Source organism: Acanthaster planci, linkage group LG20, assembly GCF_054643075.1.
Source record: "Acanthaster planci isolate LZ-2023a linkage group LG20, COTS_SCS, whole genome shotgun sequence".
NCBI lineage: Eukaryota > Metazoa > Echinodermata > Asteroidea > Valvatida > Acanthasteridae > Acanthaster > Acanthaster planci.
This window is the reverse complement of record NC_141796.1, coordinates 3,025,708-3,150,195: the sequence shown is the minus strand read 5'-3', so window position 1 is coordinate 3,150,195 and position 124,488 is coordinate 3,025,708. Positions and strand designations below refer to the sequence as shown.

The window sequence follows — 124,488 nt, the reverse complement described above, 5'->3', positions numbered from 1 at the left end:
ATTGCAGTTTTATACTGTCTCAATACCACACAGGGGCTTCTACATACAATTAACAGTGCGTCGATAAAGATTGGTAGATCAGCCCCTCCATCTCAAGTAGCCCTCCCTTTTTAGAGTTGGACTGGTAGGCTGCATTGACAAGGGACTGTGAACATAAAAGAAGTGAATTACAGTTTTGAGTCCCTGTCAATAATGTATGAACGCTAATCTTCAATGAGATGGGTACATAAAACTTGAGACGAGCCGAGCATTATATTATTGGGTCACAGAGATGAGTCTGCTTTTAAGCTCTTTAAGACTCCCAAAACTACTTCATTTTAAGCCCAATAAAAAACCTCTTTATATGCCCAATGTTGACAGAAATATGCTTGCTTTACTTACCCCAAATTATGTTTTTGAACCTAAAAATCCTGCAATTCTGTTCCAGTCGCTGACATGTGATTGCTATCGATACAATCGGCCTGCTTTAATACAAGCTACGTCGGGCTGCATCGCTCACACAAAGCACGCCCTCTGCCTGTCATGAAGTGCGCCCTCTGCTACATGAGATGTACGGTCGCTACAGTTACTTTTGACTGGAATATGTCACAGCAGTAGCAACAATCTGCAAAGTAATGCCCAATGCCCATAGCGCGTAGAACGTGTGGCCAAAGCGTAGCATGCACAAAGCGAGAAAAAGTTTAGGTTTGTCAACATGCCCTCAACAGGACGTGTTATAACATGGTCGAATCGACAACCGTTTCAGAGCCACAGCAATATCGAACGTAAAAGCAAAGTAATTCTGAATATCCATGTACTTTCTTTTATTTTCATGCATTTTTGGTCAGCCCCGCCTTATCTAAACATTACAGCCGTCCATTTCATCAACGGAGGGTAGGCCCCAAGAAGAAAATGTCGTGTTCGTGCACAACCGTATTTCGATTTCGAAACATCAGTGAACTCAGTGGGCGTGGTTTAAACTGAATTGCGATTTTTTTTTCCTAGGAGGATTTGGGGTAATTATAATAAAATGGGCGTTTCTCAACCGTCGCACATGTGTTTATCATTTGGGGGCGATTCCCATACATGGAGCACACAAACTTTTAAGTGTAACATACAACAAAATTGCTCTCTGACCGACTTCCATCCTAGCTCTGTTAGAAGAGCGTTTAGAACCAAGAAGCCGAAGTTTCGATTCTACATGTTGTAATTGTTTTCTCGGTGGGGAACTGGTTGGAGGATGTTTTATAAAGTAAAGCCCGACATTGACCTTAGCACTTAAGTTTCTAAGTGTCCACTAACCAGACCGAGCTTGCAGTTAACCACCGTACATTACCCTTAACCTTCCTAGGAAAAAAAAACCAACCCGAACCGGATACTGATGGTATACGCATACCACCTACACAAATAAAACGGTCTTATTAATGGGGATAATACCACGAGACGTGTACACAACAACACAACATGGCGTCCATCGTACTGCTCAACGTGCTATGCTGGAAAGGGATATTTAATCTGATTTGTGTCGGTTTTATAGAGCTAACCAGAAGATAAAAAAATCTGGTAAGTCTCATGTAAATATCGTCTTTCCTTTGGCTACAGCCGCAAACTATACGGTGTTGAGCCTCCAGACACGTACACAACACATAGGCAGATTAAGTTCTGACATGCTGCGTACATAGTGCGCCCATCAACAGATTTTCGTTTTTTGTCCATTAATCATGAACAATTTCTTACGAGTGGGGTATGAAAGTAAAATCTTCCATTGAAAAGGCCATGGGTGAGCGAGAACGTGCTTGATGTGTCTTGAAGAATAGGGCAGATAACTGTGATACTAACGAAAGGCAACCTTGTGCTGCCCTCCAGTGAGGGCGCACATTGACAATTCCAGACAAAGCTGCTGGTTTTGATTTTTTTTAAACAAAATAACTGTTCAGTGCGTGTACTGGCGCATATACCTGCTAATAGTTCCCCAACAATGGTGACACCTATCACACGGTTCTGTTTCTACAGAGAGTAACCGTCACGCCAGTTTCCGATTTTGGAAATAAAATGGCTGCTCATGATATGTCCAGCTATTGGACTGCAACTGTCCATGTGGACTGGCGCATACACCTGCCATTTATTTTCAAATATTCATAGTTATTGATGCATTTGCAGTGCAGCAAGTTGAGAATTTACGACTACAGGCAGTTTTCTCTTCTGAAACAGAAATGTGTACCGTGGCCAAAATTTGGGGTATGTTGTCATTTCGTGTCGACGCTAGGCGTTTGAAAATGATTTAGAAGGCAAAGATGATGAGGAAGCTGAAATTTTAAAATTTGCCCAAGGAAAACAAACAGATAACAAACAAAGCAAAAAGGGAAAGGACGGAAGTATGTTCTGAGTGTTAAAGGGCGTTAACCGCTAACGTTTTCGCTAGGGTGATTTCTTTATTTCGATTCCTTTCTGCAGTTTCGTTAAGCTCCTTGTCACTCGTCCCTGGGCTAAATGGCGGCCGGGTTCAATGCCTCCGAGTCCACTAGCTCGTGGAATGCAGATATTTTTTACCATAATAGTAAGCTACCCACAAAACTCCGTGTTAATTTGATATTCAGTTTTGTATTTGCTTATTTTGAGCGGAAGAGCTTCCCCTAACCCCCCAGGAAAAAAGTATAGGAATACATTCACAATAGAAGCATACTGCAAATCGGTCAGTGGTATTCAGCGCGGTATATGGTGATAAAAACGAAAAAAGAATCACTATTGCGTTCTGCCAAGCATACTATCACTAAAGTTTTTCTTAGTTGCAGCTTTATGATAATATCAAAACATGTCTGGAGCATTTTGCCTCAGAATGACAGTACATGTCGCGGGTTCTTAAAATTCATGACTACCGTACGAAATGATGCCCGGACTACAGTCAGGAACCCGCAGAAATGAAAATCGCTGTTGTCGGCTCCCTCATATTTTCGTCATGAAATCAAGATGCGTAACATCCTCAATGAGCCCGAATTTCAAACGGCTGACTGTGTTTAGCACATTGCATGTGCCTACCAATGTGTAAAAACAAAACGAAAGACGAAATCCAAAAATATTTCAGAGGATTTCGTATATCTTTGGCCTAAACGTTCGCTTTTCACCCTATCATTGTTTCTTCCCTCTCTTTGTGATCGTATCTTTGGTCGCTCCTTTTTTCCTTTTAATTTTCTTAATTAATCGGGCGGAAAAAATACATTAAAGTTCCTTTGATCAGCTGATAGCTGCCTGTGCATAACGACGGCATATTGAACGTTCAGAGTACACAGGTGCGTTATGTTAGACAGCAAACCTTGTTTAATCCTTGTTCAACGGCTGTACTTCCTTCTATACCATAATGAAGGGGATTAAAGTCGTCTCACTTGCCATGCAGAATGGTGTGCAGATTTTTTTTTTCAATTGAACTTACAGAATACCCTTTCACCAGGCAAAAGCCTACATATGCAGCAAGGTATGAGACGGAGAGAACCCCCCCCCTGCTTTGTGTTGGTCATTGTCTGGCAGGAATCTGGGGAACTCCTTTCAGACATCTTGGGGGTGTGTGTTAAGTAACAATAGTCTGGAATGTGTACAGGGATTGGACATGTTGGGGGGGGTACCCCTCGGTCTCATTTCTTGCTGGATATAACAGCCCTGGTGGGAATGAGCAAATTTGAAGTTCAGCGGAGGCCCTGCCGCAACTTGCCTGTGACAGTGTATCGGAATTGCACCTGTCAGTCGCCTGCGCTACATGTAAAACACAATACACAAGTTCCTTTCAGGGCCACCATACGATGTGCCATTTAAGCTCTTAGTCGTATCTGGAGGCCAATGACAGATCCAGAATCAAATGTTTGGAAGGCAAACTTTAACGGGGGGTAGGCAAAATGGATTTTTTCATTTCACCATTTATGTCCTGTTTGAGCGAGGAGGCTGCAGTTTTACATGCTTTTGGGAAGGAGGGAGATGAAATGAAACAAAATAATCTCCTGTCAAGTTTCATAGAAGGAAAAACAGCGATTTTTCAGGGGAAGGGGTGCATGGATTTCTGGATCCGCCCCAGCTAGCTGGAGAATAAAAGCTGCAGTTTGGCAAATTGGGTATAGACCTTTTTCTTGTGACTAATTTCACACTTGTGCTAGACTGTGTTGTGGAGGTAAAGTGCATAATGTCGCGATGGTAATCTACTTATTCAAGATAAACAAGTCAAACATGCAGCGTTTGCACGTGCGCTTGTATGTGGTTGAAGCTGCCCGTAGAATTATATGCGATCACCGTGGCCACAGCGGTCCACATATGGTGGTATTGTTTACATTTTGCGCAATCCAGTCACGTAGGTGAAAAATTCTGTAGATTATCGCGTGTAAAACTTCTGTAGCATAACCATGCCTATGCAGGGCGTCCCAGAAAAAACAAACCCCGAGGAAAGGAGTTAACATGATGCCCGAACCATGAGATATGATCATAATGTATAAGGGTGTCCGAAAAGTAGAAGCAGTATTCTTTCTAATGATACCTTGATGGTATCCCTCCTGTAATGCATGACTGAACGCCATTGTCTTGAAAATGGGGCATCCGAACTCCGTTGTAACATTTTGGATAAACCAGTGAATGGGGTTGTCCTCTGTCATGCTTGTCCAGGATAAGATATCGATTAATTACACGGTTTGGGCATATGAACCCCTTTCCTCAGGGTTTGGTTTTTTTTTTTTGGAACACCCTGTATGGGTGTACACGTAGAATGGTAGCCTTGATTACGCCGTTCGCTGAATCTGGCCTGCTGGGTATAGGTGCGAGTACTCGTTCGTGATGGCCTATAACGTCAGTGCACAATGTGTGTGTAGAGGCCCGAGCTCGATTGTCTCGGTAAAGACATTAAGTTTTACTAAAAGCGCTGAGACCGCCTTGGACAAGGCTACAAGAATGGTTGGTGTTTGAAATGGGTGGCCTGTTAACATGGACAAGGGACTGACGAACACTCTGGCGTCCATCAACTGGCCTTTCATACCGTCAATCTCCATGGATTGTTTTCTTTGGCATCCACACACCTGTCAATGTGGCCTTGAATATTTTTGCGGGTATTTATCGGGAGAAGATGAAAACGAACTTTGTTGGATTAAAACAAGAGTCCAAACAATTCCTAGTCGTTCTGTTTAAAGTGAGCGATAGGATCAAATGTTTACTTTGGTTTTTGGCAACAGTGTTTCATTTCGTTTTGTCTTTCAATAGGCTATAAGTAATTTGCGCAAATGAAGTGTACTTCTCGTACGAAACCGTAATTGCCTTGTTCCAGCATAGATCTGTTCCTTGCTCTCTGATTCCAGCTGTGAGTGGACTAAACTCCGTGGCCTAAAAATAGTAACGGATAGAAATCAAAACATAACACACTCCAAGAGTTTGCATTTTAACTTGGAAAGGTCACATATAAATAGGACCTTTACTCTGAAATGTAACCCTCTCTCGGTGTTCCTTCCTCGGGCTATTATTGACAGGTGAAATACATTGATTGGCACCTCTTGAAGAATTGCATATGTGTAACATTATTTAGTATCCAAATGGTATTTATGAATGGGAATAAACATGTGCTTGGTCGGACTTTAACGTTTTAAGACCGGCTCGGGAGAATGGATGATGATAATACCTTTGCCTGCGGTTACGGCGTCATTTATTGCCTCATTGTGATTATAAATTGAGTGAATGTGAACTTAATATGTAAATGTTTCCAACTGTTTCGAGAATAAATTAATCCCACTGATTGCTTTTTGTAGTAGGCCTAAAAGTGTTTATTGTAAACGAGTTAGTTTTATTCTTGAAAGATATCAGATGAAGTTATTGGTCAATCTGTTTGATTTAATTTTGCACTTAAAATTAAATCAATCTGACTAACACAAAGAGTACAGACAACTCCCACTAGACATGAGTCGTTTTCAGTGTTTCACGGCCGTAACGATTGCAATGTTCACTGGTATACAAATGATGTTTTTTTAGAAATAAATCAATAAACCGTCCAAACAATGAGAATAGGCCTATATGGGAACGGCTAATAGAAACAGATCTGCTATACGAGAGCTTGCATTTGCCTGAACGGTTAAACTATGTCACAGTGGCTCCATTTTAAATTTATTTAACCTCCTTTTTCACTTTAGTTCCTCACAATACTAGCTTGAAGACTCAGATTTTTCCCCAAGATGTTTTAGCCATGAAGGTCAGTGCACGGAGTCCGTGCACGTTGTAAAACCTTTACAGGAACGGTTGAAACTTTCATTTAGCTGAAGACAAGTCCCACCTTACATGGATGTTGAAAGCTACCGTGAGTTGTGATTCTTTGTTGAGTAAGCCTGATTGAAATATTTCATAATTGAAAAGTTTTCCCCCATGCACCGATCTTCGTTTTGGTTTACTTTTATTTATGATAACAAATGATATTTTCCTGTAGATTTGAGTATGTTCATTTAAGACTCAACAATTTATTTTTTAAGGCAAGTGACCGGAAAGGAACTATATTTACCATGAGTACAACACCAGTAAGTTGCCATTTGGTTTCGGAAGATTACCAATGGATTACCTGAAGAATTTAATCACTCTCCACCGCAAATCCAGCATAATTAGAATTGTGGAATTGGACAATCCAAAATTTCATAACGAGGTGTCCCCGAAACATGTCGTAAACTAGCTAACAACATTTCTCCCCTTCCAAGGATGTGTGGCTGGAGGGTTACCTTCTAATTGTTTGATATTTAACAACTCATTGTTACAAGTCGAATTGCGAACTCGTGGCCAGATTGTGTGCCCCGAAGTTACAACATACGCCCAAGGTGAGCATTACTCATGGCCTTGCTATCTGTTTCATGAATGAGCCGCCAAACCAGCATAAATCATTTATTGGATAAAGTCAGCTTAGGCCTAGGTTTGAACGCATCTATCAACTAAAACGGGATGGTTGTTATTCATATCATTTTAGCCTCGAGCTAATGGTAGATGCGAATGTTTTAAGTTCCAACATAGTACCCATGCTGTAATATACATAATGTATGTAACAGGTTTCTGACATTCACGAGTAACAAATCAATTTACCATTGGCAAAGTGATTCATTTCCGTAAATGGATGATGTGGTTTGATGGAATATACACTTACCTTGAAACATAGTGAACTTTTTTTTTAAATCACTGCTTCGAAGTTTTACGACGGCAAAACTGTGAAAACATGCTGGTATCTTGCGCTATACAAAATCTGCCGCTTTCCGTTGTCCTCAAAAGGAGTCTCTGATGGCAACGCTTCCCATTCATCTTTTGTAACCTGAGACGGAAGTCACTCTTACTGATGATACCTGCACGTTGACTACTCGGCACAAAATCCAGTCCACCAGTGAAAAAAGGTTAGCTACACTTTCAAATCAACTTCCATGTTTATGGCAAAAATTGCTTGTACTGAGGTTGTTTGATTTAAATCATACAATTTAAATCATTGCCATGATTTCCATCTATGGAAAAAATGAAAATGCAGGATGAAAAATCATTTTTCAAATTAATTTCCTTTATTTCTTTTACTGTAAGACAAAGTTTGTGATATGAACTTTCACTTTAATTAACTCTACGTTATGGAAGGGGTGCATTGGGCCAGTTTCCTGAAAAAAAGAAGTCCATCAATTTTGTGCATAGTGCAGGCGGCACTGGTAGGTCGTGTTTGTTTCACGCGGATCTAACATTGGGACTCAACCAGCGTTAAGACCACCGATTGAGATCCAGATCCGTATGAAACCAACAGGCCCGAAGTAATTTGCTGTCTGTACCTGATGTGCAACATTGAATGGAGTAGTGTTCATCTCCTCTTGCATGTGTATTTATTCCCCTAAAACATGAAAACATCCCTTAATTAGTTCTTGGGGTTGCCCAGCCGACTTTTGTAACTGCACGTAACATACTGGTATGGTTACACCTCTAGCACTTATTAACACACAACACAAATGCCAGCGAGCTTTCAATACAATTCACGTGCGAGTTTTCTAGAAAAGAATTGTGATATTTAACTTTCAGAGACGGTCGTTTAAATTTACTTTACAACATCCAATGCCTTTGGCAATGATGAAAACTCAATTGAAATTAAAAAACAAAATTGATTAAAAAAAATCAAGATATTTATCGATATTTGCTTATGCTAAAGACGAAACGAACCTTAGAAATCAAACGACTATGGTTCGAATTGAACGATTACGCAATGGTCTTCTTTTCTCTCTTATGTGTTTTCTTTGTGTGTTGGTTTACTTATTTTTGCTGCACATACGTGGTTTTGATGCATTTCTTTGAAAATTTTCCAAATGTGAAGCTATTTTATATCTTCTGACTAGGGAAAAATGTACAAATCATGAAGGAATAACGTCTTCCAGAAGAAACTGTTGTGAGACATCCTGCAAAATAAATTAAAACTAAATAGACAAAAGTAAAAAAGAAGACACAAAAACCAATAAACAACCCCCAATTTTCAACGAAAACGAATTTGCACAGAACAAACAAACACAAACACACAATTGTAAAATACTTATTGCACAGGACTTATGGGTGGCTGAGAAGGCATTGCTTAAAAACAACTGATGTTCATGTTAATTCCAAGGTGCCTCTTAGAAAATAATTGAAGACTTCTCTTTATTTACAAAACATAAATTAGACAAAAGATAAATGGGCATTAAATGCAATACGAAAATGACCTTTGGGGAACAACTTGTATTTGAACCTTCCATATAATGGCGTGTAGAATGGGGGAAATGGCGCTCTCATCATTGATTTTCTACCCTTTAATATACGTGTAGGACTTCACGCTTCAGTGTGTTCCCATTTCTAAGACAGGCCTCCGTACTGATGACGTCATGCTTGTTCTTTGACGTACCAGGTTTTTTTGGGGGGGGGGCAAAGCACTTATCAGCAGCAACCTATAAAAACCATTTACAGTTGATAGGGGCAATTTTAAGGTATTTTCAAGTAAAATTTGTGATTTCTTCCTATATGTTTTTGTTTTTTCCCTTTTATATTCCATCTCTGTACCCCGTCTTCCCTCACGACGCCTCTGCGTTTGCGTTCACGCTCATGATCCATGCACGGACAGATCCTGTACGACCAGCAACATGCTCACCAGGAACGTGCGACCTTGTTTAGCGACCAGTTCAGTTTTTACTCATCATTCGAGTAAAATTTCAGTTTTATTGACGATAAAATTTTAATTCCTGGTAGTTACTCGAAAGAAGTACATGTCACTGGTGCTAACAGTTTCAAAGAAATTGGAGTAATAATGTCACAGTTGACACCTTTCCTTGGCTACTATGACATAAATATTAGAATAAAAAGTAAGGCTCGCAACCAGAGTAACCTACAGAAAAAAATCTTTAATAATCAAAGTTTTTCTTGGAGTAAGAGGATCTTCACTGTAGAAACCAACTCTCATAATAAAGGGGTCTTTCGTTAATTGTAACCACGTAACAGTTTCAAATTAAACACCTCTTTGGACATCTCAAGGTTTTCGGAAAGCGTTACCACACCCTAAAAACATATGTTTTGTCTTGTTATTAACACCAAAATGTGTCGTGTCTAAATTTATGAACACATAGGTATTTGTTTGACGACTTTGACCGTGCGTAGCGGTTACTTGACCAAACCAGCGTGAACCATGGAATTATCCTTAACAACTTGCCAATCCTCTGTTGAGCCTTATCGACAAGAATATAATATCAAATCAGTTCTCTAAAATATGTGATTGCCGAGCTTTCGGTAACTGAGTGTCTTCTTCAGGGCAAGCAGATTCAGTTACACAGAAGAAAGTACTCAGTTACCGAAAGCTCAGCAATCAAATATTTCAGAGCACTGATTTGATATTGTATTCTCGTCGATATTCTGATCACGATGCTACGCAGCCCTTCCAAATTTCTCTGTTGAGCCTTCTCGTTTTGAAGACTTCGTTTGCACAAAATTAACAAGTGATCACATTGCAACTCCTTGTATGCTCTATAGAAGGATTATACACGAAATAAAACACCACAGAATCGTGAAAAGAAATGCTACATAAATATGAAATTTAGCCTCAAAGTGGTTGCTAAGATAAATAAAAAAAAACTATTTCCCTGTTCAATCGATCTCTCGATCTTTTTCCACTAAATTTCTCAATTTTGGAAGCCTTCCCAGAACAACGAGACACTGCATACGCCAGGCCAGAATTTCAACTACACAATACAAAAAGTTTTATCTTGCTTGTTTTTTTTTTGACTTACGTATAGACACTTCTTTACATTGCAATCTACGTGTTTTACATGCGTAAAACCGATCCAGCCGCGTACAGTTTACGGTATAATTACACGCGTACACCCACTGTCATTGAATTCTAAAGCTTGCAAGGACGTTAGATTTTGCGTGATAAACGGAATCGGTGCTGAGTAGGATCGATATGCAAATGTTTTTCGTCGGGAAGGGAAACAAACTCTAGCGCAAAACTGTCAGTAAATCTAAAACCTTCACTCCTTTCTCCACCACAGCTCACTTTTGAAAACTTTAGGAAAACTTTGAATTCTTTGTTTCGAGACTTCAAATATCGCATCAAAACGTGAACAAACTATCGCTTACGTAAAGAGCTTTCCACAAAAAGCACTAGTTTTGACCATTCTGGTACTATTTCTCGGTTTTATTTTCACAAAACACGTCAGGAAAAGGCCTTATCTTACAACTAAAATGTTTTGGGGCAGGTATTTTATTTCCAAAAAGTTAAAATATGACGTGGGTTTCATGAAATGAAGCAGCAGCTTGCCCGACACGAATTCTCGTGCCCCTCATTACATATGCAAATGACCCTAAAATGGGACATGTGCAGTTAATAATTTTCCTCTGAAACATACGTGGTTTCCTCCCTCAACGTAGTTTCGCTTCTTATTCGGAGCCGAAAACTGAACACCAGCATAGCTTGTATGATGGAAACGAGATGTCTGATGTAATTCTTTTGTTATTCAGTCATCTAATGCAGAAGTAGTCTTTTTTTCGAGCAGTGAAATTCGTTGATTTCCTCTGTTCCTCAGAAAAATGAATCACGACATTCTTGCATCTGGAGTTTTCCCAAGAATTTGAAACACATAAGGGTGAAGCGAGCGCTGAACTAAAGGCCATCCTGATGCTCATCAGCTTGCTGCATTTTTAAAAGCCAGATTCAAGAACTTAAATTTGGTTCACGCTGTGATTTTATTCTGTTACAGCAAGTCATTACCTAACCGAAAGTCGAGTTAATATTCGAATAGTATAAAATTCGGTAGGGTTAAATGGTATCGATAAAAATTGCTCTATGATAAATTAAAAAATTAAGGATCGGTATACTGGCTTGACTTAAAAAATAGCACTTTTCGCTTTATCGTGTAGGCCTATATCATGACTATGGTCCTTTGTAAATATATAAGTTGGGCATATATCCAGAAAACTCCTGTAAACAATATTTTCAACGGTTTATATTACACGCTATGTGTACTATATTGGCAACATCCACTAGTATCGATCACTGGCTATGGCTCTTCACCGTTTGATCAAAATTCGAAGCCGTAGTCGTAGGAGACGTGACCAGAACGCGACTCGCCCGTCATGCGCGACCCCATACAAACCCGTGTATTAACTCAGCGGTGCACTAGCAGCGGTGGGTGAACGTATGTGTATTATACACTCAAAAATTTGCTGATGGTCCGCAAATTTCACAAAGAGACCTAGGCCTAAACCTATTCAAGTGGTCTGGCGACTCTCGTATTTACAAATGTTCTGCAACCACAGCAAATATAGTAACGCCATTCGTGTCAAGAAAATGCAGAAGTTATTTTGAATACTTTTTTATGACAAGTAAGAAAACCTCAATGTCACATCAAGTGAAGTGTGGAAATCATAATACGTTTCTCTAGGGTTTAATGAAATCAAAGACCCCACTCTCAACTTCCGCTTCACTTGACAGCGAAGAACAAACACCGGATTGGAACTTTGGAAGTTTCTCTGCTTCAGGTCAAGTGAGGCAATATAAACAAATGCCCCCCCCCTTTTTCCTTGTTTGAATCGGTCACTTATGCACGGTGTAAACTTGCTGGTACCTCCTAAAACAACGACATTCCCTCAGCACTATTTTATTTCCAATCAACTTGCAGTGAACGTTTGTCTGAAATGGTCATAGGTTTCAATACTGTCAGATTTGGCCGAGAAGAAAAATCTCATAGGAAACCTTTGTGAGAAATGCGTGGAATTATTTATTTTTCAAAATCTCAACAAACTGAACAGAGTGTGGTCAAGGAAAGGGGCTGTTACTTTATTAGCCTAATTGAGAAAGGAGCGCATTTTTGTATGAGGATTTAAAACGGCTCACGAATGCCACTGTTTAGTTTCACTGTCAATGGTGCTCCGCCGGCTAGTACTGTGGCGGGCATCCCCGGGCCTACCCTGAGTTGATGGGATCAAACCAAGCACTATTAGTGGCAGAGTCGATCTTCCCAACCCAAGGCTTTTCCCCAGACGAGAGACCACACAGAGCGACCTCAAGGCAAAGGGTGCGGGACCGTTTTGGAGGAAATATACCGCCGATTGTGACCGAGTGTTAATTAGTCTCTGTTGAATTACACAATCAACCGGTAAAGAAAGTAATCCTTGACAGAAGAACTGTCGGTACAGGACGTTCAATTTATTCCACAATAATCAACACAAATCAACAATTGAAATGTACAGTGAAGTGATTGGGAGATTGGTTTGGTTGCCTGTGCATTTACTTACTTGGATTGAGCACTAATTAAGCGTAGGGCCCCAGCAGCAATACTCCAATGCATCAACTATGCACCATGCGCATCAGCCATTCACTGCGCATCAGCCATTCACAGCGCATCAACAGTCACACTGCGTCAGCAAAGTACAACTTGTGCAACTTCGTACGAGCTTCACCTAACGTGCATGCGAGCCAGCGTCAGCAACGTACAGCTCTCACAGCCTTGTACTTGCAACGCGTCAGCTACACTCACTAGTCAGCCACGTACAGTCTATACAATCACGTACTTACAACGCATCAGCACCACGCAACACTTCGCACAGCGCTGACAATGCCTTAGCTCCGTGCCAACTCACCAACTTCACTCTGCGAAGTCCAACAAGCAAACCAACTATAATGCGATCGCAGCGCTCACTGCAGTAGCACGACCATGTGCACACAGCGCGCTACGCTATGCCTAGCCAGCACACGTTACCAAGTCACTAGCCAATCAGGTACGTGCACTGCAACTCATTAATAAAATTAGACTAGCTCTAGTCCTATACACTTTCCGTCACAGTACCATCAGCCTTTTTGATGCACAGCGGACAGGAATAGGAGGGCGCTATTCGAAGTGTGTGGATAAGAGTGACTAAACCCAACAAAGACATTTAAACTCTTAAACGGGTAGCTCCTGTTCAAAACAAAGGATTTAAAGTAGGGAAGCAAGAGATGATCTCAATTGCCTCAATGGTCGGTAATGAGCAAATAAATCAATATTGTATGTTGGAGCAGAACCATGACGGGCATGAAAAATGAGTAAAAGAATTTTATACTTAATCCGGTCAGCAATAGGGAGCCGGTAGTGAGAGTGTAGAATTGACTATTAGCATAATGACGTAACGCAATGTTTACCTCAGTGCATTGTGGGTGAAAAGTGGGGATTCGCACGACTTCAGACGGAGCAAACTCGTGGTCCATCGTGGAAGCTGGTAAAAATGCCGCTCTTGCGTTCGTCGTGTGCTTGCTACCGACTGTGGCACACTTTAGGTTAAACGAACCAATTTTGAAAAATATAGACCTTCCCATTCTGTGGATCTTGATCGGTTGGCGATACACAATCGTTCAATTTGTGATCGGTTGGCTACACAGTATCGGTCAACTTGTCAGTGATTTATTATCGGTTGTTGAAACATTATGTTGTAACAAAGCCTTTACAACTCTGTAAAATGGCGAAAAGATTGTCGGAAAATACAGAACCAGCACCCAGTGCTGGGCTTTCGGAACGATAACCACAACTGGACACGGAACAGGTGGTGACCTTCGTACCATATGACACAGATTTACTTATCTTTTGTATGTGAAAATGGGCCCTACTTGCAAGTTTTAAACACGACACACGTTTACTAACCAAACTCTACTCTGGAGTTGTTGCTAACTTGGGGTAATTGTGTGGTCACGTGGTACTCCAGATTGGACCTCATAGACGAATGACGACCAACAATTGGTTTAACATCCACTTCTTGGCAAACATACGGCTTTGACATAGCAAGAGCATACTTTGTGGGGCTTCCGAAAACGTATCTTGTATACTTTTACACCTACGCAGACACTGATTGTTGTTAAAGGGTAATTGGGTATACCTGTCAAGCACGCAAGCGGTAGCACTGATCATGTCACGCTCGAATACGTGAAATACTACCCAGATAATGGGTGACTCTTCAATATATGACCACATGCATATGTTGATGTGTTATTATCGAATATATGGCAAGACTAGTAAAGTGCAAAAAATCGCGAGGGTCAAGCTAATGCTGGCCTTCAGCTTGGACAGTGCGAATCATAAAAGCTTGTGACCCTTGGACAAGGTCTCGTTCCACTTTGGAGAAGTTTGACAAAGGCCCTACACGCCTACACAGCCTGATTGTAAACAAACGCTACGGTGACGTCCTCACGCAGCTTTTGTCAACCGTTTTGAAAGAGGCAGTTGTGCAAGGCCAAATCTGCCTTATGCACGTTAGTATGGTTGAACAAGTCATGCGCACCGGTTTTGCCGGTCTTGTGCTAGAGGCTCCAGCAGTGGAGACACGCCTTTATCAAAAGGCCCACATGCTCCGAAAGTTCCTTGGAGTAAAGATCGGTTTCGTTGCTGGTTCCTAGCTTTTCGTGGACAGTTTTGTTCGATTCTGAAGGTTTTGTATTTGGAAAGGATACCTTGGTGGTTTCGATCAACGTGCCAGCAGGATGGGGAATAACCCGTTCAAAGTACCCAGCAGACCGGGCGTTGATATGAGCGTAGGGACCTACCATGGACAGGACAACCCGGTAAGTTACCGTTGGATATCCAACATAACAGTGGTGCCACGCCCCCAAACGTGACCACGATAAAGTCCCACTAAAGAGGCGTATAGGAACTTTAGAGAGAACGTATATGTATTGTGATCTCCTCACTAGCCACAGGTAAATCACAACACATCAACGTAGTGAGATAGTACACAGCAGGCTACCACTATATAGTAAACAAAAAATACAACATACAGCCACTAGCCTTTACTTTGTCAACGAAGTCGTGCCAAGTATTCAAAACTTACATTTGTTTACAAACAGTAACAGCGAATATTGCATTTTGAACAGTTAAGACATCCTGCGATCAGACTCGTACTTCATACCGTTATAAGGCGGGTGTTTTATGAGTATTGCACTTGAATGAACCGAACAAGAATAATTGAACGCCAAGCTTGACACAGGTATACCAGATGTACAAATATTTGCTGATTAAAAGAGATTTAGAGAATCTCTGTGACAAAAATAGCACACTTACAGGCATGCGCTGTGTATTTAATCAAAATACGCATTTATAGAGTACACGGTTTGGTCAGTCGGTCAACGACCTCGTGAATGAGGTTTTGCCATTACTTTTGGAAGTGTCATTGGGGTAGCATAAAGTGCTTTATGTAAACCCCATTTCACGTGAATATTTTGATACTGTTAGCATTTCTGTCATGTTGAATTCAAAATAGTATTATTACATGACTTAAGAAATGAGTAATTTGCATATTGACATGTGTAGGGCAGAGTTGAATGACGCACCCTGGGTGTGTCATAGTTGCATAACAATCACTCCGAATTTTCTGACCATGTTATACATGATATGAGGTTTATTCACTTCACTGTGATGTGGTTTTTATTGTTTTAGTAGGCTTGGAAGAGGGATTTTGCCACTCTTCCGCCGCCAGATGTTAACTTATTTTATTCCACTTGTGTCTCTTTCTTAAAGGGCAGGTGGTTTATAAGGAATCTTTCTTTATACATCTATCTTTATGGCCTTTTGTGTTTGCCTTTGAAGTAGGGTATACTCGGTTGGCAATAAAACACAGTGTTGTTAAATCGTATCAATGTCAACCCAGCCGCGGGTAGTAACGAAACTCGGGAGGCCGGGCGTCATGTGTTTGGTTTCATTGCCGTAGTTGGAGCGTAATGCACTACATCTTCAGAAATGTTTTAGCTTTAGCGTCCTCCTAATCCAAAACCAGTTATCGCTTCAGCAGTTTATTAGATTTCATGCTTTGTTTGTCGGTCACCCCCCCCCTCCCTCATTAATTGCAAAGACTCTGATCTTGCCAGGTTTTTGGTTATTTTTTATCGTCGACAAATCTTTTATAAAACTATAGACCTTTCCACTAAATCTTGGGTGTAGCCAGTTAGCAAAAGAGGGTGAGAATATACCACGTTTTATACTTACATGGATAATTCTACCTTTGAGCAAAACAACCCAGAAAACAATGTTGGATTGAACTTGGGGGTGTAAAATCACAGCGATCATAGATTGGAAGATTGCACCCAACATTTTTACACGGTAATCAGGGGAGGTGTCGAAGGAGAGAGGTCCGGCAGTGTATTGGTCGTCTATACTAGTCACCAAAATGCCTTGCAATTGAAATGTACACCGTGAAGGTGCTTTTCACTAGGTCAAATAAACCGATTACATCCACCGAATCATGTAACCTATAGTGGGTATCACTCCCATCGCAAAGTGTGTTTTGAGTTGTGTTTTGACCCAGCAAGAAATGAGACCGAGGGACACCCCCTCCTCCAACATGTCCAATCGGTATACACACTTTAGACTATTGTGACCTAACACATCCCCCAAGATGTCTAAAAGGAATTCCTCAGATTCCAGTGAAACGATGACTAACACAAAGTGGGGGGGGGTCTCCCGTCTCTATCTTGCTTCATTATGTTTTGAGTGCAACCAATATTGCCGATGTACGGTAGTACCTGGCGCTGAGTACGGTACCTACCGTCGGCTTTATTTTTGGAAATGATACTTATGAAACACTTTGCCTTTGGTGGATGCCGTGTTTGTTGATATTTATTACCTACTATAGGTCACGTGACTTAGCGGGCGCAATCAGTCTATTGAAACCAGTTGCGCATGGGTAGCGTTTGTTTCAAAAGGCACTTTTCAAAAAGGAGAGCGTGTGAGCATGACTTACGGGCAATGGAATTCTTTTATACGGTATATCTGTGCTGCGCTGCCGTTGTGATGAGCCTTTTGTACTTCAACACTATATAAGGGCGCTTTGGAGGTTCTCGAAGCACCACGTTGACATTCGCAATTCTGAAAACGATTTGTATTGTATTGTTGGGGTTTTGTTGTATGCAACACAATCGCCCAGGGTTGCTCGCCAGCTCACTAACGGAAAATCAATATGCCTTCACAGTACCCTTACTACGGCAAACACGTCGACAGTGCATTGTTTGCCTTTTTATTAGACCCTTGGGCAATGTCTACTGTCGAGCAGTTCTTAGCAACTCAAAGATCTGTCCGTTTAGCCAATAGATTTGGGGAGATTTGTGGACACGAAAACGTTTCCAAATAAAAATTGAACTGAAGACACGTCAATTTTCTAAGCTAAATATCTGCTGTGCCAACTTATAAGTCAGTGGAGGGGATGCTGGGGTTAGTGCTGTGTAAAATAGTACAGAAACCGAGGCCGTTTTCCAATACTCAACTTCGTCTCCGTCTTGGGCTTCGTCCAGGAAACCAATCCTCGATTGTGGGCCTGAAGCGTTTAACTTAAATTGAAATACTGTAATGTTTGGCTCATTTGCATCTTACTTAATGTGTTGTGGTACTATGAGACTTACTATTGCGTTTACAGCCTCAAAGACAGGAATTAAAAAAACAGTTGAAGCCTGAGACGGAGCCCAAGTTGAGTATTGGAAAACGGCCCGAGTGTCATGTTGAAGTGAAATAAGGCCTTCCGAGAAGGGAAACCCGTTTATATCACAAAATGTAAAAAGGAAACTCAAAACTAATTCATTCAATCCCATCCAACCCACAAGGCTCCCATGGATAGCATTTGTACATGTGTAAAATATACCACTGAAATGCCCACCCTGCCGATTCTTCAGAATAATGCATGGTTTGCTGAATCAACGAGATATAGGTTTTCAAGATGTATTTTTTGCGTTGGGAAGATGCTAATTATATATAACGGTTTGCCCGTACCCAACGTATATTAATAAGCACTGCATGCTCAGTGCTTGTCCGAATGCTTGCAAAAAAACCTCACAAGCTTACTCGGGTGGGACTCGTTGACAGGTACTGCTAAAATTTTGATCAATGGTCTGGTCTACTTTCAAATTCAATAAACATTCCTGTGATGCTATATCATAAACGATATCTTTCTTTTTACGGTTCATTCGGCGGCCACTGAATAGGGCAACGTGTGCCTCGTGTTTCTTGAGCATCAATCTGGCTATGGTTTGACGTTTTTCGTCACGCCTTGGACACAGAACCTGTATAAAATGTTTGCTTTTTTAGATAGGGTGCAGAACCACCCTTATGGAAAGTCGAAGGAGGAAAAGATTTTAAAGACAACGTTTGCTCCAGATATGTAAAGCCAGGCAATCGGCGGAGTTTTGTAAGATGGGGGTTTGTTTGGCGTGGCAGAAGTGTCGTGAGCGGAAAATTCACTATTTGGTCATATCCCTGTGTTTTATTTGCGGAAATGTTGTGTTTAGTTTTGTCTTTCCACACCAATTTTTCGATGTTATTTTTCCGCTGAGTTTATTTTTTCCGTCTCTCTTTTAAGAGAGATGGGGGTCATGTTTAGATGTTCATGTTTGGCGCGATCGGCTTATCAATACAAACCACGATCACGCAGTGTTTTAAGTCGTTCCTGTCAAAAATCTCCGGCTTTCTCTTAGCAGCTTTTTACCGCTGCTTTCGAATTACAGGTAGAAAGAAAAGAAGCTTGGCTAGTGGCTACATTTTGAAAACTCGACAGATCGCACAAAGATCGAGTGATGGCACGAAAAGGCCGATCGTACCCAACATCTGCATAGCTAGGGAGGGGGGGTGCCGTAGGAGAAAAGTGCTGCTTAACTGGCTATCACCAGAAATGCCATGGAAATACACTCCAGAATTTGCAACATGAATAGAAACTTCAGAGAAAGATGGAAGGGCTGCGTAGCACCGTGATCAGAATAACGACAATCAAATCAGTTCTCTGAAATATGTGATTGCCATATTTCAGAGCACTGATTTGATATTATATGAACAGAAACTTCGCTTGCTTCCACACCGTAAGGGGTGCATGCATTGTGCGCTGTCACTCCGCATAAACGGACAATGTGACATTTTGCAATCCCTGTAAACTTTGTGTAGGCCCAAATTGTATCATAGTGTTGGGAATTTGTTATGTGCGACAAAATTGCCCCGGGTTGTTCGTGTAACCCGCCAACCAAAGTTCACATGCACAGCTATGAAGTTAGCAGTACGCACACAGTCACTGCAAACATACCTCTTGTAAATAATGTTGGCTGTCCAGCAGTTCTTATCAACCCAAAACCCAGTCTATTGTCAACAGGTTTGCTGGGATTGTAGAGCAGGGTTTAACACCGAAGAGATTTTCATACAAGAGTTGACAATAGTCACTTCAAATATCTAAACATGTTTACATTTGACCTCATAAATTCAATGCACGAAATGCAGCTCAAGGTAGTGTGACATTGCTGTACATAATCTACAGGTAGTCATGGACGTGAAGTAAAACACGGGTACCCGTAACAGGAACCCATTGCAGAACGGCATCTAACAACAAATGCATTCAAACAATCAATGCTATCCAACCTCTTAAGGCCCTCCAACTACATAACATTTATTACCTGCATGCTACATGTACATGTATATGCCCATGTTATCGATGATCATTGGTTTGCAGTAGACTGTCATTCTTCTGCCGTGAGAATGTTATCCCATGCGGTTCCGGTGAAAGAACTCGCAGCATGCAGCGTCATTCTGTCTGTGGTGAAAAAGACATTTTCTGGAGATCATCTGACATTCCGTTGACGTGCTTTTTAAATTTATTTTCCCCCTATGCACACCGTACGCCTTTCAAAATTCTGCTGGATAAACGGGTGCCCAGTTCCGATTCCATGCATTGCCAAAGCAGTGACTTCTGGTGTTTACCAAACATATTTGAGTTGCCGTGGTGTCAGGATCTTGCTTCTATCCAACTTCAATAGAGCTTGTCCTCAGGACTTGTTTTGCCCTTGACAGTGCGCTGTTTTGGTCGGTAAAGATATTTGCTGAAGTAGAGTGATAGAACCTGAATCTAATTCCCTATCTTGTTGCTGAACATCTCCTGTGCAAAAGCACTTTCCAGTCTAGGCCTACATGGTGGTGAAGTTTTAATGACAACCCAGGTAATGATGATGATGATGCAGCCTCCCCATAATAAAATCTTACTGTAATTTAGATGCGGTACTTACAGGACATGATAAGTTATTTTATGAAACTGTGGATATTTGACCCTGACTCTATGATTGCACACAATGATTCTGCATAGTTATCTCTTTCCAAACTCCACAACCGTCACCCCGAGCTGCTCTCTTACATTCAACTCCCTATGATCTGCAGTTATAGGAAACCAGCATATCCCCTACGCGCAGTGTGTAAAGTATACATATAGCGTGTAGACATGCCACGACTTTAATAAATGAATAACTATCAGAAAAACTCCGGGCCTGCACCCGTTTTTTTTTACCGGCGTCATGCAAGCGCAACGCGGTCAACGGTGCATGCTGTTTTCCCCAATCGTATGAAAAGAAAAAGAAAATACACAAATAAGTGCCTGGGTATTGAATACAGACGACGTTATTGTCTGAATGTAACCTTCTTCATAATGGATTCCGGGGAATCATATTGCCAATACTTATCACGAAATGCTGACAACAAACTGTGCTGCTGCATTTGTGTATTATTGAGGTTAAACGACGCCAAAATGATACCGCACCTGAATTGTAATGCTAGTGTGCTTATGGCAAGAACTTTACCTGGGCTCTTATTAATTTTTTTGAGCAATTTTCTACTCCTATTACGAAATGAAGGAAAACTAACACCCTTGTTTGTGATTTTCCAGGAACAGAGAATTTAAGACAGCGCAACACCCCAAATGCTGGTCAATTCATTGTGAAATAACTGTAAAACACTGAGATTGCCGGAAGGACGTCAAACTTTTGCTTAAAAATGTAAACAGAAAAACTTAGCAACTACATTAAAACCCAGAAGCAAAAAAAAAAACCTTAAGTGGCAAAGTTAAAAAAAAAGATGAAATTTTTGCTCAATTGGAAAACAATTGAACATTTACGGGGACTGTATTTCAGGGACTCAGGCCGCACTGTAGCAAGAACGAATCAGATAGCGAAATAGACAAAGAAGGGTAGGTCGTTATGGCACGTCTTCAAGCAGTACTATACACACGGTAAATTATTAGTTACAGAAACTTTAAACTTCACCCAGGTCTAAAATACAGTATAAAGACAACAAAAACTGAATAAGACTAAACTAATAGCACACCGTGATGGATATCATCTGCTGTTCACACCAAAATATCATTGTCCCGTCAGAAAAATATGACACGGGGTGATGAGCATTAGGAGACAACTCGATGACGTAAAGACCGCACTGCGCGCCGATTGGTTTTTTTAAGCCATGCACAGGAAACCAATCCTTCAGCGATGCTTTAGGTTTAAACGGGATAATAATCTGAAATATTCATTTCTTATACAAGAACACGACTGACATTTTGAAAGGACAGGGAGCTTTTATTTCATGACTAAGACTCGATATCCACGTAGACTCTAAATGCATGTTTCATGTACAGTATCAAACAAAATTCATCAAGGACACGTCTGGTGTCAAAATGGGTAACAACTAATTAGATAGTGGCTTCAGCATAGGAGCCGAGGTCATGTCATCTCACATCGCTTCTTTCCAAGCCATAGATTGATGCAAAGTGTGCACTGGAAATAATAACAATCGAGATCTTGTCATAAATTGTATGTACATGTATTCTCTGAAGTCCAAACAGTGAGAATTCACTCAGGCTTCAAATGATAATTGCAAGACAAATTCTATTAAAGTTTTCTTTACTTTATCATCTTGGGATTTCACTCGAGTTTCCACTAGAAGAGTGTATTTGTTACTCTAAACCTTCTAGTCCATAGGTTCAATCTTTGGAAATATTACAGAGTAGCCATTCCATCAATCTTATCAGTGTTTTGTTCAACAAAGTGAACCGCGTGCCTAACTTGTGCAACTTTCAAAAGGTGTAAGAAAGTTACATAATAATACACTTCATGATGTTTTTCCGTACACGATTCACCTTCTGACAGGAGAAATGGTTTTTAACAACTAAATCCATTCCTTATTATCTTTGAGAAATTTGTTTTGGGACTTTGTCTCGTTCATTTGAATTTGATTATAGGTCGACGTCCTCGAAGGAGAAGAAGTCAAAGAGATACCGGACTACGAGGAAGGCAAAATGTCCGACCCCGACATCGACCGGCAAGACTCACGTGCACCCCTCAAGGACAACACAGCTGCCGCCGACGACGACGCGATCGTGGACGTGACATCCAGCAGCGAGCCTGGCGGGGAGACTGAGCTGGTTTGTGGTGTGGGTCCCTGCCGACCACGCCGCCTGCAGTGGCTGGCCGGTGGGCCCAAGGCATTCGCACTGTGGTCAATGATGTATCTTCTGATTAAGACCTCCGCTACCGTTTACCTGGGCTCTGTTGTCTCCACCATCGAGAAGCAGTTCAAGCTGTCCAGGTACAAAACATGACAGCACAATTTTGAACACTAACTCGCAAGAGATCAACAAAGTTTTAGGGATGCAGATTCTGTTTAAGAATACCCTAGTATAGGACAACGGCCTAAATAGGGCTGCATAATGCATATGTAATGAACAATAATTACTATGCACCACATAAATAAGTGGTGCCATGGTTTTCCAAGTATGGGAGTGATGTTCGAACTAATTTGATAACGATTCACTGTTATTATCAAGAATGTGTACATCGATAGGCCTATTTCCTTTTTTCTCGCACAGACCTCATAATTTTTGAACCATGTGATGTTGACAGGTTTGAATGGTAAGCCAGGGGTGATCCAATGGTTTCCTGACAAGGCCGGTTCATACTTGGCACAAAAAGCGCACACAACTCAATTTTGTGACGTCAGATTAAATGTTTTTGCGCTTCGATTTCGTAAAATGGAACACATTTCAATTCTCCGCGGATATTTTGTAACGGCTAATTCGCGTTGGCTTCGAATTTTTTCTGGCATTTGTTTAAAGTATGAACTGGCTTGTAATGCGGCGCTCGTAAAATTCATGATTTTGGCCAATCTGTTTTTGGTTTTTACTTTACCAGCACTGAATCCGGTGCCATCATTATCCTCAATGACGCCTTGGACATGGCCCTAGTTATTTTTGTGGCTTACTTTGGCCACAAGGGTCATCGCCCACGCATCATAGGCGTGGGCATTCTGTTGTCTGGGCTGGGCATCTTTCTCTGCTCCGTGCCGCACTTCATGCTGAATCCCTACACCAGGGTCCCACTGGGCTGCAACGAAACGGAACCGTTCGTGGACTATTGCTCGGCGGACGCCAAGGACAAGATTGATCCTTGCAACGTTGAGTACGAACAGCCTGGCTTCAACCCGGTGTCGTGGCTGATCATCGGTCAGATACTGCTGGGCATTGGTAACGTACCGATGAAACCCCTCGGGACCACGTACATTGACGATGCCGTCGGCAAACACACAACGCCCATCTACATTGGTAATTTTTTTCTGAGACATATTGCACTACCTAGTTTTGTCTCAATTTCGAACGTCGTCGGTCAGAAATAATGTTAATAGCAAAGTGTACGTGCAGTTTGAGAACCACAGGTTTCATTATCCAGAAAACACAGGACTCAAACGACATCATCACGAAACCTAGTCAGGTTGGTTTAGTGGTTCCATCCCTGAGTTAGAAGATTCTCGACTTGGACCACATGTGGATTGGGTTTTCAGTCCGTGGGCTACACCCGGAATATTCCTCTGGGTTTTTCGTCCCTCTTCTTTACATTACACAACATAACATGCTGGTTAGAGACAGGTGTCTGCTTTCACAGATTAAATCTTGATCCAGGTCCACGTTTGGTCCAATTATCTCATGTATTATCTCATATATTTAGACCACATGCACACCTCAATTCAATTGTTCTGATTTCCTCTGCTTGCTGGTACGTAGCCTTTCTTTTCATCGCCGTATCCATTGGACCCCTCCTCGGTTTCGGGCTTGGCTCGGCCGCGCTTTCCCTCTTCGTGGACTTCGACCGAGTGGCCCAGGAGGACAGACCGCCAGTCGACCAGAATGACCCGCGCTTCATTGGTGCCTGGTGGCTAGGCTTCGCTTGCCTCGGTGTCGCAGTCACGCTCATCGGTGTGCCTTTCTTCTTCTTCCCACGGATGCTCCCCAAATCCAAGGAGAGACAGAAGGAGGAGAAAGAGGCCAAGGTAGGTTAGGACCCCTGTCCTTTGTCCTGTTTGGATTTGTTCTCATATCTTTTACAACATTTGGTAAAGGAAGCACAGGTGTCGCAAGGTATTGTGGATATAATAGTTTACGGTAGATTACGTGGGAACGGAGGAAATGTAGAATAAAACAGCGCCCGCCAGAAGCTAGATGATAAGCAGCTAACTTCTGGTGAGCAAAAGATGTTTGATGCTTAGCATTTAAGTTACATTTCTCCCCATCTTCATCATCAGTGCTAGGCGGTCCTGATTTCAGACTTTGTGCGCTTTTGATAAAGCGTATGGGGAAATGTTGACCGGCGTTATTTTGGCCCCAGAGAGGTATGGATGAGCACACTTCCGCCAGAATTCTTAAAGTCGTTTCGTATGGCAAAGTTTCCGAATGAACCCTTGTCTGTGATTTTGCACCGATGATGGCCCGCATGTTAGCAACGATGCACGAAGGTGTCAGAGGTGAACATTTTAAGAAAGAAGTTGACCGTTGAACATCGATTGTTCCTATTTGCCTATTTGAGGTACGTCAAACATAATAGCAGAGCGCTGTTTGGTTTTAGTAAAATCTGTTCTGTTTACTCCAAATTTACTCATTTCAAATAGCGCCCTCATATTGCTCCCACCTTGCTTTGAAAAGGCGAATGATGAGTCTTTTGTTTCGTCAGCTTCTGATGATGAAATGGTGGAACTTATTTCAGGTACCAACCAAGCATTGGGGCGAATTGCAGTTACTGGTCTTGAAGCTGTCTGTGGTTGCTAGAAGATCTTAGAGGGTTGGCTATTTGATCAGGTCAAAGTTTCAATTGTTCTCAAACCGGTTAGCCTACCTGAGGCTGGCTGAAACATTGGGGTCATAAAGAATTAATTTGGGGGTTGCTTGAATGGGAGTTAAGATAATTTCAATAGAAGAGCATTATGCCAGCAGAAGATTTTCCTGGACGGATTAAATTCTATAGTTAAAAACGATGGTACTAAGTTGGAGGGCAAAATAATAAATGTCCTCGACAAATATTTCAGGCAGAAATTGCCAAGAGGTGTGCGAGTTATGCTTACAATGGTACACCAATGCATGCAGTCTGTGCTAGTGAGCAGGACACTTGTATCACGACAGCAGGTTATTTCGTTGCGAATCATTCCTCCATGTAGGCTAAGTGAAGAGTGTCTTATGACAGGAGCTAAACTTGTTATCTCAAATAAGACTGGTTAACAGAGATAACTGGTCAGGATTTGACTACTCAAACCAGCCATTAAAGGCCCTATTGTTGTAATCTTCCGCAAGTAGGGACTGATTTCTTTTAGTGTTATTATCTTGTCACAAAGGAAAAGGAGCTCGAGGCAAGTGAAGACAACGGCATACAAATGAAACGACTTCCCGAGGACGAGGTGAACGGAGAGGCTGGGAAAGAGGTCAAAGAAAAGTCAAACGTCAAGGAGAAGGGCCCCATCCACAAGACGTTCTTCTCTTCCGTGAAGGGTGGGTTGTGATTAATTCCTTGAATATTTTGTTTTGTTTTGGACTCTTCACTTTTGCTTTCTTGAAGCCAGTTGTCCTGATAAATTGTCTCAAATGTGGTGTTCATATTTCTCGCTTTTTTCTCCTGCCGGAGTCTATTTCCGAACATGGAGGGCAATTCACTGAAAACAAAAGTGAAGTCACCCTTACCATGGAGAAATAAAACACATTTCTCCATGCCCTTACATAACAAATTACTTTGTCGGTTGTGATTTCAACAGGATGTCATATAACCAGATCTTTCCTCGTTTTCGTCTGTACAAAAATCCTCTCCAAATATTCCTCTCAAAACATGTGTACAAGGTATGCGCCTGTGCGCATACCCATGAGACAGTCTGCCAGGGCCACAAAAATAAAAAATAACCACTGTTGTTTGGGCTGCAATGCAATATTCATGAATATTTTACAGAAAACAGCAAAGAACAAGTACGGCCAAGAAGTACAGATCCCGTTGTAAACTTCTCTTTCGCATGCTTCCACTCGTATCTACTTCTGTTTAAAGTCCTATACTGATTGACCAGTCTTAGGGAAAATTACTTCCATGGTGAATTTACAAATGGTGCAATGTTTTGATGTCTCGTATAGGTATGTTCTTCACCTATTTGAAGATTGTAATGAATATTGGCCTGCTTCTCCTGTGCATCTCATCTGCCATGGAGGGTGCCAATGCCGCCGCATTGGGAGCCTTCGCTTTGAAGTATTACAACGTGGAGTTTGCCGTGTCTGCTTCCTTGTCTTCTCTGCTTGCAAGTGAGTGCACAGCCTGGTTCCCCTGTACAGTATGGCCGCGAAAAGTAACATCGCCTTGTATCACTCCACCTCTAGTCTAGACTCTTGCACATAGCCTCACCATTCATCGATTCTTCGTTCCATGAGGCAGTCCACTCCGAGGTTTATTTGCTGTTAAGATCCAGCGTTAAAGAACCTATTATGTGCTGATGACAAGACACTTTATTTACGTGTACACTTTCCTATGGAGTAATTGACGGTCCACTTACGATCGTAGGAAAGCACACAAGTAAACATGTGTGGCATTGGTGAGAGAGGTCTTACAAACAACAAAATTGATTGGTGTATATGCCTGCCTATAAGATGGAACAGGGTCTGAAAGTTAGCCCCTGGTGGCCCGCTTCCAGAGCCGTCAGAGAGGAAAAATAACGTGCAGATTTTTAAAATTTGTAACAGTTCTTCCTAGAAACTAAATTCGTAAAAAAGGCCTTTTGTGAAAAAGTGTCAGCATATCATTTTATAGGGAATGAAAAAAATTACCTGACCAAAAAGAAATATCCTGGCAAAAGTTTACCTATCATTTACGAAAATCTACAGAATACATAAGGAACAGTTCAATGCTGTGGTCTCGCACGCAGATGAACAGTTACGGAAATATATACTTCATGGTAGCCTTTCGGTGAAAGCCCAAATAAAATAGGACCAAAATATTTTAAGGTTTTTGTAATGTTTATAGGGAAAGAAACTTAAAACAATACCTGCATTTGTAAAAGATTCCAATGTATTAATCTAATGATTGCTGATTAGACCTGCGTCAGGTCACTCAATTGAATGTAGAACTCATCGACTGCAGGAAGGTAAATCTTTACAACGTTGTCTAATCTCGTTTTCACATGAACACGGGAATGAAAACAAACGTGCATAAACAAGGAGACCTGGGTACGATACTGCAGGAAGTGAACGGTCGTAATGAAATTCGTTTTTTACCTATCTCCAGGTGACGTTTCCTGAATATTACTCACAGACAAAGGGAAAAGTCCGACATAAGTGTTTCTTGGGTTGGTTTCAGTTAGAAATCATTTTTCGCAAAATAATCGACCATGATAGGACGGCCCTGTGTAAAATCACCATGGGCGCAACGCGCGAGGGTTCCGGAAGCTCGCTGCGTGACCTTTTACTTCCAGGCTCTAGAGAGCCTACAGAACATGGTCCTTGCCTGTAGGACCCACAATGGAGGACATAGTCCCGCTCTGAGCCCCATTCCATGCTGCTAAATTCACAGGATAAAAATGAAAAAGGCTTTACACTGACTTCTAGGAAACAAATCTGTTAAGCAAGGCATGCATACAGCAGACATGGATAATTTGTGTAAAATCAAACAAGTTCAATGCACTTTCCCAAACCGAAGTTTACCTTTTTTTTCCCCGACAGTTGCCGTCTTCCCTTTCAACCTGATCGGTTCCCTGGTTGGTGGTTGCATCATCAAGTGGCGAAAGTGGTCTCCGGCAAAGTGCGCCCTCTTTCTTCTCTTCGGGGATGTGGTAAGCATCCTCGGTGTCCCGGCGTTCCTGGTGATGGGCTGTCAGACTCAAGCTATTGCTGGCGTCTCGACTGAGTATGCACCGCCAGCTCCTTACAACATGATTCCACCATTGCCGGAAATGTGAGCTTGACAGTTATTATATAACATTTAGAGTGCCCCCTGTTAACAACCATTTGCATATTTACTGTATGTTGACAGGATAGCATATCCTGGAGTCAGCGTATGGGGTCTGCGTTCAATTTCCTGATAATGCACTAGTTCGGGGTCGACATTCATTTTTGCTTGAAATCAAATGCACCTCTGTAATCCTGCATTCATCTTAATTTGAACTTAATCTATTTCGAAAAATGTGCTGGCGATTTCGCACGAAGTGTTACTTGAGGTATGCCTGGTCAAGAATCGAAATTGTTTGTGTGTTAACAGAAGTTAAATTCTTAGGAGTGTTTAGTTGAATGGTTAAATTTTTGAATATTCATGAATGAAATGGACCATTCATGTTGTCTTTGGAAACATACCGATTATTTTAAGAATCCTATACAAACACTGACGCAGAGGTAACCCTTCCTTCTCGTGCTGCTTTTTTTGTCATAATCACGTAAAAGTTCTTGCAATGGCTGAACGGGAAGATACAGAAAAATCATAGACTTGAATTGGTGTACAGTTTAATAACAAACACACTTTAACCCTTTATGAGTAACATTATATTCATTATCAAAGTAGTGTCATGATTTCTGTAACCCTGCATATTTCAAATCAAATTGAGCGCATATTTTTTGAATTTGAATTACATCAAATAAAAATGAAAACTCAATACCGAGGTTTACGGTAACAGACAGATGTTTGGTGAAAAATATTGCACATTGCTTACTATTGGCAACGAATACATCAAATCGAAATCCCAACCACTTTACCTCTTTAATGAAAAGCAATGCGCATTCATTTATTTGAAGGATGCAAAACGAAGTTGAATGCTCGTATTGCGAAAATGAAATCAGGCTTTAAGTCGTTTTCAAAATCCACGCCAAATTGAATTTCATATTCTACAAATTAAACAGCGCATTTTCTTAAATTGGCTGGAAAACCCATAGTGGCATAGTACCAAGGGATGTCCCTAGCAGAGAAACCGTGGTTTCTTGGTAACAACTCATGAATAACGAATGGTATTCGTTTCAATCTTTCTTGCAAGGCCTGTGACACACCTAGACTCAGTCCAGATGGCCAGGTCTGTCTGTAACAGCAACTGCACGTGTGGGGATGAGGATTACAATCCCGTTTGTGGTAGTGATGGCCTGACTTACGTGTCACCCTGCTACGCTGGCTGCGAGGTTGTGATCAAGGGGACAGATGAATTCAACAGGACCATCTATGTAAGCTGTCCCAACTACCTTTGAACAACAGATGACGCTGTAATTTTGAAACCACTTGGATTGAAAAGTCACTTGGACTTAAGCAATGTTTAATAATGAATTTTTGTAGACATTGTTTCTTAACAACCCTTCTCACTTGTTAGACCCCATTTAACCCTAAAAGAGCCAGGTTATTTTGGCCCCTCTCGGAGCCGGGGGCGGATTCTAACCCCCCACCCCAAAAATAAAAAGAAAATAAACTTGGTTGTGCCTCGCTCGATTTTTTGAAACTTAGCAAGGTTATATAAACACTCCTTATCATTACAAATGAGAAGTTTGATTTCAGCCAGACGTACAGGGCTACATGTGTGCCAGCCCGCTTGCGTTGAGCGCCGCAGTAGAAAAAAGTATACATTTGTGGCTAATCCGTCTCTGAAAAATTCGAGCTGTGCAAAGACGGTATGTTCGATTTTCACAAAATTGATGTCAAAATGATTGAAAAAAGCTACTCTAAAAACACCTTTAGGCTCTACTCCTGATAAAAATGCATTGTGGCGATACCAGAAAAAATGTCAAGGGGCGGAATGCGCCCTGGCTTTTTTAGGGTTAAAATCAAGGATCAATTCCCCTGGCTTTGAACCCATCACGGCAACCACTTTGAAAATCACTTTGAAACATTCACTGCTGAAATAAAAACAGGTTCCAGCACCCTGCAAACATGCCCATTGACAACACCGCTAAATTGGGCACAAATTGGGAAGGTGCACGTGGTTGACGCTTGTGAAGTATAACTTTTAACAGCAAGGACAATTTCTTTTTCATTTTCGGTGTTAGGCCAAGACTAAACGCCGTGCCACTGCCGTGCCAAACTTTATAGTCAAATGGGTGTCGCAATAGCATGGCAACGGAGCAGCAGTAGCGCTGAACGCCGAACTTACGATGCAGCTGTGTTCCACGTCTATTTGGAACACCGATCGTGCGGCATACCCTGCTAGCCATAGAAGCTCCATGGTCTAGCTATAAGGGCTTGCCGTGCCGAATTCATTCTGCCAAGCCGAATTGCTCTAAACGGCGTACTATTGCTAACTGAGTCGAATTTGTAAAAAAATTGAATTGAGTTCGGAAGACAGTAGCACGGCGTATAGCCTAGTTATATTTAGATACCTCAATGTCTTTTATCATCCCCTTTCCAGAATACCCTAAAATAATAGCCCACAATACAGTCCCGTGTCTGAGTGTAGCCAGTGTCTCCGTGAAAATTTATCCCGAGGGTGGGAGGTTCTTGCGAACAAAATGCCCGCCTTTAACAGGGTTAAAATTGATATCGTATAATTAATGGTGTTAACACAACGCCTACTTGGAATCCAGGGTTGTATTGACCCTGGTCGCCCTGTGAAAACGAGTCACTAGTTCCTGGAGACTTCTGAGTTGTTAAAAGCATGGAAAGGCCTCTTGCAAAATGCAGAGTAGTAGAAATAGTATCTTTTAATCACAACATGTCCCTGCTCATAGGATATCAAAGGGGGTGATTCATCAAACAAAGAGCTCGCTTTGTTCTTCCCAATACAAACCAAGACATACTCATTTTGGTCATGTGACTTCTGGCTCATTTTCACAGAGCGGATCACATTTTATGCTCACGCAATAACTGTATAAAGCAGATCTCAGGGAATCTCACGATGTTAATAAAGTCCCCACGAGATTGTTTTCCTTATTGCGCAGAGCTTTGATGACTGCCGATGCATCAACCCCGTGACTGGCTATGCCAACGCCACGGACGGGGAGTGTTCGGCAGACTGCCAGTCGTGGCATATCCCTGTGTTGATCATCGTCAGCATCATAATAACATTCTGCGGCGGTTTGGGGCAGAGCGGGTTGGTGCTCATCACCTTGAGGTATGTCTGTTTCTTCATGTTGAGTGAAACCCTGTATTCTAGATGTAAAACGGAATGAAAATCCCGGTGCATAATTGCAACGGAAAGAGCAGCCAATTTCATGAAACTTTGCACAACAAATTATGATACATTTTCACGAAAGTTACTCACTGCGTTCGTCCACGACTTGCGCTACAATTTGTAGGGCGTAGCTTACGCCATCGGTTTAGGGTGCAAGTTGCGCTAAATAAAACGGATATGAACGGTTTTACTGACCAATCCTGTTCAGTTAATGCTCATCATCACTAAACATTACAAGGTTTAAACAAGGAGTTTAAAACTTATTTTTGGAGCTCATGAAACCCTGCGTGGTTGTGAGAGAACTTTGAGGTTCTCTTACCGGTTCCCGCGAAGAAAAGACTATTAATTAAAACAAATTTCAAAAAGGCGGGCGGGGCTGATTTAATGACTGTTTTATTATAAGCGTATTAAAGAAAAGAAGGAGCCGTCTCAGAAGACGCTATTGTTCTCGTCCAAGAAGTTTGATATAATTAAACGCAGCGCAGCTGAGCAACTTTTCGTGAATTCGAACGCAGGTGTAGCTACGGTACAAATTTGCGCATGATGCGAAGGTATGCCATGTTTCGTGAAATTGGCTGCAGGAGACCGATTTGAGAAAGGTAAAAACGCGAGGAACTGCCACATTGGATGTTGGATGATTTTTCTTGAAAAGTTCTTTCTCAACTATTTTGACATATTTCCATGGGTAAACCTTCATTAAAGTCTTATTAATGGTGTAAGGGGTACATATTTCCAAAACTATATTTTGCGTTTTCGTGAAGGGATGTAAACATGACTGCCCTTCGAAAAGAAAAGCCCAGGAGGGAAGGGCGTGGAAGTAGAAGATCTGAAGATTTACGTTTTAACGATGGGACAGGAAGCTTTGCTACATTCTAAGCCGTGCATGCGTTAACATGAATCGCTCATTTAACTGCATGACATTGATTATCAATGATAATACGATGATGACTATCGTTTTTTGAAATCGGTGATTGTGGACTACATGTCATCATTCCATTGCATCACCTCACTTAAACAAACTTATTCTTATGTTTATAGGATTGTTGAAGAGGACATGCGATCGGCAGCACTTGGTTTTCAGTCGGTCTTCCTGAATCTTTTAGGTGAGGAAGAAAGCTAACTTGAGTAATAATATGTCGAGTTCCAATTGCAGTAAATTCAACAGAGGCAAATATAATACAGCATAGACAGACATTATCAGTCGTTTGGATTCATTTCATTTGTTCGCCATCTTGGTTAAGTGGACGTATGTAAATAGTAAACCTTCTGGGACCCAATGAAGCAGCTATCCATCACCATCCTCCTGCCTCTATCCTCGCACAAATAAAGTATGCTTTAACCCGGCATTAATGACCCATTCTAACGATAACGCACGTCCCACTGTTTAAAACTAAATTGGGGAACCTCCATCTCTAACGTTTGTCGTCAACTTCGAGTTATCCATCTGGACGGTTGTTTTTGTCCCGGTGTAAAAATAGGACAAATTTGGAAGAAAATGGCGAACTCTACTCCATTATTAGACCTAACTTTATCGGCTCACCAAAATTATATTACATCGTGTTGACTGAAGTCTCTCTATGAACAAAGTTGATTAAGCTGTGAAGGTAATATGCAGGAAAAAAAGCTTTAAAGGGCAACAGAAACAGACAACATTTAGTTTGCCTGAAAATGTCGAGTTTCAGGCGAACTAAATGTTTTCTGTTTCTGTTGCCCTGTAAAGCTTTTTGTGAGCCCCAAATTTACTCATTGAAGAAGGGTTTGCTCGCTGTCTTATTGCTGTACTTACACAAGAATGAATCACCAAAGGGAAAAAAATCAGGCCAGCAAAGTATTCAGGAAGTCCAGCAGTTTCTGTAGACAAACCAATGTAACATTGAGGTTTTGTTCTCGAAAAGATATACGTTGCTCTTGAAAATAGTAATACTCTTTAACATAAGCCTTCAAAATACCCTTTAATTAAAAAAGTGAAACAAACAAAACAGACACATGAGATTTATAAAGACACAAAGGTGCAGTTTGAAGGTTTTGTTAGTAACAATGCATTGTAATAAATTTTTAAATCCTCCCTCGCAGGCTTCTTCCCAGCCCCAGTCTACTTTGGAGCTCTGATCAACCTTGCCTGTATCCTGTGGGCTTACGAAGGTGATTCAAGAGGCAACTGTCTGGTTTATGACAGAGATAACATTCGCTACGCCTTCCATGGCATGCAAGGCGCCCTCAAGGTCGTTGCCAGCGTGTTCTTTATTGGTGTTTTCCTGGTCCTCCGCGACCCCAAGGTATGGCTTTCCTCTGTTCCTATATCTGTGAGTGTTTATAACCAATCCGGAGTCGCACTCGTACCCAGCTGGAAATCCAGTGTCGGCTAAGGTTTGCTTTTGCTAAATGTTATAAAACGCAGAACCGTTGGTTGTGAGCGAAAAGTCCTTGTGTGTCGTTAGTACATGACGTGTAATAAATGCTACGTTTGGGACCATCGAGATGGCATTTTGCCTTTGACTGTGGACTTTTCAGATGGACAGTTCATGGTGTATACTGCTCACATTTTATACATAGAGAGGCGGCCTGTTTTTATTTGATTTTAGCCCTAAAAGAGCCGGGGGGAGGTTTGGAATTTGCCACCTCGGTATTTTTTCCTGCATAGCCACAGCGCACTTTTTCACGCGCAGAGCACCAGTTTTCTCAGTTTTGTTAGGAAGCCATTAGGTACACATTTGGCGAAAATCGAACATAATGTTTTTTCGGAAAGCTGATTTTGCCGAGGCAGGTCAGCTAAAAGTTTATAGTGTTTTCATTGAGCGTGCTAACTGCACTTGGGCTCCCACGCGTGTGGTCAAGAACGTCAACAAGAACGCAATACTTTGAATGTTCATGCATGCAAAGTTTCAGAAAGATACACCATTGGACAGCCAAGTGTTTTGGGGTGGGGGTTGGAATTAGTCTCCCCAGCTTTGAGGCGATCTGAAGACTCCTGGATCTTTTAGGGTTAAGAATATTATCTTAGATGACCGATTCCCTGTCGTATTTTACATTTGAAGCAAGATATGGGACGGAGAGAACCCCCCTGCCTTTGTGTTGGTCATTGTATGATCGGAATCTCAGGAATTCTTTACAGACTTCTAGGGGGGATGTGTTAGGTAACAATAGTCTAGAGTGTGTATAGGGATTGGACAGGTAAGGGGGGTACCCCTCCGTCCCATATCTTGCCTGGTATAGTATTTTAAAGTAGACACCGAGTTTTTGCAAAGGTACATTGAATAAATCAACCGCTTAAGGTTTAACCCTAAAAGAGCCGGGTTATCTCACACCTAGGGTAGATTCCGCCCCTCCCCCAAAATCGGTTGTGCCTTGCTCCCTTTTTTTGAAGCTCACTATACGTGTAAAGACACCTTTCATCATTATAAATTTGAAGTCTGACGTATTATTTTGTTGTTCAAGGCTATTTGTGTGCCATCCTACGTGCATTGAGCGCCGCCGTGGGAAAAGTACACATTTTTGGCTGAACTATCTAAAAAAACAAAAACGCGCGCTTCGGAAAAACATACGTTACGTTCGATTTTCGCAAAATTGGTGTCAAAAAGACCCCAAGGAGTTACTCTAAACGTTTGAAGGCATTACGTCAAAACAAAGTGCACTGCTGCGATATCGGGAAAGTTTCTGGGGGGCAGAATTCGCCCGTCTGTTTTAGGGTTAGGGTTTTTTGCGCTTGCGTCGTTTTCCCACGGTTTTGGTATCTCGGCCACCACTACGCATGTTCTGGCTGTGATAATTCGACGCTGTGTTGGAACTCATTCATTTTGTATACCCAGCAAGAAATGAGACCGAGGGGTACCCCCCAACATGTCCAATCCCTATACACATTCCAGACTATTGTTACTTAACACATCCCCCAAGATGTCCGAAAGGAATTCGCCAGATTTCTGCGAGACAATGACTAACACAAAGCAGGGGGGGGGTTCTCTCCGTCTCATACCTTGCTGCATATGTCATTTTGCATGAAGTGCCCAAGTGCAACCCTCTTTTGCCTACTCAATCAAACAGTGCAGTGAAAACACAATCCCTTTGGATGAGATTTGGCTCACTGGTTGGTTTGAAACTTTGAATTCAACTGTACAATTGAAACAGGTGTATGTGCCAAATGCAGTCTTCTTTTCCGTAAATTGTTGTCCTCAGACAAAAGCTGATAACACTATTTTTTTTTTAATTTCAGGGAAAGAAATACAAATCGCAGGAAGAGGAAAAGACTGAACAGATTACATAAATGGATATGCTTGACGTATGCGTTAAATCGTTCAATGTCTATACTGGCCATGTGTACCTTTTGGACTAAAGTACCACCGTATTAAGCAATACTTGATGATAAATGTCTATAAATATTTTGTGGTTGGCATTTTTTTTGGAATCCAGTTAAAAGAAAACTGGATTGCATTTGTTGAATTTGAAATGCATTTTCACCTAGGTTGTTAGTTTTTGATTTTTCTTTTCAGTTTTAATTCAATTTAATTTTCTTTCCTGCATGAATAAAAAATTTATTTGCCGGAAGTGTTTTCTCTTGCCAGCTTTCACAGGCCAAGTTGAGTTAAAGAAATACTGAAACAGATACTGAAATCAAAATGGAAAAACTCCCTGGGACTAGGGTATTTTTCAAATTCAAATTACATAGGAAAACTCCACCTTGAATTAGTATTACTGAAAATCGTATATCTAACAAATACATACAAACGTACAGGATTTCATTTGCCCAGAGTCTTTCGTTTCTTTTCCTCGTTCAAGTAACACCCCCTACAGTGTACACATTTAAATTTATGATATAATGTAAAAGTTTGGAGGTAATGAAGTTCATTTGTTTTTTTGTGTTTTAGTTCTTTTTTATCTTTCTCTCATAGACATAATTTCGTAGACAAAGCATAGCCATGTAGAAAAGATATTAATTGTGATATTAAGATAGACAGTGAATTTTGGAAGAATGTTTCATAGGGCTGATCTATATTCTGAAGGTACGTTGGAAAATTCGGGGGAATTTTTAAGACATCAGGTGGTCACCATAATAGGAGTGAATTTCAGTGTTACATTTTGTCAATGATTTGTTTGAATCTTTGTGTGTGTGTGTGAATTTTATTTCTTTACTTTTGTGTACATTGCCGATCATCGAGAGATTCATATGAGCTTCAATCCAAGTTCAAAATGTACACGTGTTCAGGAAAAAGTAAACTTGAGCCTTTGCTCAAGATCTGACATCTTAGCAATATCGATATTATGTTGGAATAAATAGAACTTATAACTAAAAAAAATTGTACTACAATGAATTTTTGCCTTCCAAGCTGTTAGAAAATTTGTTCACCAATTTCTGTGGCGTTTATAAGTATAATCCTTGAGTTATTTATTAACATTTATTTGAATTACATGTTGAACTTTAGATATTTTTCTTTTGTGTCATATTATAGAACTAGATTAAGGTTAGAGCCTTAAGGCTAGACACAATTTACGAATGTTATGAGGTTTATTGGTATAAGTCAATCAATTAGTAATAATTGTAAGTGGTAATTAATGAACTGAAAATTGTGTCGCTTGTTGAGCGTCCTCTGATAAAAATATTGAGGATTACATTACATTTCATAAAGTATGAAAGTGCTTTCTAAATTGTTTGTGTGTTGTTAAATACGGAGATCGGTTTATTTGGGAATACAGCCAAATGCTGTCATATTCTATTATCCGGAAGTACTTGAGATTACATAATTGTATGTGCAAACATTTCGAGGGGGTAATATGTATTTTTTCCTATCAATATGACATCAGACCAAATCGTCTTTTACATTGTAACCTCATTCCTGCTATAGGTATCGGATTTGGAAAAGTACTCGATCGAGGACGGAAATACTTTGACGTATTGCCCATCTAGTTGGTATATTCTGTATCGTCGATGCCATCTTTCCTGGAGTTGCAACACTTTAAAAGGGCAGCGTTTTCTGAATTTATTCACCGACGTGGGCAGACCTATCCCCTAGGTCCAGTCGATACTGTGATTGTTTTATTTCAAACTTGCTAATCATAGAAGACATTCATGCGTATATCTGTGAGGATTCATTTGAGACCATGACTTAGACAGAGCTCTGATTTTACGAGCAGACCCCCTTAGGAGCTTCAAATAATGATCACTAATGGTCAGATATAAAACCCCAATACGTGAGTGCCTTCTGGGATCGGTAGTCCAGGCTTAGTGTATGAGAGTTTTTGGGTAGATGTATAAATAACCCTGGTAGGCTTAGTGATAACTTGTGTTAATTGCTTATACATGTCATTAACCCACTCATTTTTTTCCATTCCCAATCATTAGCTTGAAATGACCAAACCAGATGATTTCCCCGCGTGTTATTGAGAGAACACTGCAGTGTCTTCCATAACGTAATCAAGCACAGCTTCAAGTTCGTCAAACTCGAAAAGCCGCATCTCAGCCAACTCGTTATAAAAAAGATTGGGCATTGAGGAGTAAAAAATTGATGCCTTTGATTTTCTTTATGTCCGAGGCTGTCACAGGAGATTCACCAGCTTAGGTGAGCATTAGACAAATGCCATTTCCATTTCTAACAGAGTCGTTACAATGCAATATCCACCAAGTGTCTAGGCCGTTTTCTGATTGTAGCAATGGGGATGGGCGGTTGCCAATTATCACAGGATTTTACAATTTCGTCCGCGATGCCCTGCCCGTTGCTTCTAGACGTCAAAATGTCAAGAGCTTTCAAGCTGTTAAGGACTTCAGGTGTTATCCGATGAGACAATGTGAGTCTATGCCGACTGTTTAATGAGAAGTCTGCAAAGGATCGGCCTTGGACGTGCACGGGAAGCCTCCCCATTTGATGGTTGTGCCTGCCCGGGAGACCGGTGGGCCTGCTCGATCTCAATAGTGTCACCACTGTCAAGCCTCATGTGGTTTGTCAGCAGGTCAAAGATGAACACCTCACAGAGCTTGTTTCCTTCTGATCCCAGGAACTCCATGTATGACAGTGTTATTTCTTCTATTGCGATTTTAGAGATCGTCTTGATCTTCCAGCCTGCTCGTGACTCTGGAGTGTGCGTCGTCCTTTTCGTTGTCCATCATACCTAGTGTCAGGTTAACATCATCTATATCCTTGCCTTGAATTAAGACCTGAGTTTTTGTGTAATTCAGTTTGACTTTAAGGTTGGTAACTCTTTTTTCTATGGCCTCCAGTGACTGCAAAATCTTTTCCAGTTGCTTAAGTATGTCTATGGTGGCGTCCTTGCATGAGCACTTGCAGCCATCTTGGGTCAAGTTCGGGCGGCCTGTTCTGGACACGGGTTTCTTGTTTTCGCGTTCGAACGGCGGGAACACGGCTCAAGGAAACTGTTCTCGGAACAGGATCGCACACCACCTCCTCGTCAGGGTTTTACAGGAACACACGAAAAAAACTCATGAGATTTTATTTTTGCACAGCTGCAAAAAGTAGAGAGATGGCTTCCAAAGCCATCATCGAAAATTATTCAGGTTTCTAAGCACCGTAACACACGAAGTTTTATTGTCATTTTACTTTAGACACACTTAGTGCTGGAGGTTTTAATTACAGGTTTTTAAGACTTCGCAATTCTACAGAACTTTTCTTTTCTGTTGCTTATATTTCAGCCTATCCACTTAGCTTACATTGACATGTTACGAAAATATTCAAGTGCAGAAGATCTTCTGATTAACGAAATATGTGGAAAAATATGCCAGCCCCCTACCGCAACCGTACTCGGGAAGACGCAGGTGAGTAGAAGCACAAAGAGATTTTCAAAATCAAAGGTTCCCCAAAACTGCTACGCGATATACTCGCTCGAACACACTACAGACGACGCTAGTTGGAAAGGGCTAATCTCACGCACAAATCCTGTGAAGTCACCACCGATGTAGCAATTAATTGTCACAAATAGGGCCTCATCCATATAAAATATTATAGGCTACACGTGGAAGTGTTGACTGTGAAGGGTATACAGGGACACTGTGGGATGTTTTGAGTACTGGAATTTGGTAATGGACGCCAATTCGATTGTGAGGAAGACCATCGTTAACGTCCGACTCGGGCCCTTTATTTTTTCAGATACATCAGTAATAGTTACGAGGTAAGGGCAGGAAAGTTAAAAAAGCTACGAAAAAGGCCTCCGCTTCTTTTAGGTCAATTTCAGGCCTTTAATAATATCTAATTATACTCTGGGTAAAAATAAACATAACCTCTTCACTTAGAACTTATCAGCGAGGCTCATTTTCTATTCGTGTTCAAACCCTGAAACGGCATTCTTCAAAACCTTCCCGATAGGTGGATTTTAACTTCCTGTCAGATCATGGTTGTCCCTTACAAGATTGTGTTGGATAGCGCCATGCATATGTTTACCACGCCCAGTTTCAAATCAGTCGAGTAGCTTTTCCTTAATGTGTTATTGACAGTGCGCACATTTGCACGTGTTGGTCCTTGCACTGTCAAATTTCCATTTTGCACTGTGATTGAGGAGAAATGACGCACTGTGCCTGTATTCGAGTGTCCAAAATTTGACACGGAGGGACAATGTTTAACAAATTCCATAACTGATTCAAAATGACGCCAAGAAGGCTCGGTGTGACAACAAAGCGTTGTGATGAAATCGGGAAAAAAATGTACAAAGGAGATTTTAAGTCCGGCCCTTTAAGGGTTAAATAACACCACATTATATGACCGGGTATAACATACACCATTTATCTTTTTAATATCTATATATTTTATCATTATATTTTCACACAATATAAGGATACCACTGATAAATATAGTTTTACTCTAAAAAGATTAACATTCTAGGTTATATTGCATTATTACTCGATACATTCTACTTGCATAAATACACCTTTACTTTTATTAACATTCATAGCAGAAATGTTGTACTTTTTAATTCATTTAACGAAATGACGAAATGATATCGGTCAGAAAGAGAGAATACAATTTAATGAGGTGCATCTAAGAAAATTAATGATGTTTAATAAAAGATGTGGCTAACTTTACACAGTTTACACTGTTTTGCGATTATGGAGAACGTAGCCATAACCTGAACACAATAGTCAGCCACAAGCCAATTTGAACAACTCAGCTGGGAAGCGCCATGCCCATATTGACGTTAAGAGACGCAGACAGTGTCGCCAAAGAGTTCTCGATGACACGAAGTTATGGACAGTCGGCAAAGTTGGACCATGTTCAACCCTGCCCAATGTCTGCATCCAGTCTCCAAACAAGTTCCACATGTACAGTTGCGCTGGTAAGACAAGTGTACACGATGTCCTTCTCGGAATGAAACGCTTCAGGAAGTGGTACAATCACCTCCAATATGCATTTTATACAGAAATGGGCAGAGTTTAGGACGCCATTTTGTTTTCAACGTTTCGAATGACGTCACACACTGCTTTCTCGGCGACTTTCTGCGTCTTAACACATCGCGTGCTTTCGACAATTGTTATGACCACATAGAAACCAGGAATTAAAAAAGCAAAATTTGAACTGAGAAAATAACACAGACCCGCTGATGGCACGTGCCTGTCTCAGAACAGACCAATCCTAACTTGCTAATGGATGATGCACTTGAGATACAGATGGGTTTTAAAATGCTGACCTAAAGCTTTTAATTTGCAATCCAAATTTCCTACAAAACAGCACCATCATATTATCAAAACGAGAACACCTCTTATTTATAATGTTTAACATCCATAGCTGAACTCATTTTGCCCAAAGGATTGTGAACATTTGGGGTATCGTGAATTGCCATCGATGAGGATTTGCATAATGCAAGAAAGAAAACAGACCGCAGATGCAAAACGGCACCGAATACTGTGTCGCTTTGACCCCCCAAATTTTTACATAGTTTTAAGCCTTAGAGTGAAGAGATCTAACAGCATAACTGAAGGTCCAGATTAAGAAAACTCAGCATTTATTGAAATAATAAGATGTTGATTAAGACTCTGCAATCAATGTTGCTTTAGAAAAGCAGTAATTACTCGGGATAATACATAATTATTCAATGCGCACTGTAGCTGTATTAAAGTTTTAGGACTGAGTTTTTCACTTGCTGAAAATACCTAAGGGCTCAGATCCTTCATTTCGCCCCATTTTATCCAACCACAACGGCAAGATGATTAATAACGGTTTTTGAAGCACTTACTGGAATGATGTTTAAAATAATAGCAAGCGACTTTACAAACAAGACTTTGTTTATTTACAATAACTAGACTGCAGTTGAGTTTATTGCTGTCACACGATTTTAACTTATTCTTGCTCAGAACTTCCATTCGTCCATTTTTTTTCAATTAGAATTCCACATCCCGATGAACCTCTGGAGGGTTTCTCTTTTATCTGAAAGATGGCGACGTAAGTAGAGCTCTGAACTGATAAGTTTTTACAACACAAAAATAAAGCACAGTCTAAAATCCAAAGACCCAGCAAACAACCACACAGACGAGTTTAAAACGGATGTATCCGTTGCTTGGACTCATTAGGATGGCTTTGGGTGATAATAATGTGAATGGCATGGACGGTCAAGGGCTGCCTATAGGCTATGGGCGTCGATTACTTTTCCAAAGTTAAGCCTGGTTCCAATATCGACGTAAAGAGACACAGAGAGCCGATCACTGGCTTATCCATCGATGCAGAGAGTCGCAAAATTTGGATCAGGTTCAACTTCGCCGACTCTCTGCGTTCAGTCACCATGGGACGCCCATGCAAAATAAGTTAGCAGGACAGACGTACGATATCCTTCTCGCTCAGTACCACCCATTTTGCCCATTTTCTCCTTATAAGTACAACCCCAGTTGTCAACAAAACAGCTGACCATAAACAATCAAACTCAAATATTATCGGGATTCAAGAGGCAGTATTGCTACGTAAAAAATTCATTATTTGCGAATATTTTCCGAGTTTCGGACGCCACATTGCTCACTTGTTTTGGTGGAATGACGCCATGTCTTTTGCGACTGTCTGACTCTTGACGTCTGCAATGCGCGTCCCCGGTGTTTGTTATGACCATTATGGGAACCAAGCTTTAGAGTGAAAAGTGGATCGGCGAAGACTACATACGTCACAAAGACCGGCGTACATGACAGCTCCAGACGTACATTCGAGTAAATAGGCCTACTTTATATCAAAGTACCTGCGCCCCTTGTTTTCTCGCTTCGTGAGCAACGCACATTTCAGGGACGAAAACAGTTTTTTTTAAGGCAGCAGTGCGTACGTGGAGGATTGGTCATGGAAAAGTTCCACAAACTCAGGAGAAAAACAAAATTCCTTTTGTCCAGTAAGAGTCGTGTACCTTAAGCAGATGCTTCAGTATAGTATCGATGGAAAGACACTGTTCCATGAATCCAAAAAGCTCTCGAAACTTCCTTAACAAGGCGGACTTAGTCAGATAAGGCGAACGAGTTTCAATTTGTTTAGGCCTATTAAAAAGAAAACAAAGTTCTGCCGGTACAGCCTTGTTCTTTAGGCTACGGAAATGCTTCACTGCCACACAGAATACAAAACCAAAACGATAAAGCAAATGACATGATACATCACCCCAATGGTCACGACGTTCCAATGGTCAGATACAATAGTTAGCTATATTTCAACAAATCTACAGAGAGGTTTTGGTCATACCTTCGTGGCTGGTATACTCCCGTCTTATTTTTGACATCTCTGTCGGCGAAAGCAATATTGTGTTACCGATACAGAATGAATTATCTGCTATTCTCTCCGCATTTAATTCATTCAAATTAAAAACACTCACGAGGTCTTATTGTGCATAATTTTCATGACTACCGAAGGCGCCCTCTATATTATCAGATGGGTAGTTTCTTTGTAACAATAGAAGCAATTAATACAGTATCAGTACATAAATATATCGCACTCAAATATTACAATATACTGAGCACAATGAAGCTCATGCAAACAGGAAGGAAAGTCTAATGAACTCATGACCTTCGTGGAGGGCGCCTTCCCCCCTCGACCGAATAAGAAAAATACAATATTTAATCTATTTGAAATATCACATCAGGAAAAGGGGTGTATGGAACTACAAACTAACAGATAGGTTTCAAATTAAGGACAGCAGGAGGGGCCCTGTGTTGTAAAAATGTTCACGTGACGAAACGGGTTCGTCATGTGTTCATTTACATGTACATATGAATAATTAAGGGATTCCTCCATCCTCTGGACTCTCCTCCGAAGACTGTGGTTGGACAAACTCTTTCCTCAAGTCTGGATAGACACTTGTCGGCGGTATGAAACCCCCATTTACCACCGTTTCTCGTCTGGGGGCTTGATCGCTATCCTGTAAAGTCCCGTAACCCTTGGACTTCTGATGAACAACACCGGCGATGTCCGGCCCGAGGCCCTTGCCGTTGATCTCGGGCATGTGTTGCCGGGGCGGGCTTGCCCAGGGCTGTTTCTCACCAGAGGCGAAGATGCCATAGAAAAGCACGCCAACAAAGTGGACGCAGGCTGCTATCAAGAAGACCTTTTCCCAATCATCGGCAGTCTAATATAAATAAAGCAAACATGATGGCGTATTGGTTGAAATTAGGTTAATGCTAACAGATAGCTTTCTTTTCTAATCAACAAAGTTGTAATCAATTGCACCTAGTGTATCAGAATACAATTACGCATCCTAATGAAGTGCAGCCACAAGATGTTAAATGAATTATGAACAAAGACCATTCTTTATCCATGATCAGTTGCTATTAGCAGTGAACCGGACTGAACCCGTGCCGTGATGTGACTGTTATCGATGTATTATGAAATCGTCATGAAAATGTGATTGCAATGCCATTTTTCTACAAACCTTGAGGACGTAGGCCCCTACCTTCATGTTTTAATTAACTCTATTTTTTTGTTGTCCCAAAGGGTATTCTGGTGCCTTTTAGGTTTCATGCTGATGTGAATTTCCGTATTTATGTCATTACTACGATGTCAACCCAGGAGTAAGCCTCAATGTTGAATTGACTGGTGCACAAAACACTGCTGGGTTTTCCTGTTTATTTTTTTCGGTCATTTGTTATTGTGTGAGTACGTGGCAGTAGCCAAACAGCTAAGCTTTCTCAGAAAGGTTTCAAACGAGTAAATTTGAACAGTGATGACCTCACACTGAGCAATGTCTTTTAGACTAACATCAGAGCAAGAGCGTCCTTTGCTCTCTGGAAAAAGTATGGACGGTTTTGAACATTGAAAAGTGCAGTTTTCAATGCACTAAACCCTTAAAGGAAGTCAAATGGATTTGGTAAACTGAAGAAAAACACATAGTTGCATAAAAAGTATATTTTAAGACAGTTTTCCTGCACCAATTTTTTAGCGTTAATTGTCTTAGCATTTACAATTTAGCAACTCTCTAGCTTCCCTTATACGTTACATGTCAAAGTCGCATTTTGGGTATTGCAACTGTATCTAAGAAAGTCTGGTATCAAGCCACTTCTGTTGTTCCATTGCTTGTTCAAAAGTCTTAACTACGTTTTTTTTCAAAAAGCTATTGACATAATTCTTGGTTCCTTTATTTCCACCTACGTTGGATCATTGCTACAACAAGCCCACAGTTTTGAAGTTGAATGCCGCATAAATATGCGTTTTCCGATTTGTTGGTTATGACAGTCACTGTCGAGTGACACAAATCAAATCGAAAGAGTTAATTTGGATAAAATTTGATAATCATGTCTGAAGAATGTTTTGGTCCAAACAATGCTCAAACTCCACTGCACCAACTCTGTCTTGCTTTTTTCCTGACCATGTAACTGTCTCCGAAAACGCCAAGTAAGCCTCTGCCCGCTGAGACTTTGAAAACAATGTGCATCATATGTATCGTACAGAACCTGTGCAATGACATTTAATAGGTTGGCTTGGGTCCGAGTTGGCTTTTGGTCTGAGTTGGCATGGGTCCGAGTTTGTTTGGGTCCGAGTTGACTCGAAATCGTCTTGTGTATGTAGAACTACTGTTTATATGTATGCTGTCCACATATCCGCTTGGTGTTTACCTTATTCGCAGTGAGTGCTGACGTCACTTCTGGGCATATCATTCCAGCTAGGGTTCCAACAGCGTTGGATATGCCCATCAGTATGCTGGCATAACGTGGGGCAATGTCGAGATGATTAACATTAAACCCTGCAGATGAAAAGAAGAAAACCCATTGGTGAGAGCAGTGTCGTTACATGTGCACATTCACAAGCCTAAAAATTCTCCTTTAATGCAACTTCAAGCCGTTAGAAGTTTCAACAAAAGTTCGAAGGGAAATGACACAGTGCTGAAACTCACTGTATCTAATTGCATATAACCGTTTGAAAAGTTAAGAGCTAAGTTGCACCCCGATACTTTGCGTTCCACCTCCGTGTCTCTGGGACGAATCCTGGCCGTTAATCATGATGTTGTTAGTACTGTTTAAAAATGTTCATCTAAATATACTGGCAAGAAGTATCGTTGGTGGAGTTGTAACAAGTCACAATTTTGGTGAATCGAGCCGAGACGAGTCACTGTAACGTCGTGACTTGAGCTGAGTCGAGTCATTACGCAAACAGAGTCGAGTCAAGTATTTAGCTCGAGTTTGAGTCACAAATATTTGAGTACAATACGAGAAATGAAAACGTTAATTTAGGTATTTTTAAATTCACCTCTGTATTACTACAGTGTGGTCACACCCTATCTTACTTTTGATAATAACAACACGACATGAACATTAGAGTTTTGTGATGAGGGACTAGAGTCGAGTCGACTCATTGGTTGGTACATTGAACATACACTAGTTACACACGAGCTGTTGGCTCGTGCTAGAAATAAGGAGACCTTTAAGATCATTAATTTTGATTTAGCAGATGCCTTTAGCAGCACATGCACTGGTATTAAAGTATGAAAATTAGTCATATTCCGCCCACTATTTATACATTATGTTTAAGAACTTGTTCTCTGACCAGAACAACTTCTGGACCATCTTGGAACTCAAAGCTATTTTAGGTATGTCGACCGAGGAGTTTTCCAACGTGATCCAGAGTTATGGCTTCAATTGACAGCATGTTAATGCTTGGTAATACGCTGACAACATTTTTGAGAAAACTCAGTCCTATGAATTTATTATTCATTTAAAGGTCAAGGTGTAAACCAGCTTTTTAATTGAAATTGTTTTATTAATGTTATGTTGTATTATTATTCAACATACATTATGTTTCTTTTGTGTCAAATATTGTGTCCTTTATGTTTTGTTTCAAATATATTTTTGGGTATTGAATGTCTTTGTACGTCTATCCCGAAAACTGAAATAAATGAAATGAAACAAACCACATGATGTCATCAACATATGCACTTGCAAAAATCCCACCTCCAGGAAAAAGTCCGAAAGCCGTAAAGCGAAAACCAGCTAATGTTAGACAAAAAGACTGGTCAAGGTATGTGCATCAAAGCCAAGGATTCCAATCGTGCAAGGCCTACCAAAGGCCCTCCTGAGTGTTGCAGTAAAGGCCACTATTGATAGTCTACCTATGCCAGACTATCTGTATGAAATAAAGATTTTAATACAACTCACCTGATATTGCAAAGCCACTTGATCCCACAGCAATGCACATACATAGAATTGCCATTTCTTTTCCCCTTGCGTACGCTGTAAACAGCAGAAATATTGCTTCTCCTCCAAACCCTGCAGTAGACGAGAAGATTTTACAGTATTTATGTGCAGGGGTTATGTTCAGGATTTTGTGCCGGGAATTTTGTTCGCACAAGTTGGGGGGGGTACCGGATATAATTGTCACGGATGATGAAGACACAGAACGCAGAACAGTTTTGACAAGACCATAAAGAAATCGACCAATATCGAAAACAATAGTTTCAGCTAATTTATGCAACTTACAGCAGTGCGCCGAGCAATGCAATGCCACTAACGTATATTGTGCTGGAAAACGCAATACAGATCCACTTACACAATTGAGCACTAATGGAAAACTATTACTTAGGAAATCATGATGTCATTTGCTTTACATAACAATGTCGAATTGAGTAAGCACTCGAAATCGGTTACATCGGTTAAGTTTTCTTAACCTGAATCGCCCTACTGCGGTGTTGGTCTGCTCTCATTATATGCAGACCCATACAAAAGAATTGTGCTCAGTTTTTTTACAGCGGAGAATTCTGTTATCACAGGTCTATGTGAATGGATCCTTCAGTATGTAACAGGAAAAACGTGGCAATAAGTCCACCTACCTCCACAGTTGAAGAGTTTTCGGACCGTTGTTGTGGACATGAGCTGGTTTCGACGGAGACAGTCAGCCAGTTGACCCCCAAGGGGAACAATTATAGCCATAACTAGGTGAGGCAAGGCCGATATTATACCAACCTACGGGAAAGAGAAGTTCCACTTCGATGTTTATAGCCTCCCAGTACAACAGAAGTCATCAGAGAGTGGTTAGATAAAAATAGAAGTACAGAACGAACACCTTCGGCATCCATATAGGACTTCAGATCGAGAGTGTTAAAATTACACGACCGTTTTGCATGGAAGTCACCGCGATGGCGTTGGTACTTCCATTTTACAAGCTACCAACGAAGATTTGGTGGATGTTATATACCTCTTGTTTACAGGCCAAAATACGTATACCAATGAGTACCTTTCCAAAATGGTTCTAATAATAAATATAAAGAGAAAATCATTACACTGAAGGATTACAAATTCTTGATGTAAATCATGTCTTTATTTATTCAAACGATGGAATTCAATTACGTGAAAGTTTACAATAGCACATAATGTTTAAACAGTGTTTTGCCTGCACAGAAGCTACTGGATCGTATGTTTTATTTTACCATAGAGAAAAGACACACAACACAGAAAACAGTTTTTTTTCTGTCCCGATTGTCTGTCCTTTTTTCGTCAGTTTTATCCTCTGTGATAAGTGCCTTTTGCAATAGTGTTTAGGATATTGTCCTCTGTGGTACTGAAAAACACAACTGTGCGCTTCCTGAGTTGAAGATGTCTTGTACGTGAGGTTAGAACCATGCAAGAGATTGCAATTTAAACAGGAAACAAACCCTTTCACATGCCGTAATATCAAACATTTTTCACTGCCAGGGTAATGAAAAAAATACCAGTATCATTGAAGCGCGCGAGAAATTGATGACCACAGCTGCAAAATACGATTGGTGTAAACGATGCAGATGTACGATGCACTGACCTATCGAAACTCATGCGATGTTCGGAGGTTGTTGTAAATCTGTCACTGCTCAGCGTAGCGATTCATTTTTTTTGTTACCTGCGATATTTCGTAATGGAACACTTGCTCAAAGTACGACGGCTGGCCGGTAAGTAGCAGGTAAAATGTCCAGCTCCGGCAGAAATTAGCAACGATGATAGCGTAGACCGGAAGTGACGTGAAGAAACTTTTCCAAGGCGTCTCCAAGAACTGCATGAAGGAAGAAAAACAGTCAAGCCTCGCGTCAGTGCATGCAGTCAACAAACAGCCTTTTTGAGCTTTTGAGGCTTTTTTGAAGTTATTGGAGGGCGCTACTTCTTTTGGGTAAAAAGAACGTTTGTGTTTCCTCCAAATTTACCAATTCAAAAAAGCGCCGTCCGACATGCTTCAAAATTGCCAATGCGCGAGACGGAGCGATTTTGTTTCCGAGACTGCACCGTTCAGTTAGTTTACAAAGCTGTGGGTTTGTGTTCCCGATTGGTATAATATTGGTTTAATTTTAAAAAGGTATTTGCTAAATCTCACAATATCAATTAGAATGTCTGCCAGTTTCCTGCTAAGGGATGCACATATTTTGTGTGGAGAAATCTTTGATAATGAAGGTTGGAAAAGTGACCCCTTATCAACAATGCAGGCAAGCAGTGCTCTCAAAGATTCTAGGTCTTATTGAATTTGTCGCAACGCCCATTATGTAATACCGACTTCCATGTTATTGGCATGATCATCTGAAGTCAGAGTACATGCAGAGCGCAATGACTTTCCTGGCACGTGTCCCACCACGAGTTTTAAAATCTGCCATTTTAAACGAATTGACATTCTGTCACAGGTCAATAGGACGTGAATTTAAGCAGAAGATACACCTTGGGAGGGATACTGATGACCTTAGGAATATGTCGCTCAAAGTTAAACAAGAAAAGGTATGATGAAGGGCTGGAACGCGTAGTGGATCAAAAAATGAAAGATACGAAGAAACAAGCAAATTGACTTGATTACACGTTCACCATGGCCAGTAAAAAAAAAACAAAAGTAAATGAAACAACTCAGATTACACATTCAAGCAACGATCGGGAAAGTGTAAACGTAAAAAAACTACCACACTAACATCTATCTGGAAAACAAATTTTAGGGCTGAAGCATCGGTTAGTTTGTTCTGGACAACGCTAGATGGTGCTTGACCTAATCAATAACGTTGAAGCAGAGTGAATCACGTGAAGCATGGATGGAAAGTGCGGTAGGACACACTGCGATGTGTGTTGGGTGAAATGAAGCTGTTATACGGACTGGTAGCACCACATGCTTATGGTTGACTTGTCTTGTAGAAAATGGTTTGTCCGCCTAAAATTTGTACAGTGGTTTTAAAAGCAACTGGTTTTTAAGCGACCACTTTGAATGGTTATTGGTGGAAGTCAATGCACCATTTACCGCTCTCCGTGATGAAGAGCGTGCAAGTCGTCCAACTTCGCGTTTACACGTTTCAAAGCAAACGTCAGAGTATGATACACAGATTAATCTAGCTACCGACGCTTCTGTCGTTGTTTTTTTACAATCGCTGATTTGATGCAGCCATAGCTGTTTTGCATTGACACTTAATCAATTAAAAGCCAGGTTCAGATTTGAAGACAATTTAAAACAAAATGTAAACTAAACTTTGGGGTATGAGTAGAGGCAGTAAAGTCTGGACAAGGGGCTTGTTGTATGCCATTTTTGCGAGGCAATCATTTTTATATGTTTTATTATGCTACTGTGCTGGGCTATCATTCCATACTAACTTGCACGCTCCTTACTGAAAATCAGCCTTTTATCATGCAGTAATTGGGAGGGTGGTGTGGCTTGCAATTTTAACAAGATTAGCCAAATATCGACTCAAAGATGGCTATATCACACCAGGGTTTAAGGAAAGGAGTGAGAAATCAAACAAAAATTACGTATTGTTTAATTATTATGGCTACGATGATTAAAGTTCACGCAGCTTTCAGCTTTATTGAAAACTGCCAAACTTACGTTAGCCTTGATGTAATAAAACACTCCTCTCGCCCATCTGCCGGGCCCCGCCCCTACCTTAGTCTCGTCCTCAACCCACAGACCTGTCTGCAACGGGATCAACACATGCCGGTGTTGATTGGTCAAATCAGTTTTTTGTTTGTTTATGCAAATCAAAGCTGTGCGATGATTGGTTCAACCGAAAACGTTGCTCAGTTCATTTATTTGGACAAAAAGAAATAACACTCCACTCACGATTGTCACATTAGCCTAAATATATAATAAATCTTGTCACGACTTTCTATTCATTCTACTGGTGCACGGGATGGGATATTTTGAGGGTAGTATTTAAAAATAAGAAGATAGTCACTCATAATTCGACGAGAGTGCGTTCGACCAGAGTTACTTTATAGACCTGGAGGATGGTTGTGGTTAACTATGGGCCTTGATCGAACTTGTCAGTGCCACTCCTAAGCAAAGCTTGTTTTCTTGAACAAAATCTGCAATTTCCAGACATTTAGCCCCCTCCCTCGTTTTTCCTATCACAATAATCTTTGTCCATAATGCAAGCTTGTGGGTAGTGATTACATTCTGTTGATTTATATTTTGCAGCTATGGCGTGAGGGTGGTTCCTGACACGTGCATGTGACGTTTACGTGTAGTTGAGCATACATGTCGCCGCGCGGTTGTGTGCATAACATGTGCACAACATTCAATGCTTTTATTTTTCTTTCGGGGACAAATAACTCCTCACAGACGCGCAATATCTTAAGGGGTATAACAAGGCCAAAGTTTTAGTTTTCAGCATTTTCATAAAGGTTGTAACAGTAACACAGTGAAAAACTTGTATTTTTTAAAAATCGACTGGACAACGATGCAGAAAGAAGATTGGACTACCACAACCCACGGACATGTGGACTGATCTCCCGTTTTAGTTCAACCCCAAAGCAAACAATGATGCAGCTGGGCACATGCACCGTTGCAATACCAAACTTTTTTTCTTACATTACTTAACAGTAACAACTGTTGGGCATGATTGTTAATTTCTAAGATTGAATCCCGAGCGATCAGGATTCATTAAACATAAAAGAAAGGTTTAAAAAATGCCAATGTCTGTCATGTTAAGCTCTCTTTTGCTCAGCCACAAAGTAATCACGAGAAATAAATGCATACCATTGTTTTAAAATTTTTATGACGTGATAAAAGTTACAAATTCTCATCTGCGAAGTCCCAAGATAGTGAAAAAATGTTACCTTCATGGGTAGCATGGTCAGAGTCTCTCCTATGCTCTCTTCTATGTACGTCCGCTCTTCTGCAGATATGGTTGGATGTGTGCTCGGCTTTTCGTAGATTAAATACATGAAAAAGCCGAACCATACAATACCACAGCAGCCTGGAGGAGACATGGAATGGGAGGCATGTTGTTAGCTTTGTTGGAGGTGAAAATATAAAACGTCTACTGTTAAGTAGGCCTACGGTTTTAAAGAGTGGAAACTGGGCGTCATGGAAATTACTGATTGAATCTAGAGTTTTATGTCTGTTCATCAGGGGACAAAATAAGCCATTCGCGAGTTACATTTGAATAAAATCAGGTACACTGAGTTATATGATTGGCATAAACACAACAATTTGAATTCCCCGGACTAAAAACACTGTTGCTATACCTTGCAATTCGAGGGCAAACGTTTGCATAGCGACCGCCATCTGTGGAATAGACTAGTTGCTTTTTGCCCTTCCTATCCGTTAAAAACAGTGTATTGGTAAGCAAGGCCTAGCCCGAATCACGAAGTATCTTTGGCAACAGTGTCTTTAGTATGAAGAATGTTTATGGTCACGTGAATGCAAAGAACTCAGTGTACCAGATTTTATTCAAATTTAACTCGCAAAAGGCTTATTACACTAGTAACGAGTGAGAAACAAAAATCATCATGTAACGTAAAGGGAGCGTTGCTGGATGAAGGACATGATGAGTGAAAGGTGATTTTGGTTAAGGGGTTATTTCATTTCCCTTTTTCCCAGATTCATGTAAAAAGCCCCCAATTACATCACCCTGTAGGGAGATCACCTTTCATTTCATTTCATTTATTAATTCTGGAAGCAAAGGTTACAAACAAGCACGCATGTACGAAAATTAACTAGAAAGAAGAGCTAAGCAACACCCATGCATGATTGCAAAAAAAAGAAAACTGAATTACTGATATGCTGTCAAGCTGCTCTCCTAGGTGCCACAACAAACGAAACAAATAAATACATACAATTGCACATGAAAAACAGGAATGGAAAGGAATGTATAACGCGATAAAAGGAATGATAAACAAGATTGTAGCTGAATCAGTAGGCAATAAATTAAAAATAAATTTATCTTCAATTACCTTTACGGTCACCGATAACACATATATATAAGCCCTAAGTCCCCCAAACCCACGCGAAGATAACAATGCAACCCACCCACATACCAAAGGCACTGCCGCGATACCTCGCGACTCGGGGCAAATCTATGCTAAGCCACAGAGGAGACACCCCACAAACGCACACCGTCCACGATGAAGAACAAGGTTACAAATAACCAGCCCCGCGCTTTTAGTCAGCAAAACCTCGTCCCCAACCACTAGGCGCGGCAACAGCGTCCAAGCCCGGGGAACTCGTACTGCCATGTCCACCAGGCGATCAGACAAACAAGAGTACCAAACCCCACCCAAACTCAACTCGCAAAAGGCTCATTAATCGTGATACCGACAAGACATGAATAGCATACACACACACAAAAGTCAAAAAGAAAGATAATACATGCGTTAAAAGTACGTAAGATTACATCCTAAATTCCTAACATTCCACCCAGAATAAAAAAAAGAACAAAAAACGAAAGGATTTCACACCCCACCAAAAAATTGCCTGCATTTGCATTTGAGTAGAAGTGGGAAATATTGTTAGGTCTACAGGTTATCCTCTTAAACCAAGGGTTATTTATCATTCCTGGAGCGAGTTTCTCCACATAGCTTCACCGATCTCCAACCTTGCCATTAGGTATAATTGCAACAGCTTTAAAATAACTCACCAAATACATAGAAGACGCTTGGCCAGCCGGCATACTCGGTAAGCAGCCCAGCAACGGGCATACCAAAAACAGCACCAGCATAGGAACCTAGCAGGAAATAATCAGCAATGATATTGCACAAATACGTTAGCTATCCGGAAGTGCGCCCCCAATGCATTAGCAACGCAAACGGTATCGTCGGAATGCTGATTGACAGCTGTAATTAGCCGGAAACAGGTTACTGAAAACTAAGGAAATAGCTGTCTTTTGAATCCGGATAGGGCTGGTAGAAACTGTCATTCGAAATGGCGGGATCGACGATAGAGTGCATCTATTTCCCGCCAAATCGCTACACTGAAGCGGCAATATTTCACAAAAGTAGATTGTCTGTTCTCATGTCTATGGTCATCGTTTTGTCGTTTGTGTCTCTGATCTGACCCACGCATTTGAGGTCTGAATTCCGAAAAACGGATAGGCCTATGATGAAACTTTACTTCCTACTTCTAGGGAGGGGCTTAAAGTGCTTTATCATTTGGTGGAAGCGCATTTTTCTATGGCATCAAGATGTATGGAATTTAAGATAAAGACGAGTTGATCTGTCATCGATCGCTACATATATCAAGGCATCGGTCAAATGTCTGACTTGTGTAAATTGACACATAAACTAATAAATGACTCAGCCGTCTCAGCGTTACTGATTTAGCGCCTCAAAGTATTGATTTTTTATATTGGCTGGTTAGTTGTCGATCAACACACAAATTGGTCCATTTGGTTGATACTTTTAACTCCCGAATGACCAAGTGATAGATGAAAACGCTTACCAGAATCGTGACACAAGTCGGGGACAAGTCACTAACCTGAGAAAGCAATGGTCGCCAGCATACTTCGTTCGAGGGGTGGCGCCCATTTACTCCACATACCATGGCAGGCCGGGTATTCGACACCCTGATAAAAAAAAGTTTCCTCAAGTAAGTGATCTTGGAGGGCACAAATCATCAAGAGCTGAACGCAAATTCGAAAAGCATTTCTGTGATACTAAGTCTTGTCTTGCCATTAACATTATACACAGACAGCACAGACAGCTAACAGAAAGCAACATGGAAGGCGGAGAAAGTGAGCTTTAAGGGTCTTCTTGGAGCTTGAATATGGAGAGTGAAAAAGGAGGACCATCTGAAAATGGTGACCATTGCTTTTCATGGGACTGTGGAAATTAACGTGTTCCTTGTACAAAATGGGAGCTCACACTAGCATCTTATGGGATCGCTATCTGAATGGATTATAAAGCCTTCAATAGCTTAACCACATTTCCAGTGCTGAATTGTTTTTCCTACAACAGGTCGGGCCCATCCTGAAGTCTGAATCATAATTCTTGCGAACGCAAAAGCAAAGCCAATTTGACGTCAAAATAGTTTGTAGTGAAATTAACTTGAACATAAAATGTGTTCAATATGTTTGAATGTTTTTGGAAACTGCAACACGAATATTTTGACCTTGCCTCACGACTTCGCGAGTGTCCGCTTTCGCGCCAAGTGTGAGTCAACCTAAAGAACCTACGGGAGCCAAACTGTATATGTGTCGATGGGCAAGGTACTATGCCAATGGCCAGGGACCAAAGGCATGGATGACTTGACGACGTGTATGGATTTTCCGTCTTCAGAAACCGACTCGAATGGTTCCTTCTGTACGGGTCATCGACACTTGTGCTGCTCGGACCTTTAAGGCGGTTGGTGGCTGCGCAAGCGATTAAGCATAATTACGCCTTTACACACGAAATGTGACTGGAAAGACAGAATGAATTAGCTGCATTGTTACACACTGAGATGGGGCAATTATAGCACCCCCAACCTACATGTACATATTGCAATAAAAGAGATTTTCCACTCATGAGCAAAGATTGAAAGTTCTTACTTCTATGAGTCCCTGCAGTACCCGGATGACGATTACCAAGGAGTAGTGCACGTGACATGCCAACGGAATGAAGAGGTTCAAAACAGACGACATGAATATGGCTGTACAAAATATCCTGGTTGTGTAAAAAGAATATAGAAATACTAGTTAATACTCCGATTGAACCCACCGCAAGACACTAAGAGCTTACAAGAAGCCAAAGTGACATTTAACTTGCATTCAAACTGAAAACTGACAAGAGCTCCAGTTTATAACAACGGCCCCGAATATATGCAGTATTCAGGGTCTATTGCCAGTACTGCGTTTTTCATTTTTCTTCTCCAGGTGCCAGAAATAAATTCCTCGATTTGATGTCGTAGTTCGGCTTCCTTACTACCCCTGGGACCGGTTGATGGCCTGTTGAAATTTACACCGAATGGTTTGGCATTATCTGCGGCTCCATGCCAAGCAGGTTGATGTCCCGTGGCAGGATATTGATTCATATTGAGTTAAAATCACTAACGTCAGGATTCCTGACTAACGCGAAGTCAAACGGTCACGAAATAGAGGTTCAAAATGCATGTATAGGCCTAGAATTCAACCTTCGCCCCATGAAGTGACCTGTTCCATGAGACGAGAGGAACTTGACATGTCAGTACAATTTAATGACAAAAAATTAAACAAAAGGAAAGCACAACCAAACACAATTATAATTAATTTGAGTTGTTATTATCTCAAAAATAACCATTTGCCAGTCCTAACACCTGCTCACACAATTTTTTGTCTTAATTTCTGGCAAATCGTATGTGCAATGGAGCGTAACTTGCATTAAATGTTTGCTCTAAAATGACTGCTACCGAACCAAGTTAACCAAAGGTTTATAGTTTAACTGTTGATCAAAGCAACATAATTTTGTTGAAATGTTTAGAATTCACATGTGTTCATGAATTACAGACACAACAAAAAAGAGGATTGAGGTTGCAAATGTTTACTTAAGAGTTTTACTGTAACGTTTTTGTATCGATGAGATTTCATAGGAGTGTTGAATGCCTTCCGTTGATCCAATAATTTGAGATTTTAAATAACATATTATCCACCTTTGTATATATGCGTTGCAGTAGGTACAAAATCGGAACATTTCAAAATAATCTGTATATGACATTTTATCATGACAAAATGCTTCATTCTCATAATTTCATTATTTTAAGTCAGATATGGTTGGAATCTATGGAATTAACCTTACAACCCATGGTTTGTAGGACACAGTGAACAAAGAACTATCCAGAGTAGGAAATGACCTACCTTAATCAGCATCTTCACTGTTAAAATGCAAGTGCATAACTACACACCGCTTTTGGCAATAAACAGCACATGCATTCCTAGCCTATGGTTCCACCCATGGAGAATCACTGCACAAAGTGCCATTGCAAATTTTACGTGAACTGAGTACTCTGAGCTGACCAGGACCAGCCAATTAAGAACAGTGTTGGTAACTTTATCATGAATATTATACGGTGGCCATTCTGGGTAAGGTGTGGGGTTGTGTTTGCCTATGTAAATTTATATATTGCAAGCAGGACAGTTTACGTTATGGAACTTTTTAGCAACTAGTCTGTGGTTGTGTGAAGTTTGATTAAGTACAAATGTCATGGCAGATTTAGTGGAAAATTCTAAAATTCTGCAGTGCCTGCTTGATGGGATGGGATAACTCTTCATGTTATTGCAGAAAAATTGTAATACTTTCCAGCCCATGCAAATAGGTACAGAATTCGGTTAGGAAACAACACTGGGTTGTGATCAGGATCCACTCGTTAATTTATGCACACTGATCAACAATCAAGATAGAAGATTTGAGCCAATGAGGGTTTAGGCTGCTTCAAACTTTTAGCCAATAGGAAGGCTTCTCACTTAGCTGGCTCTGTTGGGGGGAAAGTAAAATGCAGCTTGAGGTTACTTTGTCAAAGCCATTTTTGGGAAACACATTCGGGAAATTAAAACTGTCAAATTGAACTATCAGATAGGTATCCATTTCTGTTTGGCTAACTCACTTCAACTTGTCTGCCCTTGGCACGGCTGCTATAGGGCTTAGACCAAGAGGCCTAACTCAGTAGTTTTATCAGTTTTTACACTGTGCATTTGGAAGATTTCCCTGGATATTAATGGAGCCTGGGCCTAGTCCTGTGCAAAGAATTTGTTACTGGATTGTTTCTGTTCTTCATTTTGGCAGTGGTTCAGAAGGGTCATCAGCGAGATGGAACACTTCCTCAGATACAAGTACTGTGCCAAGGATTGGTTGCTTGACTGCTTTTCTGGTTGCCAACAGGCATGACAGGGCCAGGGATCTTCTTTTTCAACCTTCTTCATTTAATCATTGGATTTGACAGTCCTTAGAACTGTTGCAGTATTTCACAATATGGCATAAGCATACCCAACTGTCGTTCAGTCTGGCCCTACCATGCCTACAGTCGTCAATTTTAACATTTGTCTGAACATTTGTCGGGGAAAAAGACTAAGACTATTGGTCATTATGCCCCAACAACCCCCGTCAGAGGCGGCGCCTATCGAAGCCAGCAAGCGTGTTGAACTCAAAACGTTAGCGGTCAGCACCAGTATCTACGCTGAGCCGTGCTCCAGATGCTTCCACGGGGCCTAGTTTTACTAGCGCTCCGGCAGCTCCATTGGTGGAACCAAGACGATGTGGTAGGCGTAACCTCAGAGCGCTCCTATCAGCTGTGGCTACTATTGGTGATAATGTTAGCTCTCTTGGTGGCACTCAAGTCAGTACTAGTGACAGCACTGAGAACAATGTTAGCAGTTTGGTTAGTGCATTACCGCTTCTCATGCCCATTAATGGTGGAAATATTAGTGTGTGTAGCTTTAGTAGTGTTAGTTGTGGTAGTAGCAGTCCTGCTAGTCAGTTGCCCCTTCCTCCCTCATGTATCGGGGCAATTTTAGTTCCTTGGGTAGTATGGGTCGCGGTTCCATTAGTGTGTTGCTGCCAGCTTCCAGTACAAGATCGATGCAGTCCTCCAACAATAGTTTTAAAGCTACTGCTCCTGTCCTTGCTGGGTCCATACAGACTTCGGCTTCCCCACAGCCTGTTCCCCGAGCAGATGGCTATGCGCCCTTAGGAGGGCATGTTCCCTTAGCCCTTAAGGAAAAGATTTGGCAAGGGGCTTACACTGATCTCTCTTTGTTGCTACAAGAAAGTGCAGCAGCAGTGCTTGCCAAGTCCAATCTGAATTCCGAGCTCACCTTAACAGTGGAAGGCAATCTCATGGAAGTGTGCCAAGCAACAGCCGCTTGCACCTGGAAAATTGACACGATTGGTCCTCAGCATATCCTACCTTTATGGTTATTGATCTCCCAAAGCACCCTCACCGTTTTGCAGAGTTATTGTTTGTGCTGAAATCATTCGCTTGGCAATTCCCTGGTTTTGGGTGGAAGCGATATAATGAGCAATTTCGTCTCGGCCAGGAAGTAAACCTTCCAGGTTGTGGGGCGGTTTGGTTACCGAATTGTGGATTATGGGAGTAGTTGCACCGGTAATGCCGGCATCCCACTCAAGCTTTTTAGTCGAAAATGCTGAGCCTAGTGCTCGGGGCCTAAATTTTTGTATTGGCCCAAGGGGATGTCATATTCGAGCATGTAAGTTCATGCACAAGTGCTGCAAATGTTTTTCTTTTGTGCATGGGGATGGATATGCCTTGTAGGTCTGGGTCCCAGTTCAAACGTTTTGGTCAAAGAATACTGAGAGGTCAAAATCTGTTGGGAAAACTGAAGTAAGTAGGGTTGGGAAACTCCCCTTAAACGGTGGTGCTCAACCTAAGGACTCGTCTCAAGAATGAAAAAATTTCCGTGCCCCTAACTCCAATTGGGGCTGAAGTCTAAGCATCATGGCTGACTAAACATCCTAATCGGGAGGATGCTAAAATATTGCTCAATGGGTTTGCAAATAGAATTCCTATTGGATACGATGGTCTAAGGGATTCTCACTACCTCTTGTCGGCTGCTCAAAATCCCCGAATTGTCAGAGAAAATTTGGCAAGGAAATTGACCCAGTAGGTGGAATGTCCCAGCCCCTTTTCACTTCGGTCTTAATATAAGGTGTTCATCAATTGGCTTAATGCCAAAGCAAAGGCCAAATTCTTTCAGGCTTATTCATCATTTGTCTTTCCCTCAAGGGGTTCAATTAATTATTTCATTGATAAGAACCACTATCACGTACATTATGCTTTCTTTGACCAAGTAGTTGCCATGGCATTGAGCGCAGGTCTTGGTGCTTAGTTGGCAAAATCCGAATCAAATTTGCCTCCATGCATGCTCCTCCCTGTTTCACCGGTTGATTATGAATTGTTGATTGATTTTTCTTTGATGACAGCTTTTATTTTGATAAGTGCCTCCCTATGGTGTCAGCAGTGGCATGTGTTTTGTTTAAGAAGTTTAGTACTTTCCTAGAATCTCAAGTCAAGTGCATGGCCAAGTCATCCATGATCACACATTATTTAGACAATGTTTTATTTGTTGGTTCTTCACAGTCGTCATGTTCTGCATTACTTACCACTTGTGACAATGTGTGCTGAATTGGGTGAGCCAATGGCACAGGAAAAATACAAGACCCAACTCAAACTATCACCTGTTTAGGTTTAGATATTGACACCTTACAGCAGAAAATCCGGGTGCCTGAGGTAAAGGTGCCAAAAATCTGCACTAAAGTGTTAAAGGACACAAGGTAGATGGCAAAATGAACGAATAGAGAATCCATCATCCTTTGCCATTTTGGAATTTTTCCCATGGTAATGGCGTGAAGTGTTGGGGCCACCTGTTAACCAATCGTAAGTACTCTTTCACTCTGATGACACTGCAGTTGTGCAGATTGTCAACAAGCAAACATCCAGTTGTGCGCATATCATGCACCTGTTGCGCATATATTTGCGTCAGAATGCCTAATTTCAACATACGTTTTGGAGTAGTTCATGTAACAGGCACGCATAATGGACGAGCCGATGCTTTGTCCCATTTTTAGATGGAACGCTTTCGCAATGCCTCCTCAAATGCCGAGAAAGAAACAACTCGACTGTCGATCCTTCCTCAAGTGTGGTGAAAGGTGAGATAAACCACCTTTAGGGGCTTGCGTTGGCCCCAAACTCAAAAAGGATATACACATTCGGCTGGAATGCCTTTTGACCTAAGGTTGGACACCAAATACCATTTGGCCTGCTTCACCCCATGAAATTTCTGAGTTTGTAGCGTGGTTGTCTTTAAGAGATCTGTCACCTGGAACAATTTCAACATACATTACTGGAGTGTGACTTTTTTCCTAAAATTAATGGGTGGGTAAACCAAAGCAAGATATTCTAGTAACAAAGCTTGTTGAAGGTTGCTGGATGTTGATGCTAGATTACCAATATTCTTGTCAATTTTGGCACTACCTCTCGTTTGTTCATCTCAGTTTGAAAGTTTGATGTTTAAAGCAGTGCAACTTCCTGCCTTTTTGGGGGGGGGGTGGGTGGGGGATTTGCTGCATATTCTAAAAACAGAAGCCAGAGCTTATCAATTCTGATATTGAGTTCCGCCGCAGGAATACTGAAGACACGTCAGTGCTGGTCTCCTTTCGACAGGGTAACACTATCTAGATGGGCCCGGCACAAACAATTTGCTTGACCCAAACTACTGAGCTGGGGTTGTGCCCAGTCACTGCACTGAAGGACAATGTGGCAGTTCGTCCCTCAATTTGGCAGCCATTATTTTGCCATTTTGACGGTAGTCCCCTGCCTAGGTATCAATTAAGTGCAATTTTGAAAAAGGTCCTTTCCTTCTGTGGACTGCACGGCCTCCGCTGTCAAGGTCATTCCTTCCGCATCGGGGCAGCAACGGCTGCTTTTGAATTGGGATCATTGAGGTTGATTCAATGAATGGGTCGTTGGCGATCAGATGCAATTTTTCATATATTTAACCGTCAGTGGTCCCTGTTTGTACTTGTGACCAAAATATGCAGTAACGTACCAAGGGCTCCACACCTTTCTTCCATTTTTCACAGGACCGATCTGCATCATTGGGGATTCCATTGCGCGCTGGGCCACTCGGACTCTTAGTCTGACTAGGACAGTTCTTTGGAATGGACGTAGCTGGGCCGAAATTAATGATATGTGTTCCCTTGTGGCGAGGATTTCTTGGCCACCTCCATCAATAATTGTGTTTCTTATTGCCACAAATGACTTGTTATCAGTGGATGCCTTTTGCATTCGCCAGCACATTCTGGCCCTGATGGAAGACACAAAGTTTCTGTACCCACGAGCGCAACCTGTTTGGTCTGATATTTGCCCCAGGTATTTCAATTTGGTACAACAGCTCCAGCATCCACGGACAGAAAGCGTGGTTACAAATGGGCCAAGTCCCGTTCTCGTAAATTGGAGGAATGTTATCACCCACAGTTTAAATGGACAACCATGGATTTGTCCAGGTACGATAAGGTGCACTTTTCTAAACATCGGGAATCGGTTATTTGTATCCAACCTTATGTGTGGAATTTCAACTCTCTTGTAGTTTTCCAATGTGTTAGCTACCTTGTCCTTTCAGCGTGTTGCCTGTCTATACCTGGGTCCGCGTTTGGCTGAAATTTCTCGTGCACTATCATAAGGGTCAGTAGTTGTATTGCAGAAAGTGGGAATTTACCCATCATGTAATGTTTATACTATGACACCAGTAACGGTACGTGATGACACGCAATGGTAATGGCTCCTGTACGTTCAACAAGGGCCATTCTTCCCGCAGCTCATAGCGGTAAACAAGGGAACATCATGTGCCTGAATGGTTTAATTAATAGTTCATTATTAATGTTCATTCAAATTTTATTAATCGGTGTTGAAAGGCCGTGACGAGTTGTTTGGCCTGGTGTTGCCATTTGTTAAGGCTATTTCGTAATGGCGGATGGTGTGCCCTATTTTTGACAAGGTATGGGTGTGCCTTGTGTATTAGGGCTGGTGGTGTTGGTCTGTGGGCCATATATGGTGGTCCGAGTGTGCCTTACTCATGACTGGGTCTGGTAAGCCCAGGGGGTTAGGTGTGCCCCACTTCATTGCATATTGTTGCCAGTTTGCCAATACACTGGCAAAATTTTACTAATAAAGAAGAGCTCAGGCATATTCCCAATTATTTGTGTTTGTCCATTTTATCAATCTGAAAAAAAGCTGAGTCTATTTTATTGAGCGAATTTGAGTCACTGTCCTTTTTGATACTAACTTTTCAGTGTTGCCAGTAATTTTGCTCATATTTTTGGAACCCTGCAGGGAGTGACTTACCTATTCGCTGGGACTCTAGACGCCAAGTAGCCACCAGGCACTTGGGTGACAATGTAACCCCAGAAGAACGAGCTGTGCATAAGCCCAACTATTCTGGGATCCCAGTCAAATTCTCGGAACTGTAAATAATAAACAACAATGTCCACAATTTACCAAACAGCAACGGGGAAACCTAATAACAGGTTCACCAGAAGGCTCGTTAAGGCAAAGTACTATCTCTGAGAGTAAACAATATTAAAACAAACACTTTAATTTATTAAATCGTAAATTGCCTATCCTCGACTGACTGGCATTTGGAATAACCATAAAAAAGCACCATAGAATGAAACAAAAACGATTATTTTCGTTTTATTTTTGTCTGCACACTTAAGGCCTACAGGCTCTATACAATTTATGTCAGCGACAAAGTCGAGGCCACGAACCAGTCTCAGATCAGTCAATCCAGGGCGCCCTAATTCTATATAAGACGTGCCACTGTCAAGAGTCCGGTGTCACCCAATGTCCACGTGACCAAAACCGAAGGATATATATTTTTTCTGTTGCTTGTTGCCTATATTCAACACTTGTTGCTCCCTTCCTACGAATTCTTTGGAGTTTCTTGCATGTTTTCAAAGTGACCGCCAACATAAACAGCCTGCATGTACATCTAAAAATAAGATCCACCCAGGGTTTTCCTTGTGACCCTTGACATGTTGCGTAATGATCTATTTATACCTGTCGGTGATACCTGACCTCAGATTTTTATCAAGAGTCCTCAGGGAGCCTTTGGTAAGGTAACCAGACTAACTGAAATTTCGAATTGTAAACAAATAAGTACGCTTCAACGGGTACTTGATCTCCAATCGTATTACAGAATTATTTGCCTGTCCAATGATTTTGCAGACGTATGTAAATTAGAAATAATTTGGGGCCCGGCGGTCCGTTGAAATTAACGCCTGATTTCATAACTTTTTTAAAATTAAATTTTAAAGTGAAATTGTTGATGTTGCAAAAGATCGAGATATCATTCGAGTATTCAGACGTTCTGTTTTCAAATTATATCAATCGAAATAGAGACTGATTTCACTCTCTAAAATCGTCTTGTCCTTTGTTTAAAACTTTGGAAATGAGAGAGATCGAAGTTGAAAAGTGTGGAGGGGACTGTTATCGAGATGGAGCGGAAGTAATATTTTACGGAAAACACTAAAACATAAACTACGCAATGGAGCTGGTATAAAGCACCAAGTTCATGATGTGAACAAATAATTTGCTATACAAGTTATACACGGAAGGTCTTTTCTGCATATCCCCCATAATAAAAGCACTGACCAAGAAGATGGTTGCCATGTACAACCGCTCTTACTGTATCAATGAGGGTGCTTGAGGCAAAGTTACACAGAAAGATGTATAATCACTGAGACGAAAAGAATGTAACTACTGGGGACGAGGTTAGCAACCTAACAAATCAGCCTTGTCCCACATATTTCATTTCATATTCGTTTCCAGTAATACTCTCTGGGTGTGAAACTGTCTCCAATATCACGATTATGAGAAATTGAGTTATGTCGTGCAATTAGTCGTGGCAATCCCATCGTATCTTTCTTAAACGTCGCTTTTAAGAGCCAATTTTTTTTCGGAGAGCTGAGGGAAAAGAGCAGGAACCGCCCCAAAAAGAACTGGGCTGTCCCAGTGATGTCCCATGAATGTCAAATTGAGCGAAGTCTTTCTTGTATAAGCACTAGGGAAGTAATCGAACGCGCTGCACATTAGTGAGGGTTAAAGATGTGAGGGTGCACTACTCAGCATTACCCAGAGAAGGAGATTGACCGCAAATACTCACGTGTACTTCCTTCTGCCCGTTAATGGTCACCGTGTTGTTGTTGACCATGTCCACAATAGCTACACCCAGGTTGCAGCGTATACCGAACGATATGCAGAACCCTACACAGCTCATGACAGCAACGACGTAGCGCTTGGCCATAGGGCAGCACTTACTGCAGCACCGCTTGCCACCGGAAGTGACGCCAGCACTGTGGTTGGTAGCCATCTCCCCTTCCTCTATATCAGAGGAATCCTGGGGTACCAGCGATGCCTTGTCTTCGCGCGGTGCCTTCATTCTGTTCAAAAGATTAGATAATGGAACAATACAAAATAAATTAGCCTACAAGAGAACTTGTGGAGAGATTTTTCCGAAAGTGTTTGGCAAGGAAGAAAATCCATCAATTTCTTCTTCATTCAGAAATAGACAACCTGATTTCAGCACTCAGCCTAGGTTTGCTCAGGGAAGTTGTCACGTGCTGTACCAATAAATTGTACCGTCCCTTTTTAGGTCACTAATAAGGTTTCGGCCCAACTATAAGCACTTGACGTGTGAGAGAAACAATGGAACTTATAAAATACAGCAGATGGGACGGTAAAATTGTCAATTCACACTGGGATCACAACCATTCATTCCATTCAACCCTTCATTATGCTTTGTTGCATTTTAGGCATTTAGCATTGTTGTTCAATGCTATTAACTGTGTTGGCAATCTCATACAAAAAAAAGAGCAATGAAAAGATCAAGTGCCACGGGACACTGTTTTTCAAGCAATTAAAAGACTATTCACGTACTTTCACTATAATTCTTTATGAAGGGGATGGTGGACAAGTTAATCCAGGTTGCCTCCTTTCTTTGAAATCTCAACACTTTTGGAATTCTTTTTTGCTGCAAAACACAAAAATCATTAAGTTGCAACGCAGCCTAAGCATATTAATCTCTGAGGGACTTATTTTGGATAGAGTAATCTCAAAGGCAATCTTCTGTCTTTGCAATTCCATACACCTGACATTTTAATCAAAATCACAGCATAGTGTGAAGGAGATAATAATGATGAAACAACTTAAGAATCGACAGAGAGATATTTTTGAAAGCATCCCGTCGACATTAATTTCCTTTCACGGAGCGCCTTGATCTCGTTATCTTTCTTAATCTTTGGCATGCGTGACGCTTTTTCTCATCTTTTTTTCACGATTTCACAAGTTCGTGCCGGGAACAGGTTTTTTATCGGAAAATTGACGCGACAGGCTTCATTTCTTGACTAGTCGAGCGATTCGACGCTAAGTGACCGTACGATGACAGGCTGCACGTGCCACAGACAGAAGTCATTCTAGCCAGAGGCAGACATTTCTTCATCAACGCGAGCATCAGATATCACAGATGTCTGCCAGAGAGATTTTTTCATTTATTTATTTGAACCTTTCAACCTTCCGCAGTTAGAGAGCACTCTCAATTGGCGCCGAAAAGTTTCCTATTGAAACCTTTAAACACCTGAGACACCCACGGGCGTCGCTAGAGGGGGTGTCGGGTGTGTCACACTTTCTTGGGTTAGTTTTGTCGGCAAAATCATGGTCTGTCGGCAAAATGGAAAATACAAAACATCAGGAAGGTGTGGGGCTATGGAATCAGACGGCAGTACCCTCGTTTTGCGTGACTGACCGTCGGCAAATGTCATGAGGCACCCCCCCCCCCATTCAAAATGGTCTACCGACCCCCTTGGAGACACCCCATGGGGCTAACGCAGAATCTATCCAAAGACACATGAAATCTGGACAACCCAGAAACATATTTCCTTATTGGGAACTTTGTTTCGCAGGACAAAGTTTTCTCTTCTCACAAACCAACTAAGGTATTGCTATAGGCTACTTGTATTTACTTCAGCGTACACGACGTACATACGAAATTTCGCCTGCTGCGCGTTTCAGTTTTTGCTCATAAGATTATGATTTTCTATTGTCCAATGTTTTGTTTTGTTTCGGGTTCTCTCCTCATATCTCAGGAAGCAAAGCCACACGGGAGATTACTTTGCACCTGACGATTTAAGTTCATCACTTTTTGTTGGTGGACTGCATTTTACTCCAAATTGACTGGTTTACACCAAACGATGTTTGGTCTGACGTACATATTTACCTTGTTAATGTGATTAAGGCATATTTAATCTTTGTTTAAGCGTATTTTAATTTCAATCTAACCCGTACAGTTGTTTTATTCAATCAAATAATCAGCACAAACAGACGAGTCCATAAAGCTATGTATCTAAACATAATAGGTTAGTAGTTTCTAGTTTATGAAAGTGAACAAATAAAGGTGTGTTAGAAACACCAACCTCTGGAAAGCGATACATTGCGAAAATGTAAGTGGCGATATACAAATTGCCCGTGTTGCTTAGTTTCTTGAGATATCAGGAGGAAGTGGTATTCCCCCCCCCCCCAAAAAAAAGGCAGTGACCGCGTGTCTCAGCTGCCTTTCTATTGCTCGAGGAAAAGGCGCGTGACTCTGCATTAAATAGCAAGCTGATATTCTACAAATATATCGCTGCTATCTGGTAATTGGGCATGACACTGTGGTGATAGGCCTATCTAAATTATACTAACATTTACCTATGCCACTGCACTACTGTAAGCGCACACAGCTCCGTACAAAGTCCTCATATAGGAGGTAAACATGACTTGTTTCCCTAGTATAGTTGCGTGATTTGCATGCCTTAAGTAAATGATTATTTTATTATTAGGATAATTATCTTAAAGAGGCAACGGGGAAGAGATTTGAAATATTCTTATGCTGTGTTAACGTCAGTGATGGGCTATTTGGACTTATTTTTTCCTTGTCTTCGTTATTTCTTGATAAAACATTTTGTCCTGTTTACATATTTTCATGCAGTTTTAAATATCTCTTGTTCGCGTAATTCTTTGGTATCTCATCGCATTAATAAATTACGGCCAAGCATACCATCCTAGAAAGGCCAGCGGTGTAAAATCATTGCCCAACATTGTGTATTTTACAATGCATGCCCCGGGGTGGGGAGATTCAACCGACATGATAGTAGGGATGAGTGTTGAATAATACACAAAGTGGCCCGGGGACATGCATAATACAGTGTCAGGTAAGCTTTCGCACGATCCTCGATGATCGATGAAGAAGATTGTGCACGGATGGGGCATGGATAAATTCGGCAGCATGGCCGTGTGCAGGAATCTGGGAAGTGCATTATTTAAAAGGTGGGCATGCCATTTTGAATCATTCTGTTGTCATCGTAAGCGATAATGTATGGCTACGGAATGACACAAGTTGTAGTTTATGGTCAGATATATTCATCTTCACGACGGTGCACACGGACGTGGGCGTTAAATAATTGTAAATTCTAGGCGGTGCGACGCCGTGAATAAATCTTGATCAAGTGTGGAATAGCTGAATATTTAAAGTTTTTGGGTGGTTGCCATCGACTGTTACGATCTCTCAATAGATCTCAAAGTAAGGTCGCTTGTTTCATGCCAAAGAACAACCTGTTAAAATTACAGACTGAAACATGAGTTCATACGTGACTTGGCCCTCGCTACAGTCAAACTCGCTACCAGAAGCCAAAAATCTAGAATACCTCAAATCTTTTACCCGCCACTGACCCAGAAGGCCTAATCATTTTAGCGAGCGGTGAAATCGGTTCTGAATTACGTTAAATCCCGCTCAGCCGGCACAATTTGGCGGGAAGGCCAGTACGGGCTGCAACGAGCAAGGCGCAATTTCTGCAAAGAAACGGACTCACCGTACTTCGTGTATAGGAAAACGAAAATAAACAGCAAATAGCCGTAATGAACACAGCATTCATTGATAACACGACCACCAGACTGCTTTCTTTGTAGCGGACACAGGATGCCAACTCCATCTTTCGTTTGGCGAATGTTTCTGTCCCTATTCACTTCAAAGAAGTCATGTCATTCCAGTATTAAGCCATACCCATTGCGCTGTGACTGATTGCCACCTGCTGTCATGACATACGGAAATGTCTGTATAATATTCAAATCAGGTGGTCGGTCAGAATTACAAGCTATTTCAAGACTGACACTGCTGTCTGGGGTATAAACTTACCTCTCCATTAGTGCAAAATTTTAAAAAGGGGTTGATAGCGTGTATTCATTAATACGGCCGTTTCACAATAGTGCACCGCTAAGAGTTTGCAACGCGTTGGCCAATCACGATGCGCAAAATTTGTCGACCCAATGTGCGTTTGGAAAGGATCGACAAATTTCGCGCGGATTCATTTTGTTTATTATAATTTCATTTTCTATTGCATAAATACTAGCGCTTTGATTTCTTTGACACTTTCGCTTCATCAATATCGGGAATTGTTATTTCAACATTTAAAATGTCCATCCTGTATAAATAAAAAAGACATCCACAAACACGGCTAAACCTTGAAGCACATTGGCAGGGTCTTTTTCACATAACAGAACAATGTCACATCCGTACAGGTCAATTCATACTTCAAACGTTTGTCAATGTGAAGTGAATTTTACATCATTGAACATTTGCAGCAAAATCCAAAGAGTTGAAATGTGTTCAGCTTTTGCAATTCCGGTCTGCTAATAGTTGATATGACGTCACAAAATCGCATTCGTGTTCGCTTTTGCGCAGAGTTTGAATCAACCTTAAGACATATATTTATATTTAGAGTCAGGGAGATTTTGGTTTTTGCTCTTCACCAACGCAGATTTATACCGCCATTTATACTGTGTTGTCAATGGGCTTGGGAAACAATTCACAACCTTATGGGGGGCAATCACGTCGTTAAGGGCTAACCTCTAAAGAGTTCAAAGCATTGCTTTAATTAAGCAAAGAGTTCATACACTCGTCACTCTGGGCAAGCCACGGGAATTATCAAAACGGTGTCATCCCATTACGTTGACCTCGAGTACGAGTCTTTAGATTGAGGTGATTGCGATCCTTGAAATGTGGCGGGGAAACGACGGAAAGAGCTAGTATCGAACCCGCTTAAGCTTGCTTCGTGAGCACCGACATGCGCGTGCAAGGGCTGGTTTAATTATGCTCTAGTATGATGCATCCTGCTTTCCTCATATCAAAAAATCATTATGACGTCACTCTTTGTGTACATGTGTGCTTTCTTATGACGGCTCAATAGATCGCATCGCACCTCACAACCGCACAAAGGTGCCTTATGTAAACTCTGTGTGACGTCATTATGTTTCAAGTCCACTCGGAGTGCCTTTCCACTTCCCACTACATTGTCTTTTACTTTAAGTGAACCATAGACATTTTACTTCCAACCATCTTAATGCGAGGACCTTAGTTCAAACTCATCTGCACCACAGTACCCGGTTAAGGAAACGCAATTTTTCATGGGTAACTTTCCACTTTGCATGTACACGTACATCTCAAACTCACATATTTAACAGCTCAAAAAATCAGTTAACAAAATGTATCCTACGACGGAAATGACAGAATAAATGGCAGGTACCGTACACGACAAGGGATTTGTATGTGCCCATAGCCACTTCACTACATACGTGAAATAGTATTCTGAGGGACAAGAGGGCGCTTTAATAATTACCATCCCCGAGAAAAAAAAAACACGGGCTGGTAAATACCAAAGAACAGGACAGAAGGGGGAGGAAATCATCGATTTGCTTGAATATATTGAGGAATTCACCCCTTCTCTGCGTTGATGGCTTGCCAGGTTTCTGCTGATGACTGATTCCCCGAAAAATTCCTGGCGACATCCATAATGACAGTGTAAGTGTACAACAAAGAAATTAGTAAAAGACGTTTAACATAGAGCTATTATAACCAATATGATCGCTAAGAGGAAATAAACATAATCGGCCGTAACTAATCCAGACCCATTACTCTGAGAGTTCACTTAAGCATTCCCGTATAACATCACTGTTCAAATGGCCAAAGAAGCCGACAAAAACCGTCCCCTCCCAGGCACCCGATATGATCCATCTCAGCTTACGCTCCCCTCTAGGAAGTTGGGCTCGCCCGCAGTTGGCGCCAAAACAACTAAGCCACTCCAAAGGGGAGGTGATTTCAGGGAATAACATGCGCTGGGTGTTGATATGAATGGATCAGACAGCCGCGCAAACACAGAGAACTTCGCCCAGCGACTTTCTAATTAAGGCTCAGCGCTCCACAGTTCAGCTTATTCTGTCACCGTGCCTTGCATTTACACACGTCAACTCAATATACACAACCTATGAAGAAAGACCCGAACGCCATTTTTTTAAATAGTACCCAGTGTTACAATTAACTTGAATTACAATTAAATTTAACATTTTGTTAAGATTACCAATAGGAATATTATATGTTTCTTGGTTAATTTACCGTGTTACACTCGATTGAAATAATACTTCATTTTTGTTCAACAGTTTTCTTGGGCTTCATCGTAAAAATCGTTGTCATATGTGCATCAATATATTTTGCTTTGCATCGTAATTCAAGATTACAATAACATACCCATTAATACTGTTCTACTTTGGGGCAATCTGTCTCGTGCAGCTGGTCACGATGCTAAAGGAAAGGACAGTACAGTCTGTGTTAAATTCATAGTAAGGTATTTACCATTTAACTTTACTGAATGCAAAAGAGCATTCATATAGGCCAATTTACCCACCCAGAAACATAGCCAGACAGAGGATCAAAGAATGAGCATGAGTGCCATTTCCCATGATTGCTATGAAATGAAAATGGGAGAGACTTATACTTCTTTTATTGAATAAAACCAGAACAGAAGGCATATTTCACAAGAGAGTAATCAATAAAAGGTTAATGGAAAAGCACTTTCCTGACACTGATTTTCGATATCATCCCTAGGAAATAAAATGATTACATTATAAAATGAACTACCAAAGATTGCTATGAAATAAAAAAGAGAAAAAAATGATTACAATGTTGCTGTCCCGAAGTACACTATGAACACGATGAAAGTCAGCGGTCGAAATTTGGAATCAAATGCCATATTTATTCCGAAATTTGAGAACCCTTTTTATCAATCAAACTTATTTAAGAGTTCAATCTATAAAGAAAACCTACAGAAGGCAAGAGATCAAGGCTTCATAAGCGTGCCGCGTTGGAAAAAAATACTGCCAAAGTAAATTCGTCATTTTTGACATATTAAATCATGACCCCTAGGGCACTGTACACTCTAAAAAAAACCAAACAAACAAACAAAAAAAACCTGACTGACCCGAAATCTGGGTTCCATGGGGCCTGACCCCTTTCCGGCTCACATTATTACCTGTTTTGGGTCACATTTGACCCATCATAGTTTGACCCGGAAAGGGGTCAGGCCCCATGGGACCCAGATTCCGGGTCAGTCCGACCCAGGTGTTTTTGGACTGCAGAAGCAAATCGTTGAGCGATATTACGTTGGATACGCTAAATGAACTCCAATGGTTGAAATTAAAACGTAATATAACTACACAATTGAGACTTCCTGAGTGTTGCATCTCACAAAGGACATAGACTGCAGTATATCCTTCGTAATATCCAATTTGATTCCATAAAGTGGATGGTCTTAGGCCGAATCACCCCTAGCTACCACCGTGATTCGTTTGATTTGCTTGCTTTCCAGTATGCCCGAAAGCCCTCTGACGTTCTTGCATGTGTCGGCTTTACTCAGCAGGTGTGTCACAACTAACATTCTTTTGTGAAAATTTGTTTTCTGGTGGTAAAGTCATTGTCAATGAGCACTGGTATTAGTCGGAATGTTGTTCAGAGTGCAAAGCAAGATCCAGTTAAAAAAGGACTGATCCTGTCAAGCCTAAAGGGAGGATGTTATTACGGATTCTATATGTAATCGTTACAGGGTTTCTTGTGACAGACTCAACAGGCTGCGCTGAAGAAAATTACGTCTTTCTATTTCGAAAGTCAATGGCGAGTAATATGGGTTCTCCTTACTTTTAATGCAGACATTTTGGAAATAAACCGATTCCTTTCATTGAAAAAATGTGTGAAGTCGAAGTAATCGGTTGACGCATATGTTCTCCAAAACTAACTGTAATACACTGTATTGTAGTAGCGAGCGCTAACATCAATTAATTAATTTATAAACTCTAGGCAGAGGCAATGATCTACAATGCATAGACCATTTCTGCTATAATTGCTTAATTGACAAACACTAGAAAGACATTAACCCGCACGCAACTCGCAGGCTTTCTTCAGTTCAGGGGTTGGAAGTCCAAACACAACTTGACTGAAATCGACACAGAATGTGAGACCATGACCTCTGTCTTGTAAAATATTTACAGGCGCACGTTTACGTTTTGTATCCCCAGGGGCTTGACGAGCAGAACACAGAGGGTGGGGTTGTAGAACAATAATAGGATGGCAACAGTTCTGAAGGCACAGCGCAGTAAAAGAGCTTCAAATTGTATTTGGGAGACTTGTAACTGCCACTGGTCGTAGGAGTATCGTGATCTGTACGCGAGCATGTGCCGTATCAATAGCGGTCATTACATGTCAGAAATGACAGAGTGGGAGTTACCCACAAAACTTCTCCCATTACTTCAGTCTTCGGTTAAGTTGTTTCAACTACTGGATTTATGCTAAAGAAACAAACAGCAAACCTCTGATCTTATCTAGGCTAATACCGTACAACAGCGCAATATTGAAACTTTGAAGGTCGTTGTAAAAGAACAACGTACAAGGCTATGACGTCATTCATCTACATACGTTGAAAGTACACACGTTGGTCAACTCTGTCAGCATATCACTTGAGAGAAAAAATACTCTTCTACAAATAAACACTTAATATTTGATTAATTATTTGATCAAGGGTGTTTACTAACATGACGGTTGTGCAGTGGGAAACTAACGCGGCGTAAATCATTGTCTGGCGGTGCGCGACCCGCGATTTGTCGGCCTTGGCTTCGCTATTGACGGCTTTCCCGGTCCGTTCGTCTGGCCCCCAATTTAAGGCCAATCGAGCGGCGAACAAGCAGCGCCGCCGGCTTCGACAAGAAAATTACGGTCGATTCTCCGCTATGTTTCCCGTCTGTGTTGTGAGAAATCTGCATAAAAAAATCACTTGTCTGGAGCTGGTTTGATGAATTTTAAAGGTAAAACTTCCCACTTTTAGCATTGTAATACAAACAATAAAAATCTGAGCTTTCTTGTCAATGCAAAGAAATAAAAATAAGAGGCTAATTTTTGTTAGTCCTCTTGTTTTCATTTAATCCTTATCTGGACATTTCAAATGTAATTTTACAGCAATTAAACACAAAGGTTCCCTAAAAATATGTGATACTCAAAACGTGGACCAATTACCATGAAAGTGATCATCAATTTGTACTATAGGACTCTTGGCAATATAAATATGGGATTCAAACATTACACGGAATGAAATACACTGGCTCAACTCGGCATGATGAAAAAAAAACCCGGAAAAATATGTAACATTGTGTAATTCGATACATAGCTTCATCGCTGCGCATTGTGTCAAATCTTCCCCCATATAGTGCAGTGCAACGCAATAAGGTAATTTGAATTCCCGCAGCCTGGACACGGGCCTACTTCAAGTACACCTTGGGAACTCTGGAGTGGTTTTAGAACCCAGGTACCAGCCCCAAGTGGGTCCCTTGAATTGGCCAATCCATCACGCACAAGTAGGCGGTCGTGTTTCCGAAAGCTATGTCTGCCGAGATGCATTGCTATGTAAAGGCCCTGCAAAGAGAGAGTGTATTTTTCCCCTATACGTTCTAACAACCGTTTAACGCGTGAATGACAAGTGGAGTGGGTACGTCCAAACAAGAACATTTAATTGCTCATGGCGTGGATAATTATTCTCCAAAGCTTTGAAAAAATCTTGTTTTACAACATGTGTTACTGCTTGAAATAGTTGTATTTTAAAATCTGTCCCTGAGGCCCATATCGACAGATATTCAAGAGAGTTTTAGTTCATAGCAGGTGGTGACTGATTCAGTTGCCATTTAATGGGTTGGAAAGTTCACAGAGGCCTTTTAAATATGCAACAATCGAGCATCACGTTGCATATCCTGCGCTTTCAACAAAATAGTATAGACGACAAATGTGCCAGATACTGAACCAAACGCCTCCTACAGAAACTCAACGGATACCAAGAACCTTCAGGATGTTGATAACATTTTTCACATTTGGTCATTTTCCATTTTTGGAAAAAAACACATCGAGGAGCTATATTGAAATTGCCTAAAAATCAGTCTTATACCCTAAATCAACGATAGTCAGCTCAGATGTTACTTTACTTAGGTCGTCATAATTTATTAAAACGTATTTCTTGATTAAACAATATTGGCGTCAAATTGGCTTGTATTTAGGGCAACCCCCATTGCAATGGACTTGTGCCTACCATCGACGTGCACCCGTACGTGAGAGCCAACAAAGGCTTCTGCTATTGAAATTACAGGCTCTGAGTTGGCTGAAATGACTGTAGACACCAGCTGAATTTATTGCTTTAGTAAGAGGTTCGCTGATTGGTCGTTGGATGGATAGGAATGTCACAGGTGATTCTTTTTCGAATGTCTGCCCTATCCATAAATTAACACCTCTTCTGGTGCTTCCTAAGACGTTAGGGGGAAAAAGTCTCTCAAAATATTTGTTAAAATAGATGGCCGTGATTCCAAATTTAAAAAGAAAGAAGTGTCAAACGTGAAACTTTTCATTAAAGTTACATGTATTATTGATGGGCCTCACTAGTTGTCGTTTAATCACGTTCGTATAGTGGAGGTCTTATAATATCGGTAATTCTGCTAGCCCCGCAAGCTGATCAGGTGTGAGATCTTACCTAGCACCTTCTGGAGCTTACATAAAGCCTGCAGTCAGGCTCCTACGTAGTACCATCGAATTATGCTGAGTGGCGCATGCACAGTCCACTTCCCAGCGGACTATCGTCGAATTGGAAACACATCAAAGGATGTAGAATTTGCTACTATTTGTGGTGTTTCCGTCAAACAAAGACTCCCATGAGAGGAGTTCATTTTGCCATCTGAATTGGGTTTTGCGGCACTCGAACCAGTCTTGACAGGGAATGTTGCACAAACACCAAACTTTAAATAAATACAAAAGAGGTCTGATCACAAAGTAAAACATTTGAAGCAAGATATGGGACGGAGAGAACCCCCTCCCGGCCTTTGTGTTGGTCATTGTTTGATTGGAATCTCAGGAATTCTTTACAGACATGGGGGGGGGTGCTAGGTAACAATAGTCTAGAGTGTGTATAGGGATTGAACAGGTAAGGGGGGTACCCCTCCGTCCATATCTTGCCTGGTATAAAATACCAAGTTGGGATACTGAGCAACATGCTCTACAACCGCAGGTATGTGTGTGCCAGAGCATTGGAAGTTTAATTTCTCATATATAAAAATATAACCCATTGAAGCAAATCCTTAAATATACATGCACTGTAATAAATATGCTCGTGCTCCAATGTACAGTGCAGTTAATTTTCAATTTAGTTAATTAATTTAATTAATTAATGAAGTGCAACTTCAGTTTTATCTTTGGGTATGCAGTTTTGTTTGTTTTTTCAAGTATAATTAAGGTCACAGTGCAATAAACGTGTCCTCTCTGTTTCCACACGGCAAATACATGGTGAAAGAGCATTTCTTGACCTCGACTAAGTCGGGCTGCAGGTTCAGACGTTACGTGCACATCACAATAAATATGAAAAGTACATTGACCAACATCTGCCCTTAAAAAGGAACAATTTGAAATGTGATATCAGAAACCAACTACAGATCCACTTTTCACATTCACTTGTTCCTCATTATAGAATGGCAAGGGAGTAACACGAGAAACAAGAACATTTTACTAGAATCCCCCCTGAGAGTTTTTCTTATCGATCTGACCGTTTCCTTGGCCGTGTACTTTGGCGGAGACGAGCGCCGCCGGACCGCCCAAAGATCATTCCGCGCTAACGCACGCGTATCCATGCGACTGGGGATTAATTCCGCTGGTTCCCTGCGCTGTGTCGATCGCTAAGGGGGCGAGGGCAGCGCCGAAGGATCTTGCTTTCAGCTTATTCATGTGCGGAAACTAATGGCGTTTAAAGCTATCTGTTGTGCGTTAAGTGTCTAATCTGATTGAATACAGACAACCAGTGTGCGGTAACTTATCAATTGTGTACACTTTGTACATATTTCTCCACTGACACGACAGTTTGGGTGTTTACGTTTTTTATGATTTCCTGTTGTCATCTTAAAAGTATCTATCCACCTACCTTAAATCTTTGCATATAAAATCTGACATTATTTATAGATGCAGCTTTTGCTGTATATCTGGACAGAATACCATACAAAACAGAATATATCCACTATTTTCTTTGCAGTTTTATGAATAACTTTAACTTTATAATTATAAAATATAACTTCCAGTTTTTATATTTTTTTCAGTCCTCGATATAACAGGTAAAGGACTAAGCACTGCTTTCCGTGACGAGAGAATATAAATTACTCAATGATGGGAGGTATACGAGCTCCTGAGCTGATCAATTTTTTTGAGAATGTGTGCCGAAGAGGTTTTGAGATAAAGTGAATTCCCTTTTTTTCTGAAAAAAGAAAAATATAGCAACCCTAAACTACAAGTGGACAAGTGGGAGGGTTAGTTGTGTGTGTTTGAAACTATATGAGACTCAAGAAATGTTATTATAGTCTCTGTTTGCTTGAATATTACAACGATCAGACGCCTTTCATAAAATCGATACCCTACATCAAATACCAGGACAATATAATCACTTTTCTTACGAGGATTGTACTTGTTTGTTCAAGGTGTCTGCATGCTATTAAGCAGGAGTCTTACAAAAGAAAAGGTTCCCCAATAAAATTTTGTGCAGCCCGATGAATATTCGCTGTTCACAACGCAGTCAAGTGGCGTTAGCACATGAAGGGGCAGAATGCTTTCTTCGGGTTGAAAGTGAAGTAAAATATTACATACCTATCTAGGAGGGAATTTGAAATATTTAGTAGGTCCTTTCACCGCTTGTTTTCCCGGTTATCATACAGACTAAGCTATTTACTCCTCTTTTCAATCCTGTCAGAACCTCTATACATGTATAATGAAATACAAAAGTCAGTGTATACCTTACTCCACCACATACCGCAACATAAAATATAGAATAGTATCAGCCTCCTTGCCTGTGTCAGTTTTGTACTTTCATCACCCTACTTACAGTCTCCATGCCCGGAAGTATAACAATGCATTAAACACGCTGCAGAGTCAACTAACAAATTGAAGGGGGGGGGATTAAATTGAATTTGGAATTGCGAGATCGCCAAGGCACGCACGGAGGTCGCCCAATCTAGGGTGGTAACTGAACTATCTAAAGGGAGAAAGAATGACTGACGAGGAAATCGGATCAGTATAAACCGTCATCTGTCAGGGAGTGAGAGCCACGATAGCTTGTGGGGAAGTAATGACTCCAGTAAATTTCAGTGATTCTTCCAGACTGCTGTTGGGCATAGCTTTGCATTTTTTTTGGTTGCTGATCACGCATTATCAGGCTTGGCATAATCTGCACTTTACAGTATCAGAGCAATTTTTAGCTGCTGTGTAAGGGTCCATGGTGTTTTGTACATTCGTGGGGGAAAATGGCACCCAAGCCAAAAGTGCCTTTTGCCCCCGAGGTTGTACAAAATCTGTTGGCATCGTCACAACAGGGAACAGTTGTTTTGTTACACTGAAGTAATCGATTGAAAAACTGCAATGCAACAAAGTGCATTTCATTCCACTAACATTCCACTAAAATAGTCTTCGACAAAGTGAAAAGATGAACAAATGCAACTAACTCGAAGGATTAGTAGGGAGTAGCATCTTTAATCTTGACATTTCCAATGAAATTTCCAGAGAGCCATATTATTCTGTAGTAGGTAATGTCTGAAACTGCAGGATGCTCCCATCATCGCTGTTGCGATGCAGGACTCGAAACCGCCGCCTTCGCCTTCGCCTTCGGATTCCCATTCCCATTTCGATTCCAATTCAGGCGAAATTGGCCCAGTTACAATCACGGTCGTATGCAGGAGAGATTGTGCTTCACTGTTCCCTATAGCACATTCGTTATACATGAATTTGTACCAGAGCGGCTGTATAACCTCGTACATAGGGTCACGCCAATACAACACGGTGGAAACGACACTTTTAACCGTGGGGAAGATCAGGGTAACTTACCCCATTGGGTACAGGACTCATGCACCACGGGGAACATAGCTCATGGTGTCGCTATCCGATACATGCGTGTTTGTGGCATATCAGGTGATCATTCTCGACCAATAAAATATCGTACTCTATGCAGCGTTTTAAAAAGAATCATACTTACTGGAGTGAAAGAGAACAAACTTCATATGACGTCCTATCTTTAGAATTTTTTTTTATTCATTGTTGCTGAATCGTAATTTGAATTTTCATCTGAAAATTAATCATGAGGGCTACGGAAAACTGAAGATAATTCACTTTGCTCTGCAGACAAGCACTGAATGAATTGAACATTCCAGGGGAAATTTGAATGGATAGTCATTTTCTCCTCGCAATCCTACCCAAGCATGAACGCAAATGTTAATCACATTCTGAGAAAATGTAACCATGTTTCCTGTCCAGAATTTATGAGAAGATTTCAAAACCGCATGAGACTTGTGAATTGAAATCTGCCATTTTTTTCTTTCTGCAAGAAAACAGTGAAATGTACAAACGGACTTGTAATGCAGCGACAGCGGCGCGCACTGCTAGAATTCCAAACATTCCGGCATCCCCGTTTAACTTTCACGCACCAACAGACACTCGAACGATTTCCGGGGTTAGGGATACGAAGAAGGTAGGATCAACAGTGCGCTGTTTTCTGGTCAGTGGGGGAGTAGTCGATCCGTCCAGGGGCGATGCAGTAAAGCAGACACGAGGACCCGGAGTCCAATTCTGGCCCATCGCAATCGTGTTTTCGATTAGTATCATCGATGCCGTCGTGTGCATAATGAAACACAACCCATGAACCCACCGGGAATGCAGACTGATAAAAAAGCACTCCGGTATCCCATAGATAATGCTTGTCTAGTCCAGTGTTAAAGCACTACATTAGTTGACGTAAGACAGGTTTTGTTCAGCACAAAATCTTCCGAAATATGCTGATACTTCGAAAGAACTGTCATTTCCCAAGAAAAGAAAGCTTACGTTTGACAATTTCGACCACAGAATTGCCCTTTCATTACGTACAGAGTTTATGAAATGAAACATACACGGGTGAAATTTTGAGACAACTGTGTTATTTATAACATGAATTTATAAAAATAAGTCTCCTCTGCTGCAAAAATGTATGAATGATTTGACGCATGCAAAGCCAGTCAGTGACAGAAAGACTTCATACGACGCCCAACTGTACATATTCGTAATTATATGTGACAAAAGTTTAAAAATAGAATAGAAAAGGTGTAAGAATACTGTTTTACCAATATTCAAATTTTAATCTTGACAACAAAGGGCGTCCTAATATAAACATTCATTTTGAAACTTGTCATTACATTGTCTATTATTTGCCGTTATCCACAATCAGGCTTATCTTGTAGACCTCTTTGCCATTCCATGCAAACAGTTTCCGGAGAAAAGAAAATAACTACCCCTTGCATTGTCTGAGCCAGCATCCTGAGGGGCAAAGCAACACCGGAACTCTGTGATTTTCGGCCAAGTCTAACAGCCCCTACTTGCCCGAACGGACAGGTTTTTAATCAAGATAGACGGCCGCGCACCTCGCCACTTCGGCTCAAGTAAATTCTCAAATAAACATCGAGCAGCCTGATATCTACACATAATACCCGACTTTCCAACGAGGGTTCCCAGGTCTTCACAATTGGTTGAGTTCTGACACTGACATGGCAATAACAAGAGTGTGTCCGACCGGCAAAATGACGACGATTCGAAGGCAATCCTGACCGATCTACAGCCGCCGCTCTAGCCTCCGGCGTATTTAATAATAGTACCCGCGTAAAAGAAATCCTACCAAATCTGGAGCAACAGACAGGCTTTTTTTTCTCTTTTCATCTCGTCACTCGGCCACGGAGCGTGCCGCTTGAAAGACAACATTAATTTGCTGTAGCTACGATAAGATGGATCTGTACCATACCAACTGCGCTATGTAAACTGATATAACAGAATGACAGCCATCTTAAAAAAAATTGAGGAGTGAAGTACGTCGGAGAACAGAACAGGCGTGAAGTCAGATGACCTTCTCCAAAAGCGCAGAGTCGTTTCAAATGTATCACTTTTCGGACTTGTAAATAAACAGCTTGAAGTTGTTTATATCCCAGAAAGATTTTCACAAGATAGCAAGAGGCATACCTACTTAAAGAGACAATGCACCGCTTCTGTTTTGTAGCATTGTACGCACCTCTCATATTACCTGGGCCGTTTTCCAATACTCAACTTCGTCTCCGTCTCAGGCTTTGGTCCCAAAACCAACCACCAATTGTGGGCCTGATGCGTTTAAATTACATTGGATTACTGTAATGTTTGGCTTTCTTGCATCCTATTTGATGTTCTGTGGCACTATTAGACTGATTTCTGCGCTAACAGCCTCAAAGTCAGCTATTAAAAAAAAGTTGGAGTATTGGAAAGCGGCCCTGCTATTCGTTCTTCTGAAGATCACCCTTGGTTCGTATCAGACTTTACTCCAACATGCTCTTTCGCCCCATTACTTTTAGAAAGGGTCTCAGTTTTATTTAGTATTTAGCAGGACAGGTACCAGCAGTGTTTATTTTATAGTGAGATTTTCTGGATAATAAGTCTACCATTTTTATTCCTGGTCACCTGAACGCCAGCCATAGCTCTACCAGCCGGCTGTATAAAGGCAAATGTATGACCGTCGAAGAACAAGAAGAGACTATGGAATGGACTTGCGAGAGATAAGAGGTATGTTGCAAAATCAGACATTATTAAATGTCGTTACCATGTAGTGTGTGTAAAAATCCGTCCTGTTCCCAGACTTCGCCAATGTAAATTACTTTTGCCACTGCCCAATCGTTGTTGGCAAACTGGCTATCCGTCAGTTAGACACCCAATCAAAAATAAAAACAAAAAACAAAAAAGAAAAAAACAAAAAACAAATCCCTCGGCTTACAAACTCTCAAGCAGCTCCCTTAACACAACAAAATTTACAAATGCTTCTTAACGCTATAGGAAAGTACCTGTCTTTTGAACACTAATGAAGTGTGCATTTTGAGGCAGAACCTCTCACGAACCAAGGGTGAACTTTTTGCAAACTTTGGCGGCCCATACAAACACATGTACTACAAGAAATATCTATAGGCCTACTGTACACTGGACACTGGGGGATTTTGTTTGCATAACTTTCTAGCTACTGGATAAACCATTCACGCGTTTTAATGGCGTGGTTAAAGAATGAAGCAGGTCTTTAGCCCTACGTGTAATGGTGTGAATATCGACCAATGTTCGACCCGAACTGGGATTGCAAGCGTTCGGCTCGTGTTAATTCCAACACTTGAAGGCTTACTGTAAGCGACTTTTTAAAACCAAGTCAGAAGAGGAAAACCAATTCGCCGTTTCCCTTACAGCAGAAACCAAAATGTCAGGTTGTTTATGTTAGCCAAATCATCTGAAACCCCTCAGCAATTTCAGCAAACTATCCCAATATGAATAGGATTTGACATTCGCAGATATGCTGGTTTCATGCCCTTTCAAGAAACAATTTTTTTTTAGAAGCGACTGTAACTTGGCGTTGAGAGGCGAAACGCAAGCAACAGCCGTAGTGATTACTTAGCGGCGAGCGTAGAACGAGTCTTGAAATAGTCTCACTGTTTCTGCTCGTGGATTGCTCGGGGAGGCGGGAAAAAATCCGATACAGACAGCAGCGAGTCAAGACCATGACACTAATGTGGCCATCAGTGGGATTGACTTTCAAGGAGCAAGAGCGTTCATCGCTTGGCTCCGCCGGCTGATGTTAATGGCTGTCGCAGACTATCATTCCGTGACTGTATCGGGTGGGAGGGTGTTTCGTGGCCTGGTGTATATTTCCCACCCCGCAGGTGTGTACTTACTACTCGTATTTCCTTCTTTTTCAATAATTTAAGCAGTGACTCGATACGGAAGCCTTGCTACTCGATGACTTCAAATAAATACGGCTACAGAATACAAAAGTACTAGAGGAACCCTACTCTGTCAATTCACTAAACAAGCCCTTTATTACTGCACTTTAATCCGCGTTGAACTCAAGCACCAATTTTCTATTTGTTGTTTCCTTCCTGAAGCGGGAATGCTCATACCTGTGCTTATAGTGCCCAGACTTGTAGGTATATCCATTCCCATAGAATCTTGACATGCAATGGTTTCCAACTTTGCTACACGGCCTTACATAACCTAACGACATAGTCCCTCAGGCTAGATCATCCCCTGCCTGTGTACAGGCAGGCATTCGCCTGCTGGTGGTTAACTTGAGCCTCCGCTTCTTAAAAAGCCCTTTCAAAGATGATTTAATAATTTCAAGTATTGCCATTGTGGTACAAGCGGGTTGACACTAAAAAGCAGCGAACGACATTGTCCGTACAAAACTGGTCAAAATATAGTCTCCTTTAGATCATACGGATACAATTTGCCAGGGATGGAAAGAGTAGAAAATGGGGGGCAAAGCTTCATTCTCAATCTTCATTGTCTCTGCAATGCTATTCCTCAATCCTTACGACAAGAGGGTATGCCCCAGCCAAGTATCGACTCCCCAATATCCCCAGATCAGTTTATCAGGAACGGATAAGACCTGTTTTTCTCTTCTGGCGTTGAATTTTCTCTAGAGTCCTTCGGTTCTAGGCCGCCTGCTGTGACTCTGATGAGGATCAAATATTTATAAAAGGGTTCTGAGTCATCCTGTGCAACAGAAATGCGCTGATCATTTTCCACTTAACAGACAAAGGGCACTGCGAGTTTTGCATACCAACAATTGCTTAGATATGGCTTGACCGGGTAAACGGGATGGGAATGCTGAGGACCTGCACCCTACAAAGTACTTAAAAATGACCAGAGTCCTTCCATAATTTCACTAAGAAGTCAGGATGACGACGAAATATCTAGACACGAGTGTCTGAGTTACAAGTGCAACTGATCATGCTATCGCAGATAACCGCATGAGACGTCTCTTATGGGTGCCAAGTATGGCGTGGCTTCCAGGTCAAATAACAGCTTACCCCTTGTATTGCCTCCAAAATGTCTCGAGATATGTTGTATATAGTGTATATAGTACCACTGCATTTATAATGATTCCAGTAACTGATAAACATTTAGTTTCCAGCGGACTTAAAGGTAATAAAGAATGTTAAAAACCCTGACACATTCGACATATCGCCTTTTGTTTCTTCATCGCACACGACACAGCTTTCAACAGCCTCCAATTCTCACTGTTCGACGACGACTGCGTTCCGATGATCTGCAAAAGCTTTGAGGTTTGTCCCGTGGTTTCTGAGGCTCTCCAACTGCTTTCAAAATAGCCTCCCATGTTGTCCCGCTCCTATGCATTTTTCTCCATCATAGGCATTTCACGGCGCACGTAGAGTCAGTGAGGTGCAATTGCTTTTTGATTAAAATTGGAGCTACATATTGTTTTAACGCAAGACGTTTGGGAGGGAAGCCTTCATAATGTGCCTCAGTGCAATAGTGGCTAATCAGTTGGTCAAGTAAAAGCCTGGGAACGGAAAACTTTCAAAATGACGTACGAAGTGTATGTGTGATGTTAAATTGAAAATGCTTATTCAGCACCGTCGCCAGCCTCAGGCAATAAGGGGGGGGGGTCACATCAGCTGGGGGGTACATCACAGGAACAGAATATATTTTTCATGCTTATCCTATACTGATGGGGGGGGCAGCATCCCGCCGAGGGGGTGGGCCCCGCCCCTTCCCCCCGGCGACAGGCCCAGTTTTGTTGTAAAATTGCTGATTTGTTATGTTTCTGTTACGGTAATGATTTTTGAAAGTCGATTATCGAAGTTTATAGGATCTGACAAAGAATCTTCTCAGCAACAATCACTTCTGGAAAACCTATTTTTTTTTACCTTTTCCCACAATGAATTTTGTACAACGAAATGGTCTAAATTGCAGGAAATAATTCAGATGTTTATTACAGACATTTAACGTATACCATTCATATAATGACAGTGGAAAAGTGTGATCAATGAAGCTATATGTGTATAAACCTATGCGTTGTAATTTTTACGTAAAAACATCAGTCAGTGCTTGTAATCGCATTCTCTTTGGACATTTCGCAATAGCATCTTCCGAGCAAGCCTTTTAATGACTACGCAGCAGACCGTAGCGGGGGGAATTCAGCAAGCCCATTAGGAAAATGACTCCTGAATTTCTTCATAATTAGCTGATAATAAAGGCCAAATGATGTGGCAAATCATCACCATAATAACTGCATATCACAAACAGCAGACATGCTCATTATGCCAAAAAAACCTAGCCCCACTGCCCATTTGTGACTGGTAACACTCTACAATATAATGACAAGAATCACTTGAATAGATGTTGCTGTCTGCATTACGAGACAACAATTGTATTTCCAGGCGATGTGATATGGATATGGACAACAACAGCGACGCCGATTCAGCCTATCATTTGGGCGCAATGAAATAGTAATATTTTGCAAGAATGAAACACTCTGCACTGAATTAAATTCAAGAGAGAAATACAATCGAGAACCGATTGAGAAGGTATTACTTTAATTTGCCATAATTTAAGTTGCAGCTTTTTTGTTGGAACAGTTTTTGTCGGAAGTCCCTTTGCCTGCTTTAGATCGTGTTTGAAAACAGCAAACAGCAGGGCACCAAACAGCGTAATGGCCTTTTGAAGGGGGATAGTAGCAAGGAGATCGATGTTGAATAGCTAATTGCTCTCTAAAACGGTCGTATTCATCTTTGAGGTCTCAAGAGAGAATTTAATGACAACCTTTTTACTTCAAGTAGGTTAAGCATGTGATGGCAGTTCTGTTATTTAAATCTAATCCATTATGATTTCTTTATGCCCTTTCACGATTGCACTGGGAAATTGAACAACCCCATTGATCTTACAACTATTGTTACACATTTTTTGGTTAACCGTCAGCAATAAAACCATTTATGTGGGCCCCGTCGTATTCATTACAGTAGCTTTCCACGGCCGTATTTTATGGCTGCCGACTGCCATGATACATAAATCCAGTCTCCAATTTCACAGAAATTATACAGAAACTAATTTGGTGTCATACGCTTTTTTTGGGGGGGGGTCTTTGCTGTCAATGATGTCAAAGTTAGAGAATAAAACTAAAACCTTACTTAAAGTAGTCTATGAAGTAGAAATCCATGCATGTACTATTACTACATGTGACAGATTAAGCGATGGTTTGATAGAACACAGTTTGCTAGCCCTGTGTACACAGTGTATACAACACCTAGGTTAGCCGCCTATCAAGCTACCAAGGCTAAGGATTTCTTCCAGTTACTTACAGCTCAGTGGCAGGAATTCTTTCGAATTCCCCAACGTTTTGGTTTTCGTTGTGGGGATCTCACCGCCGCTGGTAATGCAAGGATGGTTCCGTTGTCAACGGTGGGCGTGAAACGTCTGTCGCGCATGCTATCGCCAATCCTTAAATTTGAGACTAGCTAAAGAGTAAAGGTTGCATTAGAATTTGCTGCCAGGCCTAAAGTCCTGATTATCACCTACGCGGGTATTGTGCCCCAAGTATGCATTATTTATAACAGCAGACCTTCATGAGTAGAGTATGGTCCACATTGTTTGGTCTTTGTTATTTAATTATTTTATTTTGAATATGCTGGCTGATCAGTGTAGAGTTGGAGACACCAAGACTGAAAAGAGATCAGGGCTCAATGCGCTTTGCCTCAGCACTCGCCGACTTAGTCCTGCTGACAATTCACATCATATAAGGAGTGGGCCAGTACCTTAATCGTCTGTTTTCAAGGATAACATTTGTTATTTGTTTGTTTATGTGAAATTACACCCACGTTGATATCTTTGTTTTTTCTTTGATTTTCTGCTGGAGGCTTCGGCATGTGAAATTATTATTGCAAGTCTCGCGGTTTGTTCCCCACGGTTGACCGGGCTTGTGAATTCGATGCGATTAATTATTCATCGGACGGCAGTCATCGGGAGATGGAAGAGCCAAACGGGGTTCTTCGCAGTAGGTTCACGCTCCAATGGCCGTCAAGTCAACGATGATACGTGCGGAGCTCGCTTTTTTATGCTCACGTTAGGTACTGTGTTGTGTTTGCCTTTTGAATTGTGCATCGGTATCTTCGAAACGGAAAATTGGTCATTTTGATCTCTTTCGCAGCATGCCTGGGATTACGGACATAGTATAATAATAAAAGAATAAACGGTTTTGTAACTGAGATTCCCGGAGTCTAAAGCAACGTTTAGGCTAAAAACGTCTCCCGTTTCTGGTTAGGGGCTGGCTCCAAAATTGATGCAGCGACGCGTTTTTTCCCCTTGCGTTTTTCCTACAAATGATGTACACACACACGCGCTTGTACATACGTACAGCTGCTACCAATCCTGAAATAGACTGCCCCCTCACTATCTACTGTTCAAAACACGGTCAGCTTGTAGATGTGCACAGGACATAAGACCACCTCTTTTGTCTGGTTATCTGATGTAAATGTTTAATAGAGAAATAACGTCATCTGAAAGAGAGTGCCCGACTAAGTGTATGGGGGCTGAGAGGGATTCCTTTACTGTATATTATTCAACAGTACCCGATCTAAAACATGTTAAAATTATACAGCAGCAGGATTCCAGTCGATTAAGCAAGTTTGGCAGCTTTTCGATATCGTATTATACCATGTCTGAAAGTTTTTTTTTAATTTTGCCAGAAACCGGAGATTGTTTGGCATCAAGTTACATTCTGTATTTATAGAGAAGACATTCATGCGCATAATCTGCACAGAGTAATGCTCATCATACAGAGAGCTGTAATTTTGATTTGTTAAGTCATTTTGCAGCAAAAGTTCATTACAATGATTGTAGGAGGTGACAGTGCGTTCTCGAAATTGTTTAAACCTAGGTCTATTGGAGTCTCCATGTCGCCAAAGAAGGTATCTCTATCTAGTGGTGCTCACCATTTGCACGACACTGATGCTTGCCCACACAAAATGACTTGTAGGCCTAAACTATGATTGATAAAATCGGTGAAATAGTACACAGTTTTATAAAAGTGCGGCCAAAATGAAACAAAACTATTCTGTAATTTTGAACGAACTGTTTTAAGTGAAATTAAGTCTTTGTTTTTTTTAAATATAGCAACGTAAGACCACGTTTCAGGTCTTTAAGAAAGTCACATCAAATAATAAAGCATGTCATATATGAAATGTAATGTTTAATTACCCTGTAGCCTAATTTTAGTGTCTTTAGTACTGGAAATTCAAAAACTGATAAGTACAACAAAACACCCTTTATAATTCCTAATTGCTAATTTGGAGTCTTATTGCTATTACACACAGAGTCCCTGTATTTTTGTAAAATTTGCTTCAATGCTTTTACCGAGTTATAAAGTAAATGTACGTGCCTGCCTTCAAACTGAAATTTTACTAAATCTTTCTGGAAAAAGTCATTCAACACCTTTTTTTGTGAAAATTTATCCAATTATTTGCAGGTTCGTAAAGCACATGCCAGTCCTGTAAAATTTCACACTACCAAACCGTCCGTTGTCGGTAGGTGTAGGCAGCACGTGGTTTTCAAGGTGATTCTGCAACAGCTGCTCAAACCTACAATGGTCAAGTGCCGGAGACCTACCTCTGAATATTGCGCAGCTGCGCCCTCGCACTTTATAAATACCCAGCCCTTCGCAAGGGTCTGAAGGTGTGTGTTTTTCAGATTCGAAATTAAACATTATTATAGAGCAAAACTGATTTAATGAACATCGCTGATACTGAGGCGGGACCCTAGTAAAAATGCAGTTGGTTTCTTTTCGTTTTGTCTGTCAAGAAGCGAACAGCGTAACCATCATGGGGAAATTGATTTATAACTTTAATAAGCACATACCTTACGCGCAATAACTTGAACAGTTTTTCATCTGGTACTGGGCACATAGAAACCTACATTTCAATGAGTGACATGGAAACGTTTATGAGAAGAAGTTTGGAGAAAACAATCCACGACGTAGGTTATTGTAAAAAAAAAATCTGTAGCCATGATAAGTATGATTATTAATGGGAGGGGAATTCTTCAAGCCTCACAAATACCATGGCAAAACAGAAACCGTACTTTATAAAATTCGATTCCAGATATTTTTTAAAAGACCAAACACAGGAAATGTATTAAAGATGTAGAATAATGAACATCTTGAATTGTGCTGCGCAATTAAGCCATTACTTTTGAAAAACAAAATATCACGAGGTCATTTCCTGAAAATCAATATAAACTTACTAACTGTCCTCCTTAACGGTGTTTAAGGGTAATTAAAGTATTAGGGATCCATTTTTTTGTGTCGCTGTCACATCTGGCATATGATTTTGTAGGTTCAGAACACATTTTGCAATTTCCAAGAGTCAATGCAAGCTATATATGCATATAATAACATAATCAGGTTCTCTATAGCAACCATAATTTTGCAGTTACCCAACTGCTTTGAAAGCAACTATAACTGTCCATAAGGGGACAACCGTGTTCTCTGTTAACGCTAGGCAGTTTCGTTCCCCAGAGATGCGCAAAGACTTCAATCAGGTGCATTACCCGAATGATTGGTCTTCAGGTTGGCTGGGCAGAATTGATCCACCCATCCCTGAGATTCACCTTACTCCTCTACAGTGTCCTCCCTTCACCAGCAGATGAAGGCCTAATGAAAAAGCTGGTAATCATCTGGTAATAGTTTTCAGAGCTGGTAGATGCTGTTTTCAATCTTTGTGCTCCGGGGCCCGGACGGTCGAGGCGCGTTTAAGTCGCTCCCCGTGGGGAGGCGAAGCTTACCACGGCAGCGTTCCCATCAACAAAATAACCCAATCTGAAAGCTCTTCCTGCCAGACGTGGGATAGGGAGCCTCCAGCCGGGACAAACTGATCCAGGCAAGATTCGGTGACTTCTGTCGTGGCCTGAGAACAGATCCAGAGACAGACGTCTGCAGTCCAGTATCCATACCTCGTTTTAAACATACCTTATACTAAATCATTTATTAAGTCGGAGAATATTTGCGGTTACCGATAAAACTCATTTGATTAAACCTTTGACCACAACAAGAACCCCGCAAAAGAAAAAAAAACAAGCAAACAAACACCCCAACAAACAAACCAAAAACCCACAGCAAAAGCAAAAGACAGCAACAACGGCAAAACAACTGACTAAGGCAACTAACTCGGCACTATGACATAAGCCTCGAGTTCCTCATCTATCGTCTTAAACTAGGAACAGCGAGTGACTTTGGTGAGGTCATTAATTAAGTCATGACGTACCTTTCCCAGGGTGAAACGACTGGAACCCGGGGTTGGGACGGACTATGATAATTGTGAATTATGAATATTCCACTCCTCGACTACTGTCCTTGGCCTACTCTTCCACGCAGCCAACGACAACTCTTTGACAATTCTAAGAGATCAAAATGTTACCGCAAAGGGATATAAAATGAAAGTGGCACGATTCTTTACATTACAATTTCAGCCTCTGCAATGCAGAGACTGATCGCCTGTGTAATCGTACAGTGTTGTTACTGAAATCCGAAGCTAAAACGAATTCCCTGATTTGTAATGGGTAAGACGCAATTCATGATGCCTTTAAAAATTCTTCAAGTTCCAGTTTTAATGGTTTGTAATTTGTTCTTTCCTCCTTTAAATATAATTTTTACATGCTTTTCACAGTACCCCAAATGCAATATCCCACAGGCAGAAAGTGCAAAGCGTTTGATTGGCTATGTTTGCAAGAGGGACAGACATGGTTAAGGCGCCAATAGGGCACCGAGGAATTGCGTTATGAAACTAATTACGGCAAGTTTCTAAATGACATTAGAGAAAATTAAACTTTCCAGTTTCGATTCAATTAGCCGTGCATTCGACTACAGAAGTTAAGGCACATGTTTGACAAATACGTAATATATATATATAAAAATGAATCCACACTAAAGCACGGACCACTAAATGAAAAGAAATTTATCAAAGAAGTCAAAAAGCCCCATGACCTAAAAAGTGATAAAAAGGGGGCCTATAGGAAATGTGTTCCCAGTTTAATGGGCTCTCCAGTTAATAGTTATTTGGGATTGTAGTAGTATTCACAAATGCAACACATTAATCCTGTTGTTTATGCATTGATGGAGATATGCCATATTAGTGGCGGTGTTTTTACTGCAAAGTGCATTTTAGGAGAAAGTCAGGCCCTTCAATAATATTTCCAAATATGAATATTTATATAGGTTTCAAACGACTTAAACAGTTCATTTCCATTTATTGAGTGTAAAATAAAATTGCCCAGTCAATTATCTTGTGGTCTCTCATTCCAAAAATTCAAATCACAATGATTATTTCCCGTTGGGTTGGTGAAAACTGAAAATTTATTTTGGTGTCAGTTTGAAGAGAATTTACATCACATCGGTCATTTTTTAGTTCAAGCATTCGAATCTGTTTTCAGAAGTGGCAAACCTTTAGGTTAAAGTTATGTCAGATCACTAATTTATTGTCCAATACGGGCGATTCACAATAGTGCGCCTCCAAGAGTTTGCAACGCGTTGGCCAATCACAACGGTTGAAATTTGTCGACCCTTTTCAAACGAGCATTGGGTCGACAAATTTCGCGCACTGTGGTTGGCCGACGCGTTGCAAACTCTTGGAGGTGCACTACTGTGAAACGCCCGTATTCAGCAGTTAGTCTGGTAGATCATACACTGTAATAAGGCTGCATCCGAATCTCTTGTCTAGAGCTAGGTTTAGGTCTTCGCTCCATTGGAAATGCGTGGAGACGCGTAGACAATAGACCTAGCCGTAGCTCTGGAAGCCCGTTTTGGACACGGCCTAAAACCCAACACCTAATGTAAATGCTTCTTTGCGTTAATTGTAAACATGTAATCGTTTAGACGTTTGGAAATAAACGTGTTTTGGTGTTAAAAAAGTGTTATCACCCAATAAAAGTGTTAAGTGTCTTGTTATGAACACCCCATAGTGTCATTGTGTCTTCATTTACACATCAATACGTATTTGTTTCAGGTTTGAAAAATAAGCACCGTAACGTGTATAGCTTTGGATTATTAACGCAACAAGACGTTCCTAAAGTGTTAGCAGGAAGGCGTGTAAAAGGCGTTAAGACATTAACGCTTGTTTCACAGCGTACAATTTTCATATTCGGTGGTCTTATTTGGTACGTCTTACTTTAACATAAATGGAAATGAAAGCAAGGAGAAAAAATAATTAATGCAACGTTCCTCGACTTTTAATTTTATACTGATTAAAATTTTAATATCGTGGTTCTCAAAGTATACGTTATCTGTCGTTTAAAATAAAAAAGAAATTTGTAATACTTTGGGCATATATAAAATCTCTTCACTGCTTCTAAATTGTTCCTTCTAATCTCTGGCCCAAACATGTTGAGTACGTGGCCCAGTGTGTCTGCTCTTTGTCACGTTGCTTCAATTGATATTGTAATTGTTTTTATGGCTCGGTTATCTGCAAGTTTGAGATAGGTTTGGGTAATGCCCTCGAACTCTCTGGCATTGTGCTCACATACCACCCACGAGTAGCTATTTTTGGCTGTTGTGATGACAAATTTAAAGTACAGAAATGACCAGCACAATAATATCTTCTGAATGTAATTTCAAACTTTGAAATGCATTTTCATGCAGGTTCTCCAACTTATTTTAACCCACGTTATTATCAGATGGAGTGACGTTCAAATTTGTTTACGAATTTCGTGTGGTTTAAATGTGTATTTCGATTCCAATCTGCATCACTTCCACTACGTTGTGAAATTCATGTTTTTCTTTGTGGCAGTCATTTAAACGCATTTGTTGTTTAAATTAAATTTATTAAGTGCACACCTACATTCATGTAATCAAATCAAGAGAAGGGAATGAAGGATCTTGATAATGTCCCATTGTTACGCGTTAATTGACTTGACATTCCTTGACACTCATCCTCACATTGCCCGGTTAAACCTACTGAGATAGCCCTACAGGACCTAGTTTAAAATTGCCCCCGATGACGTGCACTTATATGTTCGATTCAAAGGTAGCAAGTAGCAAACTGCATTCGATAAACTCCACTGATTCCTTTTACGAGAAATATTCTCTCACGCTGGCCTACAGCGGGGACCCTTTTACATGGCCTTCAAAAGGGGCCAACATTAATAATGTATGCATCGCAGCTCTTTGATATATGATTGAAATGAAATTGTTCAAACGTACCCCTTTTCTATATTTCCCATTTTGTCATGCCCTACATTTCATGTTAAGCCCAGTTCCCATATCAATTAGAAATGGAGACTCACGGCAGACTAGATATAACGACAATGTCGGTGTGTTGAAAACATCCCAGATTAAACTAACCGCATGACGAGAATAAGAAGCCACCTCTGCGTTAATGCCATACAGGTCACGTGCGCGTTAAAGTAGCTGCAATGAATATTTCTTTGACACACTTTATCCTGCTATACAGTATACTCTTTTTCAATGTATTGAAAACTAGTTTCGTCCCTGTTTGACTTTTTATATATTTGAATTATCTGTGCTTTCATCGACAACTGAGAGAGCTGTTGTTGTGATGTTATCTGAGTAAGACATAATCCAGTGTATATTTTTTCTCGTTAAAATTTTGAATTCAATAATTTACTCATTGAAAATATTTCTCAAAAAGAAGAAAATATTTAGTCCAGCAGTCTTTAAAAAAGCAGGAGTTGCTGTGCGCAAACCAAAGTAACATTGAGGTAGGCCCTATTCCTGGGACGACATAACAGGTTTGCTCGTGAATATGGAAATACTCATTAGCATAAAAACCCAAAAGACAGTAAAATATCCTCTGAAATAGGGAAACACAAATTAAAACTGAGATTACATAGGTGCATTTTGAAGATCTGTATCAAAACGTTTCCATTGCAGCTACCCTTTAAATATCTCTTTGACCAATAGGGTTTTTGACCTGAAACAATGAACGCTCGTCTCAAGTTAGAGAACACGCACGTGTTGCACCAACAGGTTGGTTTATTGAAGTAACGAATTCTACATCTCTCAAATGATCGGTTATTTAACCCAGGTTACCAATAATCTTGAAATTGGGTCTCCTAAAACGGTCTATTTTCCTTGCATCTGTTCCCTTTATTGTGTTGACGCTGTCCTTCCTTTCACATCATCAATCTGAGGCCTACATCATCACATTTCCATAAGCGATTCCCCCGCTCCAATTTACAGACCAAAATGCTTTCATTTCACGGTCACTGGGTTGATAACCCATGTTAGCCTTCTCTATCTCATGGCAAGCTCGGATCGACCGAGTCGTCTCTCTTCCAGAATGAAGACGGTTATGCTAAATTAAGCTCACCGTATTGACAAAAAGATAGACCGCATGATTTGTAAGAGTCTGGTCTACGCGTCATTGTTATGGAGCGTCTCTTGAAAGTTCGTCGATATCGGTGGGGATTGTGCTTTGCATACGCTTAGTTATGCTCACATGATTCATCTGGTCATTTTTTTTCTCTGTCTTTGGTTATCAAATACATGCAAAATCTTTCTGGTCAAAAGTACGTAGTACTAAAAATGTTTTGGCTTCAAACTTTAATCTCTGTCCGATGCTTCCAGATTACTGAAAGGCTGTGACATACTTTCACTGTTTGTAGCCAGACGGACTGTTTCAAACTTACAATATACCAACATACCAAAACCAGATGCTCGAAAGTGAAACGTTCGCAATACCTGCTTTTCTCGAGGGGAAATTAAGAGGGGTGCGCTACTTTAAACCTGGCTTGAGACATTGCCGACACTACTTACACAGTCTTTACTTATATACGTCAATTGAGTGAATGAAATGTGTGACGAAAACAGCCCTAGATTGCGGTTGGACTTTATTGTACCACTAGCTACTTTTCCTTCACCAACCAGGCCAAATGAGGTTGCTTAAATCAAAATATTTGAAGTGTTCAACGGAAAACGTCCCGGCAGTGCAGACTTTCGGAAAAGGGAGTCAACCTAGTGCAGGCATGCTTAAGGGCACTCGTATAATGGTCTAGTCCATCCTATCCAGCCAAAACTATCAAAAACAATTATGAACAAATATGCCCTTGCTGACCTTAAATTTCCGCACTTGGCTTACCGGAAACACAGACCGCCACTCTTGAAATATACCTGAAAAAATTCTGAGACACCAATTCTAGTTGTAAATGGGACAACATATTGAAACAACAGCCAACGATCTGAGCCCTTCGAGGGTCAAACGCGGACCATCGGGACCGTACTTCTTCCATCGCGCGCTGTCGGTACCCCGAGGCCCCGGCAAACACCACTGCCCGGTTCGCCTACACTTATTATTAATCCATTTACTCCCGTTGATTGAAACCGGAGCGCCCATTTTTTAATCTCCCCGTTATTTGCAATAGATCTTCTTGGCCCGCGAGGCAGATTCCGTTCCCACTCTCTCGGTAAGTGTTGCCCAAACTCCCCCGGTCGAGTGTGGTGTATTTTCACTTTACAGGATCGCGGCCGCAATAAGGCCGTCAAGTGAGTCCTGGGAGAGGTGTTATTTGGCTAGTGTTTCTGAATTATTGTGAAATAATATCTTCCGGGGAGGGCAAATCACACTGGACGGAGAGCAACTAGCTCTCTCCCTCCTGGTTTTTCTGATTCTCACTGGATTCACGAGACACTGCGAAAAATATTTTCTTGACTTTTGACAGATGCAACGGATTTTCGCGAGTTGACTCTAGCTGAACACAGCACTTCTTCTACAGGCTTCTGTATGGAACATCAAAGCTAAAACTAAGGCCTGTATTTAATAGAGATTACTCTTCGGTCTGAACATGGAAAGCTGTTTAGGAATAATGACTTGGAAGTAGATGGTTGGATTTTATCCGCCAAAGAAGTGTTCATGTCACTCAAGGTCTACAGCCACTGATTGAATCCATATTACAATCACTGTTATGTGTTAGAACGCAACCTGGCGGGAGTAACAGAAGCAACAGAATCCAGCTAGCTAATGGTGGAAAGCTGCCCATAAGCTATCCTCATTCCCAGGGTCATGTTAACGGGCTTGATGATTTAATCACACGAGGGGAATGGGTTTGAGCGAGGACCCTGCTCTCCCTCCCGATTCCCTTTGGAGCGCACAAGTGTGTCAGTTTACATTTTTGGAGCTCTGTGTTTGATCGACGTCACGGGTGAATCGTCCTACTTTGGGGATACTGCATTCGGCAATTGCTGACTTCCAGCGTATGATTTAGGGACATTTCAACCATAATACAATTTGGAGATTTATAAATGATCCAACGGCAGATCAAGTAGGCACTTTACCGTATCCTACTGCAAAACGTCTGGGGACGAGGTTGCCGCATGTTCTGATGTTCAGAGTGATTCGAGGGGAAAGTCTGGCTTTCTTATTCGCCTGTGGCTAATTAGTCGTCGAATACTCCATTCTGCTTCTGCATTTTTCTGCATGGGTAAAGTCTAGACAGTTTCCCATATTCCAGGGTAAACTGCCATCGCCAAGATGACAATTCCCATTGAAGAAACCTCAAAGCAGTGCAAGGATAATAAATGACGGACTAGTCTGTGTTCCTCGGATGCACTCACAGTATACCCAGCAAGAAATTAGACCGAGGGGTACCCCCCAACATGTCCAATCCCTATACACATTCCAAACTATTGTAACACATCCCCCCAAGATGTCTGAAAGGAATTCCCCAGATTCCTGCGAGACAATGACCAACACAAAGCGGGGTGGGGTTCTCTCCGTCTCATACCTTGCTGCATATGACTCACAGAGCACCAACGAAAGCATTTCTTGAAGAGAGCCCCACCAGCTATATACAACCTAAATACAAGAACTGTTTTGGCGGCAGGTGACACGCAGAACAAATCTCTGCCTGATCTCCTCGTTGTCAAGTATACGTGTGGGAAGAAATGGAATAATACTATTTCCAAAAGCATCGCCCTCAATCCCTTTTCTTTGCCTGTATCGTTACTTTAGAAAGTGGCAAAGATTCTATTGTCTAGAAGGCATGATTATAAGCTTTGGTTAAGACTGCTTACTAATTTGTCTCCTTTCCTTAAAAACAATTGGGGATAAAGATGATAAAACAATGGTTGAAGGAAGTATGTGACGACTGAACAGATTTAGTCAATATTCAAGTTTCGATGTCAAACAATGAATGTTCGAATACTGTTGTGGAACTAAGGTAGAAGACAGAAAAGAAGACGGTATAGGTTCCATTTCGGCTAACAGCATACTGCTCCCGATAACCGTACCGGAATAATACAATGAAACTTTGATAAATAAAGTCTGGATACATTCCATTAGTTTCCAATCAAATATCATATAATGAACAACTGTCATTTCTGAACTAATATTGCAAAACGGGAACAGTACCTTTATTTGCCTTATCATTTCTATCCATCAACGTCGTACATTTAACCGTAAGGCACTCTGACAGATGAAAGAAAATTACAACCCACTTTACCGTTTTTAAGGCTTTTTACGATCGATCAATTAGGGTATGGGAACTAACCTAACAGAAATATATAAAACAATACTAACAAAAACGAAAGAAACAAAGGAGTCGCTCAACGTCACTGAAGCTCATAATAAGCATCATGAAATCAGCAACTAACCATGTGGAATAAATGGGAACAAAAGAAACGTGAGCTAAGCAGTAAGTACACTGCTCAGACAGCATTTCCTTTAAAAGCCCGCCAAAGTACTGGTATTCATAAAACTCCCAAAACGATCGCCTAATATGTTCGATCTACCCACGCTGAAAGCAAGGACAAACAGTGAAGTCAGAGGGGAAAAAGCAAATAATTATCTTTCTTTACTGAAACACCCGACCAAGTGTACTTCTCAAAATCACTCCCCCCCCCGTTCTTCGTCCTCTTTTTGCTTTCTTGCCGGAGCTAAGTGGGGGACACCTCTCTGACCGACGGCTGGGTTGAGTTACAGCCGATCAATGACCGGTGTGTTCGCTTAATCGATCTGTGATCGGAAGTAGCTTTCCTCGACACATTACAGAGCAGGGGGGCTTTCTATCCGTTGATGAGCTGAGGTGCCGAGAAGGCACCTTTTCAAGCTTTACGGAGACGATGTGATCTCGGCGCAGTCATGAAGTGCTTTTTGTGGGGGCGTTTTGAGGCGGACTTGGCGGCGGCAAAGGCACGCAGCATGCATGCACATACCACGATTTTATCGCGAACAGCTCCTGTAACCTTTGAATTAAATCTTAGATGTGAGTTGTCCCAGAGTCCACAGAGTCACGAAAGATCTATGATCCTATAGGGCAAAGGAGCACGGGACACGTTTTGGTTTAAATAAAGCGAAGATTTCATGTTAAAGTCGCCCTAAGATGATAGTTGATACCCTAAACCAAAGTAGTCCGATTAAATCATTTATAAAATGAATAACAAGGGATAGCTGGGGAAATAGGGTAATAGACAGCGAGTGAATTCGGGTGCAGTATCGAACTGCAATACTGCATCACGTTTGTGGAAAGCTCACGATGATCTTACATGGCGTTTAATTCGTAAAAACCAGTCTTAGTAGCCAAGGTCCAAACACCACGGTCCTAACATTACCGACAAATTTTGTCGGCAATATCACCCAAAATTTCTCCTGAAAGTTTGCTGCATCCCATCAGCGCGTTTTTGGGTGATATGAATTGCAGTAGTTTATTGTAACCTTTCTTCGTTACAAACCTCTAGAAAATCTCCTCACTGGTATAAAAATTCAGATTTCATGGTCTATAAAATGACTCGAAGAGTCATATTTAAAATCCCACCAAGAGTTCTACGCCATTCACCTAAAGTCTGTTTTAAGACGAAATCACTGCTTGTCAGAGACAAGAACCGACATCCAACCTTGAGACTTTCCTTATCTCGCGGCTTCGGAGAAACACAACTCATAAGTCAAATTTGAAACTCTTGTCGTGAATGTCGCGTTATCATGTCATCTTAAGTCCCGGAGGCCCTACTCTGTATTTGCCTAAAAGCAGATAAGCCAGACGTGCTCCTTACACTTCCGATAAACCTACAGTTAATGCACGAAGAGGACCGTGCCAGACTTAACCATTACATTTCATTGCCAAAGTATGGGAAGAAAAATCCGGAGTTTCATTGATGAGATGAAGGCTTCCCTTAAACAAAACCAGGTAGCTGGCCAGAAAACGGAGAGGAAACCAGCAGCTACAGACGTCTTGATTCAATTCTCCCAAACCAATAGCTCATTTCTGTTTCTTATTCATAGTAAGTTCTGCTCGCACGGGTGTTAGTAACTCTCCTTTCTTATCAAGATTTTTTCAAGACTTTTCGCAAACCTGAAAAAAAAAATTACAAGGCTTGAGAATAATTTAGGGTATTTAAGGCGTTTTTTCTAGACCATTTGGTACTGGTACAATGCACATATTAGGGGACGTAGAACCTTATTTCCCACGGACGCGTGTGAATGAATTACCAGACACGTTATTCTGTAATTTTCCAGGTGCTTTTTACATGGGTATCATATGGTCACTTCAATTCTGTCTCCAAATTAACTCGGGAATCTGACTTTGGCATTTTTTGGAATGTGATTTATGGTTATATTTGAATTCGTTCTTTGCGACAATTTTGGCTCGTGTTGCCAGTTAATAGGGGGAAATAAATTCAGTTTTTTATGGGCTTATTGATTTATTGATTTAGTTTATTCACCTGAAAGTTTAAAAAAAGTTAACGTCAAACATGTCCAGGCTTATGCAATCGCCTGTGCGGAGGCAATGTCATTGTTTTGAAATTTCCTGCTCTTCTTGTTAGAAGAAATGAAATGCTTACTTTCTCTCGTGTGCTCCCGACTTTGCTTCGATACAGACATACATATTACACAGGAAAAAGGAATAAAATACCAAATGTCTTTCTTTAAAGAAATCAGTAACAAAAATTCTTTGCCTCAATTTCATCGCGACAAACAGGGAAATGCAATACGAACAAGGAAAGTGACATTAACTTAAACCAAAACCCTGCGTTGCCGAAACATTTCGAAAGGATTTGAATTCAAAATCTCAGAAAACTAAAATCACAGATATGCTGCTTCAGTCGCACGCTATTTTTCACGCATGCGTGTTGCGCTAGGTGTGCAGGCAACCCATTTGAATAAATTACCAATTTTCATGCAGTTAAGTGTAACTCAGTCTCCTAAAAAAAGCAAACACTGAATTCACCTCCCAGTTTCTTTCCACGTGGCATGCTTTCTAAAATGAGTCTGTTTGGGTACGAGACGGCCGAACGCTCGCTGTCAAAATTGTTGTCAATAATTAATGTCAAGGCGACGGCTTTAGGGGCTATAGATAAAGTGCTCTGATAAAATTTCTTGACAAGTGACGCAGAAATAAGGTTATTTGGGGTCAGGTTTTGCTTTTACAAACTTAAATTGCCTAATGGGATAGCGTAGTGGCAATAAAGCAGACTTTGAAAGAGAAATAATAACCTAAAGATATGAAGCTGTCAACCTCAAAGCAGATTGTATTGTGCAACGCCGTTATAATGTGTTCACTCAAATCCGAATGGGAGATTTGATTTACAGTGATGTAAAATTCGTTTTGAAAAAAAAATCAGCAGTAACTTACGTCACGGACGAATTGGAAAAGAACATTTCGGCAAAAAGAAACGTTTGCCTAAATGAATGTTTAATAGATAATAATTTGTTAAAGGATCCAACAAAGTAAATCTGATGGCAATTTTTTCAGCAATGTCGCTGTAGAGTAGATCAGAGAGACCAAACTTAGCTCATCACTCAGTTGGGCATCCTGATAACAATGGACAATGTGGGTGAAAATCCTGGCGTCGTCCTATTGATTTCCACTGTGCAAGAGCCTTCTCAAGAACTTTAAAGTCGAAGGTGGCTCCGACTTCTTACTCTTTTCGTTAGGCTGCGTCACACCTGTATCATGGTGTATTCTCGCCCCAAAGAACGGGACTTTCAAGAAAGGGGTGTTGAGGTTGATGTAGCCTCTTTCAAGCCTACCATCCATCCACTTCACATCACATTACCAAGCCAAGATCTGGCGAAATTCAAAATGTCAGACTAAGCGCACTGCAATATGTGTGCCTTTAACGGCTGTGAGTTGGCAAAGTACATGAGAGATACCTGCAAAGACGGCCTTTGATGTACTCTGACCAGGTATGGCTGTGAAGCGCTGAATATAGTGGCAATTGGCCTTTCCTTGTATCACATAGTAAGTACATTAAAGTTCCCTACACGGATTAAAGGCCCGGTGGTTTCAGACCTATTTGTAACTAACAAATCCTTGAACGTTGTACGTAACATTTGGTAATTTGACATCAGTGAAGAGTTTTTAATCTTTGGCACATTTTCATGTTGTAAAATGTATTCGAAAGTTACTAGTCGACGAATTCCAATAAGAATAGGGTTAAATTCATAAAAAGCTCGTCCGTAAAAAAAAAATCAGAGAGCTCCGTTCTTGAGAAACATGACAATAAACATGCATTGATGTTTCCGCGTCAATGGGCTCTAAATGAACCCTCTGCCTGCCTTTTGCGAATGTGATGTGGAAATCTGATCTCCAGCAATAAAGGTGCTTGTCAAGTGAACGATAAGAAGGGCAGGCGCACGGTAGGCATCAGCGAGTTATCAGCCATCACCAACATTGACAGCCAGCCCCGGAATGACGCGGAGGCCCCGTGATAACTGTAATTGTCTCAAAATTGGCACAGTAGCTGGGTTGACTTCCCCCGACTCCGGACGGAAAGGAGCAGGGGGTTGGCAGCTGACAGCTGCTTATTCATATGGATGTTCAGATCATAGTAGTCAGGCAATATCCGACAAGGAAGAAGAGCAAAGCAAAGCAAAGCAAAAACACATGAGGAAAAATGTCGTTCATAGAGACATAGGAATAAGTCTTTCAATTCAGCACTTGATAACCCACTGAAAAAAATATATTTCTGGTAAAATTATTTGCATGGTGAACATTCTGTAAAGTCCATTCGGATGTTGGAGAATGTAATAGTACACAGTCTTTCAAAAAGACGGTTTAGAGTCTTTGAAATGTGGTGCAACATGCATACAATATTTATGCATAAAAGTGTTAGGTATAATATGTGTCCGTAGTGCACGAGGTGTGCTGCACATTGACATTGACATAATACACGCATAGTTTAATAGAGATATGGTTCTCTCCTGGGAACAACGAGTGCAATCATGCAGCATATTATAGACGACCAAGAAAAGATTACGGAATTATAAGACACTTATCGAAGAAAACGTTAGCAGACATTTTCCTCTGCTTTCGTCTCACATTAAATGAAAAAGAAAACACATTTTGCAATTCCTTGATACGTATAGAACAAGAAATCACGACTCCTAAAATCGAATTTAAGACCACTCTGACAAAAGTCCTGCACAATGTCATTGTTTGTGCACGGAGCTGGAGAGGACACGAGGATTTCTTCAAAAGCAGGCATGTACCTTGAGCAAACTGTGCCAGAAATGACGTGTTTGCCCCGGGCGTGTGTGCAAGCGTGCTCCCCTTTAGGCACGGCGGGTTTCCTTGTGTGGCATTCGTATTTGCCGTTTTACTGCTAAGTTTACTCTGTGCATTGCGCGGAAGCTTCGTTCTTTCCTGTGCTGCGCAAAACAGCAATTGACAGTGAAATGCAATACTCTGCCAACAGTAAAGCAGGTGCCCACATAAAAACTGCATCATCGCGACGTTTTAATGTCTGAATTATGCAGAGTGTTCGTGGATACTTGAAGCATATCAGGAAAAACTGTGACTTGCGTTTAGGAGAATTTTGCTTACGTGAGGTGTGGCTTAGGGAAATCCAGTGTCAGCGTTCCAGGATGGCAGTGACCACGGGAAGTATTCACGTACCCTTTTGAGCTATGTTTAGGTTCAGTCAGGACAGAGTGAAATTTTCAAGAGTCCTGAGTAATTGGCGTCGGGGTTAGGATAACTTGCTTGGGCTACCTGTATATTACTTTCGCAGATGGGCCACATGAAAGATAACTCAAATGTGTTGAGGTTGTGGACTGAGAGATTAAGCAAAGCTGAGGGCAAACCAAGTAATGTTTCCAGAGATTTAGTGTGCGACCTGAGTGAGGTAGCAGAGCTTTTGGAAGGTATTGCTGTACAAATAAGGAGGCCTGACGTTTCGAATCACATTCTTTGTCCCCAGTAGAGAACCATGTCTCTCTAAACCTATCTGTCTCGTTTGCCTTTGAGAAAGATTCTGCTAAGATCGAAACATTAGGCCCTCCATATTTTGTGATTTGTATTTTAGGTCACTGTAGTCAGCAAACAGTTTGCAGCAGTTTTGTATTACATATGTTCTGGTATATCTAAAGTACAGTGAGATTCGAAATGCTCAGGACAGTTTAACTGAGCTAAGACACATTCTATAATAGGGACTAGATTAAGTAAGGCCACACGTAGGTGGCAGGATGCTGAGGAAAGTTGAGGTAAAGTGACGAGGGATGGGGTGAAGTTTTAGTATGTTGTGTGAGAAACGCTGAAGTGTCCTGTTGGCTCACGCGCAGTGGCGCTTTGCTGAAGTGAGGTTATGTCACTCCATGCTAAATTGATTGAGATAAATTGGGGGCTGAATCTTCCCTACTCAATTTTGTTTTGTTTTTTGAATGCCTATACTGTGTACAGACAGGTAAATGTCAGTAAGCCAAGGCCTAAGAATGATAACAAAACAGTACGTAATTTACAGCAACAAATTCCCCCGTTCGTGTCTCATTGCAATGCAATCCTCGGAAATCATTAAGGTGACTGGACTGAGCCCAATAACAAACACGCACACACATGATACTCTACAGTTACAAGAAAAATCGATTCTAACCGCATTTATTGAGTCGTTAGGGACGAAATTGCAGTATCGATTTCTCGAGCGAAAGTACCGTGAGCCTGATTTCCCTAATGTCATCGTAATGGACCCAGTCTTAACACAGATAGCACGGAAGGAGCATGTGCTGGCAAGGGCTTGACTTACAAAATAGCTGGGCAACACGATGGAAGTCTTTTAAAATACCCCGTTAGGTTTAACATTTTAAAGGTACAAACTTCGCTTCTTCAAGTAATCGTCAATACATTTACATACACAACCCCAACTTTCATGTCATTAGCGTGGCTATTGGTTACGCTATTACAATCAGATCTCAGATTTGATTTTTTTATTCTTTTTAACAATTATGTTCTATTGATATGTAATCTTTTGCAGGAATTCTCAAGTAACAGTAGTAAGCGAGATATGTCAGTTCAGTCGGTTATATAATTACGTAGGCCTATACAAACTTGTTTTAGTGAGAATTATAAAGATTTTTCTTTTCCAACATTAAGACATCAGACCTCATTAAATTTTCGGTGTTAGCTAAGATTGACGATTCGATAAGGTGTATTGTATATTCTTTGCCATTATTTATTCAAAGCTTTTACGCCGCTAAAAAAAATTAGTAAATGCCACAAAGAGAGGTATGAGCCCGTGTGACGTCATACAATTAAAAATTCAAGGGTATGTCATGAAGGACAGCCGCATAATGAATGTTGGTCTATGAAATCTCGAATTACAGCAAGCAAATCACTGACACGAATGCCAGAATTATCGTTACAGCCAGATGAAAAGTTCATGTCTTTGACTGTACGTACCCTGGAGCTATAAATTGTTTTCATTCGTTTTCAAAATACTCACACGCCAGCTGCTATGATTACGATGTATTGAGGAGGAATGGACTTTCAAGGTTTTTGATTCAACCGTTTCGTACGTGAACCACGCTGGCTTCAATGAAGTTTTTGTCATGCGAAAACAGAGAGGCAGAAGAGAGAAAAGAGTGTTTTTCTTCGCATCTCTCCAGATTGTTTACTTATCATTTTCCTCAAACTCCTTGTGCAAGGGAGCCAGTCTGTCTGCTCGCCAAGAGTTGAAAAGTTTGCAGTGCGCTTGCGCACTTCCGGTCGGTTGCCAGGGCAGACTTGCCTTGCTGAAGCGGTTGTCACTCCATACATGTGCCATTTATTGTAGGCTGAAGATCGGTACACAAAGCGAATATCCGCTTCAGCGCATCCGGTTGCTTATGAATGACAAATTTAGAGTAGCCTTTAGTCTCATTTCGACCCTCTTGAGGGTTGCCATTATTTTGGTATTCAATTGCAACTTGATTTCGCTATTTATAATTTATTAATCTGACTCCGTATATATGTCAAAACGTAACACACGACATGTTCTGAAGGACCGTCCAATGAGCCTCTATTACTATTCAGCATAAAAACCAAGAAACGACCGAAACACAAAAAAGCAAAGCAAAATAACAAAAACAAAACCTGCTGGGGCGTATGCCTGGAACTGAAAAGGTTTACCTAAAAAACTGTGACCAGAAGGCCTTCTATTCCAATACTTCTAGCTGAAAACACAAAACTAAACAAGGTTTAGGGGGAGCGGGTTAGTCTAGCGGTTCTTTCCTCGCTTTGCAACAATGAGGCCCTGGTTTGAGTCCCGGCTTGGCCCAGTCTTTAAGTGCATTTGGTTTCTAGTCCATACTCGCTCGCGCAGGTTTTCTCCGGATACTCCGGTTTCCTCCTGCCTCTAAAACTGGACCTTCTTCCTAACTCCTTAATGTGATGCTGATTAATAAAGTGTATAGATAAACGCACAGTTATTGGCGCAAATAGCCCGAGTGGCTGAAAGTGCCATTAAAACAAAACATTAACATAACCATAGAGTTCTTGTATGTTTCTAGAAGTAGCACTGTGAATGGAGCATTCCATCAAAAGCAAGTGGTCCAACTTTCTTTGAACAGTTTGCTGATTAATAAAGTGTATAGATAAACGTACAGTTATTGGCGCAAATAGCCTGAGTGGCTGAAAGTGCCATTAAAAAAAACAAGAACAACAACCTAAACAAGATTTAAAGAAAAATAAACCATAAATAAAATCTGCATGAAACTCCCCGCTTGAATAGTTCGTTAGCAAGTCTACAACACATACAAATGGAAATACAAAACAACAGAAAACAAACTGACAAAACAGAGAACAGTAAATAATCCATTAATTTTATTTACTTACATGTATTTTAACTGAATCTAAGTATATGGCACGACTTACATGAGACGCAAGTACAATAAATACTTTTAAGATGTTTTTAAGGCTTATCTTGAGATCCGTAAGTCACAAATGTTATAGGCGAAATGCCCTTACTTACGAAGTTTGTACAGACGTTGTGTGAGTCTTTTTCGTCCAACTCATTAGCAAAGATCTGTATCCTGATTGAAGATTTTATGCCATTTTAAATGTGCTTCTAAGACAGAATTTTTGCGACTGATATAAAGCAATATGCCAGGTTCAACCAAACTCCACTTGAAAATACAGGGCCTTTTTAATATGGTGGATCAAAGTTCTCCAGTATGAATTATTTTAATCTCATAGAAAAACGACGGAGATTTATAAAATTTATCCAATTTAAGGCTGATAACTTCGTAGTTCTCTCAACCCACCTTGTAACTAATACTGTGATACTTGAGAAAGCAGTCTTGGTTCGTCCATTCTGCATTGACAGCGTCAACATTGCTGGTCATTCAACTTATCTTTTAGGGCAGAGAGATTCCATAGCCTTCCCACTTGATTTCCTATTCCCCAGGCGCTTCCGTGTCCCTTGGGAAAAGAAGCGCGAAAAAGGGCCTTTTGAACGGGAGCTGGAGAGCGAATGGTGCTTTCGAATTACAGACCATGCTCCCCTTTTGTTCGGCAGGCCACGGTGGTCGGGAGACGGTCTTTTCATCGATACTCTCGCGCGGATAGAGTTTTTCATTTGCTGGAAATTTGCGCTGGAAACGAAAATAAACAGGACCGCAATTGATCAAACATCCCCCATGTCTTTGTGCACATCTCGTCTCGATATTGAAGATTAAGTTTTTGGAATAGGCATGGCCGATTCAATGAACAAAACTTTATCGGTCTATTGGTCTGAACCTTCAAACAAACCAAAACAATACCAGAGTAAATGATGAAATGGTGTTCGCAGTTTAAGTTCAGCAGTAAATTATTACAAAAAACTGGTAATCAATATTTTGAAAGGCTAATCATTACATGAGATTCTTTTCTACAAAATGCAACGGCATCTCCTTAATCTGATTAGAATATCTTATAAATCGGATGTGTCATGACATTATTTATTCCAGCAGCCCAGCCGTGGAATGTGTGATCAACGTTTTTCATTCTTATCCCGTGGGAACCGGGGACAGTTGAGCCACCTGATACCATGCCCCCCGACTCATTTCACGGTCTTTCTTATGCATGACGTTTTCACAAGTATTCTACAACAGAACACGGATACGGGTAGCCATTCCTCTACCACTGAGAAGCACAATTGTGGGAAAGGAAAACGATGCCCATTTTTCAGTGAGCAACATGGTATTTGCGTAGCCTACGCTGTCCAAGTGCATTGCGCGCGGTCGATTCAGAAAAAAAAGCCAACAGGAAAACAGAATGGGTAATATCTGTACGCATAATTCGCTGATACTTCTTATGATTAAGTCTTGTGACATCCTCATGGGTTTTGTATGCAGAGGCCTTTTACCACGCAGCTTGAGACACACTGTAATAACCAGGCCTTTTCCCCTGCCAAACAATTACCCAGCGTAAATGGAGGTATCCTAACAAGGCTTTTGGGTCCTTTGGACTAAGCAAACTCACAGGTTGAAGCTACTCCTTAATTAACAAGTCAATCCATTTTCCTTCAGTGTTCAATTAAGGGTCAATTTTGATGGGTAATGTGTGGCCGAGTGTTGCTGTATTAAAATGTCTACCCGGGAAAAGCCGAGATCCCAGAGCAAATGAAGACTAATGCGACTGCACGGAGAGCCGGAAGCACAAGGGCACAAATATCAATCGGTTTACGCAGAATGCTATGGTAACACACTCAATAACTAGGCCTGCATTAAATAAAAAACTAAGCTGATCACCATAAACCTTGACTCGTCACATGTGAAAACGTGTGGAAAACCTGACAATCCCCCTGCTCATTGCTATTTTTAAAGGCCTTCATCTAAAGGTTGCAAGACCCCTAAAACCTACACCAACCATGCAAGGGTCTTATTTTGTATGTATGGTTAAGGATGAAACAGAGATTAAGTGACTTCATCAACGGTTATACAACTACATGTAGGGCCTCCCTTGTACGAACAAATATCCCGAATCCCCTCCCAGCAATGTACCCAGGATCTGTTCCTGCTACATCATTAACATGGCATTCGACTGAAGTAAGAACCCAAAGAAACAAGCCACAATATGAAAAGGCTATCCTGTTTTGGTCATTCTTCTTTCTTAGATTATTATTATTTCAACGCAACTTCGTCCATAAAAAGTTGTTTGGCGAGGAAGTGCCTTGTTTTGACAGGCAGTGTGACGTAATCACAGGTTTTCAATGCCTCTACTCACTGCAACCCCACACAATATGAGTTCTTTGAGGCTGCAGTGATTTCATGGTTAGTCGGGTACCCCTAGGTCTACCGTTTTACAACTAGAAAGGTGAAGTTGCTAAGCCTTAAGTTGTGGGGAAAACATGAGAAATTGTTCTTGACTTGACAGGTACTTGTGATTGAATTTTCCAAGCCTGCTGGCTGTTTGCTCGAACTGTATTCTCCAGCCGTGTATTCCAAGTGTCTCTGCAGACCCCGAGAAAAAATTTAGATTAATCTTTCATGGGTCTGTGAAGCGTCAGAAAGCCGAAGCTTTCAGACTGCAAAGATCCCTCGAATGGGCGCTCGATATTCCTTCCATTAGGCGAATGGGGCACCGACGCTCGACTGAGTACAATAACAATAAAGGCAGGGGGTGTTTTGAAGCTTCGGCTACTTGCTAGGAATCCATGTAAAAGGGATGTTATGAGATTGGGCTGGGCTTTGAAAAAGGTTGCAGGTTCGATTTCAGCGACGTGACTTTATTATTTTCCTTTTTACTTAAGAGCGGTGAACGTATCCGTTCAAAGGACGAGAATGCCTCTCGGCTGACTTGGTACAAGATGTGATCAGTTTTTCCCCCCCTGGTTTGCTCTTTCACGGGTATTCCAGCCTCTTCGTCCTAATGGAGAGCTTTCCTAAAAGGTGACAATGCACAAATCATTGGTAGGATTTCAAATTCAGAAAAGGCTGGGATTGAAGATTCAGAAGAAAGGCAATACATGAGCTTTGAAGCTCTTCATGGTAAAGGTGGTAAGTTAGTTGTAGAGGTTTGCGGTAGGACCATGCAAGGATATCTCGTTTGTGAGTATGTGTCGTTCTCCACCAGTTCTTTTCAGAACCACGCATGCTCATAAAGGAGATATCCTTGCATGGTCCTACCACAAACCTCTACAACTAACTAACGCAAACCTCTTTATAACTCAAAAGCATTATAATAAACTCAAGTTTCAATCAAATATTTACATTAATGTATCCAGATGATAATTGTGAAAATTTCACCCTAAAAAGTTCCAAAAAATTCAAAATATTCCCCGTTTGGCATCAAATTGATTATGCCGTCTATTTTCGGGGGAAAACGCCGGCAATTAACACACCAAGCCCCAAAGGATGCCTGAATATTTTCAGACATTTATGAAATATTTTTAGTTGCAAGAAAGGCGGACCTTAGAAAAGTCATCGCCTGGACACCCTCCCCCCAAAAAACAGCCACACCCTTCCCAACCTGACCCGAGCCAGGTCCGACTAAATCTACGAGGAATCTCTCTGATGCAGGTGCTTGAGTGATAAAAAATGAATTACAGAAAGCCGTCAGTCTTGCACTGAAAAGTAAGACAAGAGAAACAAAAGGCAGGAAAAAACCCGGCATAATAAATTCCGATTTAGAGAACGACTGTACCCCGACACGTGACATTATTTTGCAGGGCAATATTTACCCGAAGAAGGTCGAACATCAACTGCACTGCTTGGCATTTATTGCCCATCCGTTGGGTAATTGAACCCTTATTTGTTGAACGAAGAGACATTTTCCAACTTTGTTTTACTGAATTTCTTTTTGGGGGGGGTTTAGTTTGGTTTGATTTGGTTTGTTTTTACAGTGCTTGCGTTATGTTGGCATTGGACATACGATAATGGGAAATGTGACACAAACGCAGGTATTCTTTGTCTCGGGTTTCTCCTAGATACTTGTTATGGATGGCGATTGAGACAGCGACATCTGTAACTCTCACAACTTGACAAGATCCAACAGTGATTATTTTGCGGTTTGAGTGTTTGTAGAAGTTGTCATCATCGTACCAGGTTTGAATAATTAGTCCGATCTTTCCAAACATGAACTTCTATACTATTTCAAATAATTATAGAGTTTATGGGGAAAATTGAGAAGCTATTAAGTGGGCCAATAGTTACTGGTTACGGTAAGCGCGTGGTGAATCGTATGTTAATCTCTATTAAAGGGAACTCAAACTGGTAGAGTTGTGCCGCTTTGTAAGAAAACCCGTGAATTTCCCCAAAGCTCCCGGATACCATACAGCATGCAGTTCGTAACGAACAACGAACATTTTACATCACCCCTGAGAAACATCCCACCAAGAGTGGCAGTGCCTGCGTGGTTGTAATGCACGCTTGAGCTTTTACACGTTGTCAATGACGCGTATGGGCCAGTGGTAAGCTTGGTGTACCGTCAGATTCTTGTCTTGCCCCTTTTCAAAATCTTTCTTCGTCTGGCTTTGAAGATGTCGCTTTTGGCGTCACAGAATTAAACCTCCCCCTAACGAACCTCTACATCTCTGACCTCGCTCCCATGGTGTTTGCAGTACGCTCTCCGCTATCTGCCTTCACCCTGGAGTGCAAATCTTCTTCCTGTACCCTTATTCCATGCAACAACAGCCAGAAAACGATTCATTACGTGTATTTGGTGCTTAAAATTCACATATATACTATTTTTCAGGTTTTCTGTGAATCAATATGTCTATTTCCCTTTTAAATGCCCCGTCTTCTCTACAGTTTTATTAGCATTAAGAAAAAAGTGTGATTCTGCATATTGGTTGGGTGAGATTCTGACCTTTTAACTGTGAAAAAAATATCGTACTCCTCGGCACAACAGGCTGTGGAGAATTGAGCCCGTTTTATGCAGAAACTGCAAAACGACCGCTGAGTGAAAGCATGGTTAGGCGCTAGGCCAAGGGTGAAGGAAGGTAGCGGGAAGCGTACTACACACACAGGGACGAGGTCGCTACGTCTCGGGCCAGAGCCGCCATCACGCCTGAGGACATTTTATCTCCGGCATTGATGTAACTAAGCATTTATTGAATTGAAAATAACAAGAGTACACGTATCACACAGCTGCCTCAATGACAAAAAAATAATAATAATAGGGACTACCTCATTTTTTTCAATAATGCCTGTGCAAATCAGTATTCATTATGGTGGCTGTTACCTCTTTAAATCGCGGCAAGCCGTATTGTTTCTTTTTTTGGGGGGGGGGCTACAAAAGGTTTGCTCAACTTCTTAATGCAAGTCTTTCTTGAGAAACAAGACACAAGAAGTTTGTTGTTACGTACTTTTCTCCAAAGAGGGAACGAAAACATGAAGACTTTAAAAAACCATGGTTCTTAACAAAAAGGATGTTATGAAGTAGATTGATGATTTGAGTCAAAAGGAACTTCTTTAATAATGTCCACCGATCTATAATCAACAAAAAATCTACCCAGTATTGAAAAGTGTTGGAGTAGACGCAATAACAAGGAATATTTCCACAGTTACTTGCCACAAAACCGAACTTTGAAAATCATTCTAGAGATTTTCTCATACACTGAATTAAAGTCCATTTGTCATTCATTTTTTTTGCAATCGGTTCTTTCGATCTTTCGAGTTTACAAAGTTACTCAAAATCTAAAGATGGGTGCTTAAGAACAAACTTGTTGAAACTCCGGCCAAGTGGAAGCTGTACATTCCGAAAAAAAGTTTATACTGCGATTTCGATTTGAGATCGAAAACTGCTGAGTCGTGTTTTGAATTCGGGCTATCACTTCAGTCCAAATATGCGATATCACTCAACTGAACCAAAGTAGTGCTTTCACTAGAATAGACAGTAAAAATTAGGAGACACGGTCCAAAGCACGGAGTGAATAGTGTTGTTCAGTTTGTGATCGAACGCTGACCATGTAACTGTATTTATATCCTTATGGTTGACCTGAAGCAGGAGATTTCTCTTGTGCAAGTGAGCTCAACGTGGTTTTGTACTCGTTGACAAGAGGATACTAGTGCCCTTGGTGAGTATAAAACTCTATTCGTTCATACATTTCCGATTTATTTCCAAGAGTAGCCCAGTCTATCCCAAACAGAATTTCTTCATGGCATCAGGAGAAATGATCCCTGATAAGCTTTTTGTAGGAATACCTTCGAGATGAGAAGAGAATAATTATATGAGCTAGCTACACTTTGGAAGCTGAATCAGACCAAGTCAAGCTGGTTTACAATTCGGTGTAGACTAAAACAAAATTTTAGCAATTAATAATGTGAAAAACCTTAGAATATCCCAGAATACTACCGATTTTAGAATCTGAATGTATTTATAAGTTCTTGCTATGATACTCGTATATCTCTTGATATATTTCGTAAGGCTTCGGCTTGATTTTGGATTGTTTACACCCAAGAACACTAATTCCAGGAAATCTCCAAGAATGCCTTAGGAATGTAGAATAAGCTACACATACAATAAGACTAAATCAAGTGTTTAAATTTGTTCCCGAATCACCCTGACAATTTTGAATTTTGCCGAAAATTGTCCGGGTCCTTCCCGATCTTTCATGATAATTCACCCAATCAGCAGAATAATCCCAAGGCAACAAAAACCACCACCCAACCACTCAAGAATGGCTATCCCTGCCGATTCGGCTCGAAAATTAGGAACGTGTCAACCTGACTTTAGGTCTGAATGCACATTCACATCAACTGTTACAGTTTATTACAAGGGACGCATGGAACCGCAGCGAGGTTGCGGGTTTTCACAAAAGAAATGAATATCAAAATGGGACTTCTGCATTTAATTTATTTTGTTTTCTCCGTTGAGGTTAAGGTCCAGGATTCGACAGTTTCACAACGACATGCAAGTATACTTAATCCCCATTCTTTTTCAAGATTGACGTGTAAGTGAAATGAAAACAGATACGAAGAGACAGTCTGCATTTGTTGAAAATGGCTTTCCAGTTTGTTCTCTTACATTAAGATCACATTTAAGTTGTGCAGAATAATTCGGGGCTTGACGCTTGTGTCTCTTCTAAAAGTACATGTTTCAGCTGCCTCGGTACCATTTTTACTCAGGATATTATCGGATGCTGTGTAATACAGCGAAGACAAGCGTGTGCACTGAGCACGAGGTGATACACTCAACATTTTGGGGTTTTTGACATGTTTATGACATGGCCTATCAATGACTACAACAAATGGTATGATGTAATATTTTCACCGATGTCGCCACCATGGTGTCTAGCTGTACGGTTCAATTATCAATACGTTCTCCTATCCAAACCTAAACTTTTGGATATATCGGTTTCAGAATAGCCCACTGCATGTGTGACCGGGACTCCATATATCGAAGGATAAAAACCAAACAAAATAAAGCATATTTCTGGCATCTGTAGATAATCCACAGAAATTTATACCCACATTCAAATTCTGAATACCATCCAGAGACCTTAAACATTTGGAATTAAACAAAATCTGCAATTTTAAAGCCTGTCAGAGCGGTATTTTCAATAATGGATTGTAAATATTTGCCAAATTGGGCGGGGCTACCAAGACAGCAGAGGGAAGCTCGTCGGCAGCCGAGTAGTGTATGCCTAAATGGGCCAGCTTCACCTGTCGCTAATTCCATCCCCATTAATGAACGCATCAATTAGGCCGCGTGTTTGTACACGGCGCCTATGATTGCGCCTAGTTCTCAAGTAATTGCTATGCAGTATGATAATTACTAAACCGGGTCAGGCTGGGATGTTCACAGCTTGATTCGATTACACCTTCGGAAAATAAATAGTGGTATTCTGAAAAAGGTCCAACAGCACTGAACAAAACCCTGCGTTTAACTTCCATAAAACAGGTGATTTCCCTGGTCAGGTGTTGTAACAAGAGATCGAAAGAATCACCTGCGATACTCACTGTGCTTGTTTTGTTCGGATATGATGTCGCTACTCTGATAAAAAATGGCTGTTATTGTAAACAACCACAGAGCAAATACGTCATGTGAGACTTTACTGAAACTCATGCGACGACACAATATAAAATCATACTCATGTCGGTGGCATAAGGAACACGAGCGAATCCATTATTGTGTCAACAGGGCGGGTGAAAACCAGATATCAACTAGGCACAAAAGTCATCGTGCAAAAGGGGAAAAATCCAAAAACAGTGGGCCTAATTTAAAACCCCAGACAGCGAGAGCTGGGAATATTTCCCAAGCTTGCTGCGGAGCGTGTTTGGGCTGGTGAACAAGCATTGCTCAAATACAAGATAAAAGGAAATAACGACCTACTGCAAGATGTACGGTACGCTTCTGTGAGCTGATTAAAAGTGGCCGAGGAAAGGAAAGAAATTTTATTCAGAAAAAAAAACCACTCTGGGGCCTTCTCCCCAGTGCATGCAGCCATTAATTATGGATAGGGCATTTCAAACGCAATCTATCTTTGAGAGGAGATAACACAGCACTTGATACGACTTTGTACCCTCCCTCCAACCGGTAGATCTCCGTGTTAAGGAAACAGCGCGAACAGGCATTTAGCAATTAAAATCTAATTTACACCTAATGTAGAGTGGAGGAAACTGAAAACAGTCAAGTAGAGGTTACACAATGAATTCGTACTAGCCACACTAAGACGCCTTCCTTGGCCTTCGCGATGATCGATAAAAGCTGGTGCCAGGTAAGGGGAAAGTCACAATTTACTGGAAGTTCGTTCAGTGGTGTCGCGTTCCCCAACAAGAAAAGACCCCGATGAATGTCAAAATTACAAGGGGGAAAGCGCTTATATCATGCGCCATTTTTCATTTGTTGTCATACCCTTTTCCTTATCTTTATTGAATGGAATGGACGAAAGGCAGTTGGGAGGCGTGCGGGGTTGTCTGATTGTGAAGTGGTCCTACTTAAAATGGCGACGGTTCAGCGCTCTCAAGATCCGTCTTTAGGATTTTCCTGTGATAACAAATGATGAATTGCAGCCAAAATACACATTGCGTTGAAGCATTTTCGTCAGGTTTCGTACAACGTCACGTACACTACGCCATTTATACATGATCCAGCATTCAATTCAAAGGCAGTATCAGTAAAATAGTCATTATTATTAAATTCATGGGGTTATGTTACTCTCCAATTTGAGGGTACTTGTGTATGTGAATTTAAATGAAAAAAGAAACAAAACTAAAAAGCAAAGCAAATCAGAAAAAAGTAATCACCTGAGTTAATCAGATATACCCCTGGATAGCTCTCAGACGAAGAGGTTAATTTTAACAGCTTTATCAAAGAGGTGATGAAATCACAATAGTAATAGGAAATTTAGAAAATACATTGTGAACTGCGTAATTAAAAACAGATTAAATAAAAATCCTGAGCTTTGGCATCCAACATTAACCTGCACTATATAAACTTAATTGACTGAATGCGTCAACATTTGTTTAATTTGGCTCATTTTTTTTGAAAACGTATATTTTAACTCGTCTGTTTTTTGTGTCCTTGTACATCTTGGAGTGGCTGCACTCAAAGCTTATTGGCACCGCCCGAGACCCGTTATTAAAGCGAATCTTATTAAGTACAGAGCTGTATGTACATCTAAGAGAAACAGCCCTGGCCGTTTGTCTTACTGAATTTCCGGAACTTAATCGAAATGCGGACCCCAGCAGATATCCGTTGATTTGTCTACCTTCCGCGACGTTTGTTCTGATAATGGTAAACGAGTCCAGCGGTGAATATCATGCATCATTGCTTTCAGGAAGATTTCCATATCTATTTTCTTTGCCTGCATTCAAAGTCGTAGGGTTTGCTTATTTGAATTTTATCCTAGTTTTATTTTGTCAGCCATTTACAATGAAAAGAATCCTTGAGGCAAGATGTCAGAACGTATAATATCAGTATGTACGTCAAACTTCTCTTTAGCTGCTTAATTATGAACCGAGTCGAGCCAAGTTACACCAAGCCAAGCCAAGCCAAGCCATGCCAAGCCAAGCCAAGCCATGCTAGGTCATACCAAGCCATACTCAGTCAAACCAAGCCATGTCAGACAAAGCCGAGCCATGCCAAGCCATGCCAAGCCATGCCAAGCCATGCCAAGCCTAGCCAAGCCATGCTGAGCAGAGCAAAGCCAAGCCAAACCAAGCCAAGCCATGCCAAGCCAAGCCAAGCCAAACCAAGCCAAGCCATGCCAAGCCAAGCCAAGCCAAGCCATGCTAGGTCATACCAAGCCATACTCAGTTAAACCAAGCCATGTCAGACAAAGCCGAGTCATGCCAAGCCATGCTAAGCCATGCCAAGCCAAGCTATGCCATGCCATGCCAAACCATGCCAAGCAAAGCAAAGAACACCAAAGCTTTCCTCAAGACTTGTAACCATGGATATAGCTAGTGTCTGACAATCCACCACACCCGAGAGGCATTCCATGACCTCTAGGAACTTGAATCGGTGTCGGAAAATTTTATGATTACAAATTCAAATTCATTTGGTACACCTGTGCACACGCATTTGCCGAGTAAGATAGGTCTTCGTTTCGTGTGCTATCACGTAAACCAGGGGATGTCCGTTTTTTGCAAAGCTATTTTTCAACGCAATGCGGAGAACTATCATTCACCTCATCAGAAGTCAGCTAATAAAAACAGACGATCAGGCACCGCACTCCAGTCGGCTATCGAGGTTTAACTCGTCTCATTTGGCTGCATAGCCAAAATGCCTTCACCGCAGGGACACCTGTTGAATGCACTGCCTTGACAAAAGCTATACCTAGCAGTACTTCAGGAAATACTCTATCACATCAGCCAAAAAAATATAAAACACCAATAATGTTTTTCCAGTTTACTTGAGACGATTTTCTTCAGCTGTTTCCGTGAAAAGTAATGGCTGGCGTCTGGTAATGTTAAATTTCCTTTTATACTGCGTGGAAACTGTTTTGAAAAAACCCAGAGACGGGCAACCTGGTTCGTGTAGTGACTCCAACGCCAGGACTGGTCATCTATATGAATTTGTCGCAAAGTGATAGGTACACTAACTTGCTGAGTGACTATTGAAAGTTCGTTGGCGGCAAATGCAACTTTTTCGCGTTCTGCTATTGTTTTTGTCATTTGAGCATACGCCCGCAAGCTGAAATGTCTTCTAGTGGATTCACTTGCCTGTTCAGTGCAAGAGTTCAATCTGAACAATGAGTTGGGAGGATACTTTAAGTTTATCAAACAGTGGTGTGATATTATTCGATCACTGTTCTCCTTAACGTCGTCCACAGGTAAGAGACATAGTTTCTGACGTGAAATAGGGTTATCAGTCAACAAAGTTTATAGGGAGAGGCATGTTTTGTGGAATCCCCGTGAAAGAATAAATAATATGTCAAAATCAAGATTGTGTTTCCTTATTGTGGAATAAAACAAGATATAAGCTAATATTATTTCATGATACGTAAATGTAAATTGAGAGGTTGCCTTTCATTGGTTCTCTTGATAAATTTTAAAATAGGCCTACTCCATCGATTGACGCGTTCCAAAAACTGAAATTGAAAAGGAAACCCTCTGTTCCTTAAAACCAACCGCAGATATGGGCTGTCAACTGTCGACTGTTGATATTCAGCCATGTTTATAAAAACACTAAATAATATCGTTAAAAAATGAAATGATCCTGACAAGATAAGTCTATTTTGGGTAAACCATTTATGGAATGCAAATGGACGGCCAATTTGGCTTTCAGACGGCATTTTCTGAGCTGTGATGAAATCTGGGAGCCGAACTTCGCATTTCGCTGCATAAACGTAAAGACATCCTTACGTTACTGCCGGTGATGACTGCGTGTCTATTATGCACTTTTAACCGAGCACTGGACCCATGAACACTGCTCTTTTGCACGCGACCTGCCTGTCATCAGCCTTTTCAATGAGGACAAAAAATAACTGTGCCAGTTCACACACAAAACCATGATCGTTACAGAGTCAATAAAAAAAATCAACAACTCGATTCTCTACTCCGATTTTCCATCATCGATTCAAAAAAGTAATAAAAAATACTTCAATAACTATCAGCACGTTGGGGGTTAAGTTGAGTGAGTTACGGTAATTCTGTAGGCAGCGACATTAGATCAAAGAGAAGCGGAGACGTTTTTTCAAGACCTAACTATGCTTCTAACACATTACAGTGACAAAGAATTAGTAGCAGAATTAACTATTCAACATACTAAGAAACGATATGTTCCAGTTAGTCTTAAAACCAGCCTGTGCACCGTTTTGAAGAACGCACTACCAATCCTAAGCATTGTAAAATGATAATGATGCATTTTTCCCTGTCCACAAATATCGAAATTTGAGTCCAATGTTCGGAGCATTTCTGCTGTTGTATTCAATTTCTAATGCGTGCTTATACACAGCACAGTTTATAAATAATTTAAAGTGTCATGGATCAGAGATGCTATCGTGTATGTACACGGCAAAGCAGATTCACAACGGTACGTCTGGTCGTATTCTATGGAAATGTCCTAACTTTCACAACAACAAGGGGGGGGGACAAAGTATTTGACCAGTCTGTGAAGTATGCCTCTTCATGCATAAGCTTTTTTTGTATGAAAGAAAGGCGTTGTTGTTCTTTGGCGCGATACAAAACCATAAATGAAAGGTTGAACGCAAAGCTGTGAGAGAGAAAAGTCGTCAACTGTCACGGTGATCTTTTATATGTCACATGCTCCAACCTTTAATTAGGCACAACTACTGAAATACCTCCTTTTGCTGGGGCACCATCCCAATGACACTATTGTCCAGAGCGCTAACATTCCGCCATTCTCATTCGACATAAAGTGGACTTTTCTAGTTTGAAAATTCCATTAGTGCCGGCGACCATTTAGACCCGGTTTGAAAAGGGCCCCCCGGTAGCCCACCCTGTATAATGCCTGCCCGGTATTCAGGCTACTCCAGGCCGGTATCAGGCCTGTCTGCACATCAGCATTTCAAAGTCCCTGAAGAAAGGCTTCCCCCACCATGCTTCCACAGATGAATAGGGGTCTGAGTGGATGAGTGTAAACATTGTATAGAGCTGAAGGATTAAAAACTACAGGTATGTTCCTTCTGGGATAGATGACATATACCAATATTTGAAAATAAGAGTACTTGCAACAGGGCGAGCTTACCGGGGGGCCCTTTTCAAACCGGTCGCCGGCCCTTACTTTCTTACCAGCAATTTTGACTCTTGCTATACTAAGCATTTAAGCAGCTTTTCCTCACCAAGACTTGCATTTAAAGCTTGAAATATTATCAATATTATTAGTATTATTTTAATTTCCAAATTGAAACTTCCCGGTGAGGACAAACACTAAAAGTTTCTCGTACGGCAGCGACAGTTCCCTTCCTTTAACGGTATAGTTATCTTTTTAAACTGAAAAATCGACTTTCGTTAATGTGTCCTGAGCGCTGGTGGTGGGGCCCGGGATAACAAATGAGGCTTTGTCCCTAGACCTTAAGCCAGCGACACAGTTTTTGCTGCTGCTCAAAGATTCGAATAGTTTGAAATCAGTTTGTGCTTGGTTTAGCGCGTCTCCTTATTTTTTCCTGATATACTTGCTAAATTCATCTTGAATATCTTTGCTGTAGCAAATTCAGCGGTGCTTCGAATAACGGAGAAAACCAAAGAAGTTTGGTTTGCCCCTCCCTCGGTTAAAGTAAAGATGTAACAAACAAACATCTCCTACCTATTCATTGAAATGTTCACATAGTCCTTGGCCTCGCCTCCCTTCCTGAGCATAGAATCTTTCAGCTGCCACAAGGTACTCATCTTTGACATGATGCCGCCAAGAGCCCGTCAGTTCTTGCGTGTCCCGTGGAATTAAAACAAGATACGATGTGGAGTTAGGGGCATGCGACGCCTAGTCGGTGAACTTGACCAGTATGTTGGTTATTGCACTCCGATAGCTAGCGACATCGGCGATCTCGTCACACGCACATGCGGAATAGACAACGCGTCGTGCGTGGCAAGTTGGTTATTGTACTCCGATACCTGACGAGTTCAGCGATGTCATACACACCCACCCACACACACACCGAAAAGACAACAGCAAGTGGCGACGTGAAAGAGAACTGCGCACTGACGTCTCTGTATAGCCAATGAACGCCTCCACTGGCTCAGTCACAGATTCCATGTGCCGTAGCCCGCTTATCTGCGCGCGCTGTTGTTGGTAGTGTGGGGTGTTACAGATGGGTGGTCAAGCACTTCAGGTCAAACGTGAAGTAGGGCGAATTTTCTGTGGAAAGGTGTATCAGCTGCGTTTTACTGGCCCAAAATGAAAATACAAACACCGCCTCTCATTTTCAACGGAGCAAAATATTTAAACACCCCCCAAAAATTATAATAATAATAAAACAAATTCTTGATCGGACGTGTTCGTTTTAGTTACAAACAAGAGTTACTCCGGCAAAATGGATATCTGGTTTGATGACATCACAGAATTTTCATGCATGTCATTGGAAATAAAAATGGTCTCATCATAGAGCAAAATAACATCTTTGAATTAGAAGTACATTAAATGACGAAAACAAAAGGGAAAACTGATCATATCGAAACTTTCCCTTCAATAACTTCGGGGATAATTGCGTCATTAGTTAATTTTGTGTCTTTAATCCACGGCAGTATCGGAAACAAATTTAAAATGTGAAACAATAAATGTCTTTAATGTGCCCAAGAGGACGCCCTTCCATTCCATGACGTCAGTAATCCATTCATAGGGCTCCAGAGTACCGCTCTCAACCATTAAGTAATTTTGTTTAATCAAATAGATTAATAGAAAAACCTTTTCGTTTTGGAGTTATCATCCATAATCTGTGGAGAAACGACCTTTTTACATATAAATTTGGCATACATAGGCATACTTTGCCATGCTGGCAAAATCAGCCCGTTGAAAATACAGAGACACACATTTCAACGTCATTTTCATTCAGGTTCTGCGGAATTGTTCACTTTTCACACTAAATTCGTTATAGCTTCTTTTTGCTCCTCTAGATGGGTTTGAAAACTACGAAATCAAAACTTTTCAAAGAATCTCTCATCAAAAAGACAGGAATAATTGAGAGACATAAAAAAACCATGTCACAAATTTATTAATGGCGAACGGAAGTATGGAGAAGACAGACAAGCAGACAAACAAATACCCAGCCCTAAATAAATAAAAAGAAACAAAAAACAAAACGAAAAACCCGCACCAAAACTCAGCTATAACCTTCCAGCAACAGGTAGCCCTAATCCCTTACGTTCGTAGAAAAATTCTCTTAAACCTAATTTTCTTAATAAACTGTTTGTGTGACCATTGCAATGTTCGCGTGGTTCCATTCTGATTACGTTTGTCTTTATCAATTTATGTCCGGCTCAAAATTTGCTCTTGGGTTTGTACGTTTGTCACATTTTTGGCTCTTTGATAAAATTTCTAGAAACGATTTTTTTTTCAATCTTATAAATTAAAATCGTATATCCACCGTTAGCAAGCCAAAATAGGGAAAAGTAAATGGCTTTTCGTTATTACAAAAACGGAAACAACCAAAAGTTAATATTCTATGGGTATCAGTTCCTGCAAAGGTCTTGCAGCATTGCGTGGGCGTTTAGTCAGAACGGAGAGAAAACGTCCCACCGAAAGAGAAACTAATTTGAGGCTTTACCTCGCCCAAAATATGCACCTCAAGCAGATCGTCAAGAAAACCAGACACCCCAAGTGCGTACCACTCCTGTATCACAGAGATCAAACCAGCCTACTACAATGCACTTTACAAACACCTAATTTCCATTCACTTTATTCCCCATTACCTGAAACAAATGCTAATCCAATTATGCCGGGGACATGGCGGAATATTCATACCGGAAAAGGTGTTACTGACACGTTGGCTTGTCTTCATATTGCGCGACGAAGCGGCGGGGCTTGTGGCAATTTTCCGAGTGGATTCCAAAGACCATGAGGCGAAGCAACCCAGTGTTTTAATATTTCTTGGACCGAGATATTGTCATATCCGGCGAAGCGCTCACTCACTCTAGCTCAGGGGTTGTCAGGGGGTTATGATCAGGCCCCTCGCGATTATTAAAAGGGTATTATGGGGATCTTTCTTCTACAGAATGACAACAAAACTGGCAAAAAAAAGCCGGAGGAAAAGAGAACACTAACCCAGATTCTGAAACATTGCCGTCGCCATCCACTGTGACAAGGTTCAGGACGGACGTGTTAAACTGTGTGAAGCCGATCTTAAACAAAGTGCACTATTTTTTTTTACCTTGGGGCTGGCTTTTGGATAATTTTTTGTTGTTCTAAAGGTGCAACAAACACTTCTTACCCTCACACAAAATCCTACTTCTCGTTGAGAATTAAACTTAAAATATATTACGCAGGCTGGGTCCAGTTTAGGAAAACTCTTACAGAAGGTGCAATACCACGTGATCTAAATAATGGCTAATTCCAAGATCAGGCTTATAGCTAGGCTTGTGTGGGCAAGGAAGTTTTGGAAGGTAAGATATAGTTCCCTACAGTTCACGTGGCAACCTCTACACGATAGAAGTATTTAAACCAAAATACCCAAACAAAATAATAATGATAATTTGTTCATTTTTAAAGTGCAACTTTCATACAGATATGTTCAAATGCGCTGTACAGTGAAGACATTAAACGTGGACGAGACTAAGGCCTGAAGGGGGCCTCACGCACCCACCAAAAGGCACACATCCACCCACATCTGTAGAAAGAACCAGTTACATTTTACTCAGAGAAGAAATTTCTGGGTAAAACCCATGGAATCAGGTAGAGACTGAAAACCCAATCTACGTGTGGACCCCTGCAGCCGGGAGTCAAATCCGGGCCGTAGAGGTGACAGGCGAAGCAATGTATACCATGTATAGAATAAGATTAAGACCAACATCAGAGAGAGACCCAATTATGACTAAGAAAAACGCCCGCGATGATTCAACGGCAGAGATACGGAGATAGATAGTGATTGGGGTAAATACAGGCGGGGACGAGGGGTGGAAGCAAGACCCCAGACCGGAGATAATCATCACCACACCGCGGATTGATCGGAGTTGCTATAAAGCTTTGGCATCCATCGGCAACAGCGCGTATGGGATGCTAGGAGTTCCTTTATAGACCCCCAACTACCGAGGGGAATTACGAAGCTTCAATTATTTCATGAATAATCATTGTCCCTAGCTACAGAGACATCCCAGCACGGTCCCAGGCTATCCTCCCCGACTGCTTTCCTGATAACAGCAATTTCATAATTAATTGTTGGCCTAGGGTCTTTGTATGGCACGTGCCGTCCGAAGGTCTGCTTCTGTTCATGCTCGCGATTGTCTTCTACTCAATGTGCCTTCCTCTTCCCAATAATCATGGGGGAATGACTAGATGTCATAGCACTCTTGCTGCTAATGAGATGGTGAGGAAATTAGGATCATGGTTTACCGAATCTGCCAGCATGCTCGCGTATAACTACCATCCAGTTTTATGATGATGAAAAGGTCTGATTTTCTCGTACGTCTGTCGGAAAAGAATTGCTCACCCAAGTGATATCTTCCACTATCCCCATGAAAGGAATGCCTTTCCTTCGATCAGGGCTGCAGACATGATTGGTTTTCTTTCAAAGTGAAGTGAGAAAATGCGCCTGGATATGAGCATTTTTCCAGTGTGTTACTGTATCTCCACCAGGGTAAGACCAAGACCTAGCGCTAGTCATTAATCTTGAATGCAGCCATGCAGAGACTGATGGTCATCAGTTTAAAGTAGCGTGGCGGATTCTGTGCACTTGTGTTCACGGTAGTCTGGGTACCAAATCCGATGATTCCGACTATTCTCGTCAAATCAAGGGTCCAATATCACCCTTTGCCCACGTGACCGAAAATGGAGGAATTCATCCAGTTTCCAAAAATAGCTGAAATAACTCATCTCGTCCATATTCGAATAGCGTCGTTGATGTTCGGGAATTTCTGACCGAGTCTGTAAGCTTCATGAAATTCATGATTGTCTAATGAGTCGCGTTCGGGCTATTCTTGCACATTTGCTTATGTTTTTCATTGTTTTTCCGGACCTTTCGGATGTTCCAACCAGCAGCTTCGTTTGATATTTTCATGTAATATATAACAGTACATAACGCCATCTCAGCCCAGAGTTGAAAACAAAACTTAGGTCCCGATCTCAAAGTCCTAAAATTTGCATATTTCTCATTCCGACGTGACGTCGGACCCACAAAATGTTTAAAATTGGATGATGTAGGACAAGACTTACCAGCATTTGAAGTCTATATGATAACCACATTCACTAATAATTGTGCATAGTTTTGGCATATGACAGTATTCATTCATATAAAACTGCAGGTACATGGAATAATATGTTAATACTCTTATGG

At 41.1% G+C, this 124,488-nt stretch overlaps 2 protein-coding genes across 5 annotated transcripts; one reads left to right on the top strand and one right to left on the bottom strand.

The window, feature by feature from the left end:
* The first annotated feature begins 7,202 nt into the window (after window positions 1–7,202).
* On the top strand, window positions 7,203–37,286 carry LOC110975531 (solute carrier organic anion transporter family member 2A1-like). Of its 2 annotated transcripts, none has more exons than XM_022228093.2 (12): window positions 7,203–7,352; window positions 22,483–22,829; window positions 23,432–23,841; window positions 24,298–24,563; window positions 25,896–26,049; window positions 26,674–26,838; window positions 28,249–28,480; window positions 29,547–29,727; window positions 31,429–31,601; window positions 32,700–32,764; window positions 33,735–33,937; window positions 35,869–37,286. In XM_022228093.2, the coding sequence occupies exons 2-12, from the start codon at window positions 22,540–22,542 to the stop codon at window positions 35,917–35,919; spliced, it is 2,190 nt and encodes a 729-aa protein (XP_022083785.2). In that variant the 5' UTR covers window positions 7,203–7,352; window positions 22,483–22,539; the 3' UTR covers window positions 35,920–37,286. The 2 variants fall into 2 exon arrangements, with proteins under 2 accessions (XP_022083785.2, XP_022083784.2); XM_022228092.2 differs by lacking the exon at window positions 7,203–7,352 and adding an exon at window positions 14,707–15,028.
* Window positions 37,287–40,364: 3,078 nt separating this feature from the next.
* On the bottom strand, window positions 40,365–120,369 carry LOC110975478 (vesicular glutamate transporter 1-like). Of its 3 annotated transcripts, none has more exons than XM_022228010.2 (13): window positions 119,814–120,369; window positions 64,869–65,145; window positions 63,050–63,168; window positions 55,770–55,884; window positions 54,719–54,806; window positions 53,883–53,969; window positions 52,081–52,220; window positions 50,849–50,935; window positions 48,908–49,057; window positions 47,865–47,997; window positions 47,194–47,304; window positions 45,658–45,785; window positions 40,365–44,174 (listed from the first exon to the last, which is right to left on the bottom strand). In XM_022228010.2, the coding sequence occupies exons 1-13, from the start codon at window positions 119,903–119,905 to the stop codon at window positions 43,827–43,829; spliced, it is 1,875 nt and encodes a 624-aa protein (XP_022083702.1). In that variant the 5' UTR covers window positions 119,906–120,369; the 3' UTR covers window positions 40,365–43,826. The 3 variants fall into 3 exon arrangements, with proteins under 3 accessions (XP_022083702.1, XP_086986478.1, XP_022083703.1); XM_087130352.1 differs by lacking the exon at window positions 119,814–120,369 and adding an exon at window positions 86,294–86,458; XM_022228011.2 differs by lacking the exon at window positions 50,849–50,935 and having other exon boundaries at window positions 119,814–120,271.
* Between the last annotated feature and the right edge of the window lie 4,119 nt (window positions 120,370–124,488).

Coding starts and splice junctions, on each gene's coding strand:
- LOC110975478 (XM_022228010.2), bottom strand. CDS start 119,905: ATGTCAAAGATGAGTACCTTGTGGCAGCTGAAAGATTCTATGCTCAGG. Junction 49,058..50,848: donor TTTATTACATCAAGGCTAAC/GTAAGTTTGGCA, acceptor TCCTTCATGCAG/TTCTTGGAGACGCCTTGGAA. Junction 47,998..48,907: donor TCCATTACGAAATATCGCAG/GTAACAAAAAAA, acceptor TCTTTCCCGTAG/GTTGGTATAATATCGGCCTT.
- LOC110975531 (XM_022228092.2), top strand. CDS start 14,948: ATGGGGAATAACCCGTTCAAAGTACCCAGCAGACCGGGCGTTGATATG. Junction 26,839..28,248: donor CTTGTCTTCTCTGCTTGCAA/GTGAGTGCACAG, acceptor TTTCCCCGACAG/TTGCCGTCTTCCCTTTCAAC. Junction 28,481..29,546: donor ATTCCACCATTGCCGGAAAT/GTGAGCTTGACA, acceptor CTTTCTTGCAAG/GCCTGTGACACACCTAGACT.